This window comes from Pleurodeles waltl, chromosome 2_1 (genome assembly GCF_031143425.1).
Source record: "Pleurodeles waltl isolate 20211129_DDA chromosome 2_1, aPleWal1.hap1.20221129, whole genome shotgun sequence".
Classification (NCBI taxonomy): Eukaryota; Metazoa; Chordata; class Amphibia; order Caudata; family Salamandridae; genus Pleurodeles; species Pleurodeles waltl.
In genome coordinates, this window is record NC_090438.1 from 525,911,058 (window position 1) to 526,031,474 (window position 120,417).

The 120,417-nt window shown below is 35.3% G+C and overlaps 32 non-coding genes across 32 annotated transcripts; all 32 read right to left on the bottom strand.

The window, feature by feature from the left end:
- Window positions 1-4,003: 4,003 nt before the first annotated feature.
- Window positions 4,004-4,075, bottom strand: TRNAQ-CUG (transfer RNA glutamine (anticodon CUG)). Its single transcript has one exon. It is a non-coding gene; the product is annotated as a tRNA-Gln (tRNA).
- Window positions 4,076-6,342: 2,267 nt separating this feature from the next.
- On the bottom strand, window positions 6,343-6,414 carry TRNAQ-CUG (transfer RNA glutamine (anticodon CUG)). Its single transcript has one exon. It is a non-coding gene; the product is annotated as a tRNA-Gln (tRNA).
- Window positions 6,415-18,728: 12,314 nt separating this feature from the next.
- On the bottom strand, window positions 18,729-18,800 carry TRNAQ-CUG (transfer RNA glutamine (anticodon CUG)). The gene has a single exon. It is a non-coding gene; the product is annotated as a tRNA-Gln (tRNA).
- A 2,267-nt stretch (window positions 18,801-21,067) lies between these two features.
- TRNAQ-CUG (transfer RNA glutamine (anticodon CUG)) lies at window positions 21,068-21,139 on the bottom strand. The gene has a single exon. It is a non-coding gene; the product is annotated as a tRNA-Gln (tRNA).
- Window positions 21,140-23,408: 2,269 nt separating this feature from the next.
- TRNAQ-CUG (transfer RNA glutamine (anticodon CUG)) lies at window positions 23,409-23,480 on the bottom strand. Its single transcript has one exon. It is a non-coding gene; the product is annotated as a tRNA-Gln (tRNA).
- A 2,267-nt stretch (window positions 23,481-25,747) lies between these two features.
- Window positions 25,748-25,819, bottom strand: TRNAQ-CUG (transfer RNA glutamine (anticodon CUG)). The gene has a single exon. It is a non-coding gene; the product is annotated as a tRNA-Gln (tRNA).
- A 5,854-nt stretch (window positions 25,820-31,673) lies between these two features.
- TRNAQ-CUG (transfer RNA glutamine (anticodon CUG)) lies at window positions 31,674-31,745 on the bottom strand. The gene has a single exon. It is a non-coding gene; the product is annotated as a tRNA-Gln (tRNA).
- A 2,267-nt stretch (window positions 31,746-34,012) lies between these two features.
- Window positions 34,013-34,084, bottom strand: TRNAQ-CUG (transfer RNA glutamine (anticodon CUG)). Its single transcript has one exon. It is a non-coding gene; the product is annotated as a tRNA-Gln (tRNA).
- A 2,890-nt stretch (window positions 34,085-36,974) lies between these two features.
- On the bottom strand, window positions 36,975-37,046 carry TRNAQ-CUG (transfer RNA glutamine (anticodon CUG)). Its single transcript has one exon. It is a non-coding gene; the product is annotated as a tRNA-Gln (tRNA).
- A 2,266-nt stretch (window positions 37,047-39,312) lies between these two features.
- Window positions 39,313-39,384, bottom strand: TRNAQ-CUG (transfer RNA glutamine (anticodon CUG)). The gene has a single exon. It is a non-coding gene; the product is annotated as a tRNA-Gln (tRNA).
- A 2,267-nt stretch (window positions 39,385-41,651) lies between these two features.
- Window positions 41,652-41,724, bottom strand: TRNAQ-CUG (transfer RNA glutamine (anticodon CUG)). Its single transcript has one exon. It is a non-coding gene; the product is annotated as a tRNA-Gln (tRNA).
- Window positions 41,725-46,331: 4,607 nt separating this feature from the next.
- On the bottom strand, window positions 46,332-46,404 carry TRNAQ-CUG (transfer RNA glutamine (anticodon CUG)). Its single transcript has one exon. It is a non-coding gene; the product is annotated as a tRNA-Gln (tRNA).
- A 4,609-nt stretch (window positions 46,405-51,013) lies between these two features.
- Window positions 51,014-51,085, bottom strand: TRNAQ-CUG (transfer RNA glutamine (anticodon CUG)). Its single transcript has one exon. It is a non-coding gene; the product is annotated as a tRNA-Gln (tRNA).
- A 2,267-nt stretch (window positions 51,086-53,352) lies between these two features.
- On the bottom strand, window positions 53,353-53,425 carry TRNAQ-CUG (transfer RNA glutamine (anticodon CUG)). Its single transcript has one exon. It is a non-coding gene; the product is annotated as a tRNA-Gln (tRNA).
- Window positions 53,426-58,032: 4,607 nt separating this feature from the next.
- TRNAQ-CUG (transfer RNA glutamine (anticodon CUG)) lies at window positions 58,033-58,105 on the bottom strand. Its single transcript has one exon. It is a non-coding gene; the product is annotated as a tRNA-Gln (tRNA).
- Window positions 58,106-60,374: 2,269 nt separating this feature from the next.
- Window positions 60,375-60,446, bottom strand: TRNAQ-CUG (transfer RNA glutamine (anticodon CUG)). The gene has a single exon. It is a non-coding gene; the product is annotated as a tRNA-Gln (tRNA).
- Window positions 60,447-62,713: 2,267 nt separating this feature from the next.
- Window positions 62,714-62,786, bottom strand: TRNAQ-CUG (transfer RNA glutamine (anticodon CUG)). The gene has a single exon. It is a non-coding gene; the product is annotated as a tRNA-Gln (tRNA).
- Window positions 62,787-65,055: 2,269 nt separating this feature from the next.
- Window positions 65,056-65,127, bottom strand: TRNAQ-CUG (transfer RNA glutamine (anticodon CUG)). The gene has a single exon. It is a non-coding gene; the product is annotated as a tRNA-Gln (tRNA).
- Window positions 65,128-67,394: 2,267 nt separating this feature from the next.
- TRNAQ-CUG (transfer RNA glutamine (anticodon CUG)) lies at window positions 67,395-67,467 on the bottom strand. The gene has a single exon. It is a non-coding gene; the product is annotated as a tRNA-Gln (tRNA).
- A 2,269-nt stretch (window positions 67,468-69,736) lies between these two features.
- TRNAQ-CUG (transfer RNA glutamine (anticodon CUG)) lies at window positions 69,737-69,808 on the bottom strand. The gene has a single exon. It is a non-coding gene; the product is annotated as a tRNA-Gln (tRNA).
- A 2,267-nt stretch (window positions 69,809-72,075) lies between these two features.
- TRNAQ-CUG (transfer RNA glutamine (anticodon CUG)) lies at window positions 72,076-72,148 on the bottom strand. The gene has a single exon. It is a non-coding gene; the product is annotated as a tRNA-Gln (tRNA).
- Window positions 72,149-74,418: 2,270 nt separating this feature from the next.
- Window positions 74,419-74,490, bottom strand: TRNAQ-CUG (transfer RNA glutamine (anticodon CUG)). The gene has a single exon. It is a non-coding gene; the product is annotated as a tRNA-Gln (tRNA).
- A 2,267-nt stretch (window positions 74,491-76,757) lies between these two features.
- TRNAQ-CUG (transfer RNA glutamine (anticodon CUG)) lies at window positions 76,758-76,830 on the bottom strand. Its single transcript has one exon. It is a non-coding gene; the product is annotated as a tRNA-Gln (tRNA).
- Window positions 76,831-83,779: 6,949 nt separating this feature from the next.
- Window positions 83,780-83,852, bottom strand: TRNAQ-CUG (transfer RNA glutamine (anticodon CUG)). The gene has a single exon. It is a non-coding gene; the product is annotated as a tRNA-Gln (tRNA).
- Window positions 83,853-86,121: 2,269 nt separating this feature from the next.
- TRNAQ-CUG (transfer RNA glutamine (anticodon CUG)) lies at window positions 86,122-86,194 on the bottom strand. Its single transcript has one exon. It is a non-coding gene; the product is annotated as a tRNA-Gln (tRNA).
- A 2,267-nt stretch (window positions 86,195-88,461) lies between these two features.
- TRNAQ-CUG (transfer RNA glutamine (anticodon CUG)) lies at window positions 88,462-88,534 on the bottom strand. Its single transcript has one exon. It is a non-coding gene; the product is annotated as a tRNA-Gln (tRNA).
- Window positions 88,535-93,143: 4,609 nt separating this feature from the next.
- On the bottom strand, window positions 93,144-93,216 carry TRNAQ-CUG (transfer RNA glutamine (anticodon CUG)). The gene has a single exon. It is a non-coding gene; the product is annotated as a tRNA-Gln (tRNA).
- Window positions 93,217-97,825: 4,609 nt separating this feature from the next.
- Window positions 97,826-97,898, bottom strand: TRNAQ-CUG (transfer RNA glutamine (anticodon CUG)). The gene has a single exon. It is a non-coding gene; the product is annotated as a tRNA-Gln (tRNA).
- A 4,608-nt stretch (window positions 97,899-102,506) lies between these two features.
- On the bottom strand, window positions 102,507-102,579 carry TRNAQ-CUG (transfer RNA glutamine (anticodon CUG)). The gene has a single exon. It is a non-coding gene; the product is annotated as a tRNA-Gln (tRNA).
- Window positions 102,580-107,187: 4,608 nt separating this feature from the next.
- TRNAQ-CUG (transfer RNA glutamine (anticodon CUG)) lies at window positions 107,188-107,260 on the bottom strand. Its single transcript has one exon. It is a non-coding gene; the product is annotated as a tRNA-Gln (tRNA).
- A 4,608-nt stretch (window positions 107,261-111,868) lies between these two features.
- Window positions 111,869-111,941, bottom strand: TRNAQ-CUG (transfer RNA glutamine (anticodon CUG)). Its single transcript has one exon. It is a non-coding gene; the product is annotated as a tRNA-Gln (tRNA).
- Window positions 111,942-116,550: 4,609 nt separating this feature from the next.
- Window positions 116,551-116,623, bottom strand: TRNAQ-CUG (transfer RNA glutamine (anticodon CUG)). Its single transcript has one exon. It is a non-coding gene; the product is annotated as a tRNA-Gln (tRNA).
- Window positions 116,624-120,417: the final 3,794 nt, after the last annotated feature.

Genomic DNA, 120,417 nt, shown 5'->3' on the forward strand with positions numbered 1-120,417 from the left:
CTTCCTGTTATTGATCAGGACAAGATAGCACATTTTAAAGTAGACGCAGTCCTCAAAACAAAACTAGAGGAATCAAAATTGCAGCATTATTGAGATACAAGATTTGTCATTCTGAACATTAGTGTTGAAATTGAGTAGTAGAAAGGTCCTCAGACAGATTTCCAAGAGTCAATCTGCAATCATAAAGTATAATCTTTTGATTAGATGTATTATAGGAAGATACTGATCTGGTTTTCTTTTCACCACTATACACAACTCTTGCGCACTGTATAAATCAGCTATATTGTTACAAAAACAATGAGCAAAAAACAACTATCTCAATTTCTGAATATATAGAAAAAAGAGGAAAAGATACTCATGATTCAAATGTGGATAGGCATCAACTCTTTGTTATTTTCACCTCTACTAGCAATGTTTAGTTATGATTTATATGTTTATATTTTGATATAGTCATACACACTCGCACTGCTACATATGCATAAATACTTATGTATAGGGTAATAAGTCACAGTAAGTTCTTAAATATTACATTTTTCAAACCAAAAATTCCAACAAGTAAAGGCAAACAATAATCTTACAGCTCAGGAAGGTCAAACTGAGATGTGAACAGGGATCACTGGATTAAGTGTTCAAGGTGCCTACCATTACATTATGGAAGGCTTCTGTACTAGTGTGAAGTTTCCATTGTGACCGAAGAGATTTCCTCAGTTTGCCGCTTATCTGTTATTGCAAAAAGATATCCCATGTGGTAAGTAATATCCAACAAAGTTTAATGTTATATAACTGCTTTGGGCAACATCCTTTCCAAGTCGTTTTAAATATGCAAATGTTTACCAAAATATGAAAGTAATAAAATGCAGTTCATCTTAGTTTGCGTAATATTAACAACTACCATCTTTCCAAATTGCTGCAGCAATCTGTGCTTTTTTTTTGCATGAGTGGTTCTATGATGTAATGGTTAGCACTTGGGCCTTTGAATCCAGCTATCTGAGTTCAAATCGCTGTGGGGCCATTTTACAAATGTATCAGGGGTTTTTTCAAACTCATTTCAGAAGGATTACTCAAGACACTACATTTTTAAATCTTCTGTTTACTGATAATGTAAATGGAGCATATTTTAATTAACAAGCCTCCATAAACCATGAGTAGAGGAATCAAAAGTGGGGTATTACTGTGACTGAAGAAATACAGTTTTGATGTTAACCTTGAAACTGAAAAAGGAAACAAACTTCACACTGATTTTCAATGGTAATTCCACAATCAAAAAATACTCTCATTTGATTAGACGTATCATAGGTATTAATCTTGTTTTCTCTTTCAAAATAATTAACATATGAAATGCACTGTAGAAGTTAAGAAAATGGTCAGAAAGAAATGAGCAAAAAGAAACTATCTAATTTCCTGGACATGGAGAAGATAGAGGAAAATCTACTTGTGTTAAAATGTGGATAGACAACATCTGTTTCTGATTTTCACCTCTACAGATTCAATATTTAATCATTTGTATTTTATATTTTCATGGAGCTACAAAGAAAGATATGGCTACATACACATCAATAGCTATATACAAGTTTATATGTATAAGTATATAAAGTGAAGATTATATTTTCTGAGACTAAAATTCTTAAAAGTCAATGGCATATTAAATTCTAAAAGGTTGGAAGGTCCCACCGAGATTTGAACTGGGATCACTGGATTCAGAGTCCAGAGTGCTGACAATTACACCATGGAACCCTCCATGAGTTGAGATTTTTTGCCATTGTGAAAGAAGAGAATGCCTCAGTTGGTAGCTTTATTGTTGCTGCAAAAACCATATCCCAATTGGATATTAATAGTAAAAAGAGTTATAATGCTATTTGTATCTTTTGAATGGCATCCTTCCATAAGTATTTTAAATATGTAAAAGTTGACCATATTAGGAAAGTTATAAAATGTTGTTCGTTTTTGATTGTACAACAATAAAACCTTTTAAATTTACAAATTGCTGCAGCAGTATCTCTGTCTCTGGTAGAGGTGGTTCCATGGTATAATGGTTAGCTCTTTGGAATTTGAATTCAATTATCTGACTTCATCTTTAGTGGGCCATTTTGTTGCTCACGAACTACTACTCATCTGTCAGCTTTGCTCATTGATTGCACACAGCAAATGCCAGTAGGCTGAAATAGTCATTACATTATTGTTTTCTAAATGTCTTTCAGCTGTTTGCAAGTTGTAGAAACTCAAAATGTGCAATACATGTGACACAAAGGTCTTGTCAAAATACCTAGACATTTTTAAATCATATCCTGTTTTTCTCAAACACATTTCAGAAAGCTAATTCAAAACACTACCTTTTTAACCTTCCTGTTATTGATCAGGACAAGCTAGCACATTTTAAAGTAGACGCAGTCCTCAAAACAAAACTAGAGGAATCAAAATTGCAGCATTATTGAGATACAAGATTTGTCATTCTGAACATTAGTGTTGGAATTGTGTAGTAGAAAGGTCCTCAGACAGATTTCCAAGAGTCAATCTGCAATCATAAAGTATAATCTTTTGATTAGATGTATTATAGGTAGATACTGATCTGATTTTCTTTTCACCACTATACACAACTCTTGCGCACTGTATAAATCAGCTATATTGTTACAAAAACAATGAGCAAAAAACAACTATCTCAATTTCTGAATATATAGAAAAAAGAGGAAAAGATACTCATGATTCAAATGTGGATAGGCATCAACTCTTTGTTATTTTCACCTCTACTAGCTATGTTTAGTTATGATTTATATCTTTAAATTTTAATATAGTCATACACACTCGCACTGCTACATATGCATAAATACTTATCTATAGGGTAATAAGTCACAGTAAGTTCTTAAATATTACATTTTTCAAACCAAAAATTCCAACAAGTAAAGGCAAACAATAATCTTACAGCTCAGGAAGGTCAAACTGAAATTTGAACAGGGATCACTGGATTAAGTGTTCAAGGTGCCTACCATTACATTATGGACGGCTTCTGTACTAGTGTGAAGTTTCCATTGTTACCGAAGATAATTCCTCAGTTTGCCGCTTATATGTTATTGCAAAAAGATACCCCATGTGGTAACGAATATCCAACAAAGTTTAATGTTATATAACTGCTTTGGGCAACATCCTTTCCAAGCAGTTTTAAATATGCAAATGTTTACCAAAATATGAAATTAATAAAATGCTGTTCATCTTAGTTTGCGTAATATTAAAAACTACCATATTTCAAAATTGCTGCAGCAATTTGTGCTTTTTTTTTCAGCATGAGTGGTTCTATGATGTAATGGTTAGCACTTGGGCCTTTGAATCCAGCTATCTGAGTTCAAATCGCTGTGGGGCCATTTTACAAATATATCAGGATTTTTTTCAAACTCATTTCAGAAGGATTACTCAAGACACTACATTTTTAAATCTTCTGTTTACTGATAATGTAAATGGGGCATAATTTAATTAACAAGCCTCCATAAACCATGAGTAGAGGAATCAAAAGTGGGGTATTACTGCGATTGAAGAAATACAGTTTTGATGTTAACCTTGAAACTGAAAAAGGAAACAAACTTCACACTGATTTTCAATGGTAATTCCACAATCAAAAAATACTCTCATTTGATTAGACGTATCATAGGTATTAATCTTGTTTTCTCTTTAAAAATAATTAGCATATGAAATGCACTGTAGAAGTAAAGAATATGGTAAGAAAGAAATGAGCAAAAAGTAACTATCTCATTTCCTGGACATAGAGAAGATAGAGGAAAATCTACTTGTGTTAAAATGTGGATAGACAACATCTGTTTCTGATTTTCACCTCTACAGATTCAATATTTAATCATTTGTATTTTATATTTTCATGGAGCTACAAAGAAAGATATGGCTACATAGACATCGATAGCTATATACAAGTTTATATGTATAAGTATATAAAGTGAAGATTATATTTTCTGAGACTAAAATTCTTAAATGTCAATGGCATATTAAATTCTAAAAGGTTGGAAGGTCCCACCGAGATTTGAACTCGGATCACTGGATTCAGAGTCCAGAGTGCTGACCATTACAGCATGGAACCCTCCATGAGTTTAGATTTTTTGCCATTGTGAAATAAATGAATGCCTCAGTGGGTAGCTTTATTGTTGCTGCAAAAACTATATCCCAATTGGATATTAATAGTAAAAAGAGTTATAATGCTATTTGTATTTTTTGAATGGCATCCTTCCATAAGTATTTTAAATATGTAAAAGTTTACCATATTATGAAAGTTATAAAATGTTGTTCGTTTTTGATTGTACAACAATAAAACCTTTTAAATTTACAAATTGCTGCAGCAGTATCTCTGTCTCTGGTAGAGGTGGTTCCATGGTATAATGGTTAGCTCTTTGGAATTTGAATTCAATTATCTGACTTCATCTTTAGTGGGCCATTTTGTTGCTCACGAACTACTACTCATCTGTCAGCTTTGCTCATTGATTGCACACAGCAAATGCCAGTAGGCTGAAATAGTAATTACATTATTGTTTTCTAAATGTCTTTCAGCTGTTTGCAAGTTGTAGAAACTCAAAATGTGCAATACATGTGACACAAAGGTCTTGTCGAAATACCTAGACATTTTTAAATCACATCCTGTTTTTCTCAAACACATTTCAGAGAGCTAATTCACAACACTACCTTTTTAACCTTCCTGTTATTGATCAGGACAAGATAGCACATTTTAAAGTAGACGCAGTCCTCAAAACAAAACTAGAGGAATCAAAATTGCAGCATTATTGAGATACAAGATTTGTCATTCTGAACATTAGTGTTGAAATTGAGTAGTAGAAAGGTCCTCAGACAGATTTCCAAGAGTCAATCTGCAATCATAAAGTATAATCTTTTGATTAGATGTATTATAGGAAGATACTGATCTGGTTTTCTTTTCACCACTATACACAACTCTTGCGCACTGTATAAATCAGCTATATTGTTACAAAAACAATGAGCAAAAAACAACTATCTCAATTTCTGAATATATAGAAAAAAGAGGAAAAGATACTCATGATTCAAATGTGGATAGGCATCAACTCTTTGTTATTTTCACCTCTACTAGCAATGTTTAGTTATGATTTATATGTTTATATTTTGATATAGTCATACACACTCGCACTGCTACATATGCATAAATACTTATGTATAGGGTAATAAGTCACAGTAAGTTCTTAAATATTACATTTTTCAAACCAAAAATTCCAACAAGTAAAGGCAAACAATAATCTTACAGCTCAGGAAGGTCAAACTGAGATGTGAACAGGGATCACTGGATTAAGTGTTCAAGGTGCCTACCATTACATTATGGAAGGCTTCTGTACTAGTGTGAAGTTTCCATTGTGACCGAAGAGATTTCCTCAGTTTGCCGCTTATCTGTTATTGCAAAAAGATATCCCATGTGGTAAGTAATATCCAACAAAGTTTAATGTTATATAACTGCTTTGGGCAACATCCTTTCCAAGTCGTTTTAAATATGCAAATGTTTACCAAAATATGAAAGTAATAAAATGCAGTTCATCTTAGTTTGCGTAATATTAACAACTACCATCTTTCCAAATTGCTGCAGCAATCTGTGCTTTTTTTTTGCATGAGTGGTTCTATGATGTAATGGTTAGCACTTGGGCCTTTGAATCCAGCTATCTGAGTTCAAATCGCTGTGGGGCCATTTTACAAATGTATCAGGGGTTTTTTCAAACTCATTTCAGAAGGATTACTCAAGACACTACATTTTTAAATCTTCTGTTTACTGATAATGTAAATGGAGCATATTTTAATTAACAAGCCTCCATAAACCATGAGTAGAGGAATCAAAAGTGGGGTATTACTGTGACTGAAGAAATACAGTTTTGATGTTAACCTTGAAACTGAAAAAGGAAACAAACTTCACACTGATTTTCAATGGTAATTCCACAATCAAAAAATACTCTCATTTGATTAGACGTATCATAGGTATTAATCTTGTTTTCTCTTTCAAAATAATTAACATATGAAATGCACTGTAGAAGTTAAGAAAATGGTCAGAAAGAAATGAGCAAAAAGAAACTATCTAATTTCCTGGACATGGAGAAGATAGAGGAAAATCTACTTGTGTTAAAATGTGGATAGACAACATCTGTTTCTGATTTTCACCTCTACAGATTCAATATTTAATCATTTGTATTTTATATTTTCATGGAGCTACAAAGAAAGATATGGCTACATACACATCAATAGCTATATACAAGTTTATATGTATAAGTATATAAAGTGAAGATTATATTTTCTGAGACTAAAATTCTTAAAAGTCAATGGCATATTAAATTCTAAAAGGTTGGAAGGTCCCACCGAGATTTGAACTCGGATCACTGGATTCAGAGTCCAGAGTGCTGACAATTACACCATGGAACCCTCCATGAGTTGAGATTTTTTGCCATTGTGAAAGAAGAGAATGCCTCAGTTGGTAGCTTTATTGTTGCTGCAAAAACCATATCCCAATTGGATATTAATAGTAAAAAGAGTTATAATGCTATTTGTATTTTTTGAATGGCATCCTTCCATAAGTATTTTAAATATGTAAAAGTTGACCATATTAGGAAAGTTATAAAATGTTGTTCGTTTTTGATTGTACAACAATAAAACCTTTTAAATTTACAAATTGCTGCAGCAGTATCTCTGTCTCTGGTAGAGGTGGTTCCATGGTATAATGGTTAGCTCTTTGGAATTTGAATTCAATTATCTGACTTCATCTTTAGTGGGCCATTTTGTTGCTCACGAACTACTACTCATCTGTCAGCTTTGCTCATTGATTGCACACAGCAAATGCCAGTAGGCTGAAATAGTCATTACATTATTGTTTTCTAAATGTCTTTCAGCTGTTTGCAAGTTGTAGAAACTCAAAATGTGCAATACATGTGACACAAAGGTCTTGTCAAAATACCTAGACATTTTTAAATCATATCCTGTTTTTCTCAAACACATTTCAGAGAGCTAATTCAAAACACTACCTTTTTAACCTTCCTGTTATTGATCAGGACAAGCTAGCACATTTTAAAGTAGACGCAGTCCTCAAAACAAAACTAGAGGAATCAAAATTGCAGCATTATTGAGATACAAGATTTGTCATTCTGAACATTAGTGTTGGAATTGTGTAGTAGAAAGGTCCTCAGACAGATTTCCAAGAGTCAATCTGCAATCATAAAGTATAATCTTTTGATTAGATGTATTATAGGTAGATACTGATCTGATTTTCTTTTCACCACTATACACAACTCATGCGCACTGTATAAATCAGCTATATTGTTACAAAAACAATGAGCAAAAAACAACTATCTCAATTTCTGAATATATAGAAAAAAGAGGAAAAGATACTCATGATTCAAATGTGGATAGGCATCAACTCTTTGTTATTTTCACCTCTACTAGCTATGTTTAGTTATGATTTATATCTTTATATTTTAATATAGTCATACACACTCGCACTGCTACATATGCATAAATACTTATCTATAGGGTAATAAGTCACAGTAAGTTCTTAAATATTAAATTTTTCAAACCAAAAATTCCAACAAGTAAAGGCAAACAATAATCTTACCGCTCAGGAAGGTCAAACTCAAATTTGAACAGGGATCACTGGATTAAGTGTTCAAGGTGCCTACCATTACATTATGGACGGCTTCTGTACTAGTGTGAAGTTTCCATTGTTACCGAAGATAATTCCTCAGTTTGCCGCTTATATGTTATTGCAAAAAGATACTCCATGTGGTAACGAATATCCAACAAAGTTTAATGTTATATAACTGCTTTGGGCAACATCCTTTCCAAGCAGTTTTAAATATGCAAATGTTTACCAAAATATGAAATTAATAAAATGCTGTTCATCTTAATTTGCGTAATATTAAAAACTACCATATTTCAAAATTGCTGCAGCAATTTGTGCTTTTTTTTTCAGCATGAGTGGTTCTATGATGTAATGGTTAGCACTTGGGCCTTTGAATCCAGCTATCTGAGTTCAAATCGCTGTGGGGCCATTTTACAAATATATCAGGGTTTTTTTCAAACTCATTTCAGAAGGATTACTCAAGACACTACGGCCCTCATTCTGACCTTGGCGGTCGGCGGAGAGGCGGCGGTCGGACCGCGAACAGACCGGCGGTATTAAAAATGGCATTCTGACCCTGGCGGGAACCGCCAACACAGCCCGCCAACTTAACACTCCGACCGCCACAGCGGTACAAACAAACAGCGCGGCGGTTCCCGCCAACAGCCCGGCGGCAGACAAAGTACCGCCCACCCTATTACGACCCACCAATCTGCCACCTTTTCCGGGGCGGGAGCACCGCCGATAAGAATACGGCGGAAACAGACTACGAACGGGAAAACGCTCACCTCTACGCACTCCACGCGAGATTCCGGCAGTATGGAGCCAGAGTTACAGGTCATCCCCGCACTCCTATTCCTCCTCATATACCAGGAGCACGCCCGGCGGCGCGGAAGACATCGGTGAGTACTGCACCTACGACACAGGGGAGGGAAAAGATTACCGGCACACTCCCACCCACCCACACCCACTACAACACACACATCAATGCATTCCCACAGATCACTGCCACAACCCACAAACCACCCCCCTCCGAAATAATGCAAAGACCAAAAGAAGAGATCATAAACGGGCAGATATATTGAAATATGTACGCCATTAATCCCAAAAAATAAATAAACTATGTACAAAATATATACAGCTACTAAATGTAGTCCAACCACTGTCCGTGGATCACAGGGGTCCTGTGCAAAGGGGCAAGGCCCAGTCCCACGACAAGAACTCCACGGAGAGAACACTGCAGGGGCATCAGAAAGAAAATAGGACAGGCACCTCAGGGGGAAGGGAAGGGGGGGCACCTCAGCCACTTGAGTACACGACGCCAGATCCACAAGGGGACTCCATGACCACTGGCCCATCCTGGGGAGAGCAAAGCCACAGTCCAAACAGTCCATACAGTGGGTGGCCTGCCCACTGGGCCATCCTGGGGAGAGCAAAGCCACAGTCCATACAGTCCATACAGTGGGTGGCCTGCCCACTGGGCCATCCTGGGGAGAGCAAAGCCACAGTCCAAACAGTCCATACAGTGGGTGGCCTGCCCACTGGGCCATCCTGGGGAGAGCAAAGCCACAGTCCATACAGTCCATACAGTGGGTGGCCTGCCCACTGGGCCATCCTGGGGAGAGCAAAGCCACAGTCCAAACAGTCCATACAGTGGGTGGCCTGCCCACTGGGCCATCCTGGGGAGAGCAAAGCCACAGTCCATACAGTCCATACAGTGGGTGGCCTGCCCACTGGGCCATCCTGGGGAGAGCAAAGCCACAGTCCAAACAGTCCATAACAGACCCCACTGCCACTGGAGGAGGCAAGTTGGCCAGAGGACATCCTGCAGCCCTGCCCGAGATAGATCCTGCCCTGCCACATCTGCCAAAGGGCCAGCGGTTCTTGCCTTGAAGGGCCCAGTTCAGCGGTTCTTGCCTTGAAGGGCCCAGTTCAGCGGTTCTTGCCTTGAAGGGCCCAGTTCAGCGGTTCTTGCCTTGAAGGGCCCAGTTCAGCGGTTCTTGAGACGGCGGGGCCCAGTTCAGCGGTTCTTGCCTTGAAGGGCCCAGTTCAGCGGTTCTTGCCTTGAAGGGCCCAGTTCAGCGGTTCTTGCCTTGAAGGGCCCAGTTCAGCGGTTCTTGCCTTGAAGGGCCCAGTTCAGCGGTTCTTGAGACGGCGGGGCCCAGTTCAGCGGTTCTTGCCTTGAAGGGCCCAGTTCAGCGGTTCTTGCCTTGAAGGGCCCAGTTCAGCGGTTCTTGAGACGGCGGGGCCCAGTTCAGCGGTTCTTGCCTTGAAGGGCCCAGTTCAGCGGTTCTTGCCTTGAAGGGCCCAGTTCAGCGGTTCTTGCCTTGAAGGGCCCAGTTCAGCGGTTCTTGAGACGGCGGGGCCCAGTTCAGCGGTTCTTGCCTTGAAGGGCCCAGTTCAGCGGTTCTTGAGACGGCGGGGCCCAGTTCAGCGGTTCTTGCCTTGAAGGGCCCAGTTCAGCGGTTCTTGCCTTGAAGGGCCCAGTTCAGCGGTTCTTGAGACGGCGGGGCCCAGTTCAGCGGTTCTTGCCTTGAAGGGCCCAGTTCAGCGGTTCTTGCCTTGAAGGGCCCAGTTCAGCGGTTCTTGAGACGGCGGGGCCCAGTTCAGCGGTTCTTGCCTTGAAGGGCCCAGTTCAGCGGTTCTTGCCTTGAAGGGCCCAGTTCAGCGGTTCTTGCCTTGAAGGGCCCAGTTCAGCGGTTCTTGCCTTGAAGGGCCCAGTTCAGCGGTTCTTGAGACGGCGGGGCCCAGTTCAGCGGTTCTTGCCTTGAAGGGCCCAGTTCAGCGGTTCTTGCCTTGAAGGGCCCAGTTCAGCGGTTCTTGAGACGGCGGGGCCCAGTTCAGCGGTTCTTGCCTTGAAGGGCCCAGTTCAGCGGTTCTTGCCTTAAAGGGCCCAGTTCAGCGGTTCTTGCCTTGAAGGGCCCAGTTCAGCGGTTCTTGCCTTGAAGGGCCCAGTTCAGCGGTTCTTGCCTTGAAGGGCCCAGTGCAGCGGTTCTTGAGACGGCGGGGCCCAGTTCAGCGGTTCTTGCCTTGAAGGGCCCATTTCAGCGGTTCTTGCCTTGAAGGGCCCAGTTCAGCGGTTCTTGCCTTGAAGGGCCCAGTTCAGCGGTTCTTGCCTTGAAGGGCCCAGTTCAGCGGTTCTTGAGACGGCGGACGGTCTATGGCCAACTGCTAAATGCCTGGTGGTGCCCTCCTGGGCAGCGGGGATGGTGCTCCTTCACTGCCCACCTGGGCTGTGGGTGGTGGGGCCCTCCTGGCCAGCTGGGCTGGGTCCTCCCTGGGCAGCGGCTATGGGGCTGGTGGGCTCTCCCGGGGCAGCTGTGCCGGTTCCTCCCGGGGCAGCGGCTATGGGGCTTGTGGGCTCCTCCTGGGCAGCAGGCCTGCTGCCTGACCTCTCCAACTTGCTGCCCTTGCCCTCCTTAGTCGTCGGCCTGTGACCCTTTCCTCCCTTTGGAGCTGTGGCAGGTGACTGTCTCTGGGTGGTGTCCGGGGGGGATGTAGAAGGCGGGCTCCTGCGGCGCCCCTTCCGCCTTCTGCTCCTCTTCCCAGGGGGTGGGCTGGCTGTCCCCTTGCTGCTGGGCGAAGATCCAGACATGCGGGCTGGCGGGCTCCAATACCCCTGCACCCTTGTCAAGGGGGCTGCAGGGCTGGTGGTGGCTGAGGTGCTCTTCTTACCCCGACGAGAAGGAGGGGGGGGCTCAGGGTCAGGAAAGAAGTTAGTAGTGGCGAGGAAGAGCTTCTTGGGACAATGGAGAGTGGTAGGTACAGTGGGAATGGGAGTGGAGGGAGAGGATGTGGTTGTAGGTGAGTCACGTTTGCTGTCTTTGGGTGCAGGTGCAGGAGGGATAGGCTGTCGTGAGGTGGATGGCTGTTGGGTGGGTGGGTGGCTGCGTTTGTGTGGTGTGGAAGAGGGGGTGACAGACACAATGGGAGAGGACACAGTTGACGTGTAAATGGCAGTGGGGATGGTGACTGCACGTGTGCGGACTGGAGTGGAGGGTGTGCTGGTGATGGAAACACTGGCTGATGGTGAGGTGAATGGAGGTGTGAGTGTAGACGTCACAGGGAGGGAGGAGGGAGACGAGGAGGTGGGGGTCACAGAGGTGGTAGTGACTGTTGGCATGTCTGCATCGGAATGTTGCGTGTGTGAATGTCTGCGTGATCTGTGGTGCTTATGTTTGGATGAGCTTCTCTTGGGTGTTGAGGTGTGTGCAGGCTGGTCTGATGGTGTGGGTGGGACAGGCAGAGGAACAGGAGACTGGGAGGAGGGAGTTAGTAGAGGCAGGCAGGAGACAGGGACAATGGCTGCCGTCAGTGCTGAGGCCAGAGCCTGGAACGATCGCTGATGGGCAGCCTGACCCGAATGAATGCCCTCCAGGTACGCATTGCTGCGATGAACCTCCCTCTCCACCCCCTGGATGGCATTCAAAAGGGTAGTCTGCCCAACAATGAGCGTTCGGAGGAGGTCAATGACCTCCTCACTGAGGGCAGCGGGGGTAACAGGGGCAGGGCCTGAGGTGCCTGGGGCGAAGGAGATGCCCGGCTTCCTGGCAGAGCGGGCACGGGGCGAACGCGGAGGGGCTGCTGGGAGGGCGGAGATGGTGCGCTGGGTGGCGGCTGTACCTGTAATGGCGGGGGGCACGGATGGTGCCACCCCCGCAAGGGAGCCCCCTTCCGAGGACGTGTCCGTGTCGCTGCAGGCTCCAGTCGTCCCCGTCGTGGAGCTCCCCTCGCCCTCCGTCTCACTGGTCCAGTCTGACTCTGTGGCATGGCCCTCCTGGGCCATGTGAGATGCAGCTCCCTCCTGCCCCGATGCCACTTCTCCTCCGCCTGATGATGCTGATGCACACAAGCACAGAAAGACAAACAAAAAGGGGGGGGGAGAGAGAAATAAAGGGATATTGAGTACATGGATCTCCGGTACAGTTAGCGGACATGACAGACACAGATGCCCCCTGCACTAAGTTGCGCACTTGGGGTCCGCTACGCATTCCGTGGAACATGCCCTACACGCCTAGAGTTGTCAACTGCACCCATGGATGACACGGCCCAGGGATGGCTGTACTGACACACTACTGAGGGTGGTGGCTGGGGACACAGGGGCTTACGGGGGTGCCCAGCCTACAGATATCGCCCTGGCCTAGGGGGACCCACAGCCCTCCTCCCCCACCCAGACACCTCCACTGCACGACAACAGAGTAGATGATGCTTGTACTCACCCCCTTGTGTCTGCTGTGCTGCCCTCACGCGCCCATCCAAATCAGGGTAGGCCACCGCCAGGATCCGGAAAATCAGGGGGCTCAGTTGACGGCAGGCACCCCGCCTACGTCGGGAGGCCATCCCCAGCAGAGACTCGGCGGTCTTCTTGGTCCCGCGGCGGATGTCCTCCCACCTCTTGCGGCAGTGGGTGCCCCGTCGATGGTGGACCCCCAGGGCCCGGACTTCCTTGGCGATGGCACGCCAAATCCCGATCTTCTCATGGGCGCGGACCTATGTGACACGTACAGGGAGGGAGAAATACCACGTTCAAGTTACTCAGCATTTTCCTTTCCAGTGGCCCAACACCCCCCATCCCCGCCAGGCCCCCCGCCAGGCCCAACATGCCCCCCATCCCCGCCAGGCCCCCCGCCAGGCCCCCCGCCAGCCCCAACATGCCCCCCATCCCCGCCAGGCCCCCCGCCAGGCCCCCCGCCATGCCCAACATGCCCCCCATCCCCGCCAGGCCCCCCGCCATGCCCAACATGCCCCCCATCCCCGCCAGGCCCCCCGCCAGGCCCCCCGCCAGCCCCAACATGCCCCCCATCCCCGCCAGGCCCCCCGCCAGCCCCAACATGCACCCCATCCCCGCCAGGCCCCCCGCCAGGCCCCCCGCCAGCCCCAACATGCCCCCCATCCCCGCCAGGCCCCCCGCCAGGCCCCCCGCCATGCCCAACATGCCCCCCATCCCCGCCAGGCCCCCCGCCATGCCCAACATGCCCCCCATCCCCGCCAGGCCCCCCGCCAGGCCCCCCGCCAGCCCCAACATGCCCCCCATCCCCGCCAGGCCCCCCGCCAGCCCCAACATGCACCCCATCCCCGCCAGGCCCCCCGCCAGGCCCCCCGCCAGGCCCAACATGCCCCCCATCCCCGCCAGGCCCCCAAGCCAGCCAGTGGCCCCAAATCCAGATAGAATTAAACTCACTTGTTGGTCTGGAGGACCGTAGAGTAGTGCATACTGGGGGAGGACCCCATCCACAAGTTTCTCCAACTCCTCTCCAGTGAAGGCAGGGGCCCTTTCCCCAGTCGCAGCAGCCATTGTCCCTTCCAGACCGAGGTCACAGCAACACTTGCAGTATAGGTCCTCTCCTGTGAAAGTTCAAGTCGCAAGTGGATAAGTAGATAGAAAATGGCGGTCACGTCCGCGGCGGTGTGTCCCGCCACCGCCGGCGCCCTTCGCCATTGGCTCCTGAAACCCATAGGCTTCAATGTTAACCAATGCGGCTTCGCGCCGCGGTCTTGGCCCGCCGCCCGCCGCGGTGTGCCACGCCAGCGCATTGACCTCACATCCCATTGTCACACTTCACAGGTCAGGCAGCCGCCATTTCCAGGGCCCACATGGCTCAATTTCAACTGCGTCACACAGGCCTAGGCCTTGCATAGCCACTCATACACGCCATTCACTGCATAGAGAATCGTATACTGTGCTAGCTGTGAGTATGTACCTGTGGGTTGCCTGACTGTGTGCTCCATGTTGTCCTTCCTAGGCACCGTCCGCTGGGTTGGGCGAGGAGACGGATGAATCCTCCCGTGTACCGACCGCTGGTGGACCTGTCGACAATGGAAGAACGCCACATTATCCTGACCTACCGTCTTAACCGTGCCACTATCCATGAACTGTGTGCCCGGCTGGAGCCCGACCTGATGTCCCCCATCCGCCAACCCACAGGGATTCCCCCTCTGGTGCAGGTCATGTCAGTTCTCCATTTCTTGGCAAGTGGGTCATTTCAGACAACCGTGGGAATTGCTTCTGGGATGTCTCAGCCCATGTTTTCAAAGGTGTTATCCAGAGTGTTGTCTGCCCTGATGAAATCCGTGAGGAACTACATCATTTTCCCTGAGGTGGGCGAACTGGCTACAGTGAAGGGTGATTTCTACGCCCTTGGACATATTCCCAACGTAATTGGTGCCATTGATGGGACCCATGTGGCTTTGGTTCCCCCAAGAGACAGGGAGCAGGTGTACAGGAACAGAAAAAGTTACCATTCAATGAACATCCAGGTGGTGTGTTTGGCTGACCAGTACATCTCGCATGTAAATGCCAAATTCCCAGGGTCAGTGCATGACGCCTACATCCTCAGGAATAGCAGCATCCCTTACGTGATGGAACAGCTACAGAGACACCGTGTATGGCTAGTGGGGGACTCTGGGTACCCCAACCTGTCGTGGCTACTGACCCCAGTAAGGAATCCCCGGACCAGGGCAGAGGAACGGTACAATGAGGCCCATGGGCGTACTAGAAGGGTGATCGAACGCACCTTTGGCCTCCTAAAGGCCAGGTTTCGCTGCCTGCATATGACCGGTGGATCCCTAATGTACTCACCTAAGAAGGTGTGTCACATCATCGTGGCCTGCTGCATGCTTCACAACCTGGCTTTGCGCCGCCAGGTGCCTTTCCTGCAGGAGGATGGTCGAGACGGTGGTGTTGTGGCAGCGGTGGAACCTGAGGAGAGTGACGAGGAGGAAGACGACGGGGCTGAAACAGACAACAGGGACAGAATCATTGAACAGTACTTCCAATAGGACACAGGTAACATTTCAAAGATAATTTAGTAAAAGTTAACTACTCTGCAGCATCTCTGCTGCCTGTCTATTTGCCCCAGTGTATGATGACTGAGTTTTGGCTTTTCCCTCCCTATTTCAGATCTAGGGTCCCCACTACGAGTCCTGTGCTTCGTTTCCCCATGGACTACAGCTTTGTGGCAGCTGTTTGTTGACTTCACCATGTACAAGGACATATTTGCACTGTCATGTCAATTACAATCTATTGAAATCACAGCCAGACTCCTGATATTTTGGTGCAAAATAGGTGTTTATTGAAGTGCTCAAAATGGGATGGGTGGTTTCAAGTGGGTGGGGGCTATGGTGAAGGAATGTCCATGGCAGAGTCCAGAGTAACAGTCACACAGGTGCATTGTCCAGAGGCCTGTGGAGAGATGGAGCATGGGCAGTTCGAGGATGGACAGGGTGACAATGTGGGACAGTGGGATGACATCAGGTGGTATCCATTGCTGGCGGGGGTCTTGACATCCTACTCTGTCTTGCGAGATCTCAGGGCCCTCTTGCGGGGTGGTTCTTCTCCTGCAGGAGGTGGGGGTCTGGTGGGCTGCTGCTGTGCGGGGGCCTCCTGTCCACTAGCGCCGGCGGAGGTGGATGGCTGTTCTTGGTCCCGGCTAGTGGCAGGGGCCCTTGGGTGTTGTTCAGTGTCCGCCCTGCTGTTTACGAGGTCCTGCAGCAGCCCTACCATGGTAACCAGGGTGGTGTTGATGGCTCGGATGTCCTCCCTGTACCCCCGATAGTGTTCCTCCTGCAGCACCTGGATCTCCTGGAACCGGGCCAGTACCGTCGCCATCGTCTCCTGGGAGCGGTTGTATGCTCCCATGATGGTGGTGAGGACCTCGTGGAGAGTGGGTTCCCTGGGCCTCTCCTCCCCCCCCTGTCGCACAGCTGCCCGCCGAGTTGCCCTGTTTCCCTGGGCCTCTGCCCCCTGGCCGGTGTGCCCACTACCACTGCCCCCAGGTCCCTGTTGTTGTTGGGGTGGTGGGTTATCCTGGGTGCCCTGTAGTGGTAGACACACCGCAGATTGACGCGCCCTGGAGACAGAGGCATGGGCCCGCTGGGTGGGAGCTGTGCTGGTGTTCCCAGAGGGGTTAGGGTCTATAGTGGCCTGTGCCTGTGTGAGGGGAACCGACTGTCCAGAGGTCCCCGATGGTCCGGGCTGGTCATCGGTGTCCAGATCGACAGAGCTGCTGTCATCGCTGACGGCCTCTTGGGTGGGGGGTGTGGATAATTCTGGCCCCTCCGCCGCGGTGTGTTGACGGTCGGGTCCTGCAGGGGTATAGAGGTATGGTTATAGTTTCAATGTGTGGCATATGGGTGTATCTGTGGGTTCCCGTGTCCCCAAGTGCTGGCATTCGTGTGTGGGGGCTTTGGTGAGGGTGGCTTGTGGGGGGGATGTGTATATGCATTGGGCATGCTTTGGTGATGGGTGTCCATGCTTAGTGGACGCATGCAGGCCTAGGTTTTGGGATGTGTGGGTTGTGATGGTGAGACATTGGCGGGGAATAGGTGTGCTGGGGGTGGGGGTGAGGATGGTGGTGGGGGTGAGGATGGTGGTGGGGGTGAGGGTGGGGGTGAGGATGGTGGTGGGGGTGAGGGTGGGGGTGAGGATGGTGGTGGGGGTGAGGGTGGGGGTGAGGATGGGGGTGGGGGTGAGGGTGGGGTTCGAGGATGGGGGTGAGGGTTGGGGTCTGATTTGGCATGCAGGTGGGGGGGAAGCAGTATTGAAGCTTCAACTTACCAGTATCCATTCCTCCGCCGACTCCTGCGAGGCCGTCAGGATGCAGGATGTTCAAGACTTCCTCCTCCCATGATGTGAATTGTGGGGGTTGAGGTGGGGGTCCTCCGCCAGTCTTCTGCACGGCGATGTTGTGCCTGGATACCATGGAACGCACCTTCCCCCGTAGGTCGTTCCATCGCTTCCTGATGTCTTCCCGATTTCTGGGGTGCTGTCCCACTGCGTTCACCCTGTCGACAATCCTCTGCCATAGCTCCGTCCTCCGGGCAATGCTGGTGTATTGGACCTGTGTGCCGAACAGCTGGGGCTCTACACGAACGATTTCCTCCACCATAACCCTGAGTTCTTCGTCTGTGAAGCGGGGTTGTCTTTGGGGTGCCATGGGGTGGTGTGTATGATGTGTGGGGTGGAGTATGTGTATTTAAGTGAGTTGAGTGTGGTGGTGTGTGTTGTTTTGTGTGTGGATAGTGTGTGGGTGATGGTGTTGAGTGGCTGTGGCTGTTATGTTTTGGATGCTGGTGTCTCGCTCTTGCCTTCTTTACGATTTTGTAAGCGTAGGGGTTTGTGGGTGATGTGGGTGGGTGTTTTATATTGTATTGTGTGTGTGGGAGTGGTGTGTGTACGTGTATCAGGTGTGTGGGATTCAAATCGTCCAATGTGGGTGAGTTTTGTTCGTTGGTGTGTATTCTGACCGCGCCGGTGTGTCCCGCCAATGGAATACCGCGTTTGAATGACTGCCGCGTGGATTCGTGGGTCGTAATGGGATGGGCGTATTTCTGTTGGCGTGGCGGTGGAGGTTTGGTCACCTCCACCTTTCCGCCGACCGCTGGTCTGGCGGTCTGTTGTGGCGGTCGGATTTTCGGAGGTTTGCCTTCTGCGGGTCAGAATGACCGTGGCGGGTTTCCGCGACCGCAGCGGGATTATGGAGGATTTCTGACCGGCGGTAGGCGCCTTTTACCGCCGAGGTCAGAATGACCACCTACATTTTTAAATCTTCTGTTTACTGATAATGTAAATGGGGCATAATTTAATTAACAAGCCTCCATAAACCATGAGTAGAGGAATCAAAAGTGGGGTATTACTGCGATTGAAGAAATACAGTTTTGATGTTAACCTTGAAACTGAAAAAGGAAACAAACTTCACACTGATTTTCAATGGTAATTCCACAATCAAAAAATACTCTCATTTGATTAGACGTATCATAGGTATTAATCTTGTTTTCTCTTTAAAAATAATTAGCATATGAAATGCACTGTAGAAGTAAAGAATATGGTAAGAAAGAAATGAGCAAAATGTAACTATCTCATTTCCTGGACATAGAGAAGATAGAGGAAAATCTACTTGTGTTAAAATGTGGATAAACAACATCTGTTTCTGATTTTCACCTCTACAGATTCAATATTTAATCATTTGTATTTTATATTTTCATGGAGCTACAAAGAAAGATATGGCTACATAGACATCGATAGCTATATACAAGTTTATATGTATAAGTATATAAAGTGAAGATTATATTTTCTGAGACTAAAATTCTTAAAAGTCAATGGCATATTAACTTCTAAAAGGTTGGAAGGTCCCACCGAGATTTGAACTCGGATCACTGGATTCAGAGTCCAGAGTGCTGACCATTACAGCATGGAACCCTCCATGAGTTTAGATTTTTTGCCATTGTGAAATAAATGAATGCCTCAGTGGGTAGCTTTATTGTTGCTGCAAAAACTATATCCCAATTGGATATTAATAGTAAAAAGAGTTATAATGCTATTTGTATTTTTTGAATGGCATCCTTCCATAAGTATTTTAAATATGTAAAAGTTTACCATATTATGAAAGTTATAAAATGTTGTTCGTTTTTGATTGTACAACAATAAAACCTTTTAAATTTACAAATTGCTGCAGCAGTATCTCTGTCTCTGGTAGAGGTGGTTCCATGGTATAATGGTTAGCTCTTTGGAATTTGAATTCAATTATCTGACTTCATCTTTAGTGGGCCATTTTGTTGCTCACGAACTACTACTCATCTGTCAGCTTTGCTCATTGATTGCACACAGCAAATGCCAGTAGGCTGAAATAGTAATTACATTATTGTTTTCAAAATGTCTTTCAGCTGTTTGCAAGTTGTAGAAACTCAAAATGTGCAATACATGTGACACAAAGGTCTTGTCGAAATACCTAGACATTTTTAAATCACATCCTGTTTTTCTCAAACACATTTCAGAGAGCTAATTCACAACACTACCTTTTTAACCTTCCTGTTATTGATCAGGACAAGATAGCACATTTTAAAGTAGACGCAGTCCTCAAAACAAAACTAGAGGAATCAAAATTGCAGCATTATTGAGATACAAGATTTGTCATTCTGAACATTAGTGTTGAAATTGAGTAGTAGAAAGGTCCTCAGACAGATTTCCAAGAGTCAATCTGCAATCATAAAGTATAATCTTTTGATTAGATGTATTATAGGAAGATAATGATCTGGTTTTCTTTTCACCACTATACACAACTCTTGCGCACTGTATAAATCAGCTATATTGTTACAAAAACAATGAGCAAAAAACAACTATCTCAATTTCTGAATATATAGAAAAAAGAGGAAAAGATACTCATGATTCAAATGTGGATAGGCATCAACTCTTTGTTATTTTCACCTCTACTAGCAATGTTTAGTTATGATTTATATGTTTATATTTTGATATAGTCATACACACTCGCACTGCTACATATGCATAAATACTTATGTATAGGGTAATAAGTCACAGTAAGTTCTTAAATATTACATTTTTCAAACCAAAAATTCCAACAAGTAAAGGCAAACAATAATCTTACAGCTCAGGAAGGTCAAACTGAGATGTGAACAGGGATCACTGGATTAAGTGTTCAAGGTGCCTACCATTACATTATGGAAGGCTTCTGTACTAGTGTGAAGTTTCCATTGTGACCGAAGAGATTTCCTCAGTTTGCCGCTTATCTGTTATTGCAAAAAGATATCCCATGTGGTAAGTAATATCCAACAAAGTTTAATGTTATATAACTGCTTTGGGCAACATCCTTTCCAAGTCGTTTTAAATATGCAAATGTTTACCAAAATATGAAAGTAATAAAATGCAGTTCATCTTAGTTTGCGTAATATTAAAAACTACCATCTTTCCAAATTGCTGCAGCAATCTGTGCTTTTTTTTAGCATGAGTGGTTCTATGATGTAATGGTTAGCACTTGGGCCTTTGAATCCAGCTATCTGAGTTCAAATCGCTGTGGGGCCATTTTACAAATGTATCAGGGGTTTTTTCAAACTCATTTCAGAAGGATTACTCAAGACACTACATTTTTAAATCTTCTGTTTACTGATAATGTAAATGGGGCATAATTTAATTAACAAGCCTCCATAAACCATGAGTAGAGGAATCAAAAGTGGGGTATTACTGTGACTGAAGAAATACAGTTTTGATGTTAACCTTGAAACTGAAAAAGGAAACAAACTTCACACTGATTTTCAATGGTAATTCCACAATCAAAAAATACTCTCATTTGATTAGACGTATCATAGGTATTAATCTTGTTTTCTCTTTCAAAATAATTAACATATGAAATGCACTGTAGAAGTTAAGAATATGGTCAGAAAGAAATGAGCAAAAAGAAACTATCTAATTTCCTGGACATGGAGAAGATAGAGGAAAATCTACTTGTGTTAAAATGTGGATAGACAACATCTGTTTCTGATTTTCACCTCTACAGATTCAATATTTAATCATTTGTATTTTATATTTTCATGGAGCTACAAAGAAAGATATGGCTACATACACATCAATAGCTATATACAAGTTTATATGTATAAGTATATAAAGTGAAGATTATATTTTCTGAGACTAAAATTCTTAAAAGTCAATGGCATATTAAATTCTAAAAGGTTGGAAGGTCCCACCGAGATTTGAACTCGGATCACTGGATTCAGAGTCCAGAGTGCTGACAATTACACCATGGAACCCTCCATGAGTTGAGATTTTTTGCCATTGTGAAAGAAGAGAATGCCTCAGTTGGTAGCTTTATTGTTGCTGCAAAAACCATATCCCAATTGGATATTAATAGTAAAAAGAGTTATAATGCTATTTGTATTTTTTGAATGGCATCCTTCCATAAGTATTTTAAATATGTAAAAGTTGACCATATTATGAAAGTTATAAAATGTTGTTCGTTTTTGATTGTACAACAATAAAACCTTTTAAATTTACAAATTGCTGCAGCAGTATCTCTGTCTCTGGTAGAGGTGGTTCCATGGTATAATGGTTAGCTCTTTGAAATTTGAATTAAATTATCTGACTTCATCTTTAGTGGGCCGTTTTGTTGCTCACGAACTACTACTCATCTGTCAGCTTTGCTCATTGATTGCACACAGCAAATGCCAGTAGGCTGAAATAGTCATTACATTATTGTTTTCTAAATGTCTTTCAGCTGTTTGCAAGTTGTAGAAACTCAAAATGTGCAATACATGTGACACAAAGGTCTTGTCAAAATACCTAGACATTTTTAAATCATATCCTGTTTTTCTCAAACACATTTCAGAGAGCTAATTCACAACACTACCTTTTTAACCTTCCTGTTATTGATCAGGACAAGATAGCACATTTTAAAGTAGACGCAGTCCTCAAAACAAAACTAGAGGAATCAAAATTGCAGCATTATTGAGATACAAGATTTGTCATTCTGAACATTAGTGTTGGAATTGTGTAGTAGAAAGGTCCTCAGACAGATTTCCAAGAGTCAATCTGCAATCATAAAGTATAATCTTTTGATTAGATGTATTATAGGTAGATACTGATCTGATTTTCTTTTCACCACTATACACAACTCATGCGCACTGTATAAATCAGCTATATTGTTACAAAAACAATGAGCAAAAAACAACTATCTCAATTTCTGAATATATAGAAAAAAGAGGAAAAGATACTCATGATTCAAATGTGGATAGGCATCAACTCTTTGTTATTTTCACCTCTACTAGCTATGTTTAGTTATGATTTATATGTTTATATTTTAATATAGTCATACACACTCGCACTGCTACATATGCATAAATACTTATCTATAGGGTAATAAGTCACAGTAAGTTCTTAAATATAAAATTTTTCAAACCAAAAATTCCAACAAGTAAAGGCAAACAATAATCTTACAGCTCAGGAAGGTCAAACTGAAATTTGAACAGGGATCACTGGATTAAGTGTTCAAGGTGCCTACCATTACATTATGGACGGCTTCTGTACTAGTGTGAAGTTTCCATTGTTACCGAAGATAATTCCTCAGTTTGCCGCTTATATGTTATTGCAAAAAGATACCCCATGTGGTAAGGAATATCCAACAAAGTTTAATGTTATATAACTGCTTTGGGCAACATCCTTTCCAAGCAGTTTTAAATATGCAAATGTTTACCAAAATATGAAATTAATAAAATGCTGTTCATCTTAGTTTGCGTAATATTAAAAACTACCATATTTCAAAATTGCTGCAGCAATTTGTGCTTTTTTTTTCAGCATGAGTGGTTCTATGATGTAATGGTTAGCACTTGGGCCTTTGAATCCAGCTATCTGAGTTCAAATCGCTGTGGGGCCATTTTACAAATATATCAGGGTTTTTTTCAAACTCATTTCAGAAGGATTACTCAAGACACTACATTTTTAAATCTTCTGTTTACTGATAATGTAAATGGGGCATAATTTAATTAACAAGCCTCCATAAACCATGAGTAGAGGAATCAAAAGTGGGGTATTACTGCGATTGAAGAAATACAGTTTTGATGTTAACCTTGAAACTGAAAAAGGAAACAAACTTCACACTGATTTTCAATGGTAATTCCACAATCAAAAAATACTCTCATTTGATTAGACGTATCATAGGTATTAATCTTGTTTTCTCTTTAAAAATAATTAGCATATGAAATGCACTGTAGAAGTAAAGAATATGGTAAGAAAGAAATGAGCAAAATGTAACTATCTCATTTCCTGGACATAGAGAAGATAGAGGAAAATCTACTTGTGTTAAAATGTGGATAGACAACATCTGTTTCTGATTTTCACCTCTACAGATTCAATATTTAATCATTTGTATTTTATATTTTCATGGAGCTACAAAGAAAGATATGGCTACATAGACATCGATAGCTATATACAAGTTTATATGAATAAGTATATAAAGTGAAGATTCTATTTTCTGAGACTAAAATTCTTAAAAGTCAATGGCATATTAAATTCTAAAAGGTTGGAAGGTCCCACCGAGATTTGAACTCGGATCACTGGATTCAGAGTCCAGAGTGCTGACCATTACAGCATGGAACCCTCCATGAGTTTAGATTTTTTGCCATTGTGAAATAAATGAATGCCTCAGTGGGTAGCTTTATTGTTGCTGCAAAAACTATATCCCAATTGGATATTAATAGTAAAAAGAGTTATAATGCTATTTGTATTTTTTGAATGGCATCCTTCCATAAGTATTTTAAATATGTAAAAGTTTACCATATTATGAAAGTTATAAAATGTTGTTCGTTTTTGATTGTACAACAATAAAACCTTTTAAATTTACAAATTGCTGCAGCAGTATCTCTGTCTCTGGTAGAGGTGGTTCCATGGTATAATGGTTAGCTCTTTGGAATTTGAATTCAATTATCTGACTTCATCTTTAGTGGGCCATTTTGTTGCTCACGAACTGCTACTCATCTGTCAGCTTTGCTCATTGATTGCACACAGCAAATGCCAGTAGGCTGAAATAGTAATTACATTATTGTTTTCTAAATGTCTTTCAGCTGTTTGCAAGTTGTAGAAACTCAAAATGTGCAATACATGTGACACAAAGGTCTTGTCGAAATACCTAGACATTTTTAAATCACATCCTGTTTTTCTCAAACACATTTCAGAGAGCTAATTCACAACACTACCTTTTTAACCTTCCTGTTATTGATCAGGACAAGATAGCACATTTTAAAGTAGACGCAGTCCTCAAAACAAAACTAGAGGAATCAAAATTGCAGCATTATTGAGATACAAGATTTGTCATTCTGAACATTAGTGTTGAAATTGTGTAGTAGAAAGGTCCTCAGACAGATTTCCAAGAGTCAATCTGCAATCATAAAGTATAATCTTTTGATTAGATGTATTATAGGAAGATACTGATCTGATTTTCTTTTCACCACTATACACAACTCTTGCGCACTGTATAAATCAGCTATATTGTTACAAAAACAATGGGCAAAAAACAACTGTCTCAATTTCCGAATATATAGAAAAAAGAGGAAAAGATACTCATGATTCAAATGTGGATAGGCATCAACTCTTTGTTATTTTCACCTCTACTAGCTATGTTTAGTTATGATTTATATGTTTATATTTTGATATAGTCATACACACTCGCACTGCTACATATGCATAAATACTTATGTATAGGGTAATAAGTCACAGTAAGTTCTTAAATATTACATTTTTCAAACCAAAAATTCCAACAAGTAAAGGCAAACAATAATCTTACAGCTCAGGAAGGTCAAACTGAGATGTGAACAGGGATCACTGGATTAAGTGTTCAGGTGCCTACCATTACATTATGGAAGGCTTCTGTACTAGTGTGAAGTTTCCATTGTGACCGAAGAGAATTCCTCAGTTTGCCGCTTATATGTTATTGCAAAAAGATATCCCATGTGGTAAGTAATATCCAACAAAGTTTAATGTTATATAACTGCTTTGGGCAACATCCTTTCCAAGCCATTTTAAATATGCAAATGTTTACCAAAATATGAAAGTAATAAAATGCAGTTCATCTTAGTTTGCGTAATATTAAAAACTACCATCTTTCCAAATTGCTGCAGCAATCTGTGCTTTTTTTTTTGCATGAGTGGTTCTATGATGTAATGGTTAGCACTTGGGCCTTTGAATCCAGCTATCTGAGTTCAAATCGCTGTGGGGCCATTTTACAAATGTATCAGGGGTTTTTTCAAACTCATTTCAGAAGGATTACTCAAGACACTACATTTTTAAATCTTCTGTTTACTGATAATGTAAATGGGGCATAATTTAATTAACAAGCCTCCATAAACCATGAGTAGAGGAATCAAAAGTGGGGTATTACTGTGATTGAAGAAATACAGTTTTGATGTTAACCTTGAAACTGAAAAAGGAAACAAACTTCACACTGATTTTCAATGGTAATTCCACAATCAAAAAATACTCTCATTTGATTATACGTATCATAGGTATTAATCTTGTTTTCTCTTTCAAAATAATTAACATATGAAATGCACTGTAGAAGTTAAGAATATGGTCAGAAAGAAATGAGCAAAAAGAAACTATCTAATTTCCTGGACATGGAGAAGATAGAGGAAAATCTACTTGTGTTAAAATGTGGATAGACAACATCTGTTTCTGATTTTCACCTCTACAGATTCAATATTTAATCATTTGTATTTTATATTTTCATGGAGCTACAAAGAAAGATATGGCTACATACACATCAATAGCTATATACAAGTTTATATGTATAAGTATATAAAGTGAAGATTATATTTTCTGAGACTAAAATTCTTAAAAGTCAATGGCATATTAAATTCTAAAAGGTTGGAAGGTCCCACCGAGATTTGAACTCGGATCACTGGATTCAGAGTCCAGAGTGCTGACAATTACACCATGGAACCCTCCATGAGTTGAGATTTTTTGCCATTGTGAAAGAAGAGAATGCCTCAGTTGGTAGCTTTATTGTTGCTGCAAAAACCATATCCCAATTGGATATTAATAGTAAAAAGAGTTATAATGCTATTTGTATTTTTTGAATGGCATCCTTCCATAAGTATTTTAAATATGTAAAAGTTGACCATATTATGAAAGTTATAAAATGTTGTTCGTTTTTGATTGTACAACAATAAAACCTTTTAAATTTACAAATTGCTGCAGCAGTATCTCTGTCTCTGGTAGAGGTGGTTCCATGGTATAATGGTTAGCTCTTTGAAATTTGAATTAAATTATCTGACTTCATCTTTAGTGGGCCGTTTTGTTGCTCATGAACTACTACTCATCTGTCAGCTTTGCTCATTGATTGCACACAGCAAATGCCAGTAGGCTGAAATAGTCATTACATTATTGTTTTCTAAATGTCTTTCAGCTGTTTGCAAGTTGTAGAAACTCAAAATGTGCAATACATGTGACACAAAGGTCTTGTCAAAATACCTAGACATTTTTAAATCATATCCTGTTTTTCTCAAACACATTTCAGAGAGCTAATTCACAACACTACCTTTTTAACCTTCCTGTTATTGATCAGGACAAGATAGCACATTTTAAAGTAGACGCAGTCCTCAAAACAAAACTAGAGGAATCAAAATTGCAGCATTATTGAGATACAAGATTTGTCATTCTGAACATTAGTGTTGGAATTGTGTAGTACAAAGGTCCTCAGACAGATTTCCAAGAGTCAATCTGCAATCATAAAGTATAATCTTTTGATTAGATGTATTATAGGTAGATACTGATCTGATTTTCTTTTCACCACTATACACAACTCATGCGCACTGTATAAATCAGCTATATTGGTACAAAAACAATGAGCAAAAAACAACTATCTCAATTTCTGAATATATAGAAAAAAGAGGAAAAGATACTCATTATTCAAATGTGGATAGGCATCAACTCTTTGTTATTTTCACCTCTACTAGCTATGTTTAGTTATGATTTATATGGTTATATTTTAAAATAGTCATACACACTTGCACTGCTACATATGCATAAATACTTATCTATAGGGTAATAAGTCACAGTAAGTTCTTAAATATTACATTTTTCAAACCAAAAATTCCAACAAGTAAAGGCAAACAATAATCTTACAGCTCAGGAAGGTCAAACTGAAATTTTAACAGGGATCACTGGATTAAGGGGGTCATTCTGACTCCCGCCGGACGCGGTCACCGCGCGCCCGGCGGGAGCCGCCAAAATACCGTACCGCGGTCGGAAGACCGCAGTGGGTATTTTGAGGTTTCCCCTGGGATGGCGGGCGGTCGCCAAAAGACCGCCCACCAGCCCAGGGAAAAACTCCCTTCCCACGAGGATGGCGGCTCGTAATCGAGCCGGCGGAGTGGGAAGGTGCGACGGGTGCTGTGGCACCCGTCGCGTATTTCACTGTCTGCCAAGCAGACAGTGAAATACTTGTAGGGGCCCTTTTATGGGGGCCCCTGCAGTGCCCATGCCAGTGGCATGGGCACTGCAGGGGCCCCGCGACCCCCCCTACCGCCATCCAGTTCCCGGCGGGCGGACCGCCGGGAACTGGATGGCGGTAGGGGGGGTCGGAATCCCCTCGGCGGCGCAGCAAGCTGCGCAGCCTTGGAGGATTCAAAGGGGCGGCGGTACACTGGCGGGAGACCGCCAGTGTTGCCGGTCTGACCCCGGCTTTACCGCCGCGGTCAGAATGCCCTGCGGGGCACCGCCGGCCTGTCGGCAGTGCTTCCGCCGACCCTGGCCCCGGCGGTCTAAGACCGCCGGGGTCAGAATGACCCCCTAAGTGTTCAAGGTGCCTACCATTACATTATGGACGGCTTCTGTACTAGTGTGAAGTTTCCATTGTTACCGAAGATAATTCCTCAGTTTGCCGCTTATATGTTATTGCAAAAAGATACCCCATGTGGTAAGGAATATCCAACAAAGTTTAATGTTATATAACTGCTTTGGGCAACATCCTTTCCAAGCAGTTTTAAATATGCAAATGTTTACCAAAATATGAAATTAATAAAATGCTGTTCATCTTAGTTTGCGTAATATTAAAAACTACCATATTTCAAAATTGCTGCAGCAATTTGTGCTTTTTTTTTCAGCATGAGTGGTTCTATGATGTAATGGTTAGCACTTGGGCCTTTGAATCCAGGTATCTGAGTTCAAATCGCTGTGGGGCCATTTTACAAATATATCAGGGTTTTTTTCAAACTCATTTCAGAAGGATTACTCAAGACACTACATTTTTAAATCTTCTGTTTACTGATAATGTAAATGGGGCATAATTTAATTAACAAGCCTCCATAAACCATGAGTAGAGGAATCAAAAGTGGGGTATTACTGCGATTGAAGAAATACAGTTTTGATGTTAACCTTGAAACTGAAAAAGGAAACAAACTTCACACTGATTTTCAATGGTAATTCCACAATCAAAAAATACTCTCATTTGATTAGACGTATCATAGGTATTAATCTTGTTTTCTCTTTAAAAATAATTAGCATATGAAATGCACTGTAGAAGTAAAGAATATGGTAAGAAAGAAATGAGCAAAATGTAACTATCTCATTTCCTGGACATGGAGAAGATAGAGGAAAATCTACTTGTGTTAAAATGTGGATAGACAACATCTGTTTCTGATTTTCACCTCTACAGATTCAATATTTAATCATTTGTATTTTATATGTTCATGGAGCTACAAAGAAAGATATGGCTACATACACATCAATAGCTATATACAAGTTTATATGTATAAGTATATAAAGTGAAGATTATATTTTCTGAGACTAAAATTCTTAAAAGTCAATGGCATATTAAATTCTAAAAGGTTGGAAGGTCCCACCGAGATTTGAAATCAAATCACTGGATTCAGAGTCCAGAGTGCTGACAATTACACCATGGAACCCTCCATGAGTTGAGATTTTTTGCCATTGTGAAAGAAGAGAATGCCTCAGTTGGTAGCTTTATTGTTGCTGCAAAAACTATATCCCAATTGGATATTAATAGTAAAAAGAGCTATAATGCTATTTGTATTTTTTGAATGGCATCCTTCCATAAGTATTTTAAATATGTAAAAGTTGACCATATTATGAAAGTTATAAAATGTTGTTCGTTTTTGAATGTACAACAATAAAACCTTTTAAATTTACAAATTGCTGCAGCAGTATCTCTGTCTCTGGTAGAGGTGGTTCCATGGTATAATGGTTAGCTCTTTGAAATTTGAATTAAATTATCTGACTTCATCTTTAGTGGGCCGTTTTGTTGCTCATGAACTACTACTCATCTGTCAGCTTTGCTCATTGATTGCACACAGCAAATGCCAGTAGGCTGAAATAGTCATTACATTATTGTTTTCTAAATGTCTTTCAGCTGTTTGCAAGTTGTAGAAACTCAAAATGTGCAATACATGTGACACAAAGGTCTTGTCAAAATACCTAGACATTTTTAAATCATATCCTGTTTTTCTCAAACACATTTCAGAGAGCTAATTCACAACACTACCTTTTTAACCTTCCTGTTATTGATCAGGACAAGATAGCACATTTTAAAGTAGACGCAGTCCTCAAAACAAAACTAGAGGAATCAAAATTGCAGCATTATTGAGATACAAGATTTGTCATTCTGAACATTAGTGTTGGAATTGTGTAGTACAAAGGTCCTCAGACAGATTTCCAAGAGTCAATCTGCAATCATAAAGTATAATCTTTTGATTAGATGTATTATAGGTAGATACTGATCTGATTTTCTTTTCACCACTATACACAACTCATGCGCACTGTATAAATCAGCTATATTGTTCCAAAAACAATGAGCAAAAAACAACTATCTCAATTTCTGAATATATAGAAAAAAGAGGAAAAGATACTCATGATTCAAATGTGGATAGGCATCAACTCTTTGTTATTTTCACCTCTACTAGCTATGTTTAGTTATGATTTATATGGTTATATTTTAAAATAGTCATACACACTTGCACTGCTACATATGCATAAATACTTATCTATAGGGTAATAAGTCACAGTAAGTTCTTAAATATTACATTTTTCAAACCAAAAATTCCAACAAGTAAAGGCAAACAATAATCTTACAGCTCAGGAAGGTCAAACTGAAATTTTAACAGGGATCACTGGATTAACGGGGTCATTCTGACTCCCGCCGGACGCGGTCACCGCGCGCCCGGCGGGAGCTGCCAAAATACCGTACCGCGGTCGGAAGACCGCAGTGGGTATTTTGAGGTTTCCCCTGGGCTGGCGGGCGGTCGCCAAAAGACCGCCCACCAGCCCAGGGAAAAACTCCCTTCCCACGAGGATGGCGGCTCGTAATCGAGCCGGCGGAGTGGGAAGGTGTGACGGGTGCTGTGCACCCGTCGCGTATTTCACTGTCTGCCAAGCAGACAGTGAAATACTTGTAGGGGCCCTTTTATGGGGGCCCCTGCAGTGCCCATGCCAGTGGCATGGGCACTGCAGGGGCCCCGCAACCCCCCCTACCGCCATCCGGTTCCCGGCGGGCGGACCGCTGGGAACTGGATGGCGGTAGGGGGGGTCGGAATCCCCTCGGCGGCGCAGCAAGCTGCGCAGCCTTGGAGGATTCAAAGGGGCGGCGGTACACTGGCGGGAGACCGCCAGTGTTGCCGGTCTGACCCCGGCTTTACCGCCGCGGTCAGAATGCCCTGCGGGGCACCGCCGGCCTGTCGGCGGTGCTTCCGCCGACCCTGGCCCTGGCGGTCTAAGACCGCCGGGGTCAGAATGACCCCCTAAGTGTTCAAGGTGCCTACCATTACATTATGGACGGCTTCTGTACTAGTGTGAAGTTTCCATTGTTACCGAAGATAATTCCTCAGTTTGCCGCTTATATGTTATTGCAAAAAGATACCCCATGTGGTAAGGAATATCCAACAAAGTTTAATGTTATATAACTGCTTTGGGCAACATCCTTTCCAAGCAGTTTTAAATATGCAAATGTTTACCAAAATATGAAATTAATAAAATGCTGTTCATCTTAGTTTGCGTAATATTAAAAACTACCATATTTCAAAATTGCTGCAGCAATTTGTGCTTTTTTTTCAGCATGAGTGGTTCTATGATGTAATGGTTAGCACTTGGGCCTTTGAATCCAGGTATCTGAGTTCAAATCGCTGTGGGGCCATTTTACAAATATATCAGGGTTTTTTTCAAACTCATTTCAGAAGGATTACTCAAGACACTACATTTTTAAATCTTCTGTTTACTGATAATGTAAATGGGGCATAATTTAATTAACAAGCCTCCATAAACCATGAGTAGAGGAATCAAAAGTGGGGTATTACTGTGATTGAAGAAATACAGTTTTGATGTTAACCTTGAAACTGAAAAAGGAAACAAACTTCACACTGATTTTCAATGGTAATTCCACAATCAAAAAATACTCTCATTTGATTAGACGTATCATAGGTATTAATCTTGTTTTCTCTTTAAAAATAATTAGCATATGAAATGCACTGTAGAAGTAAAGAATATGGTCAGAAAGAAATGAGCAAAAAGAAACTATCTAATTTCCTGGACATGGAGAAGATAGAGGAAAATCTACTTGTGTTAAAATGTGGATAGACAACATCTGTTTCTGATTTTCACCTCTACAGATTCAATATTTAATCATTTGTATTTTATATTTTCATGGAGCTACAAAGAAAGATATGGCTACATACACATCAATAGCTATATACAAGTTTATATGTATAAGTATATAAAGTGAAGATTATATTTTCTGAGACTAAAATTCTTAAAAGTCAATGGCATATTAAATTCTAAAAGGTTGGAAGGTCCCACCGAGATTTGAACTCGGATCACTGGATTCAGAGTCCAGAGTGCTGACCATTACAGCATGGAACCCTCCATGAGTTTAGATTTTTTGCCATTGTGAAATAAATGAATGCCTCAGTGGGTAGCTTTATTGTTGCTGCAAAAACTATATCCCAATTGGATATTAATAGTAAAAAGAGTTATAATGCTATTTGTATTTTTTGAATGGCATCCTTCCATAAGTATTTTAAATATGTAAAAGATGACCATATTATGAAAGTTATAAAATGTTGTTCGTTTTTGATTGTACAACAATAAAACCTTTTACATTTACAAATTGCTGCAGCAGTATCTCTGTCTCTGGTAGAGGTGGTTCCATGGTATAATGGTTAGCTCTTTGGAATTTGAATTCAATTATCTGACTTCATCTTTAGTGGGCCATTTTGTTGCTCACGAACTACTACTCATCTGTCAGCTTTGCTCATTGATTGCACACAGCAAATGCCAGTAGGCTGAAATAGTAATTACATTATTGTTTTCTAAATGTCTTTCAGCTGTTTGCAAGTTGTAGAAACTCAAAATGTGCAATACATGTGACACAAAGGTCTTGTCGAAATACCTAGACATTTTTAAATCACATCCTGTTTTTCTCAAACACATTTCAGAGAGCTAATTCACAACACTACCTTTTTAACCTTCCTGTTATTGATCAGGACAAGATAGCACATTTTAAAGTAGACGCAGTCCTCAAAACAAAACTAGAGGAATCAAAATTGCAGCATTATTGAGATACAAGATTTGTCATTCTGAACATTAGTGTTGAAATTGTGTAGTAGAAAGGTCCTCAGACAGATTTCCAAGAGTCAATCTGCAATCATAAAGTATAATCTTTTGATTAGATGTATTATAGGAAGATACTGATCTGATTTTCTTTTCACCACTATACACAACTCTTGCGCACTGTATAAATCAGCTATATTGTTACAAAAACAATGGGCAAAAAACAACTGTCTCAATTTCCGAATATATAGAAAAAAGAGGAAAAGATACTCATGATTCAAATGTGGATAGGCATCAACTCTTTGTTATTTTCACCTCTACTAGCTATGTTTAGTTATGATTTATATGTTTATATTTTGATATAGTCATACACACTCGCACTGCTACATATGCATAAATACTTATGTATAGGGTAATAAGTCACAGTAAGTTCTTAAATATTACATTTTTCAAACCAAAAATTCCAACAAGTAAAGGCAAACAATAATCTTACAGCTCAGGAAGGTCAAACTGAGATGTGAACAGGGATCACTGGATTAAGTGTTCAGGTGCCTACCATTACATTATGGAAGGCTTCTGTACTAGTGTGAAGTTTCCATTGTGACCGAAGAGAATTCCTCAGTTTGCCGCTTATATGTTATTGCAAAGAGATATCCCATTGGTAAGTAATATCCAACAAAGTTTAATGTTATATAACTGCTTTGGGCAACATCCTTTCCAAGCCATTTTAAATATGCAAATGTTTACCAAAATATGAAAGTAATAAAATGCAGTTCATCTTAGTTTGCGTAATATTAAAAACTACCATCTTTCCAAATTGCTGCAGCAATCTGTGCTTTTTTTTTTAGCATGAGTGGTTCTATGATGTAATGGTTAGCACTTGGGCCTTTGAATCCAGCTATCTGAGTTCAAATCGCTGTGGGGCCATTTTACAAATGTATCAGGGTTTTTTTCAAACTCATTTCAGAAGGATTACTCAAGACACTACATTTTTAAATCTTCTGTTTACTGATAATGTCAATGGGGCATAATTTAATTAACAAGCCTCCATAAACCATGAGTAGAGGAATCAAAAGTGGGGTATTACTGTGATTGAAGAAATACAGTTTTGATGTTAACCTTGAAACTGAAAAAGGAAACAAACTTCACACTGATTTTCAATGGTAATTCCACAATCAAAAAATACTCTCATTTGATTAGACGTATCATAGGTATTAATCTTGTTTTCTCTTTCAAAATAATTAACATATGAAATGCACTGTAGAAGTTAAGAATATGGTCAGAAAGAAATGAGCAAAAAGAAACTATCTAATATCCTGGACATGGAGAAGATAGAGGAAAATCTACTTGTGTTAAAATGTGGATAGACAACATCTGTTTCTGATTTTCACCTCTACAGATTCAATATTTAATCATTTGTATTTTATATTTTCATGGAGCTACAAAGAAAGATATGGCTACATACACATCAATAGCTATATACAAGTTTATATGTATAAGTATATAAAGTGAAGATTATATTTTCTGAGACTAAAATTCTTAAAAGTCAATGGCATATTAAATTCTAAAAGGTTGGAAGGTCCCACCGAGATTTGAACTCGGATCACTGGATTCAGAGTCCAGAGTGCTGACAATTACACCATGGAACCCTCCATGAGTTGAGATTTTTTGCCATTGTGAAAGAAGAGAATGCCTCAGTTGGTAGCTTTATTGTTGCTGCAAAAACTATATCCCAATTGGATATTAATAGTAAAAAGAATTATAATGCTATTTGTATTTTTTGAATGGCATCCTTCCATAAGTATTTTAAATACATAAAAGTTTACCATATTATGAAAGTTATAAAATGTTGTTCGTTTTTGATTGTACAACAATAAAACCTTTTAAATTTACAAATTGCTGCAGCAGTATCTCTGTCTCTGGTAGAGGTGGTTCCATGGTATAATGGTTAGCTCTTTGAAATTTGAATTAAATTATCTGACTTCATCTTTAGTGGGCCGTTTTGTTGCTCATGAACTACTACTCATCTGTCAGCTTTGCTCATTGATTGCACACAGCAAATACCAGTAGGCTGAAATAGTCATTACATTATTGTTTTCTAAATGTCTTTCAGCTGTTTGCAAGTTGTAGAAACTCAAAATGTGCAATACATGTGACACAAAGGTCTTGTCAAAATACCTAGACATTTTTAAATCATATCCAGTTTCTCTCAAACACATTTCAGAGAGCAAATTCACAACACTACCTTTTTAACCTTCCTGTTATTGATCAGGACAAGATAGCACATTTTAAAGTAGACGCAGTCCTCAAAACAAAACTAGAGGAATCAAAATTGCAGCATTATTGAGATACAAGATTTGTCATTCTGAACATTAGTGTTGGAATTGTGTAGTACAAAGGTCCTCAGACAGATTTCCAAGAGTCAATCTGCAATCATAAAGTATAATCTTTTGATTAGATGTATTATAGGTAGATACTGATCTGATTTTCTTTTCACCACTATACACAACTCATGCGCACTGTATAAATCAGCTATATTGGTACAAAAACAATGAGCAAAAAACAACTATCTCAATTTCTGAATATATAGAAAAAAGAGGAAAAGATACTCATGATTCAAATGTGGATAGGCATCAACTCTTTGTTATTTTCACCTCTACTAGCTATGTTTAGTTATGATTTATATGTTTATATTTTAATATAGTCATACACACTTGCACTGCTACATATGCATAAATACTTATCTATAGGGTAATAAGTCACAGTAAGTTCTTAAATATTACATTTTTCAAACCAAAAATTCCAACAAGTAAAGGCAAACAATAATCTTACAGCTCAGGAAGGTCAAGCTGAAATTTTAACAGGGATCACTGGATTAAGGGGGTCATTCTGACTCCCGCCGGACGCGGTCACCGCGCGCCCGGCGGGAGCCGCCAAAATACCGTACCGCGGTCGGAAGACCGCAGTGGGTATTTTGAGGATTCCCATGGGCTGGCGGGCGGTCGCCAAAAGACCGCCCACCAGCCCAGGGAAAAACTCCCTTCCCGCGAGGATGGCGGCTCGTAATCGAGCCGGCGAAGTGGGAAGGTGCGACGGGTGCTGTTGCACCCGTCGCATATTTCACTGTCTGCCAAGCAGACAGTGAAATACTTGTAGGGGCCCTTTTATGGGGGCCCCTGCAGTGCCCATGCCAGTGGCATGGGCACTGCAGGGGCCCCGCGACCCCCCCTACCGCCATCCGGTTCCCGGCGGGCGGACCGCCGGGAACTGGATGGCAGTAGGGGGGGTCGGAATCCCCTCGGCGGTGCAGCAAGCTGCGCAGCCTTGGAGGATTCAAAGGGGCGGCGGTACACTGGCGGGAGACCGCCAGTGTTGCCGGTCTGACCCCGGCTTTACCGCCGCGGTCAGAATGCCCTGCGGGGCACCGCCGGCCTGTCGGCGGTGCTTCCGCCGACCCTGGCCCCGGCGGTCTAAGACCGCCGGGGTCAGAATGACCCCCTAAGTGTTCAAGGTGCCTACCATTACATTATGGACGGCTTCTGTACTAGTGTGAAGTTTCCATTGTTACCGAAGATAATTCCTCAGTTTGCCGCTTATATGTTATTGCAAAAAGATACCCCATGTGGTAAGGAATATCCAACAAAGTTTAATGTTATATAACTGCTTTGGGCAACATCCTTTCCAAGCAGTTTAAAATATGCAAATGTTTACCAAAATATGAAATTAATAAAATGCTGTTCATCTTAGTTTGCGTAATATTAAAAACTACCATATTTCAAAATTGCTGCAGCAATTTGTGCTTTTTTTTTTAGCATGAGTGGTTCTATGATGTAATGGTTAGCACTTGGGCCTTTGAATCCAGCTATCTGAGTTCAAATCGCTGTGGGGCCATTTTACAAATATCAGGGTTTTTTTCAAACTCATTTCAGAAGGATTACTCAAGACACTACATTTTTAAATCTTCTGTTTACTGATAATGTAAATGGGGCATAATTTAATTAACAAGCCTCCATAAACCATGAGTAGAGGAATCAAAAGTGGGGTATTACTGCGATTGAAGAAATACAGTTTTGATGTTAACCTTGAAACTGAAAAAGGAAACAAACTTCACACTGATTTTCAATGGTAATTCCACAATCAAAAAATACTCTCATTTGATTAGACGTATCATAGGTATTAATCTTGTTTTCTCTTTAAAAATAATTAGCATATGAAATGCACTGTAGAAGTAAAGAATATGGTAAGAAAGAAATGAGCAAAATGTAACTATCTCATTTCCTGGACATAGAGAAGATAGAGGAAAATCTACTTGTGTTAAAATGTCGATAGACAACATCTGTTTCTGATTTTCACCTCTACAGATTCAATATTTAATCATTTGTATTTTATATTTTCATGGAGCTACAAAGAAAGATATGGCTTCATACACATCAATAGCTATATACAAGTTTATATGTATAAGTATATAAAGTGAAGATTATATTTTCTGAGACTAAAATTCTTAAAAGTCAATGGCATATTAAATTGTAAAAGGTTGGAAGGTCCCACCGAGATTTGAACTCGGATCACTGGATTCAGAGTCCAGAGTGCTGACCATTACAGCATGGAACCCTCCATGAGTTTAGATTTTTTGCCATTGTGAAATAAATGAATGCCTCAGTGGGTAGCTGTATTGTTGCTGCAAAAACTATATCCCAATTGGATATTAATAGTAAAAAGAGTTATAATGCTATTTGTATTTTTTGAATGGCATCCTTCCATAAGTATTTTAAATATGTAAAAGATTACCATATTATGAAAGTTATAAAATGTTGTTCGTTTTTGATTGTACAACAATAAAACCTTTTACATTTACAAATTGCTGCAGCAGTATCTCTGTCTCTGGTAGAGGTGGTTCCATGGTATAATGGTTAGCTCTTTGAAATTTGAATTAAATTATCTGACTTCATCTTTAGTGGGCCGTTTTGTTGCTCATGAACTACTACTCATCTGACAGCTTTGCTCATTGATTGCACACAGCAAATGCCAGTAGGCTGAAGTAGTCATTACATTATTGTTTTCTAAATGTCTTTCAGCTGTTTGCAAGTTGTAGAAACTCAAAATGTGCAATACATGTGACACAAAGGTCTTGTCAAAATACCTAGACATTTTTAAATCATATCCTGTTTTTCTCAAACACATTTCAGAGAGCTAATTCACAACACTACCTTTTAACCTTCCTGTTATTGATCAGGACAAGATAGCACATTTTAAAGTAGACGCAGTCCTCAAAACAAAACTAGAGGAATCAAAATTGCAGCATTATTGAGATACAAGATTTGTCATTCTGAACATTAGTGTTGGAATTGTGTAGTAGAAAGGTCCTCAGACAGATTTCCAAGAGTCAATCTGCAATCATAAAGTATAATCTTTTGATTAGATGTATTATAGGTAGATACTGATCTGATTTTCTTTTCACCACTATACACAACTCATGCGCACTGTATAAATCAGCTATATTGTTACAAAAACAATGAGCAAAAAACAACTATCTCAATTTCTGAATATATAGAAAAAAGAGGAAAAGATACTCATGATTCAAATGTGGATAGGCATCAACTCTTTGTTATTTTCACCTCTACTAGCTATGTTTAGTTATGATTTATATGTTTATATTTTAATATAGTCATACACACTCGCACTGCTACATATGCATAAATACTTATCTATAGGGTAATAAGTCACAGTAAGTTCTTAAATATTACATTTTTCAAACCAAAAATTCCAACAAGTAAAGGCAAACAATAATCTTACAGCTCAGGAAGGTCAAACTGAGATGTGAACAGGGATCACTGGATTAAGTGTTCAAGGTGCCTACCATTACATTATGGAAGGCTTCTGTACTAGTGTGAAGTTTCCATTGTGACCGAAGAGAATTCCTCAGTTTGCCGCTTATATGTTATTGCAAAAAGATATCCCATGTGGTAAGTAATATCCAACAAAGTTTAATGTTATATAACTGCTTTGGGCAACATCCTTTCCAAGCCGTTTTAAATATGCAAATGTTTACCAAAATATGAAAGTAATAAAATGCAGTTCATCTTAGTTTGCGTAATATTAAAAACTACCATCTTTCCAAATTGCTGCAGCAATCTGTGCTTTTTTTTATCATGAGTGGTTCTATGATCTAATGGTTAGCACTTGCGCCTTTGAATCCAGCTATCTGAGTTCAAATCGCTGTGGGGCCATTTTACAAATGTATCAGGGGTTTTTTCAAACTCATTTCAGAAGGATTACTCAAGACACTACATTTTTTAATCTTCTGTTTACTGATAATGTAAATGGGGCATGATTTAATTAACAAGCCTCCATAAACCATGAGTAGAGGAATCAAAAGTGGGGTATTACTGTGATTGAAGAAATACAGTTTTGATGTTAACCTTGAAACTGAAAAAGGAAACAAACTTCACACTGATTTTCAATGGTAATTCCACAATCAAAAAATACTCTCATTTGATTAGACGTATCATAGGTATTAATCTTGTTTTCTCTTTCAAAATAATTAACATATGAAATGCACTGTAGAAGTAAAGAATATGGTCAGAAAGAAATGAGCAAAAAGTAACTATCTCATTTCCTGGACATAGAGAAGATAGAGGAAAATCTACTTGTGTTAAAATGTGGATAGACAACATCTGTTTCTGATTTTCACCTCTACAGATTCAATATTTAATCATTTGTATTTTATATTTTCATGGAGCTACAAAGAAAGATATGGCTACATAGACATTGATAGCTATATACAAGTTTATATGTATAAGTATATAAAGTGAAGATTATATTTTCTGAGACTAAAATTCTTAAAAGTCAATGGCATATTAAATTGTAAAAGGTTGGAAGGTCCCACCGAGATTTGAACTCGGATCACTGGATTCAGAGTCCAGAGTGCTGACCATTACAGCATGGAACCCTCCATGAGTTTAGATTTTTTGCCATTGTGAAATAAATGAATGCCTCAGTGGGTAGCTTTATTGTTGCTGCAAAAACTATATCCCAATTGGATATTAATAGTAAAAAGAGTTATAATGCTATTTGTATTTTTTGAATGGCATCCTTCCATAAGTATTTTAAATATGTAAAAGATTACCATATTATGAAAGTTATAAAATGTTGTTAGTTTTTGATTGTACAACAATAAAACCTTTTACATTTACAAATTGCTGCAGCAGTATCTCTGTCTCTGGTAGAGGTGGTTCCATGGTATAATGGTTAGCTCTTTGGAATTTGAATTCAATTATCTGACTTCATCTTTAGAGGCCATTTTGTTGCTCACGAACTACTACTCATCTGTCAGCTTTGCTCATTGATTGCACACAGCAAATGCCAGTAGGCTGAAATAGTAATTACATTATTGTTTTCTAAATGTCTTTCAGCTGTTTGCAAGTTGTAGAAACTCAAAATGTGCAATACATGTGACACAAAGGTCTTGTCGAAATACCTAGACATTTTTAAATCACATCCTGTTTTTCTCAAACACATTTCAGAGAGCTAATTCACAACACTACCTTTTTAACCTTCCTGTTATTGATCAGGACAAGATAGCACATTTTAAAGTAGACGCAGTCCTCAAAACAAAACTAGAGGAATCAAAATTGCAGCATTATTGAGATACAAGATTTGTCATTCTTAACATTAGTGTTGAAATTGTGTAGTAGAAAGGTCCTCAGACAGATTTCCAAGAGTCAATCTGCAATCATAAAGTATAATCTTTTGATTAGATGTATTATAGGTAGATACTGATCTGATTTTCTTTTCACCACTATACACAACTCATGCGCACTGTATAAATCAGCTATATTGTTACAAAAACAATGAGCAAAAAACAACTATCTCAATTTCTGAATATATAGAAAAAAGAGGAAAAGATACTCATGATTCAAATGTGAATAGGCATCAACTCTTTGTTATTTTCACCTCTACTAGCTATGTCTAGTTATGATTTATATGTTTATATTTTGATATAGTCATACACACTCGCACTGCTACATATGCATAAATACTTATGTATAGGGTAATAAGTCACAGTAAGTTCTTAAATATTACATTTTTCAAACCAAAAATTCCAACAAGTAAAGGCAAACAATAATCTTACAGCTCAGGAAGGTCAAACTGAGATGTGAACAGGGATCACTGGATTAAGTGTTCAAGGTGCCTACCATTACATTATGGAAGGCTTCTGTACTAGTGTGAAGTTTCCATTGTGACCGAAGAGAATTCCTCAGTTTGCCGCTTATATGTTATTGCAAAAAGATATCCCATGTGGTAAGTAATATCCAACAAAGTTTAATGTTATATAACTGCTTTGGGCAACATCCTTTCCAAGCCGTTTTAAATATGCAAATGTTTACCAAAATATGAAAGTAATAAAATGCAGTTCATCTTAGTTTGCGTAATATTAAAAACTACCATCTTTCCAAATTGCTGCAGCAATCTGTGCTTTTTTTTTATCATGAGTGGTTCTATGATGTAATGGTTAGCACTTGCGCCTTTGAATCCAGCTATCTGAGTTCAAATCGCTGTGGGGCCATTTTACAAATGTATCAGGGGTTTTTTCAAACTCATTTCAGAAGGATTACTCAAGACACTACATTTTTTAATCTTCTGTTTACTGATAATGTAAATGGGGCATGATTTAATTAACAAGCCTCCATAAACCATGAGTAGAGGAATCAAAAGTGGGGTATTACTGTGATTGAAGAAATACAGTTTTGATGTTAACCTTGAAACTGAAAAAGGAAACAAACTTCACACTGATTTTCAATGGTAATTCCACAATCAAAAAATACTCTCATTTGATTAGACGTATCATAGGTATTAATCTTGTTTTCTCTTTTAAAATAATTAACATATGAAATGTACTGTAGAAGTTAAGAATATGGTCAGAAAGAAATGAGCAAAAAGAAACTATCTAATTTCCTGGACATGGAGAAGATAGAGGAAAATCTACTTGTGTTAAAATGTGGATAGACAACATCTGTTTCTGATTTTCACCTCTACAGATTCAATATTTAATCATTTGTATTTTATATTTTCATGGAGCTACAAAGAAAGATATGGCTACATACACATCAATAGCTATATACAAGTTTATATGTATAAGTATATAAAGTGAAGATTATATTTTCTGAGACTAAAATTCTTAAAAGTCAATGGCATATTAAATTCTAAAAGGTTGGAAGGTCCCACCGAGATTTGAACTCGGATCACTGGATTCAGAGTCCAGAGTGCTGACAATTACACCATGGAAACCTCCATGAGTTGAGATTTTTTGCCATTGTGAAAGAAGAGAATGCCTCAGTTGGTAGCTTTATTGTTGCTGCAAAAACTATATCCCAATTGGATATTAATAGTAAAAAGAGCTATAATGCTATTTGTATTTTTTGAATGGCATCCTTCCATAAGTATTTTAAATATGTAAAAGTTTACCATATTATGAAAGTTATAAAATGTTGTTCGTTTTTGATTGTACAACAATAAAACCTTTTAAATTTACAAATTGCTGCAGCAGTATCTCTGTCTCTGGTAGAGGTAGTTCCATGGTATAATGGTTAGCTCTTTGAAATTTGAATTAAATTAACTGACTTCATCTTTAGTGGGCCGTTTTGTTGCTCATGAACTACTACTCATCTGTCAGCTGTGCTCATTGATTGCACACAGCAAATACCAGTAGGCTGAAATAGTCATTACATTATTGTTTTCTAAATGTCTTTCAGCTGTTTGCAAGTTGTAGAAACTCAAAATGTGCAATACATGTGACACAAAGGTCTTGTCAAAATACCTAGACATTTTTAAATCATATCCTGTTTCTCTCAAACACATTTCAGAGAGCTAATTCACAACACTACCTTTTTAACCTTCCTGTTATTGATCAGGACAAGATAGCACATTTTAAAGTAGACGCAGTCCTCAAAACAAAACTAGAGGAATCAAAATTGCAGCATTATTGAGATACAAGATTTGTCATTCTGAACATTAGTGTTGGAAATGTGTAGTACAAAGGTCCTCAGACAGATTTCCAAGAGTCAATCTGCAATCATAAAGTATAATCTTTTGATTAGATGTATTATAGGTAGATACTGATCTGATTTTCTTTTCACCACTATACACAACTCATGCGCACTGTATAAATCAGCTATATTGTTACAAAAACAATGAGCAAAAAACAACTATCTCAATTTCTGAATATATAGAAAAAAGAGGAAAAGATACTCATGATTCAAATGTGGATAGGCATCAACTCTTTGTTATTTTCACCTCTACTAGCTATGTTTAGTTATGATTTATATGTTTATATTTTAATATAGTCATACACACTCGCACTGCTTCATATGCATAAATACTTATCTATAGGGTAATAAGTCACAGTAAGTTCTTAAATATTACATTTTTCAAACCAAAAATTCCAACAAGTAAAGGCAAACAATAATCTTACAGCTCAGGAAGGTCAAACTGAAATTTGAACAGGGATCACTGGATTAAGTGTTCAAGGTGCCTACCATTACATTATGGACGGCTTCTGTACTAGTGTGAAGTTTCCATTGTTACCGAAGATAATTCCTCAGTTTGCCGCTTATATGTTATTGCAAAAAGATACCCCATGTGGTAAGGAATATCCAACAAAGTTTAATGTTATATAACTGCTTTGGGCAACATCCTTTCCAAGCAGTTTTAAATATGCAAATGTGTACCAAAATATGAAATTAATAAAATGCTGTTCATCTTAGTTTGCGTAATATTAAAAACTACCACATTTCAAAATTGCTGCAGCAATTTGTGCTTTTTTTTTTTAGCATGAGTGGTTCTATGATGTAATGGTTAGCACTTGGGCCTTTGAATCCAGCTATCTGAGTTCAAATCGCTGTGGGGCCATTTTACAAATATATCAGGGGGTTTTTCAAACTCATTTCAGAAGGATTACTCAAGACACTACATTTTTAAATCTTCTGTTTACTGATAATGTAAATGGGGCATAATTTAATTAACAAGCCTCCATAAACCATGAGTAGAGGAATCAAAAGTGGGGTATTACTGCGATTGAAGAAATACAGTTTTGATGTTAACCTTGAAACTGAAAAAGGAAACAAACTTCACACTGATTTTCAATGGTAATTCCACAATCAAAAAATACTCTCATTTGATTAGACGTATCATAGGTATTAATCTTGTTTTCTCTTTCAAAATAATGAACATATGAAATGCACTGTAGAAGTTAAGAATATGGTCAGAAAGAAATGAGCAAAAAGTAACTATCTCATTTCCTGGACATAGAGAAGATAGAGGAAAATCTACTTGTGTTAAAATGTGGATAGACAACATCTGTTTCTGATTTTCACCTCTACAGATTCAATATTTAATCATTTGTATTTTATATTTTCATGGAGCTACAAAGAAAGATATGGCTACATAGACATTGATAGCTATATACAAGTTTATATGTATAAGTATATAAAGTGAAGATTATATTTTCTGAGACTAAAATTCTTAAAAGTCAATGGCATATTAAATTCTAAAAGGTTGGAAGGTCCCACCGAGATTTGAAATCGGATCACTGGATTCAGAGTCCAGAGTGCTGACCATTACAGCATGGAACCCTCCATGAGTTTAGATTTTTTGCCATTGTGAAATAAATGAATGCCTCAGTGGGTAGCTGTATTGTTGCTGCAAAAATTATATCCCAATTGGATATTAATAGTAAAAAGAGTTATAATGCTATTTGTATTTTTTGAATGGCATCCTTCCATAAGTATTTTAAATATGTAAAAGATTACCATATTATGAAAGTTATAAAATGTTGTTCGTTTTTGATTGTACAACAATAAAACCTTTTACATTTACAAATTGCTGCAGCAGTATCTCTGTCTCTGGTAGAGGTGGTTCCATGGTATAATGGTTAGCTCTTTGGAATTTGAATTCAATTATCTGACTTCATCTTTAGAGGCCATTTTGTTGCTCACGAACTACTACTCATCTGTCAGCTTTGCTCATTGATTGCACACAGCAAATGCCAGTAGGCTGAAATAGTAATTACATTATTGTTTTCTAAATGTCTTTCAGCTGTTTGCAAGTTGTAGAAACTCAAAATGTGCAATACATGTGACACAAAGGTCTTGTCGAAATACCTAGACATTTTTAAATCACATCCTGTTTTTCTCAAACACATTTCAGAGAGCTAATTCACAACACTACCTTTTTAACCTTCCTCTTATTGATCAGGACAAGATAGCACATTTTAAAGTAGACGCAGTCCTCAAAACAAAACTAGAGGAATCAAAATTGCAGCATTATTGAGATACAAGATTTGTCATTCTTAACATTAGTGTTGAAATTGTGTAGTAGAAAGGTCCTCAGACAGATTTCCAAGAGTCAATCTGCAATCATAAAGTATAATCTTTTGATTAGATGTATTATAGGAAGATACTGATCTGATTTTCTTTTCACCACTATACACAACTCTTGCGCACTGTATAAATCAGCTATATTGTTACAAAAACAATGAGCAAAAAACAACTATCTCAATTTCTGAATATATAGAAAAAAGAGGAAAAGATACTCATGATTCAAATGTGAATAGGCATCAACTCTTTGTTATTTTCACCTCTACTAGCTATGTCTAGTTATGATTTATATGTTTATATTTTGATATAGTCATACACACTCGCACTGCTACATATGCATAAATACTTATGTATAGGGTAATAAGTCACAGTAAGTTCTTAAATATTACATTTTTCAAACCAAAAATTCCAACAAGTAAAGGCAAACAATAATCTTACAGCTCAGGAAGGTCAAACTGAGATGTGAACAGGGATCACTGGATTAAGTGTTCAAGGTGCCTACCATTACATTATGGAAGGCTTCTGTACTAGTGTGAAGTTTCCATTGTGACCGAAGAGAATTCCTCAGTTTGCCGCTTATATGTTATTGCAAAAAAATATCCCATGTGGTAAGTAATATCCAACAAAGTTTAATGTTATATAACTGCTTTGGGCAACATCCTTTCCAAGCCGTTTTAAATATGCAAATGTTTACCAAAATATGAAAGTAATAAAATGCAGTTCATCTTAGTTTGCGTAATATTAAAAACTACCATCTTTCCAAATTGCTGCAGCAATCTGTGCTTTTTTTTTATCATGAGTGGTTCTATGATGTAATGGTTAGCACTTGCGCCTTTGAATCCAGCTATCTGAGTTCAAATCGCTGTGGGCCATTTTACAAATGTATCAGGGGTTTTTTCAAACTCATTTCAGAAGGATTACTCAAGACACTACATTTTTTAATCTTCTGTTTACTGATAATGTAAATGGGGCATGATTTAATTAACAAGCCTCCATAAACCATGAGTAGAGGAATCAAAAGTGGGGTATTACTGTGATTGAAGAAATACAGTTTTGATGTTAACCTTGAAACTGAAAAAGGAAACAAACTTCACACTGATTTTCAATGGTAATTCCACAATCAAAAAATACTCTCATTTGATTAGACGTATCATAGGTATTAATCTTGTTTTCTCTTTTAAAATAATTAACATATGAAATGTACTGTAGAAGTTAAGAATATGGTCAGAAAGAAATGAGCAAAAAGAAACTATCTAATTTCCTGGACATGGAGAAGATAGAGGAAAATCTACTTGTGTTAAAATGTGGATAGACAACATCTGTTTCTGATTTTCACCTCTACAGATTCAATATTTAATCATTTGTATTTTATATTTTCATGGAGCTACAAAGAAAGATATGGCTACATACACATCAATAGCTATATACAAGTTTATATGTATAAGTATATAAAGTGAAGATTATATTTTCTGAGACTAAAATTCTTAAAAGTCAATGGCATATTAAATTCTAAAAGGTTGGAAGGTCCCACCGAGATTTGAACTCGGATCACTGGATTCAGAGTCCAGAGTGCTGACAATTACACCATGGAAACCTCCATGAGTTGAGATTTTTTGCCATTGTGAAAGAAGAGAATGCCTCAGTTGGTAGCTTTATTGTTGCTGCAAAAACTATATCCCAATTGGATATTAATAGTAAAAAGAGCTATAATGCTATTTGTATTTTTTGAATGGCATCCTTCCATAAGTATTTTAAATATGTAAAAGTTTACCATATTATGAAAGTTATAAAATGTTGTTCGTTTTTGATTGTACAACAATAAAACCTTTTAAATTTACAAATTGCTGCAGCAGTATCTCTGTCTCTGGTAGAGGTGGTTCCATGGTATAATGGTTAGCTCTTTGAAATTTGAATTAAATTAACTGACTTCATCTTTAGTGGGCCGTTTTGTTGCTCATGAACTACTACTCATCTGTCAGCTGTGCTCATTGATTGCACACAGCAAATACCAGTAGGCTGAAATAGTCATTACATTATTGTTTTCTAAATGTCTTTCAGCTGTTTGCAAGTTGTAGAAACTCAAAATGTGCAATACATGTGACACAAAGGTCTTGTCAAAATACCTAGACATTTTTAAATCATATCCTGTTTCTCTCAAACACATTTCAGAGAGCTAATTCACAACACTACCTTTTTAACCTTCCTGTTATTGATCAGGACAAGATAGCACATTTTAAAGTAGACGCAGTCCTCAAAACAAAACTAGAGGAATCAAAATTGCAGCATTATTGAGATACAAGATTTGTCATTCTGAACATTAGTGTTGGAAATGTGTAGTACAAAGGTCCTCAGACAGATTTCCAAGAGTCAATCTGCAATCATAAAGTATAATCTTTTGATTAGATGTATTATAGGTAGATACTGATCTGATTTTCTTTTCACCACTATACACAACTCATGCGCACTGTATAAATCAGCTATATTGTTACAAAAACAATGAGCAAAAAACAACTATCTCAATTTCTGAATATATAGAAAAAAGAGGAAAAGATACTCATGATTCAAATGTGGATAAGCATCAACTCTTTGTTATTTTCACCTCTACTAGCTATATTTAGTTATGATTTATATGTTTATATTTTAATATAGTCTTACACACTCGCACTGCTACATATGCATAAATACTTATCTATAGGGTAATAAGTCACAGTAAGTTCTTAAATATTACATTTTTCAAACCAAAAATTCCAACAAGTAAAGGCAAACAATAATCTTACAGCTCAGGAAGGTCAAACTGAAATTTGAACAGGGATCACTGGATTAAGTGTTCAAGGTGCCTACCATTACATTATGGACGGCTTCTGTACTAGTGTGAAGTTTCCATTGTTACCGAAGATAATTCCTCAGTTTGCCGCTTATATGTTATTGCAAAAAGATACCCCATGTGGTAAGGAATATCCAACAAAGTTTAATGTTATATAACTGCTTTGGGCAACATCCTTTCCAAGCAGTTTTAAATATGCAAATGTGTACCAAAATATGAAATTAATAAAATGCTGTTCATCTTAGTTTGCGTAATATTAAAAACTACCACATTTCAAAATTGCTGCAGCAATTTGTGCTTTTTTTTTTTAGCATGAGTGGTTCTATGATGTAATGGTTAGCACTTGGGCCTTTGAATCCAGCTATCTGAGTTCAAATCGCTGTGGGGCCATTTTACAAATATATCAGGGGGTTTTTCAAACTCATTTCAGAAGGATTACTCAAGACACTACATTTTTAAATCTTCTGTTTACTGATAATGTAAATGGGGCATAATTTAATTAACAAGCCTCCATAAACCATGAGTAGAGGAATCAAAAGTGGGGTATTACTGCGATTGAAGAAATACAGTTTTGATGTTAACCTTGAAACTGAAAAAGGAAACAAACTTCACACTGATTTTCAATGGTAATTCCACAATCAAAAAATACTCTCATTTGATTAGACGTATCATAGGTATTAATCTTGTTTTCTCTTTCAAAATAATGAACATATGAAATGCACTGTAGAAGTTAAGAATATGGTCAGAAAGAAATGAGCAAAAAGTAACTATCTCATTTCCTGGACATAGAGAAGATAGAGGAAAATCTACTTGTGTTAAAATGTGGATAGACAACATCTGTTTCTGATTTTCACCTCTACAGATTCAATATTTAATCATTTGTATTTTATATTTTCATGGAGCTACAAAGAAAGATATGGCTACATAGACATTGATAGCTATATACAAGTTTATATGTATAAGTATATAAAGTGAAGATTATATTTTCTGAGACTAAAATTCTTAAAAGTCAATGGCATATTAAATTCTAAAAGGTTGGAAGGTCCCACCGAGATTTGAAATCGGATCACTGGATTCAGAGTCCAGAGTGCTGACCATTACAGCATGGAACCCTCCATGAGTTTAGATTTTTTGCCATTGTGAAATAAATGAATGCCTCAGTGGGTAGCTGTATTGTTGCTGCAAAAATTATATCCCAATTGGATATTAATAGTAAAAAGAGTTATAATGCTATTTGTATTTTTTGAATGGCATCCTTCCATAAGTATTTTAAATATGTAAAAGATTACCATATTATGAAAGTTATAAAATGTTGTTCGTTTTTGATTGTACAACAATAAAACCTTTTACATTTACAAATTGCTGCAGCAGTATCTCTGTCTCTGGTAGAGGTGGTTCCATGGTATAATGGTTAGCTCTTTGAAATTTGAATTAAATTATCTGACTTCATCTTTAGTGGGCCGTTTTGTTGCTCATGAACTACTACTCATCTGTCAGTTTGCTCATTGATTGCACACAGCAAATGCCAGTAGGCTGAAGTAGTCATTACATTATTGTTTTCTAAATGTCTTTCAGCTGTTTGCAAATTGTAGAAACTCAAAATGTGCAATACATGTGACACAAAGGTCTTGTCAAAATACCTAGACATTTTTAAATCATATCCTGTTTTTCTCAAACACATTTCAGAGAGCTAATTCACAACACTACCTTTTTAACCTTCCTGTTATTGATCAGGACAAGATAGCACATTTTAAAGTAGACGCAGTCCTCAAAACAAAACTAGAGGAATCAAAATTGCAGCATTATTGAGATACAAGATTTGTCATTCTGAACATTAGTGTTGGAATTGTGTAGTAGAAAGGTCCTCAGACAGATTTCCAAGAGTCAATCTGCAATCATAAAGTATAATCTTTTGATTAGATGTATTATAGGTAGATACTGATCTGATTTTCTTTTCACCACTATACACAACTCTTGCGCACTGTATAAATCAGCTATATTGTTACAAAAACAATGAGCAAAAAACAACTATCTCAATTTCTGAATATATAGAAAAAAGAGGAAAAGATACTCATGATTCAAATGTGGATAGGCATCAACTCTTTGTTATTTTCACCTCTACTAGCTATGTTTAGTTTTGATTTATATGTTTATATTTTAATATAGTCATACACACTCGCACTGCTACATATGCATAAATACTTATCTATAGGGTAATAAGTCACAGTAAGTTCTTAAATATTAAATTTTTCAAACCAAAAATTCCAACAAGTAAAGGCAAACAATAATCTTACAGCTCAGGAAGGTCAAACTGAAATTTGAACAGGGATCACTGGATTAAGTGTTCAAGGTGCCTACCATTACATTATGGACGGCTTCTGTACTAGTGTGAAGTTTCCATTGTTACCGAAGATAATTCCTCAGTTTGCCGCTTATATGTTATTGCAAAAAGATACCCCATGTGGTAACGAATATCCAACAAAGTTTAATGTTATATAACTGCTTTGGGCAACATCCTTTCCAAGCAGTTTTAAATATGCAAATGTTTACCAAAATATGAAATTAATAAAATGCTGTTCATCTTAGTTTGCGTAATATTAAAAACTACCATATTTCAAAATTGCTGCAGCAATTTGTGCTTTTTTTTTCAGCATGAGTGGTTCTATGATGTAATGGTTAGCACTTGGGCCTTTGAATCCAGCTATCTGAGTTCAAATCGCTGTGGGGCCATTTCACAAATATATCAGGGTTTTTTTCAAACTCATTTCAGAAGGATTACTCAAGACACTACATTTTTAAATCTTCTGTTTACTGATAATGTAAATGGGCCATAATTTAATTAACAAGCCTCCATAAACCATGAGTAGAGGAATCAAAAGTGGGGTATTACTGCGATTGAAGAAATACAGTTTTGATGTTAACCTTGAAACTGAAAAAGGAAACAAACTTCACACTGATTTTCAATGGTAATTCCACAATCAAAAAATACTCTCATTTGATTAGACGTATCATAGGTATTAATCTTGTTTTCTCTTTAAAAATAATTAGCATATGAAATGCACTGTAGAAGTAAAGAATATGGTAAGAAAGAAATGAGCAAAATGTAACTATCTCATTTCCTGGACATAGAGAAGATAGAGGAAAATCTACTTGTGTTAAAATGTGGATAGACAACATCTGTTTCTGATTTTCACCTCTACAGATTCAATATTTAATCATTTGTATTTTATATTTTCATGGAGCTACAAAGAAAGATATGGCTACATAGACATTGATAGCTATATACAAGTTTATATGTATAAGTATATAAAGTGAAGATTATATTTTCTGAGACTAAAATTCTTAAAAGTTAATGGCATATTAAATTCTAAAAGGTTGGAAGGTCCCACCGAGATTTGAACTCGGATCACTGGATTCAGAGTCCAGAGTGCTGACCATTACAGCATGGAACCCTCCATGAGTTTAGATTTTTTGCCATTGTGAAATAAATGAATGCCTCAGTGGGTAGCTTTATTGTTGCTGCAAAAACTATATCCCAATTGGATATTAATAGTGAAAAGAGTTATAATGCTATTTGTATTTTTTGAATGGCATCCTTCCATAAGTATTTTAAATATGTAAAAGATTACCATATTATGAAAGTTATAAAATGTTGTTAGTTTTTGATTGTACAACAATAAAACCTTTTACATTTACAAATTGCTGCAGCAGTATCTCTGTCTCTGGTAGAGGTGGTTCCATGGTATAATGGTTAGCTCTTTGGAATTTGAATTCAATTATCTGACTTCATCTTTAGAGGCCATTTTGTTGCTCACGAACTACTACTCATCTGTCAGCTTTGCTCATTGATTGCACACAGCAAATGCCAGTAGGCTGAAATAGTAATTACATTATTGTTTTCTAAATGTCTTTCAGCTGTTTGCAAGTTGTAGAAACTCAAAATGTGCAATACATGTGACACAAAGGTCTTGTCGAAATACCTAGACATTTTTAAATCACATCCTGTTTTTCTCAAACACATTTCAGAGAGCTAATTCACAACACTACCTTTTTAACCTTCCTGTTATTGATCAGGACAAGATAGCACATTTTAAAGTAGACGCAGTCCTCAAAACAAAACTAGAGGAATCAAAATTGCAGCATTATTGAGATACAAGATTTGTCATTCTTAACATTAGTGTTGAAATTGTGTAGTAGAAAGGTCCTCAGACAGATTTCCAAGAGTCAATCTGCAATCATAAAGTATAATCTTTTGATTAGATGTATTATAGGAAGATACTGATCTGATTTTCTTTTCACCACTATACACAACTCTTGCGCACTGTATAAATCAGCTATATTGTTACAAAAACAATGAGCAAAAAACAACTATCTCAATTTCTGAATATATAGAAAAAAGAGGAAAAGATACTCATGATTCAAATGTGAATAGGCATCAACTCTTTGTTATTTTCACCTCTACTAGCTATGTCTAGTTATGATTTATATGTTTATATTTTGATATAGTCATACACACTCGCACTGCTACATATGCATAAATACTTATGTATAGGGTAATAAGTCACAGTAAGTTCTTAAATATTACATTTTTCAAACCAAAAATTCCAACAAGTAAAGGCAAACAATAATCTTACAGCTCAGGAAGGTCAAACTGAGATGTGAACAGGGATCACTGGATTAAGTGTTCAAGGTGCCTACCATTACATTATGGAAGGCTTCTGTACTAGTGTGAAGTTTCCATTGTGACCGAAGAGAATTCCTCAGTTTGCCGCTTATATGTTATTGCAAAAAAATATCCCATGTGGTAAGTAATATCCAACAAAGTTTAATGTTATATAACTGCTTTGGGCAACATCCTTTCCAAGCCGTTTTAAATATGCAAATGTTTACCAAAATATGAAAGTAATAAAATGCAGTTCATCTTAGTTTGCGTAATATTAAAAACTACCATCTTTCCAAATTGCTGCAGCAATCTGTGCTTTTTTTTTATCATGAGTGGTTCTATGATGTAATGGTTAGCACTTGCGCCTTTGAATCCAGCTATCTGAGTTCAAATCGCTGTGGGGCCATTTTACAAATGTATCAGGGGTTTTTTCAAACTCATTTCAGAAGGATTACTCAAGACACTACATTTTTTAATCTTCTGTTTACTGATAATGTAAATGGGGCATGATTTAATTAACAAGCCTCCATAAACCATGAGTAGAGGAATCAAAAGTGGGGTATTACTGTGATTGAAGAAATACAGTTTTGATGTTAACCTTGAAACTGAAAAAGGAAACAAACTTCACACTGATTTTCAATGGTAATTCCACAATCAAAAAATACTCTCATTTGATTAGACGTATCATAGGTATTAATCTTGTTTTCTCTTTTAAAATAATTAACATATGAAATGTACTGTAGAAGTTAAGAATATGGTCAGAAAGAAATGAGCAAAAAGAAACTATCTAATTTCCTGGACATGGAGAAGATAGAGGAAAATCTACTTGTGTTAAAATGTGGATAGACAACATCTGTTTCTGATTTTCACCTCTACAGATTCAATATTTAATCATTTGTATTTTATATTTTCATGGAGCTTCAAAGAAAGATATGGCTACATACACATCAATAGCTATATACAAGTTTATATGTATAAGTATATAAAGGGAAGATGATGTTTTCTGAGACTAAAATTCTTAAAAGTCAATGGCATATTAAATTCTAAAAGGTTGGAAGGTCCCACCGAGATTTGAACTCGGATCACTGGATTCAGAGTCCAGAGTGCTGACAATTACACCATGGAAACCTCCATGAGTTGAGATTTTTTGCCATTGTGAAAGAAGAGAATGCCTCAGTTGGTAGCTTTATTGTTGCTGCAAAAACTATATCCCAATTGGATATTAATAGTAAAAAGAGCTATAATGCTATTTGTATTTTTTGAATGGCATCCTTCCATAAGTATTTTAAATATGTAAAAGTTTACCATATTATGAAAGTTATAAAATGTTGTTCGTTTTTGATTGTACAACAATAAAACCTTTTAAATTTACAAATTGCTGCAGCAGTATCTCTGTCTCTGGTAGAGGTGGTTCCATGGTATAATGGTTAGCTCTTTGAAATTTGAATTAAATTAACTGACTTCATCTTTAGTGGGCCGTTTTGTTGCTCATGAACTACTACTCATCTGTCAGCTGTGCTCATTGATTGCACACAGCAAATACCAGTAGGCTGAAATAGTCATTACATTATTGTTTTCTAAATGTCTTTCAGCTATTTGCAAGTTGTAGAAACTCAAAATGTGCAATACATGTGACACAAAGGTCTTGTCAAAATACCTAGACATTTTTAAATCATATCCTGTTTCTCTCAAACACATTTCAGAGAGCTAATTCACAACACTACCTTTTTAACCTTCCTGTTATTGATCAGGACAAGATAGCACATTTTAAAGTAGACGCAGTCCTCAAAACAAAACTAGAGGAATCAAAATTGCAGCATTATTGAGATACAAGATTTGTCATTCTGAACATTAGTGTTGGAAATGTGTAGTACAAAGGTCCTCAGACAGATTTCCAAGAGTCAATCTGCAATCATAAAGTATAATCTTTTGATTAGATGTATTATAGGTAGATACTGATCTGATTTTCTTTTCACCACTATACACAACTCATGCGCACTGTATAAATCAGCTATATTGTTACAAAAACAATGAGCAAAAAACAACTATCTCAATTTCTGAATATATAGAAAAAAGAGGAAAAGATACTCATGATTCAAATGTGGATAAGCATCAACTCTTTGTTATTTTCACCTCTACTAGCTATATTTAGTTATGATTTATATGTTTATATTTTAATATAGTCATACACACTCGCACTGCTACATATGCATAAATACTTATCTATAGGGTAATAAGTCACAGTAAGTTCTTAAATATTACATTTTTCAAACCAAAAATTCCAACAAGTAAAGGCAAACAATAATCTTACAGCTCAGGAAGGTCAAACTGAAATGTGAACAGGGATCACTGGATTAAGTGTTCAAGGTGCCTACCATTACATTATGGACGGCTTCTGTACTAGTGTGAAGTTTCCATTGTTACCGAAGATAATTCCTCAGTTTGCCGCTTATATGTTATTGCAAAAAGATACCCCATGTGGTAAGGAATATCCAACAAAGTTTAATGTTATATAACTGCTTTGGGCAACATCCTTTCCAAGCAGTTTTAAATATGCAAATGTGTACCAAAATATGAAATTAATAAAATGCTGTTCATCTTAGTTTGCGTAATATTAAAAACTACCACATTTCAAAATTGCTGCAGCAATTTGTGCTTTTTTTTTTTAGCATGAGTGGTTCTATGATGTAATGGTTAGCACTTGGGCCTTTGAATCCAGCTATCTGAGTTCAAATCGCTGTGGGGCCATTTTACAAATATATCAGGGGTTTTTTCAAACTCATTTCAGAAGGATTACTCAAGACACTACATTTTTAAATCTTCTGTTTACTGATAATGTAAATGGGGCATAATTTAATTAACAAGCCTCCATAAACCATGAGTAGAGGAATCAAAAGTGGGGTATTACTGCGATTGAAGAAATACAGTTTTGATGTTAACCTTGAAACTGAAAAAGGAAACAAACTTCACACTGATTTTCAATGGTAATTCCACAATCAAAAAATACTCTCATTTGATTAGACGTATCATAGGTATTAATCTTGTTTTCTCTTTCAAAATAATGAACATATGAAATGCACTGTAGAAGTTAAGAATATGGTCAGAAAGAAATGAGCAAAAAGTAACTATCTCATTTCCTGGACATAGAGAAGATAGAGGAAAATCTACTTGTGTTAAAATGTGGATAGACAACATCTGTTTCTGATTTTCACCTCTACAGATTCAATATTTAATCATTTGTATTTTATATTTTCATGGAGCTACAAAGAAAGATATGGCTACATAGACATTGATAGCTATATACAAGTTTATATGTATAAGTATATAAAGTGAAGATTATATTTTCAGAGACTAAAATTCTTAAAAGTCAATGGCATATTAAATTCTAAAAGGTTGGAAGGTCCCACCGAGATTTGAAATCGGATCACTGGATTCAGAGTCCAGAGTGCTGACCATTACAGCATGGAACCCTCCATGAGTTTAGATTTTTTGCCATTGTGAAATAAATGAATGCCTCAGTGGGTAGCTGTATTGTTGCTGCAAAAATTATATCCCAATTGGATATTAATAGTAAAAAGAGTTATAATGCTATTTGTATTTTTTGAATGGCATCCTTCCATAAGTATTTTAAATATGTAAAAGATTACCATATTATGAAAGTTATAAAATGTTGTTCGTTTTTGATTGTACAACAATAAAACCTTTTACATTTACAAATTGCTGCAGCAGTATCTCTGTCTCTGGTAGAGGTGGTTCCATGGTATATGGTTAGCTCTTTGGAATTTGAATTCAATTATCTGACTTCATCTTTAGAGGCCATTTTGTTGCTCACGAACTACTACTCATCTGTCAGCTTTGCTCATTGATTGCACACAGCAAATGCCAGTAGGCTGAAATAGTAATTACATTATTGTTTTCTAAATGTCTTTCAGCTGTTTGCAAGTTGTAGAAACTCAAAATGTGCAATACATGTGACACAAAGGTCTTGTCGAAATACCTAGACATTTTTAAATCACATCCTGTTTTTCTCAAACACATTTCAGAGAGCTAATTCACAACACTACCTTTTTAACCTTCCTGTTATTGATCAGGACAAGATAGCACATTTTAAAGTAGACGCAGTCCTCAAAACAAAACTAGAGGAATCAAAATTGCAGCATTATTGAGATACAAGATTTGTCATTCTGAACATTAGTGTTGAAATTGTGTAGTAGAAAGGTCCTCAGACAGATTTCCAAGAGTCAATCTGCAATCATAAAGTATAGTCTTTTGATTAGATGTATTATAGGAAGATACTGATCTGATTTTCTTTTCACCACTATACACAACTCTTGCGCACTGTATAAATCAGCTATATTGTTACAAAAACAATGAGCAAAAAACAACTATCTCAATTTCTGAATATATAGAAAAAAGAGGAAAAGATACTCATGATTCAAATGTGGATAGGCATCCACTCTTTGTTATTTTCACCTCTACTAGCTACGTTTAGTTATGATTTATATGTTTATATTTTGATATAGTCATACACACTCGCACTGCTACATATGCATAAATACTTATGTATAGGGTAATAAGTCACAGTAAGTTCTTAAATATTACATTTTTCAAACCAAAAATTCCAACAAGTAAAGGCAAACAATAATCTTACAGCTCAGGAAGGTCAAACTGAGATGTGAACAGGGATCACTGGATTAAGTGTTCAAGGTGCCTACCATTACATTATGGAAGGCTTCTGTACTAGTGTGAAGTTTCCATTGTGACCGAAGAGAATTCCTCAGTTTGCCGCTTATATGTTATTGCAAAAAGATATCCCATGTGGTAAGTAATATCCAACAAAGTTTAATGTTATATAACTGCTTTGGGCAACATCCTTTCCAAGCCGTTTTAAATATGCAAATGTTTACCAAAATATGAAAGTAATAAAATGCAGTTCATCTTAGTTTGCGTAATATTAAAAACTACCATCTTTCCAAATTGCTGCAGCAATCTGTGCTTTTTTTTTATCATGAGTGGTTCTATGATGTAATGGTTAGCACTTGCGCCTTTGAATCCAGCTATCTGAGTTCAAATCGCTGTGGGGCCATTTTACAAATGTATCAGGGGTTTTTTCAAACTCATTTCAGAAGGATTACCCAAGACACTACATTTTTTAATCTTCTGTTTACTGATAATGTAAATGGGGCATGATTTAATTAACAAGCCTCCATAAACCATGAGTAGAGGAATCAAAAGTGGGGTATTACTGTGATTGAAGAAATACAGTTTTGATGTTAACCTTGAAACTGAAAAAGGAAACAAACTTCACACTGATTTTCAATGGTAATTCCACAATCAAAAAATACTCTCATTTGATTAGACGTATCATAGGTATTAATCTTGTTTTCTCTTTCAAAATAATTAACATATGAAATGCACTGTAGAAGTTAAGAATATGGTCAGAAAGAAATGAGCAAAAAGAAACTATCTAATTTCCTGGACATGGAGAAGATAGAGGAAAATCTACTTGTGTTAAAATGTGGATAGACAACATCTGTTTCTGATTTTCACCTCTACAGATTCAATATTTAATCATTTGTATTTTATATTTTCATGGAGCTACAAAGAAAGATATGGCTACATACACATCAATAGCTATATACAAGTTTATATGTATAAGTATATAAAGTGAAGATTATATTTTCTGAGACTAAAATTCTTAAAAGTCAATGGCATATTAAATTCTAAAAGGTTGGAAGGTCCCACCGAGATTTGAACTCGGATCACTGGATTCAGAGTCCAGAGTGCTGACAATTACACCATGGAAACCTCCATGAGTTGAGATTTTTTGCCATTGTGAAAGAAGAGAATGCCTCAGTTGGTAGCTTTATTGTTGCTGCAAAAACTATATCCCAATTGGATATTAATAGTAAAAAGAGCTATAATGCTATTTGTATTTTTTGAATGGCATCCTTCCATAAGTATTTTAAATATGTAAAAGTTTACCATATTATGAAAGTTATAAAATGTTGTTCGTTTTTGATTGTACAACAATAAAACCTTTTAAATTTACAAATTGCTGCAGCAGTATCTCTGTCTCTGGTAGAGGTGGTTCCATGGTATAATGGTTAGCTCTTTGAAATTTGAATTAAATTAACTGACTTCATCTTTAGTGGGCCGTTTTGTTGCTCATGAACTACTACTCATCTGTCAGCTGTGCTCATTGATTGCACACAGCAAATACCAGTAGGCTGAAATAGTCATTACATTATTGTTTTCTAAATGTCTTTCAGCTGTTTGCAAGTTGTAGAAACTCAAAATGTGCAATACATGTGACACAAAGGTCTTGTCAAAATACCTAGACATTTTTAAATCATATCCTGTTTCTCTCAAACACATTTCAGAGAGCTAATTCACAACACTACCTTTTTAACCTTCCTGTTATTGATCAGGACAAGATAGCACATTTTAAAGTAGACGCAGTCCTCAAAACAAAACTAGAGGAATCAAAATTGCAGCATTATTGAGATACAAGATTTGTCATTCTGAACATTAGTGTTGGAAATGTGTAGTACAAAGGTCCTCAGACAGATTTCCAAGAGTCAATCTGCAATCATAAAGTATAATCTTTTGATTAGATGTATTATAGGTAGATACTGATCTGATTTTCTTTTCACCACTATACACAACTCATGCGCACTGTATAAATCAGCTATATTGGTACAAAAACAATGAGCAAAAAACAACTATCTCAATTTCTGAATATATAGAAAAAAGAGGAAAAGATACTCATGATTCAAATGTGGATAAACATCAACTCTTTGTTATTTTCACCTCTACTAGCTATATTTAGTTATGATTTATATGTTTATATTTTAATATAGTCATACACACTCGCACTGCTACATATGCATAAATACTTATCTATAGGGTAATAAGTCACAGTAAGTTCTTAAATATTACATTTTTCAAACCAAACATTCCAACAAGTAAAGGCAAACAATAATCTTACAGCTCAGGAAGGTCAAACTGAAATTTGAACAGGGATCACTGGATTAAGTGTTCAAGGTGCCTACCATTACATTATGGACGGCTTCTGTACTAGTGTGAAGTTTCCATTGTTACCGAAGATAATTCCTCAGTTTGCCGCTTATATGTTATTGCAAAAAGATACCCCATGTGGTAAGGAATATCCAACAAAGTTTAATGTTATATAACTGCTTTGGGCAACATCCTTTCCAAGCAGTTTTAAATATGCAAATGTTTACCAAAATATGAAATTAATAAAATGCTGTTCATCTTAGTTTGCGTAATATTAAAAACTACCATATTTCAAAATTGCTGCAGCAATTTGTGCTTTTTTTTTTTAGCATGAGTGGTTCTATGATGTAATGGTTAGCACTTGGGCCTTTGAATCCAGCTATCTGAGTTCAAATCGCTGTGGGGCCATTTTACAAATATATCAGGGGGTTTTTCAAACTCATTTCAGAAGGATTACTCAAGACACTACATTTTTAAATCTTCTGTTTACTGATAATGTAAATGGGGCATAATTTAATTAACAAGCCTCCATAAACCATGAGTAGAGGAATCAAAAGTGGGGTATTACTGCGATTGAAGAAATACAGTTTTGATGTTAACCTTGAAACTGAAAAAGGAAACAAACTTCACACTGATTTTCAATGGTAATTCCACAATCAAAAAATACTCTCATTTGATTAGACGTATCATAGGTATTAATCTTGTTTTCTCTTTAAAAATAATTAGCATATGAAATGCACTGTAGAAGTAAAGAATATGGTAAGAAAGAAATGAGCAAAATGTAACTATCTCATTTCCTGGACATAGAGAAGATAGAGGAAAATCTACTTGTGTTAAAATGCGGATAGACAACATCTGTTTCTGATTTTCACCTCTACAGATTCAATATTTAATCATTTGTATTTTATATTTTCATGGAGCTACAAAGAAAGATATGGCTACATAGACATTGATAGCTATATACAAGTTTATATGTATAAGTATATAAAGTGAAGATTATATTTTCTGAGACTAAAATTCTTAAAAGTTAATGGCATATTAAATTCTAAAAGGTTGGAAGGTCCCACCGAGATTTGAACTCGGATCACTGGATTCAGAGTCCAGAGTGCTGACCATTACAGCATGGAACCCTCCATGAGTTTAGATTTTTTGCCATTGTGAAATAAATGAATGCCTCAGTGGGTAGCTTTATTGTTGCTGCAAAAACTATATCCCAATTGGATATTAATAGTGAAAAGAGTTATAATGCTATTTGTATTTTTTGAATGGCATCCTTCCATAAGTATTTTAAATATGTAAAAGATTACCATATTATGAAAGTTATAAAATGTTGTTAGTTTTTGATTGTACAACAATAAAACCTTTTACATTTACAAATTGCTGCAGCAGTATCTCTGTCTCTGGTAGAGGTGGTTCCATGGTATAATGGTTAGCTCTTTGGAATTTGAATTCAATTATCTGACTTCATCTTTAGAGGCCATTTTGTTGCTCACGAACTACTACTCATCTGTCAGCTTTGCTCATTGATTGCACACAGCAAATGCCAGTAGGCTGAAATAGTAATTACATTATTGTTTTCTAAATGTCTTTCAGCTGTTTGCAAGTTGTAGAAACTCAAAATGTGCAATACATGTGACACAAAGGTCTTGTCGAAATACCTAGACATTTTTAAATCACATCCTGTTTTTCTCAAACACATTTCAGAGAGCTAATTCACAACACTACCTTTTTAACCTTCCTGTTATTGATCAGGACAAGATAGCACATTTTAAAGTAGACGCAATCCTCAAAACAAAACTAGAGGAATCAAAATTGCAGCATTATTGAGATACAAGATTGGTCATTCTGAACATTAGTGTTGAAATTGTGTAGTAGAAAGGTCCTCAGACAGATTTCCAAGAGTCAATCTGCAATCATAAAGTATAATCTTTTGATTAGATGTATTATAGGAAGATACTGATCTGATTTTCTTTTCACCACTATACACAACTCTTGCGCACTGTATAAATCAGCTATATTGTTACAAAAACAATGAGCAAAAAACAACTATCTCAATTTCTGAATATATAGAAAAAAGAGGAAAAGATACTCATGATTCAAATGTGGATAGGCATCCACTCTTTGTTATTTTCACCTCTACTAGCTACGTTTAGTTATGATTTATATGTTTATATTTTGATATAGTCATACACACTCGCACTGCTACATATGCATAAATACTTATGTATAGGGTAATAAGTCACAGTAAGTTCTTAAATATTACATTTTTCAAACCAAAAATTCCAACAAGTAAAGGCAAACAATAATCTTACAGCTCAGGAAGGTCAAACTGAGATGTGAACAGGGATCACTGGATTAAGTGTTCAAGGTGCCTACCATTACATTATGGAAGGCTTCTGTACTAGTGTGAAGTTTCCATTGTGACCGAAGAGAATTCCTCAGTTTGCCGCTTATATGTTATTGCAAAAAGATATCCCATGTGGTAAGTAATATCCAACAAAGTTTAATGTTATATAACTGCTTTGGGCAACATCCTTTCCAAGCCGTTTTAAATATGCAAATGTTTACCAAAATATGAAAGTAATAAAATGCAGTTCATCTTAGTTTGCGTAATATTAAAAACTACCATCTTTCCAAATTGCTGCAGCAATCTGTGCTTTTTTTTTATCATGAGTGGTTCTATGATGTAATGGTTAGCACTTGCGCCTTTGAATCCAGCTATCTGAGTTCAAATCGCTGTGGGGCCATTTTACAAATGTATCAGGGGTTTTTTCAAACTCATTTCAGAAGGATTACCCAAGACACTACATTTTTTAATCTTCTGTTTACTGATAATGTAAATGGGGCATGATTTAATTAACAAGCCTCCATAAACCATGAGTAGAGGAATCAAAAGTGGGGTATTACTGTGATTGAAGAAATACAGTTTTGATGTTAACCTTGAAACTGAAAAAGGAAACAAACTTCACACTGATTTTCAATGGTAATTCCACAATCAAAAAATACTCTCATTTGATTAGACGTATCATAGGTATTAATCTTGTTTTCTCTTTCAAAATAATTAACATATGAAATGCACTGTAGAAGTTAAGAATATGGTCAGAAAGAAATGAGCAAAAAGAAACTATCTAATTTCCTGGACATGGAGAAGATAGAGGAAAATCTACTTGTGTTAAAATGTGGATAGACAACATCTGTTTCTGATTTTCACCTCTACAGATTCAATATTTAATCATTTGTATTTTATATTTTCATGGAGCTACAAAGAAAGATATGGCTACATACACATCAATAGCTATATACAAGTTTATATGTATAAGTATATAAAGTGAAGATTATATTTTCTGAGACTAAAATTCTTAAAAGTCAATGGCATATTAAATTCTAAAAGGTTGGAAGGTCCCACCGAGATTTGAACTCGGATCACTGGATTCAGAGTCCAGAGTGCTGACAATTACACCATGGAAACCTCCATGAGTTGAGATTTTTTGCCATTGTGAAAGAAGAGAATGCCTCAGTTGGTAGCTTTATTGTTGCTGCAAAAACTATATCCCAATTGGATATTAATAGTAAAAAGAGCAATAATGCTATTTGTATTTTTTGAATGGCATCCTTCCATAAGTATTTTAAATATGTAAAAGTTTACCATATTATGAAAGTTATAAAATGTTGTTCGTTTTTGATTGTACAACAATAAAACCTTTTAAATTTACAAATTGCTGCAGCAGTATCTCTGTCTCTGGTAGAGGTGGTTCCATGGTATAATGGTTAGCTCTTTGAAATTTGAATTAAATTAACTGACTTCATCTTTAGTGGGCCGTTTTGTTGCTCATGAACTACTACTCATCTGTCAGCTGTGCTCATTGATTGCACACAGCAAATACCAGTAGGCTGAAATAGTCATTACATTATTGTTTTCTAAATGTCTTTCAGCTGTTTGCAAGTTGTAGAAACTCAAAATGTGCAATACATGTGACACAAAGGTCTTGTCAAAATACCTAGACATTTTTAAATCATATCCTGTTTCTCTCAAACACATTTCAGAGAGCTAATTCACAACACTACCTTTTTAACCTTCCTGTTATTGATCAGGACAAGATAGCACATTTTAAAGTAGACGCAGTCCTCAAAACAAAACTAGAGGAATCAAAATTGCAGCATTATTGAGATACAAGATTTGTCATTCTGAACATTAGTGTTGGAAATGTGTAGTACAAAGGTCCTCAGACAGATTTCCAAGAGTCAATCTGCAATCATAAAGTATAATCTTTTGATTAGATGTATTATAGGTAGATACTGATCTGATTTTCTTTTCACCACTATACACAACTCATGCGCACTGTATAAATCAGCTATATTGGTACAAAAACAATGAGCAAAAAACAACTATCTCAATTTCTGAATATATAGAAAAAAGAGGAAAAGATACTCATGATTCAAATGTGGATAAACATCAACTCTTTGTTATTTTCACCTCTACTAGCTATATTTAGTTATGATTTATATGTTTATATTTTAATATAGTCATACACACTCGCACTGCTACATATGCATAAATACTTATCTATAGGGTAATAAGTCACAGTAAGTTCTTAAATATTACATTTTTCAAACCAAACATTCCAACAAGTAAAGGCAAACAATAATCTTACAGCTCAGGAAGGTCAAACTGAAATTTGAACAGGGATCACTGGATTAAGTGTTCAAGGTGCCTACCATTACATTATGGACGGCTTCTGTACTAGTGTGAAGTTTCCATTGTTACCGAAGATAATTCCTCAGTTTGCCGCTTATATGTTATTGCAAAAAGATACCCCATGTGGTAAGGAATATCCAACAAAGTTTAATGTTATATAACTGCTTTGGGCAACATCCTTTCCAAGCAGTTTTAAATATGCAAATGTTTACCAAAATATGAAATTAATAAAATGCTGTTCATCTTAGTTTGCGTAATATTAAAAACTACCATATTTCAAAATTGCTGCAGCAATTTGTGCTTTTTTTTTTTTGCATGAGTGGTTCTATGATGTAATGGTTAGCACTTGGGCCTTTGAATCCAGCTATCTGAGTTCAAATCGCTGTGGGGCCATTTTACAAATATATCAGGGGGTTTTTCAAACTCATTTCAGAAGGATTACTCAAGACACTACATTTTTAAATCTTCTGTTTACTGATAATGTAAATGGGGCATAATTTAATTAACAAGCCTCCATAAACCATGAGTAGAGGAATCAAAAGTGGGGTATTACTGCGATTGAAGAAATACAGTTTTGATGTTAACCTTGAAACTGAAAAAGGAAACAAACTTCACACTGATTTTCAATGGTAATTCCACAATCAAAAAATACTCTCATTTGATTAGACGTATCATAGGTATTAATCTTGTTTTCTCTTTAAAAATAATTAGCATATGAAATGCACTGTAGAAGTAAAGAATATGGTAAGAAAGAAATGAGCAAAATGTAACTATCTCATTTCCTGGACATAGAGAAGATAGAGGAAAATCTACTTGTGTTAAAATGTGGATAGACAACATCTGTTTCTGATTTTCACCTCTACAGATTCAATATTTAATCATTTGTATTTTATATTTTCATGGAGCTACAAAGAAAGATATGGCTACATAGACATTGATAGCTATATACAAGTTTATATGTATAAGTATATAAAGTGAAGATTATATTTTCTGAGACTAAAATTCTTAAAAGTTAATGGCATATTAAATTCTAAAAGGTTGGAAGGTCCCACCGAGATTTGAACTCGGATCACTGGATTCAGAGTCCAGAGTGCTGACCATTACAGCATGGAACCCTCCATGAGTTTAGATTTTTTGCCATTGTGAAATAAATGAATGCCTCAGTGGGTAGCTTTATTGTTGCTGCAAAAACTATATCCCAATTGGATATTAATAGTGAAAAGAGTTATAATGCTATTTGTATTTTTAGAATGGCATCCTTCCATAAGTATTTTAAATATGTAAAAGATTACCATATTATGAAAGTTATAAAATGTTGTTAGTTTTTGATTGTACAACAATAAAACCTTTTACATTTACAAATTGCTGCAGCAGTATCTCTGTCTCTGGTAGAGGTGGTTCCATGGTATAATGGTTAGCTCTTTGGAATTTGAATTCAATTATCTGACTTCATCTTTAGAGGCCATTTTGTTGCTCACGAACTACTACTCATCTGTCAGCTTTGCTCATTGATTGCACACAGCAAATGCCAGTAGGCTGAAATAGTAATTACATTATTGTTTTCTAAATGTCTTTCAGCTGTTTGCAAGTTGTAGAAACTCAAAATGTGCAATACATGTGACACAAAGGTCTTGTCGAAATACCTAGACATTTTTAAATCACATCCTGTTTTTCTCAAACACATTTCAGAGAGCTAATTCACAACACTACCTTTTTAACCTTCCTGTTATTGATCAGGACAAGATAGCACATTTTAAAGTAGACGCAGTCCTCAAAACAAAACTAGAGGAATCAAAATTGCAGCATTATTGAGATACAAGATTTGTCATTCTGAACATTAGTGTTGAAATTGTGTAGTAGAAAGGTCCTCAGACAGATTTCCAAGAGTCAATCTGCAATCATAAAGTATAATCTTTTGATTAGATGTATTATAGGAAGATACTGATCTGATTTTCTTTTCACCACTATACACAACTCTTGCGCACTGTATAAATCAGCTATATTGTTACAAAAACAATGAGCAAAAAACAACTATCTCAATTTCTGAATATATAGAAAAAAGAGGAAAAGATACTCATGATTCAAATGTGGATAGGCATCCACTCTTTGTTATTTTCACCTCTACTAGCTACGTTTAGTTATGATTTATATGTTTATATTTTGATATAGTCATACACACTCGCACTGCTACATATGCATAAATACTTATGTATAGGGTAATAAGTCACAGTAAGTTCTTAAATATTACATTTTTCAAACCAAAAATTCCAACAAGTAAAGGCAAACAATAATCTTACAGCTCAGGAAGGTCAAACTGAGATGTGAACAGGGATCACTGGATTAAGTGTTCAAGGTGCCTACCATTACATTATGGAAGGCTTCTGTACTAGTGTGAAGTTTCCATTGTGACCGAAGAGAATTCCTCAGTTTGCCGCTTATATGTTATTGCAAAAAGATATCCCATGTGGTAAGTAATATCCAACAAAGTTTAATGTTATATAACTGCTTTGGGCAACATCCTTTCCAAGCCGTTTTAAATATGCAAATGTTTACCAAAATATGAAAGTAATAAAATGCAGTTCATCTTAGTTTGCGTAATATTAAAAACTACCATCTTTCCAAATTGCTGCAGCAATCTGTGCTTTTTTTTTATCATGAGTGGTTCTATGATGTAATGGTTAGCACTTGCGCCTTTGAATCCAGCTATCTGAGTTCAAATCGCTGTGGGGCCATTTTACAAATGTATCAGGGGTTTTTTCAAACTCATTTCAGAAGGATTACTCAAGACACTACATTTTTTAATCTTCTGTTTACTGATAATGTAAATGGGGCATGATTTAATTAACAAGCCTCCATAAACCATGAGTAGAGGAATCAAAAGTGGGGTATTACTGTGATTGAAGAAATACAGTTTTGATGTTAACCTTGAAACTGAAAAAGGAAACAAACTTCACACTGATTTTCAATGGTAATTCCACAATCAAAAAATACTCTCATTTGATTAGACGTATCATAGGTATTAATCTTGTTTTCTCTTTCAAAATAATTAACATATGAAATGCACTGTAGAAGTTAAGAATATGGTCAGAAAGAAATGAGCAAAAAGAAACTATCTAATTTCCTGGACATGGAGAAGATAGAGGAAAATCTACTTGTGTTAAAATGTGGATAGACAACATCTGTTTCTGATTTTCACCTCTACAGATTCAATATTTAATCATTTGTATTTTATATTTTCATGGAGCTACAAAGAAAGATATGGCTACATACACATCAATAGCTATATACAAGTTTATATGTATAAGTATATAAAGTGAAGATTATATTTTCTGAGACTAAAATTCTTAAAAGTCAATGGCATATTAAATTCTAAAAGGTTGGAAGGTCCCACCGAGATTTGAACTCGGATCACTGGATTCAGAGTCCAGAGTGCTGACAATTACACCATGGAAACCTCCATGAGTTGAGATTTTTTGCCATTGTGAAAGAAGAGAATGCCTCAGTTGGTAGCTTTATTGTTGCTGCAAAAACTATATCCCAATTGGATATTAATAGTAAAAAGAGCTATAATGCTATTTGTATTTTTTGAATGGCATCCTTCCATAAGTATTTTAAATATGTAAAAGTTTACCATATTATGAAAGTTATAAAATGTTGTTCGTTTTTGATTGTACAACAATAAAACCTTTTAAATTTACAAATTGCTGCAGCAGTATCTCTGTCTCTGGTAGAGGTGGTTCCATGGTATAATGGTTAGCTCTTTGAAATTTGAATTAAATTAACTGACTTCATCTTTAGTGGGCCGTTTTGTTGCTCATGAACTACTACTCATCTGTCAGCTGTGCTCATTGATTGCACACAGCAAATACCAGTAGGCTGAAATAGTCATTACATTATTGTTTTCTAAATGTCTTTCAGCTGTTTGCAAGTTGTAGAAACTCAAAATGTGCAATACATGTGACACAAAGGTCTTGTCAAAATACCTAGACATTTTTAAATCATATCCTGTTTCTCTCAAACACATTTCAGAGAGCTAATTCACAACACTACCTTTTTAACCTTCCTGTTATTGATCAGGACAAGATAGCACATTTTAAAGTAGACGCAGTCCTCAAAACAAAACTAGAGGAATCAAAATTGCAGCATTATTGAGATACAAGATTTGTCATTCTGAACATTAGTGTTGGAAATGTGTAGTACAAAGGTCCTCAGACAGATTTCCAAGAGTCAATCTGCAATCATAAAGTATAATCTTTTGATTAGATGTATTATAGGTAGATACTGATCTGATTTTCTTTTCACCACTATACACAACTCATGCGCACTGTATAAATCAGCTATATTGGTACAAAAACAATGAGCAAAAAACAACTATCTCAATTTCTGAATATATAGAAAAAAGAGGAAAAGATACTCATGATTCAAATGTGGATAAACATCAACTCTTTGTTATTTTCACCTCTACTAGCTATATTTAGTTATGATTTATATGTTTATATTTTAATATAGTCATACACACTCGCACTGCTACATATGCATAAATACTTATCTATAGGGTAATAAGTCACAGTAAGTTCTTAAATATTACATTTTTCAAACCAAACATTCCAACAAGTAAAGGCAAACAATAATCTTACAGCTCAGGAAGGTCAAACTGAAATTTGAACAGGGATCACTGGATTAAGTGTTCAAGGTGCCTACCATTACATTATGGACGGCTTCTGTACTAGTGTGAAGTTTCCATTGTTACCGAAGATAATTCCTCAGTTTGCCGCTTATATGTTATTGCAAAAAGATACCCCATGTGGTAAGGAATATCCAACAAAGTTTAATGTTATATAACTGCTTTGGGCAACATCCTTTCCAAGCAGTTTTAAATATGCAAATGTTTACCAAAATATGAAATTAATAAAATGCTGTTCATCTTAGTTTGCGTAATATTAAAAACTACCATATTTCAAAATTGCTGCAGCAATTTGTGCTTTTTTTTTTTTGCATGAGTGGTTCTATGATGTAATGGTTAGCACTTGGGCCTTTGAATCCAGCTATCTGAGTTCAAATCGCTGTGGGGCCATTTTACAAATATATCAGGGGGTTTTTCAAACTCATTTCAGAAGGATTACTCAAGACACTACATTTTTAAATCTTCTGTTTACTGATAATGTAAATGGGGCATAATTTAATTAACAAGCCTCCATAAACCATGAGTAGAGGAATCAAAAGTGGGGTATTACTGCGATTGAAGAAATACAGTTTTGATGTTAACCTTGAAACTGAAAAAGGAAACAAACTTCACACTGATTTTCAATGGTAATTCCACAATCAAAAAATACTCTCATTTGATTAGACGTATCATAGGTATTAATCTTGTTTTCTCTTTAAAAATAATTAGCATATGAAATGCACTGTAGAAGTAAAGAATATGGTAAGAAAGAAATGAGCAAAATGTAACTATCTCATTTCCTGGACATAGAGAAGATAGAGGAAAATCTACTTGTGTTAAAATGTGGATAGACAACATCTGTTTCTGATTTTCACCTCTACAGATTCAATATTTAATCATTTGTATTTTATATTTTCATGGAGCTACAAAGAAAGATATGGCTACATAGACATTGATAGCTATATACAAGTTTATATGTATAAGTATATAAAGTGAAGATTATATTTTCTGAGACTAAAATTCTTAAAAGTTAATGGCATATTAAATTCTAAAAGGTTGGAAGGTCCCACCGAGATTTGAACTCGGATCACTGGATTCAGAGTCCAGAGTGCTGACCATTACAGCATGGAACCCTCCATGAGTTTAGATTTTTTGCCATTGTGAAATAAATGAATGCCTCAGTGGGTAGCTTTATTGTTGCTGCAAAAACTATATCCCAATTGGATATTAATAGTGAAAAGAGTTATAATGCTATTTGTATTTTTTGAATGGCATCCTTCCATAAGTATTTTAAATATGTAAAAGATTACCATATTATGAAAGTTATAAAATGTTGTTAGTTTTTGATTGTACAACAATAAAACCTTTTACATTTACAAATTGCTGCAGCAGTATCTCTGTCTCTGGTAGAGGTGGTTCCATGGTATAATGGTTAGCTCTTTGGAATTTGAATTCAATTATCTGACTTCATCTTTAGAGGCCATTTTGTTGCTCACGAACTACTACTCATCTGTCAGCTTTGCTCATTGATTGCACACAGCAAATGCCAGTAGGCTGAAATAGTAATTACATTATTGTTTTCTAAATGTCTTTCAGCTGTTTGCAAGTTGTAGAAACTCAAAATGTGCAATACATGTGACACAAAGGTCTTGTCGAAATACCTAGACATTTTTAAATCACATCCTGTTTTTCTCAAACACATTTCAGAGAGCTAATTCACAACACTACCTTTTTAACCTTCCTGTTATTGATCAGGACAAGATAGCACATTTTAAAGTAGACGCAGTCCTCAAAACAAAACTAGAGGAATCAAAATTGCAGCATTATTGAGATACAAGATTTGTCATTCTGAACATTAGTGTTGAAATTGTGTAGTAGAAAGGTCCTCAGACAGATTTCCAAGAGTCAATCTGCAATCATAAAGTATAATCTTTTGATTAGATGTATTATAGGAAGATACTGATCTGATTTTCTTTTCACCACTATACACAACTCTTGCGCACTGTATAAATCAGCTATATTGTTACAAAAACAATGAGCAAAAAACAACTATCTCAATTTCTGAATATATAGAAAAAAGAGGAAAAGATACTCATGATTCAAATGTGGATAGGCATCCACTCTTTGTTATTTTCACCTCTACTAGCTACGTTTAGTTATGATTTATATGTTTATATTTTGATATAGTCATACACACTCGCACTGCTACATATGCATAAATACTTATGTATAGGGTAATAAGTCACAGTAAGTTCTTAAATATTACATTTTTCAAACCAAAAATTCCAACAAGTAAAGGCAAACAATAATCTTACAGCTCAGGAAGGTCAAACTGAGATGTGAACAGGGATCACTGGATTAAGTGTTCAAGGTGCCTACCATTACATTATGGAAGGCTTCTGTACTAGTGTGAAGTTTCCATTGTGACCGAAGAGAATTCCTCAGTTTGCCGCTTATATGTTATTGCAAAAAGATATCCCATGTGGTAAGTAATATCCAACAAAGTTTAATGTTATATAACTGCTTTGGGCAACATCCTTTCCAAGCCGTTTTAAATATGCAAATGTTTACCAAAATATGAAAGTAATAAAATGCAGTTCATCTTAGTTTGCGTAATATTAAAAACTACCATCTTTCCAAATTGCTGCAGCAATCTGTGCTTTTTTTTTATCATGAGTGGTTCTATGATGTAATGGTTAGCACTTGCGCCTTTGAATCCAGCTATCTGAGTTCAAATCGCTGTGGGGCCATTTTACAAATGTATCAGGGGTTTTTTCAAACTCATTTCAGAAGGATTACTCAAGACACTACATTTTTTAATCTTCTGTTTACTGATAATGTAAATGGGGCATGATTTAATTAACAAGCCTCCATAAACCATGAGTAGAGGAATCAAAAGTGGGGTATTACTGTGATTGAAGAAATACAGTTTTGATGTTAACCTTGAAACTGAAAAAGGAAACAAACTTCACACTGATTTTCAATGGTAATTCCACAATCAAAAAATACTCTCATTTGATTAGACGTATCATAGGTATTAATCTTGTTTTCTCTTTCAAAATAATTAACATATGAAATGCACTGTAGAAGTTAAGAATATGGTCAGAAAGAAATGAGCAAAAAGAAACTATCTAATTTCCTGGACATGGAGAAGATAGAGGAAAATCTACTTGTGTTAAAATGTGGATAGACAACATCTGTTTCTGATTTTCACCTCTACAGATTCAATATTTAATCATTTGTATTTTATATTTTCATGGAGCTACAAAGAAAGATATGGCTACATACACATCAATAGCTATATACAAGTTTATATGTATAAGTATATAAAGTGAAGATTATATTTTCTGAGACTAAAATTCTTAAAAGTCAATGGCATATTAAATTCTAAAAGGTTGGAAGGTCCCACCGAGATTTGAACTCGGATCACTGGATTCAGAGTCCAGAGTGCTGACAATTACACCATGGAAACCTCCATGAGTTGAGATTTTTTGCCATTGTGAAAGAAGAGAATGCCTCAGTTGGTAGCTTTATTGTTGCTGCAAAAACTATATCCCAATTGGATATTAATAGTAAAAAGAGCTATAATGCTATTTGTATTTTTTGAATGGCATCCTTCCATAAGTATTTTAAATATGTAAAAGTTTACCATATTATGAAAGTTATAAAATGTTGTTCGTTTTTGATTGTACAACAATAAAACCTTTTAAATTTACAAATTGCTGCAGCAGTATCTCTGTCTCTGGTAGAGGTGGTTCCATGGTATAATGGTTAGCTCTTTGAAATTTGAATTAAATTAACTGACTTCATCTTTAGTGGGCCGTTTTGTTGCTCATGAACTACTACTCATCTGTCAGCTGTGCTCATTGATTGCACACAGCAAATACCAGTAGGCTGAAATAGTCATTACATTATTGTTTTCTAAATGTCTTTCAGCTGTTTGCAAGTTGTAGAAACTCAAAATTGTGCAATACATGTGACACAAAGGTCTTGTCAAAATACCTAGACATTTTTAAATCATATCCTGTTTCTCTCAAACACATTTCAGAGAGCTAATTCACAACACTACCTTTTTAACCTTCCTGTTATTGATCAGGACAAGATAGCACATTTTAAAGTAGACGCAGTCCTCAAAACAAAACTAGAGGAATCAAAATTGCAGCATTATTGAGATACAAGATTTGTCATTCTGAACATTAGTGTTGGAAATGTGTAGTACAAAGGTCCTCAGACAGATTTCCAAGAGTCAATCTGCAATCATAAAGTATAATCTTTTGATTAGATGTATTATAGGTAGATACTGATCTGATTTTCTTTTCACCACTATACACAACTCATGCGCACTGTATAAATCAGCTATATTGGTACAAAAACAATGAGCAAAAAACAACTATCTCAATTTCTGAATATATAGAAAAAAAGAGGAAAAGATACTCATGATTCAAATGTGGATAAAACATCAACTCTTTGTTATTTTCACCTCTACTAGCTATATTTAGTTATGATTTATATGTTTATATTTTAATATAGTCATACACACTCGCACTGCTACATATGCATAAATACTTATCTATAGGGTAATAAGTCACAGTAAGTTCTTAAATATTACATTTTTCAAACCAAACATTCCAACAAGTAAAGGCAAACAATAATCTTACAGCTCAGGAAGGTCAAACTGAAATTTGAACAGGGATCACTGGATTAAGTGTTCAAGGTGCCTACCATTACATTATGGACGGCTTCTGTACTAGTGTGAAGTTTCCATTGTTACCGAAGATAATTCCTCAGTTTGCCGCTTATATGTTATTGCAAAAAGATACCCCATGTGGTAAGGAATATCCAACAAAGTTTAATGTTATATAACTGCTTTGGGCAACATCCTTTCCAAGCAGTTTTTAAATATGCAAATGTTTTACCAATGAAATTAATAAAATGCTGTTCATCTTAGTTTGCGTAATATTAAAAACTACCATATTTCAAAATTGCTGCAGCAATTTGTGCTTTTTTTTTTTTGCATGAGTGGTTCTATGATGTAATGGTTAGCACTTGGGCCTTTGAATCCAGCTATCTGAGTTCAAATCGCTGTGGGGCCATTTTACAAATATATCAGGGGGTTTTTCAAACTCATTTCAGAAGGATTACTCAAGACACTACATTTTTAAATCTTCTGTTTACTGATAATGTAAATGGGGCATAATTTAATTAACAAGCCTCCATAAACCATGAGTAGAGGAATCAAAAGTGGGGTATTACTGCGATTGAAGAAATACAGTTTTGATGTTAACCTTGAAACTGAAAAAGGAAACAAACTTCACACTGATTTTCAATGGTAATTCCACAATCAAAAAATACTCTCATTTGATTAGACGTATCATAGGTATTAATCTTGTTTTCTCTTTAAAAATAATTAGCATATGAAATGCACTGTAGAAGTAAAGAATATGGTAAGAAAGAAATGAGCAAAATGTAACTATCTCATTTCCTGGACATAGAGAAGATAGAGGAAAATCTACTTGTGTTAAAATGTGGATAGACAACATCTGTTTCTGATTTTCACCTCTACAGATTCAATATTTAATCATTTGTATTTTATATTTTCATGGAGCTACAAAGAAAGATATGGCTACATAGACATTGATAGCTATATACAAGTTTATATGTATAAGTATATAAAGTGAAGATTATATTTTCTGAGACTAAAATTCTTAAAAGTTAATGGCATATTAAATTCTAAAAGGTTGGAAGGTCCCACCGAGATTTGAACTCGGATCACTGGATTCAGAGTCCAGAGTGCTGACCATTACAGCATGGAACCCTCCATGAGTTTAGATTTTTTGCCATTGTGAAATAAATGAATGCCTCAGTGGGTAGCTTTATTGTTGCTGCAAAAACTATATCCCAATTGGATATTAATAGTGAAAAGAGTTATAATGCTATTTGTATTTTTTGAATGGCATCCTTCCATAAGTATTTTAAATATGTAAAAGATTACCATATTATGAAAGTTATAAAATGTTGTTAGTTTTTGATTGTACAACAATAAAACCTTTTACATTTACAAATTGCTGCAGCAGTATCTCTGTCTCTGGTAGAGGTGGTTCCATGGTATAATGGTTAGCTCTTTGGAATTTGAATTCAATTATCTGACTTCATCTTTAGAGGCCATTTTGTTGCTCACGAACTACTACTCATCTGTCAGCTTTGCTCATTGATTGCACACAGCAAATGCCAGTAGGCTGAAATAGTAATTACATTATTGTTTTCTAAATGTCTTTCAGCTGTTTGCAAGTTGTAGAAACTCAAAATGTGCAATACATGTGACACAAAGGTCTTGTCGAAATACCTAGACATTTTTAAATCACATCCTGTTTTTCTCAAACACATTTCAGAGAGCTAATTCACAACACTACCTTTTTAACCTTCCTGTTATTGATCAGGACAAGATAGCACATTTTAAAGTAGACGCAGTCCTCAAAACAAAACTAGAGGAATCAAAATTGCAGCATTATTGAGATACAAGATTTGTCATTCTGAACATTAGTGTTGAAATTGTGTAGTAGAAAGGTCCTCAGACAGATTTCCAAGAGTCAATCTGCAATCATAAAGTATAATCTTTTGATTAGATGTATTATAGGAAGATACTGATCTGATTTTCTTTTCACCACTATACACAACTCTTGCGCACTGTATAAATCAGCTATATTGTTACAAAAACAATGAGCAAAAAACAACTATCTCAATTTCTGAATATATAGAAAAAAGAGGAAAAGATACTCATGATTCAAATGTGGATAGGCATCCACTCTTTGTTATTTTCACCTCTACTAGCTACGTTTAGTTATGATTTATATGTTTATATTTTGATATAGTCATACACACTCGCACTGCTACATATGCATAAATACTTATGTATAGGGTAATAAGTCACAGTAAGTTCTTAAATATTACATTTTTCAAACCAAAAATTCCAACAAGTAAAGGCAAACAATAATCTTACAGCTCAGGAAGGTCAAACTGAGATGTGAACAGGGATCACTGGATTAAGTGTTCAAGGTGCCTACCATTACATTATGGAAGGCTTCTGTACTAGTGTGAAGTTTCCATTGTGACCGAAGAGAATTCCTCAGTTTGCCGCTTATATGTTATTGCAAAAAGATATCCCATGTGGTAAGTAATATCCAACAAAGTTTAATGTTATATAACTGCTTTGGGCAACATCCTTTCCAAGCCGTTTTAAATATGCAAATGTTTACCAAAATATGAAAGTAATAAAATGCAGTTCATCTTAGTTTGCGTAATATTAAAAACTACCATCTTTCCAAATTGCTGCAGCAATCTGTGCTTTTTTTTTATCATGAGTGGTTCTATGATGTAATGGTTAGCACTTGCGCCTTTGAATCCAGCTATCTGAGTTCAAATCGCTGTGGGGCCATTTTACAAATGTATCAGGGGTTTTTTCAAACTCATTTCAGAAGGATTACTCAAGACACTACATTTTTTAATCTTCTGTTTACTGATAATGTAAATGGGGCATGATTTAATTAACAAGCCTCCAAAAACCATGAGTAGAGGAATCAAAAGTGGGGTATTACTGTGATTGAAGAAATACAGTTTTGATGTTAACCTTGAAACTGAAAAAGGAAACAAACTTCACACTGATTTTCAATGGTAATTCCACAATCAAAAAATACTCTCATTTGATTAGACGTATCATAGGTATTAATCTTGTTTTCTCTTTCAAAATAATTAACATATGAAATGCACTGTAGAAGTTAAGAATATGGTCAGAAAGAAATGAGCAAAAAGAAACTATCTAATTTCCTGGACATGGAGAAGATAGAGGAAAATCTACTTGTGTTAAAATGTGGATAGACAACATCTGTTTCTGATTTTCACCTCTACAGATTCAATATTTAATCATTTGTATTTTATATTTTCATGGAGCTACAAAGAAAGATATGGCTACATACACATCAATAGCTATATACAAGTTTATATGTATAAGTATATAAAGTGAAGATTATATTTTCTGAGACTAAAATTCTTAAAAGTCAATGGCATATTAAATTCTAAAAGGTTGGAAGGTCCCACCGAGATTTGAACTCGGATCACTGGATTCAGAGTCCAGAGTGCTGACAATTACACCATGGAAACCTCCATGAGTTGAGATTTTTTGCCATTGTGAAAGAAGAGAATGCCTCAGTTGGTAGCTTTATTGTTGCTGCAAAAACTATATCCCAATTGGATATTAATAGTAAAAAGAGCTATAATGCTATTTGTATTTTTTGAATGGCATCCTTCCATAAGTATTTTAAATATGTAAAAGTTTACCATATTATGAAAGTTATAAAATGTTGTTCGTTTTTGATTGTACAACAATAAAACCTTTTAAATTTACAAATTGCTGCAGCAGTATCTCTGTCTCTGGTAGAGGTGGTTCCATGGTATAATGGTTAGCTCTTTGAAATTTGAATTAAATTAACTGACTTCATCTTTAGTGGGCCGTTTTGTTGCTCATGAACTACTACTCATCTGTCAGCTGTGCTCATTGATTGCACACAGCAAATACCAGTAGGCTGAAATAGTCATTACATTATTGTTTTCTAAATGTCTTTCAGCTGTTTGCAAGTTGTAGAAACTCAAAATGTGCAATACATGTGACACAAAGGTCTTGTCAAAATACCTAGACATTTTTAAATCATATCCTGTTTCTCTCAAACACATTTCAGAGAGCTAATTCACAACACTACCTTTTTAACCTTCCTGTTATTGATCAGGACAAGATAGCACATTTTAAAGTAGACGCAGTCCTCAAAACAAAACTAGAGGAATCAAAATTGCAGCATTATTGAGATACAAGATTTGTCATTCTGAACATTAGTGTTGGAAATGTGTAGTACAAAGGTCCTCAGACAGATTTCCAAGAGTCAATCTGCAATCATAAAGTATAATCTTTTGATTAGATGTATTATAGGTAGATACTGATCTGATTTTCTTTTCACCACTATACACAACTCATGCGCACTGTATAAATCAGCTATATTGGTACAAAAACAATGAGCAAAAAACAACTATCTCAATTTCTGAATATATAGAAAAAAGAGGAAAAGATACTCATGATTCAAATGTGGATAAACATCAACTCTTTGTTATTTTCACCTCTACTAGCTATATTTAGTTATGATTTATATGTTTATATTTTAATATAGTCATACACACTCGCACTGCTACATATGCATAAATACTTATCTATAGGGTAATAAGTCACAGTAAGTTCTTAAATATTACATTTTTCAAACCAAACATTCCAACAAGTAAAGGCAAACAATAATCTTACAGCTCAGGAAGGTCAAACTGAAATTTGAACAGGGATCACTGGATTAAGTGTTCAAGGTGCCTACCATTACATTATGGACGGCTTCTGTACTAGTGTGAAGTTTCCATTGTTACCGAAGATAATTCCTCAGTTTGCCGCTTATATGTTATTGCAAAAAGATACCCCATGTGGTAAGGAATATCCAACAAAGTTTAATGTTATATAACTGCTTTGGGCAACATCCTTTCCAAGCAGTTTTAAATATGCAAATGTTTACCAAAATATGAAATTAATAAAATGCTGTTCATCTTAGTTTGCGTAATATTAAAAACTACCATATTTCAAAATTGCTGCAGCAATTTGTGCTTTTTTTTTTTAGCATGAGTGGTTCTATGATGTAATGGTTAGCACTTGGGCCTTTGAATCCAGCTATCTGAGTTCAAATCGCTGTGGGGCCATTTTACAAATATATCAGGGGGTTTTTCAAACTCATTTCAGAAGGATTACTCAAGACACTACATTTTTAAATCTTCTGTTTACTGATAATGTAAATGGGGCATAATTTAATTAACAAGCATCCATAAACCATGAGTAGAGGAATCAAAAGTGGGGTATTACTGCGATTGAAGAAATACAGTTTTGATGTTAACCTTGAAACTGAAAAAGGAAACAAACTTCACACTGATTTTCAATGGTAATTCCACAATCAAAAAATACTCTCATTTGATTAGACGTATCATAGGTATTAATCTTGTTTTCTCTTTCAAAATAATTAACATATGAAATGCACTGTAGAAGTAAAGAATATGGTCAGAAATAAATGAGCAAAAAGTAACTATCTCATTTCCTGGACATAGAGAAGATAGAGGAAAATCTACTTGTGTTAAAATGTGGATAGACAACATCTGTTTCTGATTTTCACCTCTACAGATTCAATATTTAATCATTTGTATTTTATATTTTCATGGAGCTACAAAGAAAGATATGGCTACATAGACATCGATAGCTATATACAAGTTTATATGTATAAGTATATAAAGTGAAGATTATATTTTCTGAGACTAAAATTCTTAAAAGTCAATGGCATATTAAATTCTAAAAGGTTGGAAGGTCCCACCGAGATTTGAAATCGGATCACTGGATTCAGAGTCCAGAGTGCTGACCATTACAGCATGGAACCCTCCATGAGTTTAGATTTTTTGCCATTGTGAAATAAATGAATGCCTCAGTGGGTAGCTGTATTGTTGCTGCAAAAACTATATCCCAATTGGATATTAATAGTAAAAAGAGTTATAATGCTATTTGTATTTTTTGAATGGCATCCTTCCATAAGTATTTTAAATATGTAAAAGATTACCATATTATGAAAGTTATAAAATGTTGTTCGTTTTTGATTGTACAACAATAAAACCTTTTACATTTACAAATTGCTGCAGCAGTATCTCTGTCTCTGGTAGAGGTGGTTCCATGGTATAATGGTTAGCTCTTTGAAATTTGAATTAAATTATCTGACTTCATCTTTAGTGGGCCGTTTTGTTGCTCATGAACTACTACTCATCTGTCAGCTTTGCTCATTGATTGCACACAGCAAATGCCAGTAGGCTGAAGTAGTCATTACATTATTGTTTTCTAAATGTCTTTCAGCTGTTTGCAAGTTGTAGAAACTCAAAATGTGCAATACATGTGACACAAAGGTCTTGTCAAAATACCTAGACATTTTTAAATCATATCCTGTTTTTCTCAAACACATTTCAGAGAGCTAATTCACAACACTACCTTTTTAACCTTCCTGTTATTGATCAGGACAAGATAGCACATTTTAAAGTAGACGCAGTCCTCAAAACAAAACTAGAGGAATCAAAATTGCAGCATTATTGAGATACAAGATTTGTCATTCTGAACATTAGTGTTGGAATTGTGTAGTAGAAAGGTCCTCAGACAGATTTCCAAGAGTCAATCTGCAATCATAAAGTATAATCTTTTGATTAGATGTATTATAGGTAGATACTGATCTGATTTTCTTTTCACCACTATACACAACTCATGCGCACTGTATAAATCAGCTATATTGTTACAAAAACAATGAGCAAAAAACAACTATCTCAATTTCTGAATATATAGAAAAAAGAGGAAAAGATACTCATGATTCAAATGTGGATAGGCATCAACTCTTTGTTATTTTCACCTCTACTAGCTATGTTTAGTTATGATTTATATGTTTATATTTTAATATAGTCATACACACTCGCACTGCTACATATGCATAAATACTTATCTATAGGGTAATAAGTCACAGTAAGTTCTTAAATATTACATTTTTCAAACCAAAAATTCCAACAAGTAAAGGCAAACAATAATCTTACAGCTCAGGAAGGTCAAACTGAGATGTGAACAGGGATCACTGGATTAAGTGTTCAAGGTGCCTACCATTACATTATGGAAGGCTTCTGTACTAGTGTGAAGTTTCCATTGTGACCGAAGAGAATTCCTCAGTTTGCCGCTTATATGTTATTGCAAAAAGATATCCCATGTGGTAAGTAATATCCAACAAAGTTTAATGTTATATAACTGCTTTGGGCAACATCCTTTCCAAGCCGTTTTAAATATGCAAATGTTTACCAAAATATGAAAGTAATAAAATGCAGTTCATCTTAGTTTGCGTAATATTAAAAACTACCATCTTTCCAAATTGCTGCAGCAATCTGTGCTTTTTTTTTATCATGAGTGGTTCTATGATGTAATGGTTAGCACTTGCGCCTTTGAATCCAGCTATCTGAGTTCAAATCGCTGTGGGGCCATTTTACAAATGTATCAGGGGTTTTTTCAAACTCATTTCAGAAGGATTACTCAAGACACTACATTTTTTAATCTTCTGTTTACTGATAATGTAAATGGGGCATGATTTAATTAACAAGCCTCCATAAACCATGAGTAGAGGAATCAAAAGTGGGGTATTACTGTGATTGAAGAAATACAGTTTTGATGTTAACCTTGAAACTGAAAAAGGAAACAAACTTCACACTGATTTTCAATGGTAATTCCACAATCAAAAAATACTCTCATTTGATTAGACGTATCATAGGTATTAATCTTGTTTTCTCTTTCAAAATAATGAACATATGAAATGCACTGTAGAAGTTAAGAATATGGTCAGAAAGAAATGAGCAAAAAGTAACTATCTCATTTCCTGGACATAGAGAAGATAGAGGAAAATCTACTTGTGTTAAAATGTGGATAGACAACATCTGTTTCTGATTTTCACCTCTACAGATTCAATATTTAATCATTTGTATTTTATATTTTCATGGAGCTACAAAGAAAGATATGGCTACATAGACATCGATAGCTATATACAAGTTTCTATGTATAAGTATATAAAGTGAAGATTATATTTTCTGAGACTAAAATTCTTAAAAGTCAATGGCATATTAAATTCTAAAAGGTTGGAAGGTCCCACCGAGATTTGAAATCGGATCACTGGATTCAGAGTCCAGAGTGCTGACCATTACAGCATGGAACCCTCCATGAGTTTAGATTTTTTGCCATTGTGAAATAAATGAATGCCTCAGTGGGTAGCTGTATTGTTGCTGCAAAAACTATATCCCAATTGGATATTAATAGTAAAAAGAGTTATAATGCTATTTGTATTTTTTGAATGGCATCCTTCATTAAGTATTTTAAATATGTAAAAGATTACCATATTATGAAAGTTATAAAATGTTGTTCGTTTTTGATTGTACAACAATAAAACCTTTTACATTTACAAATTGCTGCAGCAGTATCTCTGTCTCTGGTAGAGGTGGTTCCATGGTATAATGGTTAGCTCTTTGAAATTTGAATTAAATTATCTGACTTCATCTTTAGTGGGCCGTTTTGTTGCTCATGAACTACTACTCATCTGTCAGCTTTGCTCATTGATTGCACACAGCAAATGCCAGTAGGCTGAAGTAGTCATTACATTATTGTTTTCTAAATGTCTTTCAGCTGTTTGCAAGTTGTAGAAACTCAAAATGTGCAATACATGTGACACAAAGGTCTTGTCAAAATACCTAGACATTTTTAAATCATATCCTGTTTTTCTCAAACACATTTCAGAGAGCTAATTCACAACACTACCTTTTTAACCTTCCTGTTATTGATCAGGACAAGATAGCACATTTTAAAGTAGACGCAGTCCTCAAAAGAAAACTAGAGGAATCAAAATTGCAGCATTATTGAGATACAAGATTTGTCATTCTGAACATTAGTGTTGGAATTGTGTAGTAGAAAGGTCCTCAGACAGATGTCCAAGAGTCAATCTGCAATCATAAAGTATAATCTTTTGATTAGATGTATTATAGGTAGATACTGATCTGATTTTCTTTTCACCACTATACACAACTCATGCGCACTGTATAAATCAGCTATATTGTTACAAAAACAATGAGCAAAAAACAACTATCTCAATTTCTGAATATATAGAAAAAAGAGGAAAAGATACTCATGATTCAAATGTGGATAGGCATCAACTCTTTGTTATTTTCACCTCTACTAGCTATGTTTAGTTATGATTTATATGTTTATATTTTAATATAGTCATACACACTCGCACTGCTACATATGCATAAATACTTATCTATAGGGTAATAAGTCACAGTAAGTTCTTAAATATTACATTTTTCAAACCAAAAATTCCAACAAGTAAAGGCAAACAATAATCTTACAGCTCAGGAAGGTCAAACTGAGATGTGAACAGGGATCACTGGATTAAGTGTTCAAGGTGCCTACCATTACATTATGGAAGGCTTCTGTACTAGTGTGAAGTTTCCATTGTGACCGAAGAGAATTCCTCAGTTTGCCGCTTATATGTTATTGCAAAAAGATATCCCATGTGGTAAGTAATATCCAACAAAGTTTAATGTTATATAACTGCTTTGGGCAACATCCTTTCCAAGCCGTTTTAAATATGCAAATGTTTACCAAAATATGAAAGTAATAAAATGCAGTTCATCTTAGTTTGCGTAATATTAAAAACTACCATCTTTCCAAATTGCTGCAGCAATCTGTGCTTTTTTTTAATCATGAGTGGTTCTATGATGTAATGGTTAGCACTTGCGCCTTTGAATCCAGCTATCTGAGTTCAAATCGCTGTGGGGCCATTTTACAAATGTATCAGGGGTTTTTTCAAACTCATTTCAGAAGGATTACTCAAGACACTACATTTTTTAATCTTCTGTTTACTGATAATGTAAATGGGGCATGATTTAATTAACAAGCCTCCATAAACCATGAGTAGAGGAATCAAAAGTGGGGTATTACTGTGATTGAAGAAATACAGTTTTGATGTTAACCTTGAAACTGAAAAAGGAAACAAACTTCACACTGATTTTCAATGGTAATTCCACAATCAAAAAATACTCTCATTTGATTAGACGTATCATAGGTATTAATCTTGTTTTCTCTTTCAAAATAATTAACATATGAAATGCACTGTAGAAGTTAAGAATATGGTCAGAAAGAAATGAGCAAAAAGAAACTATCTAATTTCCTGGACATGGAGAAGATAGAGGAAAATCTACTTGTGTTAAAATGTGGATAGACAACATCTGTTTCTGATTTTCACCTCTACAGATTCAATATTTAATCATTTGTATTTTATATTTTCATGGAGCTACAAAGAAAGATATGGCTACATACACATCAATAGCTATATACAAGTTTATATGTATAAGTATATAAAGTGAAGATTATATTTTCTGAGACTAAAATTCTTAAAAGTCAATGGCATATTAAATTCTAAAAGGTTGGAAGGTCCCACCGAGATTTGAACTCGGATCACTGGATTCAGAGTCCAGAGTGCTGACAATTACACCATGGAAACCTCCATGAGTTGAGATTTTTTGCCATTGTGAAAGAAGAGAATGCCTCAGTTGGTAGCTTTATTGTTGCTGCAAAAACTATATCCCAATTGGATATTAATAGTAAAAAGAGCTATAATGCTATTTGTATTTTTTGAATGGCATCCTTCCATAAGTATTTTAAATATGTAAAAGTTTACCATATTATGAAAGTTATAAAATGTTGTTCGTTTTTGATTGTACAACAATAAAACCTTTTAAATTTACAAATTGCTGCAGCAGTATCTCTGTCTCTGGTAGAGGTGGTTCCATGGTATAATGGTTAGCTCTTTGAAATTTGAATTAAATTAACTGACTTCATCTTTAGTGGGCCGTTTTGTTGCTCATGAACTACTACTCATCTGTCAGCTGTGCTCATTGATTGCACACAGCAAATACCAGTAGGCTGAAATAGTCATTACATTATTGTTTTCTAAATGTCTTTCAGCTGTTTGCAAGTTGTAGAAACTCAAAATGTGCAATACATGTGACACAAAGGTCTTGTCAAAATACCTAGACATTTTTAAATCATATCCTGTTTCTCTCAAACACATTTCAGAGAGCTAATTCACAACACTACCTTTTTAACCTTCCTGTTATTGATCAGGACAAGATAGCACATTTTAAAGTAGACGCAGTCCTCAAAACAAAACTAGAGGAATCAAAATTGCAGCATTATTGAGATACAAGATTTGTCATTCTGAACATTAGTGTTGGAAATGTGTAGTACAAAGGTCCTCAGACAGATTTCCAAGAGTCAATCTGCAATCATAAAGTATAATCTTTTGATTAGATGTATTATAGGTAGATACTGATCTGATTTTCTTTTCACCACTATACACAACTCATGCGCACTGTATAAATCAGCTATATTGGTACAAAAACAATGAGCAAAAAACAACTATCTCAATTTCTGAATATATAGAAAAAAGAGGAAAAGATACTCATGATTCAAATGTGGATAAACATCAACTCTTTGTTATTTTCACCTCTACTAGCTATATTTAGTTATGATTTATATGTTTATATTTTAATATAGTCATACACACTCGCACTGCTACATATGCATAAATACTTATCTATAGGGTAATAAGTCACAGTAAGTTCTTAAATATTACATTTTTCAAACCAAACATTCCAACAAGTAAAGGCAAACAATAATCTTACAGCTCAGGAAGGTCAAACTGAAATTTGAACAGGGATCACTGGATTAAGTGTTCAAGGTGCCTACCATTACATTATGGACGGCTTCTGTACTAGTGTGAAGTTTCCATTGTTACCGAAGATAATTCCTCAGTTTGCCGCTTATATGTTATTGCAAAAAGATACCCCATGTGGTAAGGAATATCCAACAAAGTTTAATGTTATATAACTGCTTTGGGCAACATCCTTTCCAAGCAGTTTTAAATATGCAAATGTTTACCAAAATATGAAATTAATAAAATGCTGTTCATCTTAGTTTGCGTAATATTAAAAACTACCATATTTCAAAATTGCTGCAGCAATTTGTGCTTTTTTTTTTTAGCATGAGTGGTTCTATGATGTAATGGTTAGCACTTGGGCCTTTGAATCCAGCTATCTGAGTTCAAATCGCTGTGGGGCCATTTTACAAATATATCAGGGGGTTTTTCAAACTCATTTCAGAAGGATTACTCAAGACACTACATTTTTAAATCTTCTGTTTACTGATAATGTAAATGGGGCATAATTTAATTAACAAGCCTCCATAAACCATGAGTAGAGGAATCAAAAGTGGGGTATTACTGCGATTGAAGAAATACAGTTTTGATGTTAACCTTGAAACTGAAAAAGGAAACAAACTTCACACTGATTTTCAATGGTAATTCCACAATCAAAAAATACTCTCATTTGATTAGACGTATCATAGGTATTAATCTTGTTTTCTCTTTCAAAATAATTAACATATGAAATGCACTGTAGAAGTAAAGAATATGGTCAGAAAGAAATGAGCAAAAAGAAACTATCTAATTTCCTGGACATGGAGAAGATAGAGGAAAATCTATTTGTGTTAAAATGTGGATAGACAACATCTGTTTCTGATTTTCACCTCTACAGATTCAATATTTAATCATTTGTATTTTATATTTTCATGGAGCTACAAAGAAAGATATGGCTACATACACATCGATAGCTATATACAAGTTTATATGTATAAGTATATAAAGTGAAGATTATATTTTCTGAGACTAAAATTCTTAAAAGTCAATGGCATATTAAATTCTAAAAGGTTGGAAGGTCCCACCGAGATTTGAACTCGGATCACTGGATTCAGAGTCCAGAGTGCTGACAATTACACCATGGAAACCTCCATGAGTTGAGATTTTTTGCCATTGTGAAAGAAGAGAATGCCTCAGTTGGTAGCTTTATTGTTGCTGCAAAAACTATATCCCAATTGGATATTAATAGTAAAAAGAGCTATAATGCTATTTGTATTTTTTGAATGGCATCCTTCCATAAGTATTTTAAATATGTAAAAGTTTACCATATTATGAAAGTTATAAAATGTTGTTCGTTTTTGATTGTACAACAATAAAACCTTTTAAATTTACAAATTGCTGCAGCAGTATCTCTGTCTCTGGTAGAGGTGGTTCCATGGTATAATGGTTAGCTCTTTGAAATTTGAATTAAATTAACTGACTTCATCTTTAGTGGGCCGTTTTGTTGCTCATGAACTACTACTCATCTGTCAGCTGTGCTCATTGATTGCACACAGCAAATACCAGTAGGCTGAAATAGTCATTACATTATTGTTTTCTAAATGTCTTTCAGCTGTTTGCAAGTTGTAGAAACTCAAAATGTGCAATACATGTGACACAAAGGTCTTGTCAAAATACCTAGACATTTTTAAATCATATCCTGTTTCTCTCAAACACATTTCAGAGAGCTAATTCACAACACTACCTTTTTAACCTTCCTGTTATTGATCAGGACAAGATAGCACATTTTAAAGTAGACGCAGTCCTCAAAACAAAACTAGAGGAATCAAAATTACAGCATTATTGAGATACAAGATTTGTCATTCTGAACATTAGTGTTGGAAATGTGTAGTACAAAGGTCCTCAGACAGATTTCCAAGAGTCAATCTGCAATCATAAAGTATAATCTTTTGATTAGATGTATTATAGGTAGATACTGATCTGATTTTCTTTTCACCACTATACACAACTCATGCGCACTGTATAAATCAGCTATATTGGTACAAAAACAATGAGCAAAAAACAACTATCTCAATTTCTGAATATATAGAAAAAAGAGGAAAAGATACTCATGATTCAAATGTGGATAGGCATCAACTCTTTGTTATTTTCACCTCTACTAGCTATGTTTAGTTATGATTTATATGTTTATATTTTAATATAGTCATACACACTCGCACTGCTACATATGCATAAATACTTATCTATAGGGTAATAAGTCACAGTAAGTTCTTAAATATTACATTTTTCAAACCAAAAATTCCAACAAGTAAAGGCAAACAATAATCTTACAGCTCAGGAAGGTCAAACTGAGATGTGAACAGGGATCACTGGATTAAGTGTTCAAGGTGCCTACCATTACATTATGGAAGGCTTCTGTACTAGTGTGAAGTTTCCATTGTGACCGAAGAGAATTCCTCAGTTTGCCGCTTATATGTTATTGCAAAAAGATATCCCATGTGGTAAGTAATATCCAACAAAGTTTAATGTTATATAACTGCTTTGGGCAACATCCTTTCCAAGCCGTTTTAAATATGCAAATGTTTACCAAAATATGAAAGTAATAAAATGCAGTTCATCTTAGTTTGCGTAATATTAAAAACTACCATCTTTCCAAATTGCTGCAGCAATCTGTGCTTTTTTTTTATCATGAGTGGTTCTATGATGTAATGGTTAGCACTTGCGCCTTTGAATCCAGCTATCTGAGTTCAAATCGCTGTGGGGCCATTTTACAAATGTATCAGGGGTTTTTTCAAACTCATTTCAGAAGGATTACTCAAGACACTACATTTTTTAATCTTCTGTTTACTGATAATGTAAATGGGGCATGATTTAATTAACAAGCCTCCATAAACCATGAGTAGAGGAATCAAAAGTGGGGTATTACTGTGATTGAAGAAATACAGTTTTGATGTTAACCTTGAAACTGAAAAAGGAAACAAACTTCACACTGATTTTCAATGGTAATTCCACAATCAAAAAATACTCTCATTTGATTAGACGTATCATAGGTATTAATCTTGTTTTCTCTTTCAAAATAATTAACATATGAAATGCACTGTAGAAGTTAAGAATATGGTCAGAAAGAAATGAGCAAAAAGAAACTATCTAATTTCCTGGACATGGAGAAGATAGAGGAAAATCTATTTGTGTTAAAATGTGGATAGACATCATCTGTTTCTGATTTTCACCTCTACAGATTCAATATTTAATCATTTGTATTTTATATTTTCATGGAGCTACAAAGAAAGATATGGCTACATACACATCGATAGCTATATACAAGTTTATATGTATAAGTATATAAAGTGAAGATTATATTTTCTGAGACTAAAATTCTTAAAAGTCAATGGCATATTAAATTCTAAAAGGTTGGAAGGTCCCACCGAGATTTGAACTCGGATCACTGGATTCAGAGTCCAGAGTGCTGACAATTACACCATGGAAACCTCCATGAGTTGAGATTTTTTGCCATTGTGAAAGAAGAGAATGCCTCAGTTGGTAGCTTTATTGTTGCTGCAAAAACTATATCCCAATTGGATATTAATAGTAAAAAGAGCTATAATGCTATTTGTATTTTTTGAATGGCATCCTTCCATAAGTATTTTAAATATGTAAAAGTTTACCATATTATGAAAGTTATAAAATGTTGTTCGTTTTTGATTGTACAACAATAAAACCTTTTAAATTTACAAATTGCTGCAGCAGTATCTCTGTCTCTGGTAGAGGTGGTTCCATGGTATAATGGTTAGCTCTTTGAAATTTGAATTAAATTAACTGACTTCATCTTTAGTGGGCCGTTTTGTTGCTCATGAACTACTACTCATCTGTCAGCTGTGCTCATTGATTGCACACAGCAAATACCAGTAGGCTGAAATAGTCATTACATTATTGTTTTCTAAATGTCTTTCAGCTGTTTGCAAGTTGTAGAAACTCAAAATGTGCAATACATGTGACACAAAGGTCTTGTCAAAATACCTAGACATTTTTAAATCATATCCTGTTTCTCTCAAACACATTTCAGAGAGCTAATTCACAACACTACCTTTTTAACCTTCCTGTTATTGATCAGGACAAGATAGCACATTTTAAAGTAGACGCAGTCCTCAAAACAAAACTAGAGGAATCAAAATTGCAGCATTATTGAGATACAAGATTTGTCATTCTGAACATTAGTGTTGGAAATGTGTAGTACAAAGGTCCTCAGACAGATTTCCAAGAGTCAATCTGCAATCATAAAGTATAATCTTTTGATTAGATGTATTATAGGTAGATACTGATCTGATTTTCTTTTCACCACTATACACAACTCATGCGCACTGTATAAATCAGCTATATTGGTACAAAAACAATGAGCAAAAAACAACTATCTCAATTTCTGAATATATAGAAAAAAGAGGAAAAGATACTCATGATTCAAATGTGGATAAACATCAACTCTTTGTTATTTTCACCTCTACTAGCTATATTTAGTTATGATTTATATGTTTATATTTTAATATAGTCATACACACTCGCACTGCTACATATGCATAAATACTTATCTATAGGGTAATAAGTCACAGTAAGTTCTTAAATATTACATTTTTCAAACCAAACATTCCAACAACTAAAGGCAAACAATAATCTTACAGCTCAGGAAGGTCAAACTGAAATTTGAACAGGGATCACTGGATTAAGTGTTCAAGGTGCCTACCATTACATTATGGACGGCTTCTGTACTAGTGTGAAGTTTCCATTGTTACCGAAGATAATTCCTCAGTTTGCCGCTTATATGTTATTGCAAAAAGATACCCCATGTGGTAAGGAATATCCAACAAAGTTTAATGTTATATAACTGCTTTGGGCAACATCCTTTCCAAGCAGTTTTAAATATGCAAATGTTTACCAAAATATGAAATTAATAAAATGCTGTTCATCTTAGTTTGCGTAATATTAAAAACTACCATATTTCAAAATTGCTGCAGCAATTTGTGCTTTTTTTTTTTAGCATGAGTGGTTCTATGATGTAATGGTTAGCACTTGGGCCTTTGAATCCAGCTATCTGAGTTCAAATCGCTGTGGGGCCATTTTACAAATATATCAGGGGGTTTTTCAAACTCATTTCAGAAGGATTACTCAAGACACTACATTTTTAAATCTTCTGTTTACTGATAATGTAAATGGGGCATAATTTAATTAACAAGCCTCCATAAACCATGAGTAGAGGAATCAAAAGTGGGGTATTACTGCGATTGAAGAAATACAGTTTTGATGTTAACCTTGAAACTGAAAAAGGAAACAAACTTCACACTGATTTTCAATGGTAATTCCACAATCAAAAAATACTCTCATTTGATTAGACGTATCATAGGTATTAATCTTGTTTTCTCTTTCAAAATAATTAACATATGAAATGCACTGTAGAAGTAAAGAATATGGTCAGAAAGAAATGAGCAAAAAGTAACTATCTCATTTCCTGGACATAGAGAAGATAGAGGAAAATCTACTTGTGTTAAAATGTGGATAGACAACATCTGTTTCTGATTTTCACCTCTACAGATTCAATATTTAATCATTTGTATTTTATATTTTCATGGAGCTACAAAGAAAGATATGGCTACATAGACATCGATAGCTATATACAAGTTTATATGTATAAGTATATAAAGTGAAGATTATATTTTCTGAGACTAAAATTCTTAAAAGTCAATGGCATATTAAATTCTAAAAGGTTGGAAGGTCCCACCGAGATTTGAAATCGGATCACTGGATTCAGAGTCCAGAGTGCTGACCATTACAGCATGGAACCCTCCATGAGTTTAGATTTTTTGCCATTGTGAAATAAATGAATGCCTCAGTGGGTAGCTGTATTGTTGCTGCAAAAACTATATCCCAATTGGATATTAATAGTAAAAAGAGTTATAATGCTATTTGTATTTTTTGAATGGCATCCTTCCATAAGTATTTTAAATATGTAAAAGATTACCATATTATGAAAGTTATAAAATGTTGTTCGTTTTTGATTGTACAACAATAAAACCTTTTACATTTACAAATTGCTGCAGCAGTATCTCTGTCTCTGGTAGAGGTGGTTCCATGGTATAATGGTTAGCTCTTTGAAATTTGAATTAAATTATCTGACTTCATCTTTAGTGGGCCGTTTTGTTGCTCATGAACTACTACTCATCTGTCAGCTTTGCTCATTGATTACACACAGCAAATGCCAGTAGGCTGAAGTAGTCATTACATTATTGTTTTCTAAATGTCTTTCAGCTGTTTGCAAGTTGTAGAAACTCAAAATGTGCAATACATGTGACACAAAGGTCTTGTCAAAATACCTAGACATTTTTAAATCATATCCTGTTTTTCTCAAACACATTTCAGAGAGCTAATTCACAACACTACCTTTTTAACCTTCCTGTTATTGATCAGGACAAGATAGCACATTTTAAAGTAGACGCAGTCCTCAAAACAAAACTAGAGGAATCAAAATTGCAGCATTATTGAGATACAAGATTTGTCATTCTGAACATTAGTGTTGGAATTGTGTAGTAGAAAGGTCCTCAGACAGATTTCCAAGAGTCAATCTGCAATCATAAAGTATAATCTTTTGATTAGATGTATTATAGGTAGATACTGATCTGATTTTCTTTTCACCACTATACACAACTCATGCGCACTGTATAAATCAGCTATATTGTTACAAAAACAATGAGCAAAAAACAACTATCTCAATTTCTGAATATATAGAAAAAAGAGGAAAATATACTCATGATTCAAATGTGGATAGGCATCAACTCTTTGTTATTTTCACCTCTACTAGCTATGTTTAGTTATGATTTATATGTTTATATTTTAATATAGTCATACACACTCGCACTGCTACATATGCATAAATACTTATCTATAGGGTAATAAGTCACAGTAAGTTCTTAAATATTACATTTTTCAAACCAAAAATTCCAACAAGTAAAGGCAAACAATAATCTTACAGCTCAGGAAGGTCAAACTGAGATGTGAACAGGGATCACTGGATTAAGTGTTCAAGGTGCCTACCATTACATTATGGAAGGCTTCTGTACTAGTGTGAAGTTTCCATTGTGACCGAAGAGAATTCCTCAGTTTGCCGCTTATATGTTATTGCAAAAAGATATCCCATGTGGTAAGTAATATCCAACAAAGTTTAATGTTATATAACTGCTTTGGGCAACATCCTTTCCAAGCCGTTTTAAATATGCAAATGTTTACCAAAATATGAAAGTAATAAAATGCAGTTCATCTTAGTTTGCGTAATATTAAAAACTACCATCTTTCCAAATTGCTGCAGCAATCTGTGCTTTTTTTTTATCATGAGTGGTTCTATGATGTAATGGTTAGCACTTGCGCCTTTGAATCCAGCTATCTGAGTTCAAATCGCTGTGGGGCCATTTTACAAATGTATCAGGGGTTTTTTCAAACTCATTTCAGAAGGATTACTCAAGACACTACATTTTTTAATCTTCTGTTTACTGATAATGTAAATGGGGCATGATTTAATTAACAAGCCTCCATAAACCATGAGTAGAGGAATCAAAAGTGGGGTATTACTGTGATTGAAGAAATACAGTTTTGATGTTAACCTTGAAACTGAAAAAGGAAACAAACTTCACACTGATTTTCAATGGTAATTCCACAATCAAAAAATACTCTCATTTGATTAGACGTATCATAGGTATTAATCTTGTTTTCTCTTTCAAAATAATTAACATATGAAATGCACTGTAGAAGTTAAGAATATGGTCAGAAAGAAATGAGCAAAAAGAAACTATCTAATTTCCTGGACATGGAGAAGATAGAGGAAAATCTATTTGTGTTAAAATGTGGATAGACAACATCTGTTTCTGATTTTCACCTCTACAGATTCAATATTTAATCATTTGTATTTTATATTTTCATGGAGCTACAAAGAAAGATATGGCTACATACACATCGATAGCTATATACAAGTTTATATGTATAAGTATATAAAGTGAAGATTATATTTTCTGAGACTAAAATTCTTAAAAGTCAATGGCATATTAAATTCTAAAAGGTTGGAAGGTCCCACCGAGATTTGAACTCGGATCACTGGATTCAGAGTCCAGAGTGCTGACAATTACACCATGGAAACCTCCATGAGTTGAGATTTTTTGCCATTGTGAAAGAAGAGAATGCCTCAGTTGGTAGCTTTATTGTTGCTGCAAAAACTATATCCCAATTGGATATTAATAGTAAAAAGAGCTATAATGCTATTTGTATTTTTTGAATGGCATCCTTCCATAAGTATTTTAAATATGTAAAAGTTTACCATATTATGAAAGTTATAAAATGTTGTTCGTTTTTGATTGTACAACAATAAAACCTTTTAAATTTACAAATTGCTGCAGCAGTATCTCTGTCTCTGGTAGAGGTGGTTCCATGGTATAATGGTTAGCTCTTTGAAATTTGAATTAAATTAACTGACTTCATCTTTAGTGGGCCGTTTTGTTGCTCATGAACTACTACTCATCTGTCAGCTGTGCTCATTGATTGCACACAGCAAATACCAGTAGGCTGAAATAGTCATTACATTATTGTTTTCTAAATGTCTTTCAGCTGTTTGCAAGTTGTAGAAACTCAAAATGTGCAATACATGTGACACAAAGGTCTTGTCAAAATACCTAGACATTTTTAAATCATATCCTGTTTCTCTCAAACACATTTCAGAGAGCTAATTCACAACACTACCTTTTTAACCTTCCTGTTATTGATCAGGACAAGATAGCACATTTTAAAGTAGACGCAGTCCTCAAAACAAAACTAGAGGAATCAAAATTGCAGCATTATTGAGATACAAGATTTGTCATTCTGAACATTAGTGTTGGAAATGTGTAGTACAAAGGTCCTCAGACAGATTTCCAAGAGTCAATCTGCAATCATAAAGTATAATCTTTTGATTAGATGTATTATAGGTAGATACTGATCTGATTTTCTTTTCACCACTATACACAACTCATGCGCACTGTATAAATCAGCTATATTGGTACAAAAACAATGAGCAAAAAACAACTATCTCAATTTCTGAATATATAGAAAAAAGAGGAAAAGATACTCATGATTCAAATGTGGATAAACATCAACTCTTTGTTATTTTCACCTCTACTAGCTATATTTAGTTATGATTTATATGTTTATATTTTAATATAGTCATACACACTCGCACTGCTACATATGCATAAATACTTATCTATAGGGTAATAAGTCACAGTAAGTTCTTAAATATTACATTTTTCAAACCAAACATTCCAACAAGTAAAGGCAAACAATAATCTTACAGCTCAGGAAGGTCAAACTGAAATTTGAACAGGGATCACTGGATTAAGTGTTCAAGGTGCCTACCATTACATTATGGACGGCTTCTGTACTAGTGTGAAGTTTCCATTGTTACCGAAGATAATTCCTCAGTTTGCCGCTTATATGTTATTGCAAAAAGATACCCCATGTGGTAAGGAATATCCAACAAAGTTTAATGTTATATAACTGCTTTGGGCAACATCCTTTCCAAGCAGTTTTAAATATGCAAATGTTTACCAAAATATGAAATTAATAAAATGCTGTTCATCTTAGTTTGCGTAATATTAAAAACTACCATATTTCAAAATTGCTGCAGCAATTTGTGCTTTTTTTTTTTAGCATGAGTGGTTCTATGATGTAATGGTTAGCACTTGGGCCTTTGAATCCAGCTATCTGAGTTCAAATCGCTGTGGGGCCATTTTACAAATATATCAGGGGGTTTTTCAAACTCATTTCAGAAGGATTACTCAAGACACTACATTTTTAAATCTTCTGTTTACTGATAATGTAAATGGGGCATAATTTAATTAACAAGCCTCCATAAACCATGAGTAGAGGAATCAAAAGTGGGGTATTACTGCGATTGAAGAAATACAGTTTTGATGTTAACCTTGAAACTGAAAAAGGAAACAAACTTCACACTGATTTTCAATGGTAATTCCACAATCAAAAAATACTCTCATTTGATTAGACGTATCATAGGTATTAATCTTGTTTTCTCTTTCAAAATAATTAACATATGAAATGCACTGTAGAAGTAAAGAATATGGTCAGAAAGAAATGAGCAAAAAGTAACTATCTCATTTCCTGGACATAGAGAAGATAGAGGAAAATCTACTTGTGTTAAAATGTGGATAGACAACATCTGTTTCTGATTTTCACCTCTACAGATTCAATATTTAATCATTTGTATTTTATATTTTCATGGAGCTACAAAGAAAGATATGGCTACATAGACATCGATAGCTATATACAAGTTTATATGTATAAGTATATAAAGTGAAGATTATATTTTCTGAGACTAAAATTCTTAAAAGTCAATGGCATATTAAATTCTAAAAGGTTGGAAGGTCCCACCGAGATTTGAAATCGGATCACTGGATTCAGAGTCCAGAGTGCTGACCATTACAGCATGGAACCCTCCATGAGTTTAGATTTTTTGCCATTGTGAAATAAATGAATGCCTCAGTGGGTAGCTGTATTGTTGCTGCAAAAACTATATCCCAATTGGATATTAATAGTAAAAAGAGTTATAATGCTATTTGTATTTTTTGAATGGCATCCTTCCATAAGTATTTTAAATATGTAAAAGATTACCATATTATGAAAGTTATAAAATGTTGTTCGTTTTTGATTGTACAACAATAAAACCTTTTACATTTACAAATTGCTGCAGCAGTATCTCTGTCTCTGGTAGAGGTGGTTCCATGGTATAATGGTTAGCTCTTTGAAATTTGAATTAAATTATCTGACTTCATCTTTAGTGGGCCGTTTTGTTGCTCATGAACTACTACTCATCTGTCAGCTTTGCTCATTGATTGCACACAGCAAATGCCAGTAGGCTGAAGTAGTCATTACATTATTGTTTTCTAAATGTCTTTCAGCTGTTTGCAAGTTGTAGAAACTCAAAATGTGCAATACATGTGACACAAAGGTCTTGTCAAAATACCTAGACATTTTTAAATCATATCCTGTTTTTCTCAAACACATTTCAGAGAGCTAATTCACAACACTACCTTTTTAACCTTCCTGTTATTGATCAGGACAAGATAGCACATTTTAAAGTAGACGCAGTCCTCAAAAGAAAACTAGAGGAATCAAAATTGCAGCATTATTGAGATACAAGATTTGTCATTCTGAACATTAGTGTTGGAATTGTGTAGTAGAAAGGTCCTCAGACAGATTTCCAAGAGTCAATCTGCAATCATAAAGTATAATCTTTTGATTAGATGTATTATAGGTAGATACTGATCTGATTTTCTTTTCACCACTATACACAACTCATGCGCACTGTATAAATCAGCTATATTGTTACAAAAACAATGAGCAAAAAACAACTATCTCAATTTCTGAATATATAGAAAAAAGAGGAAAATATACTCATGATTCAAATGTGGATAGGCATCAACTCTTTGTTATTTTCACCTCTACTAGCTATGTTTAGTTATGATTTATATGTTTATATTTTAATATAGTCATACACACTCGCACTGCTACATATGCATAAATACTTATCTATAGGGTAATAAGTCACAGTAAGTTCTTAAATATTACATTTTTCAAACCAAAAATTCCAACAAGTAAAGGCAAACAATAATCTTACAGCTCAGGAAGGTCAAACTGAGATGTGAACAGGGATCACTGGATTAAGTGTTCAAGGTGCCTACCATTACATTATGGAAGGCTTCTGTACTAGTGTGAAGTTTCCATTGTGACCGAAGAGAATTCCTCAGTTTGCCGCTTATATGTTATTGCAAAAAGATATCCCATGTGGTAAGTAATATCCAACAAAGTTTAATGTTATATAACTGCTTTGGGCAACATCCTTTCCAAGCCGTTTTAAATATGCAAATGTTTACCAAAATATGAAAGTAATAAAATGCAGTTCATCTTAGTTTGCGTAATATTAAAAACTACCATCTTTCCAAATTGCTGCAGCAATCTGTGCTTTTTTTTTATCATGAGTGGTTCTATGATGTAATGGTTAGCACTTGCGCCTTTGAATCCAGCTATCTGAGTTCAAATCGCTGTGGGGCCATTTTACAAATGTATCAGGGGTTTTTTCAAACTCATTTCAGAAGGATTACTCAAGACACTACATTTTTTAATCTTCTGTTTACTGATAATGTAAATGGGGCATGATTTAATTAACAAGCCTCCATAAACCATGAGTAGAGGAATCAAAAGTGGGGTATTACTGTGATTGAAGAAATACAGTTTTGATGTTAACCTTGAAACTGAAAAAGGAAACAAACTTCACACTGATTTTCAATGGTAATTCCACAATCAAAAAATACTCTCATTTGATTAGACGTATCATAGGTATTAATCTTGTTTTCTCTTTCAAAATAATTAACATATGAAATGCACTGTAGAAGTTAAGAATATGGTCAGAAAGAAATGAGCAAAAAGAAACTATCTAATTTCCTGGACATGGAGAAGATAGAGGAAAATCTATTTGTGTTAAAATGTGGATAGACAACATCTGTTTCTGATTTTCACCTCTACAGATTCAATATTTAATCATTTGTATTTTATATTTTCATGGAGCTACAAAGAAAGATATGGCTACATACACATCGATAGCTATATACAAGTTTATATGTATAAGTATATAAAGTGAAGATTATATTTTCTGAGACTAAAATTCTTAAAAGTCAATGGCATATTAAATTCTAAAAGGTTGGAAGGTCCCACCGAGATTTGAACTCGGATCACTGGATTCAGAGTCCAGAGTGCTGACAATTACACCATGGAAACCTCCATGAGTTGAGATTTTTTGCCATTGTGAAAGAAGAGAATGCCTCAGTTGGTAGCTTTATTGTTGCTGCAAAAACTATATCCCAATTGGATATTAATAGTAAAAAGAGCTATAATGCTATTTGTATTTTTTGAATGGCATCCTTCCATAAGTATTTTAAATATGTAAAAGTTTACCATATTATGAAAGTTATAAAATGTTGTTCGTTTTTGATTGTACAACAATAAAACCTTTTAAATTTACAAATTGCTGCAGCAGTATCTCTGTCTCTGGTAGAGGTGGTTCCATGGTATAATGGTTAGCTCTTTGAAATTTGAATTAAATTAACTGACTTCATCTTTAGTGGGCCGTTTTGTTGCTCATGAACTACTACTCATCTGTCAGCTGTGCTCATTGATTGCACACAGCAAATACCAGTAGGCTGAAATAGTCATTACATTATTGTTTTCTAAATGTCTTTCAGCTGTTTGCAAGTTGTAGAAACTCAAAATGTGCAATACATGTGACACAAAGGTCTTGTCAAAATACCTAGACATTTTTAAATCATATCCTGTTTCTCTCAAACACATTTCAGAGAGCTAATTCACAACACTACCTTTTTAACCTTCCTGTTATTGATCAGGACAAGATAGCACATTTTAAAGTAGACGCAGTCCTCAAAACAAAACTAGAGGAATCAAAATTGCAGCATTATTGAGATACAAGATTTGTCATTCTGAACATTAGTGTTGGAAATGTGTAGTACAAAGGTCCTCAGACAGATTTCCAAGAGTCAATCTGCAATCATAAAGTATAATCTTTTGATTAGATGTATTATAGGTAGATACTGATCTGATTTTCTTTTCACCACTATACACAACTCATGCGCACTGTATAAATCAGCTATATTGGTACAAAAACAATGAGCAAAAAACAACTATCTCAATTTCTGAATATATAGAAAAAAGAGGAAAAGATACTCATGATTCAAATGTGGATAAACATCAACTCTTTGTTATTTTCACCTCTACTAGCTATATTTAGTTATGATTTATATGTTTATATTTTAATATAGTCATACACACTCGCACTGCTACATATGCATAAATACTTATCTATAGGGTAATAAGTCACAGTAAGTTCTTAAATATTACATTTTTCAAACCAAACATTCCAACAAGTAAAGGCAAACAATAATCTTACAGCTCAGGAAGGTCAAACTGAAATTTGAACAGGGATCACTGGATTAAGTGTTCAAGGTGCCTACCATTACATTATGGACGGCTTCTGTACTAGTGTGAAGTTTCCATTGTTACCGAAGATAATTCCTCAGTTTGCCGCTTATATGTTATTGCAAAAAGATACCCCATGTGGTAAGGAATATCCAACAAAGTTTAATGTTATATAACTGCTTTGGGCAACATCCTTTCCAAGCAGTTTTAAATATGCAAATGTTTACCAAAATATGAAATTAATAAAATGCTGTTCATCTTAGTTTGCGTAATATTAAAAACTACCATATTTCAAAATTGCTGCAGCAATTTGTGCTTTTTTTTTTTAGCATGAGTGGTTCTATGATGTAATGGTTAGCACTTGGGCCTTTGAATCCAGCTATCTGAGTTCAAATCGCTGTGGGGCCATTTTACAAATATATCAGGGGGTTTTTCAAACTCATTTCAGAAGGATTACTCAAGACACTACATTTTTAAATCTTCTGTTTACTGATAATGTAAATGGGGCATAATTTAATTAACAAGCCTCCATAAACCATGAGTAGAGGAATCAAAAGTGGGGTATTACTGCGATTGAAGAAATACAGTTTTGATGTTAACCTTGAAACTGAAAAAGGAAACAAACTTCACACTGATTTTCAATGGTAATTCCACAATCAAAAAATACTCTCATTTGATTAGACGTATCATAGGTATTAATCTTGTTTTCTCTTTCAAAATAATTAACATATGAAATGCACTGTAGAAGTAAAGAATATGGTCAGAAAGAAATGAGCAAAAAGTAACTATCTCATTTCCTGGACATAGAGAAGATAGAGGAAAATCTACTTGTGTTAAAATGTGGATAGACAACATCTGTTTCTGATTTTCACCTCTACAGATTCAATATTTAATCATTTGTATTTTATATTTTCATGGAGCTACAAAGAAAGATATGGCTACATAGACATCGATAGCTATATACAAGTTTATATGTATAAGTATATAAAGTGAAGATTATATTTTCTGAGACTAAAATTCTTAAAAGTCAATGGCATATTAAATTCTAAAAGGTTGGAAGGTCCCACCGAGATTTGAAATCGGATCACTGGATTCAGAGTCCAGAGTGCTGACCATTACAGCATGGAACCCTCCATGAGTTTAGATTTTTTGCCATTGTGAAATAAATGAATGCCTCAGTGGGTAGCTGTATTGTTGCTGCAAAAACTATATCCCAATTGGATATTAATAGTAAAAAGAGTTATAATGCTATTTGTATTTTTTGAATGGCATCCTTCCATAAGTATTTTAAATATGTAAAAGATTACCATATTATGAAAGTTATAAAATGTTGTTCGTTTTTGATTGTACAACAATAAAACCTTTTACATTTACAAATTGCTGCAGCAGTATCTCTGTCTCTGGTAGAGGTGGTTCCATGGTATAATGGTTAGCTCTTTGAAATTTGAATTAAATTATCTGACTTCATCTTTAGTGGGCCGTTTTGTTGCTCATGAACTACTACTCATCTGTCAGCTTTGCTCATTGATTGCACACAGCAAATGCCAGTAGGCTGAAGTAGTCATTACATTATTGTTTTCTAAATGTCTTTCAGCTGTTTGCAAGTTGTAGAAACTCAAAATGTGCAATACATGTGACACAAAGGTCTTGTCAAAATACCTAGACATTTTTAAATCATATCCTGTTTTTCTCAAACACATTTCAGAGAGCTAATTCACAACACTACCTTTTTAACCTTCCTGTTATTGATCAGGACAAGATAGCACATTTTAAAGTAGACGCAGTCCTCAAAAGAAAACTAGAGGAATCAAAATTGCAGCATTATTGAGATACAAGATTTGTCATTCTGAACATTAGTGTTGGAATTGTGTAGTAGAAAGGTCCTCAGACAGATTTCCAAGAGTCAATCTGCAATCATAAAGTATAATCTTTTGATTAGATGTATTATAGGTAGATACTGATCTGATTTTCTTTTCACCACTATACACAACTCATGCGCACTGTATAAATCAGCTATATTGTTACAAAAACAATGAGCAAAAAACAACTATCTCAATTTCTGAATATATAGAAAAAAGAGGAAAAGATACTCATGATTCAAATGTGGATAGGCATCAACTCTTTGTTATTTTCACCTCTACTAGCTATGTTTAGTTATGATTTATATGTTTATATTTTAATATAGTCATACACACTCGCACTGCTACATATGCATAAATACTTATCTATAGGGTAATAAGTCACAGTAAGTTCTTAAATATTACATTTTTCAAACCAAAAATTCCAACAAGTAAAGGCAAACAATAATCTTACAGCTCAGGAAGGTCAAACTGAGATGTGAACAGGGATCACTGGATTAAGTGTTCAAGGTGCCTACCATTACATTATGGAAGGCTTCTGTACTAGTGTGAAGTTTCCATTGTGACCGAAGAGAATTCCTCAGTTTGCCGCTTATATGTTATTGCAAAAAGATATCCCATGTGGTAAGTAATATCCAACAAAGTTTAATGTTATATAACTGCTTTGGGCAACATCCTTTCCAAGCCGTTTTAAATATGCAAATGTTTACCAAAATATGAAAGTAATAAAATGCAGTTCATCTTAGTTTGCGTAATATTAAAAACTACCATCTTTCCAAATTGCTGCAGCAATCTGTGCTTTTTTTTATCATGAGTGGTTCTATGATGTAATGGTTAGCACTTGCGCCTTTGAATCCAGCTATCTGAGTTCAAATCGCTGTGGGGCCATTTTACAAATGTATCAGGGGTTTTTTCAAACTCATTTCAGAAGGATTACTCAAGACACTACATTTTTTAATCTTCTGTTTACTGATAATGTAAATGGGGCATGATTTAATTAACAAGCCTCCATAAACCATGAGTAGAGGAATCAAAAGTGGGGTATTACTGTGATTGAAGAAATACAGTTTTGATGTTAACCTTGAAACTGAAAAAGGAAACAAACTTCACACTGATTTTCAATGGTAATTCCACAATCAAAAAATACTCTCATTTGATTAGACGTATCATAGGTATTAATCTTGTTTTCTCTTTCAAAATAATTAACATATGAAATGCACTGTAGAAGTTAAGAATATGGTCAGAAAGAAATGAGCAAAAAGAAACTATCTAATTTCCTGGACATGGAGAAGATAGAGGAAAATCTATTTGTGTTAAAATGTGGATAGACAACATCTGTTTCTGATTTTCACCTCTACAGATTCAATATTTAATCATTTGTATTTTATATTTTCATGGAGCTACAAAGAAAGATATGGCTACATACACATCGATAGCTATATACAAGTTTATATGTATAAGTATATAAAGTGAAGATTATATTTTCTGAGACTAAAATTCTTAAAAGTCAATGGCATATTAAATTCTAAAAGGTTGGAAGGTCCCACCGAGATTTGAACTCGGATCACTGGATTCAGAGTCCAGAGTGCTGACAATTACACCATGGAAACCTCCATGAGTTGAGATTTTTTGCCATTGTGAAAGAAGAGAATGCCTCAGTTGGTAGCTTTATTGTTGCTGCAAAAACTATATCCCAATTGGATATTAATAGTAAAAAGAGCTATAATGCTATTTGTATTTTTTGAATGGCATCCTTCCATAAGTATTTTAAATATGTAAAAGTTTACCATATTATGAAAGTTATAAAATGTTGTTCGTTTTTGATTGTACAACAATAAAACCTTTTAAATTTACAAATTGCTGCAGCAGTATCTCTGTCTCTGGTAGAGGTGGTTCCATGGTATAATGGTTAGTTCTTTGAAATTTGAATTAAATTAACTGACTTCATCTTTAGTGGGCCGTTTTGTTGCTCATGAACTACTACTCATCTGTCAGCTGTGCTCATTGATTGCACACAGCAAATACCAGTAGGCTGAAATAGTCATTACATTATTGTTTTCTAAATGTCTTTCAGCTGTTTGCAAGTTGTAGAAACTCAAAATGTGCAATACATGTGACACAAAGGTCTTGTCAAAATACCTAGACATTTTTAAATCATATCCTGTTTCTCTCAAACACATTTCAGAGAGCTAATTCACAACACTACCTTTTTAACCTTCCTGTTATTGATCAGGACAAGATAGCACATTTTAAAGTAGACGCAGTCCTCAAAACAAAACTAGAGGAATCAAAATTACAGCATTATTGAGATACAAGATTTGTCATTCTGAACATTAGTGTTGGAAATGTGTAGTACAAAGGTCCTCAGACAGATTTCCAAGAGTCAATCTGCAATCATAAAGTATAATCTTTTGATTAGATGTATTATAGGTAGATACTGATCTGATTTTCTTTTCACCACTATACACAACTCATGCGCACTGTATAAATCAGCTATATTGGTACAAAAACAATGAGCAAAAAACAACTATCTCAATTTCTGAATATATAGAAAAAAGAGGAAAAGATACTCATGATTCAAATGTGGATAAACATCAACTCTTTGTTATTTTCACCTCTACTAGCTATATTTAGTTATGATTTATATGTTTATATTTTAATATAGTCATACACACTCGCACTGCTACATATGCATAAATACTTATCTATAGGGTAATAAGTCACAGTAAGTTCTTAAATATTACATTTTTCAAACCAAACATTCCAACAAGTAAAGGCAAACAATAATCTTACAGCTCAGGAAGGTCAAACTGAAATTTGAACAGGGATCACTGGATTAAGTGTTCAAGGTGCCTACCATTACATTATGGACGGCTTCTGTACTAGTGTGAAGTTTCCATTGTTACCGAAGATAATTCCTCAGTTTGCCGCTTATATGTTATTGCAAAAAGATACCCCATGTGGTAAGGAATATCCAACAAAGTTTAATGTTATATAACTGCTTTGGGCAACATCCTTTCCAAGCAGTTTTAAATATGCAAATGTTTACCAAAATATGAAATTAATAAAATGCTGTTCATCTTAGTTTGCGTAATATTAAAAACTACCATATTTCAAAATTGCTGCAGCAATTTGTGCTTTTTTTTTTTAGCATGAGTGGTTCTATGATGTAATGGTTAGCACTTGGGCCTTTGAATCCAGCTATCTGAGTTCAAATCGCTGTGGGGCCATTTTACAAATATATCAGGGGGTTTTTCAAACTCATTTCAGAAGGATTACTCAAGACACTACATTTTTAAATCTTCTGTTTACTGATAATGTAAATGGGGCATAATTTAATTAACAAGCCTCCATAAACCATGAGTAGAGGAATCAAAAGTGGGGTATTACTGCGATTGAAGAAATACAGTTTTGATGTTAACCTTGAAACTGAAAAAGGAAACAAACTTCACACTGATTTTCAATGGTAATTCCACAATCAAAAAATACTCTCATTTGATTAGACGTATCATAGGTATTAATCTTGTTTTCTCTTTCAAAATAATTAACATATGAAATGCACTGTAGAAGTAAAGAATATGGTCAGAAAGAAATGAGCAAAAAGTAACTATCTCATTTCCTGGACATAGAGAAGATAGAGGAAAATCTACTTGTGTTAAAATGTGGATAGACAACATCTGTTTCTGATTTTCACCTCTACAGATTCAATATTTAATCATTTGTATTTTATATTTTCATGGAGCTACAAAGAAAGATATGGCTACATAGACATCGATAGCTATATACAAGTTTATATGTATAAGTATATAAAGTGAAGATTATATTTTCTGAGACTAAAATTCTTAAAAGTCAATGGCATATTAAATTCTAAAAGGTTGGAAGGTCCCACCGAGATTTGAAATCGGATCACTGGATTCAGAGTCCAGAGTGCTGACCATTACAGCATGGAACCCTCCATGAGTTTAGATTTTTTGCCATTGTGAAATAAATGAATGCCTCAGTGGGTAGCTGTATTGTTGCTGCAAAAACTATATCCCAATTGGATATTAATAGTAAAAAGAGTTATAATGCTATTTGTATTTTTTGAATGGCATCCTTCCATAAGTATTTTAAATATGTAAAAGATTACCATATTATGAAAGTTATAAAATGTTGTTCGTTTTTGATTGTACAACAATAAAACCTTTTACATTTACAAATTGCTGCAGCAGTATCTCTGTCTCTGGCAGAGGTGGTTCCATGGTATAATGGTTAGCTCTTTGAAATTTGAATTAAATTATCTGACTTCATCTTTAGTGGGCCGTTTTGTTGCTCATGAACTACTACTCATCTGTCAGCTTTGCTCATTGATTGCACACAGCAAATGCCAGTAGGCTGAAGTAGTCATTACATTATTGTTTTCTAAATGTCTTTCAGCTGTTTGCAAGTTGTAGAAACTCAAAATGTGCAATACATGTGACACAAAGGTCTTGTCAAAATACCTAGACATTTTTAAATCATATCCTGTTTTTCTCAAACACATTTCAGAGAGCTAATTCACAACACTACCTTTTTAACCTTCCTGTTATTGATCAGGACAAGATAGCACATTTTAAAGTAGACGCAGTCCTCAAAAGAAAACTAGAGGAATCAAAATTGCAGCATTATTGAGATACAAGATTTGTCATTCTGAACATTAGTGTTGGAATTGTGTAGTAGAAAGGTCCTCAGACAGATTTCCAAGAGTCAATCTGCAATCATAAAGTATAATCTTTTGATTAGATGTATTATAGGTAGATACTGATCTGATTTTCTTTTCACCACTATACACAACTCATGCGCACTGTATAAATCAGCTATATTGTTACAAAAACAATGAGCAAAAAACAACTATCTCAATTTCTGAATATATAGAAAAAAGAGGAAAAGATACTCATGATTCAAATGTGGATAGGCATCAACTCTTTGTTATTTTCACCTCTACTAGCTATGTTTAGTTATGATTTATATGTTTATATTTTAATATAGTCATACACACTCGCACTGCTACATATGCATAAATACTTATCTATAGGGTAATAAGTCACAGTAAGTTCTTAAATATTACATTTTTCAAACCAAAAATTCCAACAAGTAAAGGCAAACAATAATCTTACAGCTCAGGAAGGTCAAACTGAGATGTGAACAGGGATCACTGGATTAAGTGTTCAAGGTGCCTACCATTACATTATGGAAGGCTTCTGTACTAGTGTGAAGTTTCCATTGTGACCGAAGAGAATTCCTCAGTTTGCCGCTTATATGTTATTGCAAAAAGATATCCCATGTGGTAAGTAATATCCAACAAAGTTTAATGTTATATAACTGCTTTGGGCAACATCCTTTCCAAGCCGTTTTAAATATGCAAATGTTTACCAAAATATGAAAGTAATAAAATGCAGTTCATCTTAGTTTGCGTAATATTAAAAACTACCATCTTTCCAAATTGCTGCAGCAATCTGTGCTTTTTTTTATCATGAGTGGTTCTATGATGTAATGGTTAGCACTTGCGCCTTTGAATCCAGCTATCTGAGTTCAAATCGCTGTGGGGCCATTTTACAAATGTATCAGGGGTTTTTTCAAACTCATTTCAGAAGGATTACTCAAGACACTACATTTTTTAATCTTCTGTTTACTGATAATGTAAATGGGGCATGATTTAATTAACAAGCCTCCATAAACCATGAGTAGAGGAATCAAAAGTGGGGTATTACTGTGATTGAAGAAATACAGTTTTGATGTTAACCTTGAAACTGAAAAAGGAAACAAACTTCACACTGATTTTCAATGGTAATTCCACAATCAAAAAATACTCTCATTTGATTAGACGTATCATAGGTATTAATCTTGTTTTCTCTTTCAAAATAATTAACATATGAAATGCACTGTAGAAGTTAAGAATATGGTCAGAAAGAAATGAGCAAAAAGAAACTATCTAATTTCCTGGACATGGAGAAGATAGAGGAAAATCTATTTGTGTTAAAATGTGGATAGACAACATCTGTTTCTGATTTTCACCTCTACAGATTCAATATTTAATCATTTGTATTTTATATTTTCATGGAGCTACAAAGAAAGATATGGCTACATACACATCGATAGCTATATACAAGTTTATATGTATAAGTATATAAAGTGAAGATTATATTTTCTGAGACTAAAATTCTTAAAAGTCAATGGCATATTAAATTCTAAAAGGTTGGAAGGTCCCACCGAGATTTGAACTCGGATCACTGGATTCAGAGTCCAGAGTGCTGACAATTACACCATGGAAACCTCCATGAGTTGAGATTTTTTGCCATTGTGAAAGAAGAGAATGCCTCAGTTGGTAGCTTTATTGTTGCTGCAAAAACTATATCCCAATTGGATATTAATAGTAAAAAGAGCTATAATGCTATTTGTATTTTTTGAATGGCATCCTTCCATAAGTATTTTAAATATGTAAAAGTTTACCATATTATGAAAGTTATAAAATGTTGTTCGTTTTTGATTGTACAACAATAAAACCTTTTAAATTTACAAATTGCTGCAGCAGTATCTCTGTCTCTGGTAGAGGTGGTTCCATGGTATAATGGTTAGTTCTTTGAAATTTGAATTAAATTAACTGACTTCATCTTTAGTGGGCCGTTTTGTTGCTCATGAACTACTACTCATCTGTCAGCTGTGCTCATTGATTGCACACAGCAAATACCAGTAGGCTGAAATAGTCATTACATTATTGTTTTCTAAATGTCTTTCAGCTGTTTGCAAGTTGTAGAAACTCAAAATGTGCAATACATGTGACACAAAGGTCTTGTCAAAATACCTAGACATTTTTAAATCATATCCTGTTTCTCTCAAACACATTTCAGAGAGCTAATTCACAACACTACCTTTTTAACCTTCCTGTTATTGATCAGGACAAGATAGCACATTTTAAAGTAGACGCAGTCCTCAAAACAAAACTAGAGGAATCAAAATTACAGCATTATTGAGATACAAGATTTGTCATTCTGAACATTAGTGTTGGAAATGTGTAGTACAAAGGTCCTCAGACAGATTTCCAAGAGTCAATCTGCAATCATAAAGTATAATCTTTTGATTAGATGTATTATAGGTAGATACTGATCTGATTTTCTTTTCACCACTATACACAACTCATGCGCACTGTATAAATCAGCTATATTGGTACAAAAACAATGAGCAAAAAACAACTATCTCAATTTCTGAATATATAGAAAAAAGAGGAAAAGATACTCATGATTCAAATGTGGATAAACATCAACTCTTTGTTATTTTCACCTCTACTAGCTATATTTAGTTATGATTTATATGTTTATATTTTAATATAGTCATACACACTCGCACTGCTACATATGCATAAATACTTATCTATAGGGTAATAAGTCACAGTAAGTTCTTAAATATTACATTTTTCAAACCAAACATTCCAACAAGTAAAGGCAAACAATAATCTTACAGCTCAGGAAGGTCAAACTGAAATTTGAACAGGGATCACTGGATTAAGTGTTCAAGGTGCCTACCATTACATTATGGACGGCTTCTGTACTAGTGTGAAGTTTCCATTGTTACCGAAGATAATTCCTCAGTTTGCCGCTTATATGTTATTGCAAAAAGATACCCCATGTGGTAAGGAATATCCAACAAAGTTTAATGTTATATAACTGCTTTGGGCAACATCCTTTCCAAGCAGTTTTAAATATGCAAATGTTTACCAAAATATGAAATTAATAAAATGCTGTTCATCTTAGTTTGCGTAATATTAAAAACTACCATATTTCAAAATTGCTGCAGCAATTTGTGCTTTTTTTTTTTAGCATGAGTGGTTCTATGATGTAATGGTTAGCACTTGGGCCTTTGAATCCAGCTATCTGAGTTCAAATCGCTGTGGGGCCATTTTACAAATATATCAGGGGGTTTTTCAAACTCATTTCAGAAGGATTACTCAAGACACTACATTTTTAAATCTTCTGTTTACTGATAATGTAAATGGGGCATAATTTAATTAACAAGCCTCCATAAACCATGAGTAGAGGAATCAAAAGTGGGGTATTACTGCGATTGAAGAAATACAGTTTTGATGTTAACCTTGAAACTGAAAAAGGAAACAAACTTCACACTGATTTTCAATGGTAATTCCACAATCAAAAAATACTCTCATTTGATTAGACGTATCATAGGTATTAATCTTGTTTTCTCTTTCAAAATAATTAACATATGAAATGCACTGTAGAAGTAAAGAATATGGTCAGAAAGAAATGAGCAAAAAGTAACTATCTCATTTCCTGGACATAGAGAAGATAGAGGAAAATCTACTTGTGTTAAAATGTGGATAGACAACATCTGTTTCTGATTTTCACCTCTACAGATTCAATATTTAATCATTTGTATTTTATATTTTCATGGAGCTACAAAGAAAGATATGGCTACATAGACATCGATAGCTATATACAAGTTTATATGTATAAGTATATAAAGTGAAGATTATATTTTCTGAGACTAAAATTCTTAAAAGTCAATGGCATATTAAATTCTAAAAGGTTGGAAGGTCCCACCGAGATTTGAAATCGGATCACTGGATTCAGAGTCCAGAGTGCTGACCATTACAGCATGGAACCCTCCATGAGTTTAGATTTTTTGCCATTGTGAAATAAATGAATGCCTCAGTGGGTAGCTGTATTGTTGCTGCAAAAACTATATCCCAATTGGATATTAATAGTAAAAAGAGTTATAATGCTATTTGTATTTTTTGAATGGCATCCTTCCATAAGTATTTTAAATATGTAAAAGATTACCATATTATGAAAGTTATAAAATGTTGTTCGTTTTTGATTGTACAACAATAAAACCTTTTACATTTACAAATTGCTGCAGCAGTATCTCTGTCTCTGGCAGAGGTGGTTCCATGGTATAATGGTTAGCTCTTTGAAATTTGAATTAAATTATCTGACTTCATCTTTAGTGGGCCGTTTTGTTGCTCATGAACTACTACTCATCTGTCAGCTTTGCTCATTGATTGCACACAGCAAATGCCAGTAGGCTGAAGTAGTCATTACATTATTGTTTTCTAAATGTCTTTCAGCTGTTTGCAAGTTGTAGAAACTCAAAATGTGCAATACATGTGACACAAAGGTCTTGTCAAAATACCTAGACATTTTTAAATCATATCCTGTTTTTCTCAAACACATTTCAGAGAGCTAATTCACAACACTACCTTTTTAACCTTCCTGTTATTGATCAGGACAAGATAGCACATTTTAAAGTAGACGCAGTCCTCAAAAGAAAACTAGAGGAATCAAAATTGCAGCATTATTGAGATACAAGATTTGTCATTCTGAACATTAGTGTTGGAATTGTGTAGTAGAAAGGTCCTCAGACAGATTTCCAAGAGTCAATCTGCAATCATAAAGTATAATCTTTTGATTAGATGTATTATAGGTAGATACTGATCTGATTTTCTTTTCACCACTATACACAACTCATGCGCACTGTATAAATCAGCTATATTGTTACAAAAACAATGAGCAAAAAACAACTATCTCAATTTCTGAATATATAGAAAAAAGAGGAAAAGATACTCATGATTCAAATGTGGATAGGCATCAACTCTTTGTTATTTTCACCTCTACTAGCTATGTTTAGTTATGATTTATATGTTTATATTTTAATATAGTCATACACACTCGCACTGCTACATATGCATAAATACTTATCTATAGGGTAATAAGTCACAGTAAGTTCTTAAATATTACATTTTTCAAACCAAAAATTCCAACAAGTAAAGGCAAACAATAATCTTACAGCTCAGGAAGGTCAAACTGAGATGTGAACAGGGATCACTGGATTAAGTGTTCAAGGTGCCTACCATTACATTATGGAAGGCTTCTGTACTAGTGTGAAGTTTCCATTGTGACCGAAGAGAATTCCTCAGTTTGCCGCTTATATGTTATTGCAAAAAGATATCCCATGTGGTAAGTAATATCCAACAAAGTTTAATGTTATATAACTGCTTTGGGCAACATCCTTTCCAAGCCGTTTTAAATATGCAAATGTTTACCAAAATATGAAAGTAATAAAATGCAGTTCATCTTAGTTTGCGTAATATTAAAAACTACCATCTTTCCAAATTGCTGCAGCAATCTGTGCTTTTTTTTATCATGAGTGGTTCTATGATGTAATGGTTAGCACTTGCGCCTTTGAATCCAGCTATCTGAGTTCAAATCGCTGTGGGGCCATTTTACAAATGTATCAGGGGTTTTTTCAAACTCATTTCAGAAGGATTACTCAAGACACTACATTTTTTAATCTTCTGTTTACTGATAATGTAAATGGGGCATGATTTAATTAACAAGCCTCCATAAACCATGAGTAGAGGAATCAAAAGTGGGGTATTACTGTGATTGAAGAAATACAGTTTTGATGTTAACCTTGAAACTGAAAAAGGAAACAAACTTCACACTGATTTTCAATGGTAATTCCACAATCAAAAAATACTCTCATTTGATTAGACGTATCATAGGTATTAATCTTGTTTTCTCTTTCAAAATAATTAACATATGAAATGCACTGTAGAAGTTAAGAATATGGTCAGAAAGAAATGAGCAAAAAGAAACTATCTAATTTCCTGGACATGGAGAAGATAGAGGAAAATCTATTTGTGTTAAAATGTGGATAGACAACATCTGTTTCTGATTTTCACCTCTACAGATTCAATATTTAATCATTTGTATTTTATATTTTCATGGAGCTACAAAGAAAGATATGGCTACATACACATCGATAGCTATATACAAGTTTATATGTATAAGTATATAAAGTGAAGATTATATTTTCTGAGACTAAAATTCTTAAAAGTCAATGGCATATTAAATTCTAAAAGGTTGGAAGGTCCCACCGAGATTTGAACTCGGATCACTGGATTCAGAGTCCAGAGTGCTGACAATTACACCATGGAAACCTCCATGAGTTGAGATTTTTTGCCATTGTGAAAGAAGAGAATGCCTCAGTTGGTAGCTTTATTGTTGCTGCAAAAACTATATCCCAATTGGATATTAATAGTAAAAAGAGCTATAATGCTATTTGTATTTTTTGAATGGCATCCTTCCATAAGTATTTTAAATATGTAAAAGTTTACCATATTATGAAAGTTATAAAATGTTGTTCGTTTTTGATTGTACAACAATAAAACCTTTTAAATTTACAAATTGCTGCAGCAGTATCTCTGTCTCTGGTAGAGGTGGTTCCATGGTATAATGGTTAGTTCTTTGAAATTTGAATTAAATTAACTGACTTCATCTTTAGTGGGCCGTTTTGTTGCTCATGAACTACTACTCATCTGTCAGCTGTGCTCATTGATTGCACACAGCAAATACCAGTAGGCTGAAATAGTCATTACATTATTGTTTTCTAAATGTCTTTCAGCTGTTTGCAAGTTGTAGAAACTCAAAATGTGCAATACATGTGACACAAAGGTCTTGTCAAAATACCTAGACATTTTTAAATCATATCCTGTTTCTCTCAAACACATTTCAGAGAGCTAATTCACAACACTACCTTTTTAACCTTCCTGTTATTGATCAGGACAAGATAGCACATTTTAAAGTAGACGCAGTCCTCAAAACAAAACTAGAGGAATCAAAATTACAGCATTATTGAGATACAAGATTTGTCATTCTGAACATTAGTGTTGGAAATGTGTAGTACAAAGGTCCTCAGACAGATTTCCAAGAGTCAATCTGCAATCATAAAGTATAATCTTTTGATTAGATGTATTATAGGTAGATACTGATCTGATTTTCTTTTCACCACTATACACAACTCATGCGCACTGTATAAATCAGCTATATTGGTACAAAAACAATGAGCAAAAAACAACTATCTCAATTTCTGAATATATAGAAAAAAGAGGAAAAGATACTCATGATTCAAATGTGGATAAACATCAACTCTTTGTTATTTTCACCTCTACTAGCTATATTTAGTTATGATTTATATGTTTATATTTTAATATAGTCATACACACTCGCACTGCTACATATGCATAAATACTTATCTATAGGGTAATAAGTCACAGTAAGTTCTTAAATATTACATTTTTCAAACCAAACATTCCAACAAGTAAAGGCAAACAATAATCTTACAGCTCAGGAAGGTCAAACTGAAATTTGAACAGGGATCACTGGATTAAGTGTTCAAGGTGCCTACCATTACATTATGGACGGCTTCTGTACTAGTGTGAAGTTTCCATTGTTACCGAAGATAATTCCTCAGTTTGCCGCTTATATGTTATTGCAAAAAGATACCCCATGTGGTAAGGAATATCCAACAAAGTTTAATGTTATATAACTGCTTTGGGCAACATCCTTTCCAAGCAGTTTTAAATATGCAAATGTTTACCAAAATATGAAATTAATAAAATGCTGTTCATCTTAGTTTGCGTAATATTAAAAACTACCATATTTCAAAATTGCTGCAGCAATTTGTGCTTTTTTTTTTTAGCATGAGTGGTTCTATGATGTAATGGTTAGCACTTGGGCCTTTGAATCCAGCTATCTGAGTTCAAATCGCTGTGGGGCCATTTTACAAATATATCAGGGGGTTTTTCAAACTCATTTCAGAAGGATTACTCAAGACACTACATTTTTAAATCTTCTGTTTACTGATAATGTAAATGGGGCATAATTTAATTAACAAGCCTCCATAAACCATGAGTAGAGGAATCAAAAGTGGGGTATTACTGCGATTGAAGAAATACAGTTTTGATGTTAACCTTGAAACTGAAAAAGGAAACAAACTTCACACTGATTTTCAATGGTAATTCCACAATCAAAAAATACTCTCATTTGATTAGACGTATCATAGGTATTAATCTTGTTTTCTCTTTCAAAATAATTAACATATGAAATGCACTGTAGAAGTAAAGAATATGGTCAGAAAGAAATGAGCAAAAAGTAACTATCTCATTTCCTGGACATAGAGAAGATAGAGGAAAATCTACTTGTGTTAAAATGTGGATAGACAACATCTGTTTCTGATTTTCACCTCTACAGATTCAATATTTAATCATTTGTATTTTATATTTTCATGGAGCTACAAAGAAAGATATGGCTACATAGACATCGATAGCTATATACAAGTTTATATGTATAAGTATATAAAGTGAAGATTATATTTTCTGAGACTAAAATTCTTAAAAGTCAATGGCATATTAAATTCTAAAAGGTTGGAAGGTCCCACCGAGATTTGAAATCGGATCACTGGATTCAGAGTCCAGAGTGCTGACCATTACAGCATGGAACCCTCCATGAGTTTAGATTTTTTGCCATTGTGAAATAAATGAATGCCTCAGTGGGTAGCTGTATTGTTGCTGCAAAAACTATATCCCAATTGGATATTAATAGTAAAAAGAGTTATAATGCTATTTGTATTTTTTGAATGGCATCCTTCCATAAGTATTTTAAATATGTAAAAGATTACCATATTATGAAAGTTATAAAATGTTGTTCGTTTTTGATTGTACAACAATAAAACCTTTTACATTTACAAATTGCTGCAGCAGTATCTCTGTCTCTGGTAGAGGTGGTTCCATGGTATAATGGTTAGCTCTTTGAAATTTGAATTAAATTATCTGACTTCATCTTTAGTGGGCCGTTTTGTTGCTCATGAACTACTACTCATCTGTCAGCTTTGCTCATTGATTACACACAGCAAATGCCAGTAGGCTGAAGTAGTCATTACATTATTGTTTTCTAAATGTCTTTCAGCTGTTTGCAAGTTGTAGAAACTCAAAATGTGCAATACATGTGACACAAAGGTCTTGTCAAAATACCTAGACATTTTTAAATCATATCCTGTTTTTCTCAAACACATTTCAGAGAGCTAATTCACAACACTACCTTTTTAACCTTCCTGTTATTGATCAGGACAAGATAGCACATTTTAAAGTAGACGCAGTCCTCAAAACAAAACTAGAGGAATCAAAATTGCAGCATTATTGAGATACAAGATTTGTCATTCTGAACATTAGTGTTGGAATTGTGTAGTAGAAAGGTCCTCAGACAGATTTCCAAGAGTCAATCTGCAATCATAAAGTATAATCTTTTGATTAGATGTATTATAGGTAGATACTGATCTGATTTTCTTTTCACCACTATACACAACTCATGCGCACTGTATAAATCAGCTATATTGTTACAAAAACAATGAGCAAAAAACAACTATCTCAATTTCTGAATATATAGAAAAAAGAGGAAAATATACTCATGATTCAAATGTGGATAGGCATCAACTCTTTGTTATTTTCACCTCTACTAGCTATGTTTAGTTATGATTTATATGTTTATATTTTAATATAGTCATACACACTCGCACTGCTACATATGCATAAATACTTATCTATAGGGTAATAAGTCACAGTAAGTTCTTAAATATTACATTTTTCAAACCAAAAATTCCAACAAGTAAAGGCAAACAATAATCTTACAGCTCAGGAAGGTCAAACTGAGATGTGAACAGGGATCACTGGATTAAGTGTTCAAGGTGCCTACCATTACATTATGGAAGGCTTCTGTACTAGTGTGAAGTTTCCATTGTGACCGAAGAGAATTCCTCAGTTTGCCGCTTATATGTTATTGCAAAAAGATATCCCATGTGGTAAGTAATATCCAACAAAGTTTAATGTTATATAACTGCTTTGGGCAACATCCTTTCCAAGCCGTTTTAAATATGCAAATGTTTACCAAAATATGAAAGTAATAAAATGCAGTTCATCTTAGTTTGCGTAATATTAAAAACTACCATCTTTCCAAATTGCTGCAGCAATCTGTGCTTTTTTTTTATCATGAGTGGTTCTATGATGTAATGGTTAGCACTTGCGCCTTTGAATCCAGCTATCTGAGTTCAAATCGCTGTGGGGCCATTTTACAAATGTATCAGGGGTTTTTTCAAACTCATTTCAGAAGGATTACTCAAGACACTACATTTTTTAATCTTCTGTTTACTGATAATGTAAATGGGGCATGATTTAATTAACAAGCCTCCATAAACCATGAGTAGAGGAATCAAAAGTGGGGTATTACTGTGATTGAAGAAATACAGTTTTGATGTTAACCTTGAAACTGAAAAAGGAAACAAACTTCACACTGATTTTCAATGGTAATTCCACAATCAAAAAATACTCTCATTTGATTAGACGTATCATAGGTATTAATCTTGTTTTCTCTTTCAAAATAATTAACATATGAAATGCACTGTAGAAGTTAAGAATATGGTCAGAAAGAAATGAGCAAAAAGAAACTATCTAATTTCCTGGACATGGAGAAGATAGAGGAAAATCTATTTGTGTTAAAATGTGGATAGACAACATCTGTTTCTGATTTTCACCTCTACAGATTCAATATTTAATCATTTGTATTTTATATTTTCATGGAGCTACAAAGAAAGATATGGCTACATACACATCGATAGCTATATACAAGTTTATATGTATAAGTATATAAAGTGAAGATTATATTTTCTGAGACTAAAATTCTTAAAAGTCAATGGCATATTAAATTCTAAAAGGTTGGAAGGTCCCACCGAGATTTGAACTCGGATCACTGGATTCAGAGTCCAGAGTGCTGACAATTACACCATGGAAACCTCCATGAGTTGAGATTTTTTGCCATTGTGAAAGAAGAGAATGCCTCAGTTGGTAGCTTTATTGTTGCTGCAAAAACTATATCCCAATTGGATATTAATAGTAAAAAGAGCTATAATGCTATTTGTATTTTTTGAATGGCATCCTTCCATAAGTATTTTAAATATGTAAAAGTTTACCATATTATGAAAGTTATAAAATGTTGTTCGTTTTTGATTGTACAACAATAAAACCTTTTAAATTTACAAATTGCTGCAGCAGTATCTCTGTCTCTGGTAGAGGTGGTTCCATGGTATAATGGTTAGCTCTTTGAAATTTGAATTAAATTAACTGACTTCATCTTTAGTGGGCCGTTTTGTTGCTCATGAACTACTACTCATCTGTCAGCTGTGCTCATTGATTGCACACAGCAAATACCAGTAGGCTGAAATAGTCATTACATTATTGTTTTCTAAATGTCTTTCAGCTGTTTGCAAGTTGTAGAAACTCAAAATGTGCAATACATGTGACACAAAGGTCTTGTCAAAATACCTAGACATTTTTAAATCATATCCTGTTTCTCTCAAACACATTTCAGAGAGCTAATTCACAACACTACCTTTTTAACCTTCCTGTTATTGATCAGGACAAGATAGCACATTTTAAAGTAGACGCAGTCCTCAAAACAAAACTAGAGGAATCAAAATTGCAGCATTATTGAGATACAAGATTTGTCATTCTGAACATTAGTGTTGGAAATGTGTAGTACAAAGGTCCTCAGACAGATTTCCAAGAGTCAATCTGCAATCATAAAGTATAATCTTTTGATTAGATGTATTATAGGTAGATACTGATCTGATTTTCTTTTCACCACTATACACAACTCATGCGCACTGTATAAATCAGCTATATTGGTACAAAAACAATGAGCAAAAAACAACTATCTCAATTTCTGAATATATAGAAAAAAGAGGAAAAGATACTCATGATTCAAATGTGGATAAACATCAACTCTTTGTTATTTTCACCTCTACTAGCTATATTTAGTTATGATTTATATGTTTATATTTTAATATAGTCATACACACTCGCACTGCTACATATGCATAAATACTTATCTATAGGGTAATAAGTCACAGTAAGTTCTTAAATATTACATTTTTCAAACCAAACATTCCAACAAGTAAAGGCAAACAATAATCTTACAGCTCAGGAAGGTCAAACTGAAATTTGAACAGGGATCACTGGATTAAGTGTTCAAGGTGCCTACCATTACATTATGGACGGCTTCTGTACTAGTGTGAAGTTTCCATTGTTACCGAAGATAATTCCTCAGTTTGCCGCTTATATGTTATTGCAAAAAGATACCCCATGTGGTAAGGAATATCCAACAAAGTTTAATGTTATATAACTGCTTTGGGCAACATCCTTTCCAAGCAGTTTTAAATATGCAAATGTTTACCAAAATATGAAATTAATAAAATGCTGTTCATCTTAGTTTGCGTAATATTAAAAACTACCATATTTCAAAATTGCTGCAGCAATTTGTGCTTTTTTTTTTTAGCATGAGTGGTTCTATGATGTAATGGTTAGCACTTGGGCCTTTGAATCCAGCTATCTGAGTTCAAATCGCTGTGGGGCCATTTTACAAATATATCAGGGGGTTTTTCAAACTCATTTCAGAAGGATTACTCAAGACACTACATTTTTAAATCTTCTGTTTACTGATAATGTAAATGGGGCATAATTTAATTAACAAGCCTCCATAAACCATGAGTAGAGGAATCAAAAGTGGGGTATTACTGCGATTGAAGAAATACAGTTTTGATGTTAACCTTGAAACTGAAAAAGGAAACAAACTTCACACTGATTTTCAATGGTAATTCCACAATCAAAAAATACTCTCATTTGATTAGACGTATCATAGGTATTAATCTTGTTTTCTCTTTCAAAATAATTAACATATGAAATGCACTGTAGAAGTAAAGAATATGGTCAGAAAGAAATGAGCAAAAAGTAACTATCTCATTTCCTGGACATAGAGAAGATAGAGGAAAATCTACTTGTGTTAAAATGTGGATAGACAACATCTGTTTCTGATTTTCACCTCTACAGATTCAATATTTAATCATTTGTATTTTATATTTTCATGGAGCTACAAAGAAAGATATGGCTACATAGACATCGATAGCTATATACAAGTTTATATGTATAAGTATATAAAGTGAAGATTATATTTTCTGAGACTAAAATTCTTAAAAGTCAATGGCATATTAAATTCTAAAAGGTTGGAAGGTCCCACCGAGATTTGAAATCGGATCACTGGATTCAGAGTCCAGAGTGCTGACCATTACAGCATGGAACCCTCCATGAGTTTAGATTTTTTGCCATTGTGAAATAAATGAATGCCTCAGTGGGTAGCTGTATTGTTGCTGCAAAAACTATATCCCAATTGGATATTAATAGTAAAAAGAGTTATAATGCTATTTGTATTTTTTGAATGGCATCCTTCCATAAGTATTTTAAATATGTAAAAGATTACCATATTATGAAAGTTATAAAATGTTGTTCGTTTTTGATTGTACAACAATAAAACCTTTTACATTTACAAATTGCTGCAGCAGTATCTCTGTCTCTGGTAGAGGTGGTTCCATGGTATAATGGTTAGCTCTTTGAAATTTGAATTAAATTATCTGACTTCATCTTTAGTGGGCCGTTTTGTTGCTCATGAACTACTACTCATCTGTCAGCTTTGCTCATTGATTGCACACAGCAAATGCCAGTAGGCTGAAGTAGTCATTACATTATTGTTTTCTAAATGTCTTTCAGCTGTTTGCAAGTTGTAGAAACTCAAAATGTGCAATACATGTGACACAAAGGTCTTGTCAAAATACCTAGACATTTTTAAATCATATCCTGTTTTTCTCAAACACATTTCAGAGAGCTAATTCACAACACTACCTTTTTAACCTTCCTGTTATTGATCAGGACAAGATAGCACATTTTAAAGTAGACGCAGTCCTCAAAAGAAAACTAGAGGAATCAAAATTGCAGCATTATTGAGATACAAGATTTGTCATTCTGAACATTAGTGTTGGAATTGTGTAGTAGAAAGGTCCTCAGACAGATTTCCAAGAGTCAATCTGCAATCATAAAGTATAATCTTTTGATTAGATGTATTATAGGTAGATACTGATCTGATTTTCTTTTCACCACTATACACAACTCATGCGCACTGTATAAATCAGCTATATTGTTACAAAAACAATGAGCAAAAAACAACTATCTCAATTTCTGAATATATAGAAAAAAGAGGAAAAGATACTCATGATTCAAATGTGGATAGGCATCAACTCTTTGTTATTTTCACCTCTACTAGCTATGTTTAGTTATGATTTATATGTTTATATTTTAATATAGTCATACACACTCGCACTGCTACATATGCATAAATACTTATCTATAGGGTAATAAGTCACAGTAAGTTCTTAAATATTACATTTTTCAAACCAAAAATTCCAACAAGTAAAGGCAAACAATAATCTTACAGCTCAGGAAGGTCAAACTGAGATGTGAACAGGGATCACTGGATTAAGTGTTCAAGGTGCCTACCATTACATTATGGAAGGCTTCTGTACTAGTGTGAAGTTTCCATTGTGACCGAAGAGAATTCCTCAGTTTGCCGCTTATATGTTATTGCAAAAAGATATCCCATGTGGTAAGTAATATCCAACAAAGTTTAATGTTATATAACTGCTTTGGGCAACATCCTTTCCAAGCCGTTTTAAATATGCAAATGTTTACCAAAATATGAAAGT